Below are 144,179 nucleotides of genomic sequence, written 5' to 3'. Positions count from 1 at the left end.
ATAGCACATTTGGCAGAAACACAGTTTGTAGAGGGCAGAAGGGTGTCAGGTGCAACTGAGAAGGTATTCTGGAGATAGATGGTGAATTTTTTGACACTATGTGTATTAGTTAACATTTGCTGCAGCAATAAGCAACCACCAAGTTACAGTGACTTACTACAAGAGATAGTTATTTATTGCTCACGTTACATAAAGTGCATAGGCTTTTACTGGCCCTTGCTGGGCTTGACTTGGTTTGACTTGTCTCAGCTTGACTTGGTTACATGTGCCTTCTCATTCCCAGACCCAAGCTAAAGAAAAAGCCAGCATGTGGGATGTGTTGTTTACATGGCAGGGGCTTAAGCTTTAGGGTGCAAGCAATGCCTCTTCACTCTCTGTTTAGAACTGTCACACTCTTCCATCCACATTCCTCTGCTCAAAGCAAGCCGCATGACCCAGTTGAGTGAAGCGTTGTGCATTTTTCTCATTCTACCTGGTGGCACTGCAGATTTAGATGGCTAAGGGTGTGGCATTATTTTTTTAATAGAAAATGAGTAAAATATTGAAATGATAATTCACTCCATCATACTGTGCTAAGGAGTTTGGAATTTACCTAGAAAATGAAGAGTTATCAAAAGTATTTAAGGATGTTTATATTTCTTCTTTCTCCTTACAGATTAAAAAGCAAGAAGTGAAGTTTGATTCTCTTTTTATCTTTCATAAGACTTTTTATACCATCATGCATGTAGTAGGAACCCAGTTAATGCCCCTTTCCAACTCCATAAATATAACATAAAAATAAGGTAACTGCCACAGAGTTTTTCAGTTTTGACCTCGTGAGAGTTCAGCCTTCACCTTAAATCTGAACTTTGTCACTGATAGACAGCTCTTGACACACTTATTGGGAAGCAAAAATAATTTTTTTTGTGCTCTGGAAAAGTGGATGTGGGCTGTGTGTGTGAGAAGGAGTTATGATGAATAGATTAATTGTTTCCCATCCCAGAGTGTGGTGTGTAGGCAAATTTTTGTGGCAGAGTGGGACTCTCTGTTCCCTTATCACTTTTGTTTCTCCCCATACTCACACTGGTATGAAGGGTTTTCTAAACTCATCTCAATGTAACTGAGAGAGAAATGGAATTATATGAACTCCAGGCTAAAGAATATCCATTTCCAGCCTTTTCTAGATTCCAAATTAATTTATAATTAGCCAAAAATAGGGTGCTGAGATTGTTTCTGATGGTTTTGTTGGTGTTGCATGCTTTCCAAGACATTGCTCTGCAAGCTGTCAGGATTATGCTATCTAGATTTTTGACCATAACTCCATGGGTGAGAAAGGAGACGAGGGAAAAGGGAATGAGGAACTTTGCTTCAGGGTATGCAAGCAGTAAAACTTTTCCAGGTCAATCTGGACCAGTGATTAGGAACCTCCGGAATAAGCAATCTCCATGGGGAGGGACTGGTCTCAAAGGCTTGACTGTCAAATTCTTAGGCTTTTGGTGTGGATCCATTCTAAACATTTGTGCATTTCTCCATCGAGACGACAAGAACTGAAGTTTTAACTGCCTTTTGTGTCTTAATGTCTTCTGTTCCCATGTCACTGGGGACTCTTTACTATTGTTAGTTAAAAGCTTGATAACTGTGTTCTGTTACAGTATAATTAAATATTTGATTAATTGCTGCAGTTTTATTCCATGGAGTATGCAGTTTTCTTGAATCAAAGAGTTTGTCTCAGCACGGTGTCAAAAACACAAAGATTTAAAGCTCATCTAGGCTTCAGTTCAGAGCTAATACAGGCACCTCGACTCTCAAGGCTGCTGAATAGTGGGATTAAACAAATGTTTTTAAAAGGGGGACTATTCCTACTACTGAACAAGAATCATAATAAAGTAGGATAAATATAGAAGAATGTAAACTTACATTTTTATATCTGACATGTATGCTCTGGCTCCCTGGTTTTGATCTTCCCTATTAATGGAGGAAAAATGAAATCTAATCTATAAGAGAGAGATCAAGGTGTTGAACAAACTCAGATGTGAAGAAAGTGTTTCCTCAATCACAAAATATTTACTAATCACCTTTTGTGTACAAGATCCCTAAAGCAGTAAGATTGCTTTCAAAGTGCTCATGTTCCATTAGGGAATACAGATCTTTGTGAAATACAGTACAGATAGATAAATACTAATAAATGCAAAAGCAGAGATAGTATGGTGAATGTGGTGGGGTGAGACAAGAGTGAGAAAGAAAGAAGATCAGAAAAATAAGTGCTAAACTAACTGAGATCGTTTTTAAGGGTCTCCAAAGAAAAGCTAAATGTATGGAGTGAGGAGAAGGAAAGCAGTATGGGTAACTCAGTGTCAACTTTACATGCATTCCACTGTGAGTGAAAATCACCTAAAACGTGAAGACCTGGATTAGAGTAACTGCTCTGTTGCAGTTCTTGCTCTTTGTGATTGTCAATGTCCTTCCTTATAAAATTACGACAGAAATGGAAACTCAAATCCATGCTTTCTTCCATAGTGTGAATTTGTTACTGGGAAGCTGCTGTTCAACTACATTTACCCTTCCCTGAAGCTTAGCCAAGGCCACGTGATGATTTCTGGCCAATGGAATGTGGAGGTTGGGCATCTGATGTGCCTTCTGCTGTTCTCTCTTGCTATATCGGTATTGAAGATGGTGACATCACAAGGTCATCTGAGAGCTGCCTGGATTTTGCAGACTCCACCTCAGCAAAAACCAAACTTCTATTGTTCTGAGTCACTGAGCTTTTTGAGTTATGAATTGTGGCAGTTAGCCTATGAGGAGAAGTACAAAAATGTAAATAATAACTATTCTATATTTCATATGCTTGTTGAGAGCCTCAAATATAGCAAATGGGAAAGGCATTGTAAAATTTTAAGTACTAGACTTATGTTAGGAATTGTGGTTAGAAAGACTTACCAACTGAAATTTCATATTGAATTTAATAAGAAATGTAATTGACTCAGTGGAGAACAAGTATTCAATGATCACTGTTGTGTTACATGCTATCAAGAAAACATCTTTAAGTCTTAACTGAAGGCCTTTTGTTTTGAGTGACTACGCTATAAAATAAGTTTAATAAACATATACTTCTGAACATAAAATTGTATGATATATGATCTGGATTCTTTGGGTTTACTGTTTAAAAAAGTATAAATTGTTTGTCTCAAGAGAGATACAACTTGAATTTGGAAATAAAGAAGAGCAGGAAAAGACTAAGTAAGGAGGATTTATAGGAAAAAATGGTGAATTAATCAGAAATCTTTCAGATACAAGTGGCAGAATCTTGACATGAAGTGGCTGAAGCCAGAGGAGGACTTTACTGATATGACATAACCATAAGAACGGCAAGGCTGCAGCTGGACTCAGAAAAGCCTCAAATGCCGTTAGGTTCCCTTTGCTTCCCCATTCCAGCTTCCCTCTGCAGGTTATCTCATGCCTTTGCTGAACACTGGTTTTTCTCTTCATGGTTGTTGACAGTTCCCTGGTTCCCTATCCTAAACCTTCAGTTACCAAGGTAGGCATTATCTGCAATCTGTTCTCTTTCAAGTCCTAAGATTCGATGGAAGGGATTTACTGGGTTATTTGGGTTATATGCCCACTCCTGAAGTGCGTGAAGTCACTAACATGGCTGCCTCCGGGTTAGTCATGTGTATGAAGGAAGAATTTACTAAAAAGAAATCTCAGAGGCAAATTTAGCAGCAAAGAGAATTTTTAATGAAAAATTGTCAATTAAAAAATTACTGTAAAGATACTATTCAAGATGGTTAAAAAATTGTAATAAAAGAACAGACACTACTGTTCTCTGGGAACATCTACTATTCTCCAGGAACTTAAAATCTTCTGTTCTCTGGGAACTTAGAATCCACTGTGGAGATAAAACAAATAGACTTATTAAATGTCTATTTTTAATGTCATTTGAGTGTACAAGGCAGATCTTTGTTTACTTTCCTTTAACATACATGATTTTTATTATGATTGAAAAGTCTTGATTCTTGGATAATATACAGACTTGTGACTCACATATTTTGGGATTCTCACCAGTTTTAAGATTCTAAAAAAACTTTCCCAGCTTAGTATTTTCATATAACTAATTTCAGCCACACTTTGTAAAAATATACATATGAGGTTTCTTAAAAAATTTTTTTTATCTCCACTGCTGAGATCACAAAAAGGGAATTTGTGTCCTGGCAACAGAAACTTATTATAAAAGATAATAATGTTTGACTTCAATTCTCTGAATCAGAATGTTGGTATGGATTTAACTGGATTTTTCTAAAAGCATGCTAAAGTCAACATTTGCATGGTCAGAATTTGAGTAAATTTGCCTACATTCTGAGACATCTGATTAAGGGATCTTTAATCTTGTCCTTTGTTGTCTTAGTGTCAGCATTCACCATTACTTTCAACAAAATTTAATACCACCTAGGTTTGAGGTGGGATGGAGGAGGATTGTGTTTAAGAAAGGGAAGGCTCAAAAGGATTTGCTTTCAAGGAACATTGAAGAGAGTATTTTAGATGATGACTGTGGGTAGCCATGGATTCAGTCTGCTCAGGGCATAGGCACAGATGATGCTTTCAAACTGTTTTCAAGGATTAATTGCATGAATTGGCAATGGTGCTGAATTCCAGGGTAATCTTTTAATCGTTCGAAGTTCAGATGCGATTTTTCTTCATCATAGTTACCAACGAAAAGGAAGAGTAAGATGTAAGACAAGAACACACTGAAATCACCTCTTCACTCTTTGAAAACTCAATGTTCACACTGTGGCACTTCCCAGATATGTAAATAGGACTTTTGGAATGTGATCTAAGAATCAGCAAAGACTCTTTCATTTCCCAGTATGTCCCCTGCCTAGATGCACCCAAAGGCCTCATCATCAAACTCATTCAATTTGGGTAACTCAGTGTCTATCTGGGATACTTTGTTAAACTACAGAAGTCAATGGGGTTGAGCAAATCTGGAGAGGCATTTAGTGGAATCCAAGAGACAGCATATTTATAATTTATGCTGTTCTATAAAATGTGATTTAGTCTTCTCTTCTACAAAAATGGAATAATACTATGCTTACTTGTTTGTAATTATTTTTTCATTTGATACAGCGTCTGTCTCTGTTGCCTGGGCTGGAGTATAGTGGCACAATCACAGCTCACTGCAACCTCGACCTCTTGGACTTAAGTAATCCTCCTTCCTGTGACTACCTCATAATTAGAGTATATTTGACTATTTTGATAATTCTTCTATTATAGAAAATTTAGGACATTTCTAAATTTTGACTTGTATAGACAGTACTTTACAAACTTTATCACTAAATCTTCATTCACCTCTTTGATATTGACTAGGAATCCTTTTTTCAAATATAATTAATGAATCAGAGGACAGGTCTTTAAACATTTTATTTTTCATATATGCTTCCCAGTTGCCCTCAACAAATATTATACAGACTTACACAACTAATATTCATGTGAAGGACCTAATTATCAGCATCTTTTAAAAAATCTGAGTGATAAATTTATTTTAAACATTGACCATTTTATACCTATAATATTCTACAGCATTTTGGTTTAATTTTTACTTACACTATATGAGATTAAATATTTGTCATATTTATTAGACATTTATGTTTGATTATTTGTGAATTATGCATATATCCTGTGCTTGTTTTAATCTGGGGTATTTGCTTTTAAAAATTGATTTGTAAAGACTATTGATCTATTAAGGATAATAACTTCCATATTTTTATAGCATGTATTCTAACATAGAAATTTGTAAATGTATACTTTTTAGATGGTCAAATTTATTCTTTATTTCATGGTTTCCCTATTTGGTGTTATGCTAATAAAGATTTTCAAATGGCTACATTACACACTCACATACACACACTTTTTGTTTCTAGTTTATCTGTATTGCAATTTACCACATCGTTTTGAAGATATTATTCAATTGTCTTCTGATTTTCATTATTATTTTTGAGATGTTAGCTGTAAATCTTATGAGGATTTCCTTTCAGATAATGTGCATTTTATTCTAGCTTCTTTGAAGATTTTCTCCTCGTCTTTGGGTTTCAGTAGTTTTACTGTGATAACACTATGTGTGTTTTTCTTTGTATTTATCTTTATTGTGTATCTGTGTCTTGATATCTTTGATGATAAGAACCACTGATTAAGACAATCAAATCTGAATTCCCTTCTAATCAAGCTTTTTCTTTCTGCAATAATATGGAAGTATTCCTTCCAGACCTATCTATCATGGAGCTAGATGGGACTAAAGGGCTTTTGAGAATGAAGAATGAATTAGTTGGTTTGTAATTTTATGCCTGTGAATGTAATACTGGACTCTATAAATAATGTTGTATATGTATGCTGGTAATGGGAACTGAATAGGAGAGAAGGAGAAAGAAACTGTTGTACAGATGAGAGTGTGTTTCACAGGATTTTTTTTTTATTATCCAAGACATCATAAACCTATAAAAAAAAAGAATTTGTTGGCTCTGATAACTTAATATTCAGTTATAGATTTAGCTTCAGTCTCTGTTGGCTGCAGGGATCCAAATGATCCTGATCGGCCCTGGTTTCTCTTTCAAAGTCTCTCAGCTACTCTTCTCTCCATTGGAGTTATTCTCAGATAAGTAGTCTGTTGTGTTAAAAATATTCCCTCTACCAACTTTAACTTAATTGTTTCAGATTCAATTCTCATGAGAAAGAGCACCTTCCTTACTTTAAGAGTTGGTCTCATTTGCTCTGATTTGGTATTTTGTTTATCCTTGAGCAATTATTATGGCCAGAGAGAGAAAATGGCTTGACTAGTGTCACATGGTCACTCCATCATAAGTCTGAAGAGGGTAGTTAAGTCGATTTGAAGTTTGCTAATTGATAATGGATGAAAAGTTATTTGTTAAAGGAAAATTGGGGTTCTGTGGTGACCCAGCTTTCATTTCATAATCTTTGTCCTTATGAGACTTTTATAACAATAGTATTTTATGGTGCAAAATAGTCTCTTTTATTTTTCTTGAGTGGCTATCTGGAATTGTTACATGCTGCTGAAATACTTGAATACACTCATATATTCAATGCCTGTAGTTCCTCATTCAGATAATCTGCAATAATTTCATAGCTAGAGGCAGATTCAATGGTTCTGGACTCTGGATACTCATTAGACATACCTGGAGAACACGTATGAGGAGATTACTGGCTTTTCCTTAGGTATTCTGATGCAGATCATCTAAAGGAGACCAGGGCCTTGATGACTCAACTGTAAAACCAAGATGAGAACCATAGGTTAACAAATTCTGGAGCAAGTCAACTGTAGAATTTCTTAGGAAATGGCTGGATTTTAGATCTTGAAGTGTCTGATAGTTTGCTTTACTCATTATATGTTGACAACCTTTATTTCAATGTTGTTTGATTTTGAGTTAAAACTCAGTGCTAGACATGCTGGGTTAGCAAAGGGGATGATGAGAATGAAGGTGGGAATAGCAGGAAAGTAGATACAGCTATCTACTGTGAGATGCTTTTCCTTAAAGACCTCTGTGAAGCACAGTGAAAATAGCCCACCTTGAAAATCTACTTGGATCTCTGAAGCACTCATTTACTGACATCTAGGCAGAGGGCACATGGGGGATATTTTCCTTTGATGCTTGGCTGCCTGCCATTAACTGTTTCTGTCTAGCTGAGGGACTTCAAAAGATAACATAGCACTTATATGTATATCCAGCTGTCCCATGCTGTGGACTTCAGCTTTAACTAGGTTCCTTTCAAGCCCTATTTTCAGTTTCTACAAGTGACTTAGAAGAAAGGTGTTTCTAATGTACCATTTCAAATAAACAGATAGACTCAGAAAAATAGTGACCCAGCCAGTGTCTGTTTAATGTCTACTTCCTAGCTACATAAGACATTTGGGCATAAGCATAATGGGCACTAAATGTTTGCAAAGGTTTGAACACTTTTTCAAATAATAATGAATGAAAATTTTGTATTTTTTTAAAGTGTTGATTCTCTGAATCTATATTTATTTTTTCCTTTGCCTTAAATTCAGAGGCAGTTACAGTAACAGAGGTGAATATTTTCGTAAGCTCTCAGATGCCAACATCCAGGAATATGTGGCTGGCTCCAATATTTTTAAAAACATAAGAACTGTTGTTTTAGTTTTTATTTTGTATTTATTTATTTGTTTGTTTTTTGAGACAGAGTTACTCTTTTGTTGCCCAGGCTGGAGTGCAGTGGCACAATGTCAGCTCACCTCAACCTTTGCCTCCTGGGTTCAAGTGATTCTCCTGCCTCAGCCTCCTCAGTAGCTGGGATTACAGGCATGTGGCACCACGCCAGCTAATTTTGTATTTTTAGTAGAAATGGGGTTTCTCCATATTGGTCAGGCTGGTCTTGAACTCCTGATGTCAGGTGATCCACCTGCCTCGGCCTCCTGAAGTGCTGGGATTACCAGCATGAGTCACCATGCCCGGCCAACTTTTATTTATGTGTTAATTTTTGCCTCAGAGTCAAGAGTAGGCTGCCTTTGCCCTGACAATCTTCATGTCTGTAGATTGAGGTGGTGATAGGGACCTATTGGAGTTGTTGGTCTTCAGTCTACTGTCCTCCAACCAACCTCTCTATTTTCAGTGTCTTTCCCTTTCTTGTCCATAGGCTCACACATTTTATCCTAGAGCCTGTTTAGTTCTGTCAGCATTCTGGCTGCCATTAGTACTATTTCTCCCTTTGGTAGATTCTGGGCTGTGGACTATTACTCTGTTTTATCCGTCAACATATTTATATCTGCTTTCTAATTCCAAAAGTGTGAACTGTCTGCCCTCTCTCCCATTGTTTCTGTTCTTATGCTTACAGTACTTTGTGCTGATATACCCTTTTTTGGGTGGACTTTTGTATGGAAACGGAGGCGAATACTTGGTCTGGCATCCTGTACTTGTAAGTTCTTTTTTTTTTTTTTTGCTTTTTATTTTTTTAGCCATATCATGTGTGATATGGTTCCTCATTCACTTAATGAAACATACCATAATAGTGCTTTTGGAAGTAAATTTACTAAAATCTGTTAGTTTTACACACAAGGATGAGCAACAACATTATTCATGTGGAGGAAGGAAAAATGAAACTTAATGTTGTTTCTGCTGCCAAAGTCTACTATGAGACTTTGGAAAGTAATTTAAAACCCAAATAGGTGAGAGCTTTTGCAATGTAATTTGTAACATTTTATAAGGATGGCAAATGTCTATAGAATTAAAAGAATGAACCTTTGGGCAGACTATAGGACATTCATTTAAGAATGAATTACTTTGGAACTTCTGTTCCTTCCTTAATATTTGTAAGCACTTTTTACCTAAGGTGTAATGCCAAGCAGTTTCAAAAGTATAAATTATTACTCATAGCTCACCCCATTTTATCCTTTTCTATATTTAGTTAAATGTGCCTCTCATCTCTTTATCAAGAGGAATAAAACTCAATTGCTATGTATTTAGTCCTTTCTAGTTTATCTTTCTGGTACTTTTAAAAGGTAACTTCATGCCATATGCTATGCACCAGAATGGCTGTAAATAATCATAAAATTAAATGCCAGAATTTACCACTACATGTGGTTTCTCATTAAGGTTTGATGTGGCTTCTCTAAACCAAAAATGGTTGAAGGGTTGATTTCTTGTATTATCAAGCTGTTTTCTGAGCTTTCTTGCTGGCCCACCTACCTGGATATATAATTAACTTCAGCTCTGAAAGGCTTCTGGTAGATTTGGGCTATATCTTTGGGAAAATAAGAGGTTATTCTCTGAAACACATATGTGCTTCGGAATAGCAACTCCAAAGTATCTTCAGTGGCTGTTCCCTAATATGATGGCAACCATATGTTCTTGATATTCCCTAGCAATCCTATGTCATGTACCCTGATCTGGGGTTTGGAAAATACAGCCAATACCATATGTAACACTAAGTAGGGAGAATAGATCAGACTGCTATTGCTAATGAGCTAAATGTTATTTTAAGATGAATCCCAAACTCACCCAGGCTATATTAGTCATTATTTTAGATTCATTACTTTCATTTCCTTCCTTAAATAATATTGTATTCTAGAGAATTAAACATTTTCACAAAGAGAAACCATGGCTCTATGATAACAAATCCATTTAGGGAAGAGGTTATAGACAGTAAAATCAATATGGATTAGACCGTTCCTATTTTTAGCTCCATTGTTTTTATATTCCTCTTTAGATATTGTATTACAGAGATTTAGGAATTTCCAAATGTAAATGACAATGGTCCTATGTTCACAAGTCAATTTAGAGAAAAGATTGTATAAATTAAACTTAAGTTTTTCTCTTTGTGTGTGTATGTGCATGATGTGTGTGTTTCTGTCATGTCAACAAGTAAAACTGATCTCCACTAAACAGTGTTTTAATATTTTCATATCTTCCAATGGACTGTGTTTCATTCTATCATCAGTAATAATCAGGGTAATTATTTCAATAACAATTATTTTTGAATGCCATTTGTTGTGCAAGGTAGGGTGCTGCGGACTGAGGAGATACTAAAATAGATGTCTTGACTTTCGTTGCAAAGCAGCTAAGACTAGTGGCTGGAGAAAATGACAACAGTGGTTAAGTGTTATGCCAGACAGATAGAGGCTTGTCACTTATCAGGTGTGAGACTCGAGCAGGTTAAGTAACTTCCCGTGAGCCCCGGTTTTCTCATTTGCAAGCTGGGGCACGTAAGACCTAGCCCACAGGTGGTTCCACAGGGTAAATGAGGTGATATTAGTAAAGTGCTCAGCACAGTTTCTGGCACACAGTAATTCAACGAATATTGGCAAAAGTAGCCATTACTGTTAAAATAATTTAGTTTCTATTGTAATTGGTCAATGATATATGTCAGTACCTGTCAGTGCTTTTATTCAGCAGAAGGGATGGGAATTATTTGCCTTAGTTTTATCAATATTAAGTCAGAATAGGAGTAGAGGTGAAATGTGGTGAAAAGAAAGAAGATAAAGCTATGTCTCTGTTCCCTAATGGTTGGCGTCACCAATTTCTAGACACTCTATCCCTGTTCATTTTTCTTAGTCTTTCTCCTATTTCTTCCCATGCCCAGAGGTTTCCACTGGTTAATAGTCTACCCAGATTCTTATAGTACCGAGCAATTTTTCTGCTTGATGACGGGGCTGGTCTTACCCTAGCATCAAACATAAATTCAGCCATCAGAGCCAAGCATAGAAAAAAAAACAGAAAAATATTTTTCTTGATTTTTGAATTTGTCACATAAGCAGCTTTACAATGTAATACATTTATATCATGCCCAATGAATTGGCTTTATTGATATAGGTAAAATTAAATAAAATAGGCTCTATACTGGAACATCTTGGTTGCTGCAAGTAGGGGGCAATTCATAAAATGCATTAACGTAATGCAAAATAAAGAACACACATAAGAAAGAAAGCTGAAGTGCCAGGAAGCTCATAGAACATTCAATCTTCTTTAGAAAAAAATTCATTCCTATTTCAACAGAATAACAAAACTGAGTGATGATCATAAGAAAGAATGACCATATACTTATTCTCTGGGTTTCTTTCTTTTGAGAAATTCATAATGTCTTTGCTGGAAAAGATCTTACAGATCATCTAGTCTGTAGTGTTTTCCAACATTTTTGTTTTAAAACTATAGCAGCCCTTGTTGAAGTGAAGTCCTCCATAGAGAACTTGCATATGAAACAGAGAATAACTAACTGTATGGGAGTGGAGGCAGAGTTCCTAGAACCTGCCTGCTTGGTTTCCCGCCTCTGCCTCATTCACAGTCTCTGCTTGCACCAAGGTGTTAGCTCAGGATTCTTGAAGGTTTTAAGAACCATGTACTGTGGTGATCTCATAGAATCCTTTATTTTATATAAAAAACTGAGACCTACAGAAAGAAAATTATATGTTTAAAATCATTTACTTGACTAGCTAAGGCGGCTCACCTCTGTAATTCTGGCACTTTGGGAGGCTGAAGTGGGAGCATCACTTGAGCTCAGGAGTTCAAGTACAACCTGGACAACACAGTGAGATCTCATTTCTGCTTAAAAAAAAGCTGGGAGTGGTGGTGTACACCTGTATTTCCCAGCTACTCAGAAGGCTGAGGTGGATGGATCACTTGAGCCCAGGAGATCAAAGCTGCAGTGAGCCATGATCATGCCACTGCACTACAGCCTGGGTGACAGAGTGAGACCCTGTCTCAAAAATAAATAAATAAACAAACAAACATAAGATCACAAGGTAGTTACTGTCAAAACAGGTAATAGAACCTAGGTCTCCTAACATCTCATCCATTGTACTTCACTTACAGTATGGTATCTCCTCATTTAGCCTGTTTATTTCCTTCAGGAGCCTCAGTAATGAGAAAACAGGGAAGTACAACCACCCATAAAGGATCTACTACACTTTAGCTATTACTGTTTTTAGAGAAGGGAAAAAAGAAAACCAAATACATCCATGATGAAAATGTTAATATAATCCACATATACAACTGGACACAATCTGCTTCTCTCTTCATAAGCACATATTTTTAATAGACTATATTCTGATTGTATTTGAGGAGATACCAAATATAGAAGAACTTCTTCAGCTAATAAAGATGATTAACTGCATATATTCTTATAACACAATGTTGACTTTCAGTAACTTACAAATGAATCATTTCATGTTTTTCTGTAAGAAATTGATTATGTGGTCCTTGAAAGAGAGTGACAGCAAAGAGATGAAAATGCTTTTCTAAGCACTTAAACCACATCTTAGAATTGGACAACAAAAAGGAGACATCATCAGGTACTATATCTGAACTTTGCTTTTGCTTCTAACAATATAAAGAAATGTCACTTATTGCACTGGCAAGTAACAGATTCTGTTGACTGATTGGCTTTTACGTGTGCTTGTCAGTGTATTAGTTTTCCATTACTGTATAACAAGTTATGAAAAGCTTTGTGACTTACAGCAACAAATTAATTTTCTTATAGTTTCTGTGGGTCAGGATTCTAGATACAAGTTAGATGGGTACCCTGTTCAGCTTGTCACCATGCTGAAATCAAGTTGTCAGAGAAGATTTGAAGTCCCCTTGCAAGCTCACTGGTTGTTGACTGATTCATTTCTGTGTGATTGTGTGACTGAGGATCCTGTTTTCTTACTAGCTGTTGCCTGGGGACTGCTTTCTGTTCCTAGAGACCACTCTCTTCTCACAACATGGAAGTTTTCTTTCTTTAAGGCCAGCAAGAAAGTGTCCCTCTGACATTCCACCTTCTTTTAAAGAATCCTCTGATTAGCTCAGGCCCACCCAGAATAGTATCCCTTTTGATTAACTCAGTCAGCCGATGAGTTACTCAGTTATGGGTGTGATATCCCATTACATTCACAGGTTCTCTCCATACCTACGGAGAGGCAAGGGTTTATTCAGGGCTTGTATATCAAGGAGCTGTAATATTGGGGACCAGTTTAGAGTACTGCCTACCACATTTGGATTTTCTAATTTATGGCCAAGGTAAATGAACATTAGACAAACTTTTCATGCAAACCAAGTTCATATCATTTTAGCCCAAATAAACCAATTTCCAAAAACATTTTTTGATTGTTGGGGGAAAGTTGTAGAGAGGAAGAAAAGAAGTGAAGATGGCCCTTTCCACACTAAGAAATACTTGCTTAGAAATAGAAAGTTTATCCTTCAGCAGACTTCTCAAAAACCAGGAACTCAGTATTTTAGTGAAAATGTTTTTCCTAGGAGTTATAATTGTGATTGAAATTCTTAAAAACAAACAGAAGAAATCTTCTAGATTCAAGTTCAATTTTTTTTTCTTTTTGAGATGGAGTCTTGGTCTGTCACCTAGGTTGGAGTGCAGTGGTGCGATCTCAGCTCACTGCAACCTCCGGCTCCCGGGTTCAAGCAATTCTCTATCTCAGCCTCCCCAGTAGCTGGGATTATAGGTGCCCGCCACCACACCCGGCTAATTTTTGTATTTTTAGCAGAGACAGGGTTTCATCATTTGGCCAGTCTGGTCTTGAACTCCTAACCTCATGATCCACTCACCTCAACCTCCCAAAGTGTTGGGATTCCAGGTGTGAGTCACCGCGTCTGGCCTCACTGGTTTCACTCTATCCATGAACATGGCTCAGATCTTGTTACCAACTTATAGGGATACAAAACTAAGAAGCTTAATAACTTTTTGGCTGAACACTCTGTGTTATAATCAGGTGGGGTTGGCACTATTTTAGCAAGTGTGAGGTATCTATTAAATAAATAATTTATTGTCAAAACAATTTTTGCTTTGTTTCATAAAAATCATGTAATTCCTTACAATTTTCTCTTTGATTTAATTTGATGAAGAATTCTTTCCTCCTGATTTCAAGTTTTTTTAGAGTTTCAGATTGAATTCTTTATAAAGTCTTTCAGAATTTTCCGTAAAGCAAAACCATCTCAATGGGACTTCTGGAGCTGACTCCATTTCAGTAGAAGTTTGAAGCTTCTGTCTATTGGGGTTTAGTTGAGATTGGTTATAAATTCTGAAACTGTGGTTTCGGCTGTGGTTTCAGGGAGGAGTGCCAGCAATGGGTTGGGTTGTTCTACAAATGCCTTTGGGTTATAATTGGCCAAAACTGGGCTAGTATTTCAATGGAAGACAATACACAAGGAATTTGATTCTACCTGTAATTCTGCCATTCTTTGTGATTCTCTTCACACCTTAGTACTTAGTACTTAGAGTACGTAGTATTTCAGACCAGTTGCTGAATCTGATACCCCATTTTAGCACTTTCAGCCTCCAAAGCCTCCCAGATAGATGAAAAAATAGAAAACTTGAAGTATAAATGAGAATTATTCCTCTGTGTTCATATTATTGCCCTTCCTCTACTCATGCTTCCTTTCATTTCTCCTCTCTCTCCGTCTCATACTCTGTTCTCTCTCTCCAACCCCCCAACTACTTTGAAAACAATAACAAAGAACAGAGAAAAGATGGGACCTACTCATTCTCAAGTATCTAGGGTTGGACAGAGCCACAGACAAAATTTGTGGTCCCTGGTCCCTAAGTCCTTAGAGCTCTGCTGAGACAAATGTCAAAGACCACAGCTGTGCAGCAGCTTCTCAAAAGAGTCAAAGTTTGGCTACATCTTTAGGCATTCAGATTCTTGTCTAAAGAAGATTTTCTGGCTCTTAAAATTGAGGAAGTTATGACATTTTTCTGAAGACCTGTTCTCTCCTACACCCCCTATCCTGCTTCCTTTTTTTCCTTTCTTCCTTGTTGGTGGTAAATATTTTATCACTGAAAATAACTTAGGTGATAGATGATTCTAACAGGCATTTTACCCACACTTACAATGATCTAGCCAGGCCCAGTTGTTTAATAATTATGTCCCATGGTTAAATTGTTTCAATGACATTTGCATTGCTTTCTATAGGTAAATACCTAGGATGAATTATTCCTGACTGTACTGCTCCGTGGTATTAGTGAACTAGTTATTGAATTGGCCAATACATGGTCACCTAGGACACTCAACCTTAGAATGAGCTATGTGTTAAATGACTTTGGCATCATAGTCACATACGTTTTCCATTTTGTCTTGGGCCTAAGAAAGGCGATCAAGGCATTTTCTGAAGCTACTATCATATATTAAATTATTCCTTCTTTGTCCTTTGGATGAAATGACCCTGGTTAGAGGAAATGGTATGAAAGGATTCTCACCACTGGCCTTTTGTGAATTTGAGGAAAAGTACATGGCTCATTTATTTGACATTAAAAATATACAATTAAATCAGTGCAATACTGTACTTGTATCTCAAAAGCTTTGCCACTAATAAGATTATATTTTTCTTTTAAATGAGGCAAATTAAGCTCTAAAATTCAGACAAACCTCTTTTTATTCTACTCAAAACCTTCTGAAGAGCTTCATGACATCAAAGATGTGGGAAATTTAACTGAGTTAAGTGCTTTATACTAGAGTTAAGTTTTGAATTCTCATTGGAGTAATGTTTTTTGCAGAGTTCACATAGCAATTTCAGAGTTTGTGGCATTACCAAAGAGTCACAGAATGGTAGCAGAGAATGAATAAATCAATAAGGATCTCATACCCGATATTCTATTTTCTCTTAGTTGATTGCTTTCTTCCAAAAAATAAAAGAAACCCAAGAGCCTATATTCCCCCAAAGTACTACCTTGTGCCAAAATATTGCTTTTTGAGCCTAATCTTTCCTATTCTTGCTACTGTATAAAACTCATGGTTCATATTAATATAGATTATTGATTTCACTAACCTTCTCTGGTAAACTCGAGGTATTCTGGATAAGAAGTCAGACTAAGTGTAGAAGTAGACAGGCAGTGGTAAAATCTGGGACATAAGCCAAGTCTTATAATTCTTATAATCGTATCCCTTAGGTCAAATCTAAAAATCATGTGAAGATGCCATGGCCCTTTTTCCCCCAGAGCTACCAGTCACACTTCTTAAATCTTCCTACTCAAGGAAGATGACCTTCACAGACTGCATGGTTTTCCAGCCAAATATATCTACACTTCCCTGCTGGAACCACCAAACAAATAATGGTGAAGCAAGAAAATGCAATCTCTTAACTATAATAAAGTCATTCTGAATAGGTAAAATATAATAGGCCCAGCAACCCAGACAAAACGCTTCGTGCCCCTTTTCTGTTGTGCATTTTAAATCTGTGTATGAAAAACAAGACTTCGTGCTTATATGAAGAAAGATTCTCCTGATTTAAGGATGGCAGGACCTGTATTTCTGGTGTATTCCACACACTCTGATTCAGGTTGTCTTTATGTAACAAGCATTTACTCTGAACCTACTAAGAACCTGGCACCATGTTGAGTGCTTAATGAGCAGTTCACGCTTTTAGCAGCTCACATCTAGTATAGCAACAGCTGAAGTAGTGGGTAGATAAAATGTGATTTTGTGAGTGCTGATCTAAAGAGATACAGGTACAAATAATTTAAAAAATGCTAAATAAATTGAATGAGTCAAGATTGGGTTCACATGCAAATGACAGAAAATCCAAGATTAGTTCTTTCCTCATAGACGACTTTTGGTAGTAGGCAGTCCAAGCTGCCTGCTGTCTCCACAGTCACCAGGAACTCCACTTCCTACTGTCTGGATAGTCTGCTATCATGAGCACTTGACTTCTACCTCATGGCTATTCAAGCATCAGCCACCAAATCAATAATCTAGCAAGCAGAAAGAGGAAAGAAGTGAAGAACGTCATGCCTTTCCCTCTTTAAGGACACTTCTAGAAGTAGCACAGCACTTCTGAGTATGTCCTGTTCGCCAAACCTTGATCATATGGCTGGCCATACCTGGCAGCAAGCGAGGCTGATAGTCTTTATTTCAGAAAGCCATGTACTGGCTTTAAACTGGAAGTTCATGAAGCAAGTATAAAGAGAGATCAGTTATTAGAATATAATGGGCTTTTCTGCCTCAGGATTTCAGATCAGGGAGAATTTTCTTTTTGAGACAGAGTTTCACTCTGTCACCGGGCTGGGGTGCAGTGGGGTGATCTCAGCTCACTGCAAACCTCTGCCTCCCAGGTTCAAGTGATTCTCCTGCCTCAGCCTCTCAAGTAGTTGGAAATACAGGCGCATGCCACCATGCCCAGCCAATTTTTTTATTTTTAGTAAAGACAGGATTTCACTAGATGGTCTCAGTCTCCCGACCTCGTGATTCACCGGCCTCCACCTACCAAAGTGCTGGGAGTACAGGCATGAGTCACTGCACCCGGCCGTGGAGACAAAATTTTATCTGGAAAGGAAAAGCATATCTGGAAGTCTTCCTGGAAGTAACATTTAGTTTGTGTTTCCAAGAAAGGGAAGGAGTATATTTAATAAAATTCAGAGGAACTATATAGGCAGAGGAAGCAGTACCAGAGTTTGCCCTCAGAAATAGCTAGTCTGAGTATGGAATGTAATCGGTCACTGTAGATCCATTTTATACTGAGTGGATAAATTTTCCGTTAGACATTTATCACAATGTTCTCCATATCTGAGCAGTTTTGTCTGATCACATGCATCTAGCTGCTAAAGACTAAATTATCACATCATGCCCACAGAAGTGACACATAATTAGAAAATATATTTATTGAAATAATTGTCCATGTACATTAAACTGGATAATCACTTGTTAAATTAGGAAAGATATTCAGAAAGTTAATTAATCCTGGATTTTGATTACGACATGTAGCAAGTGTGAAACAACCATCTCTAAGGCCATTTACACACATGTTCATTTATTAATAGGCATCACAATAGCATAACATCTTGCTTAAAACAAGGAAACAGTCTTGAAACAGAAAAGCACACAACACAGAACAGGCAGGAGAGACTAGTGACAGTAATAACAGCACACACTTACCAAATACTTGCTATACCAAGTACTCTTCTAAGCACTTGGCACATGTGAACCTCCTTAAACTTCCCAACGCTGTGAGCTAGGTTTCTATCACTGTCTCCATTTGTACAGAGGAGGAACTGAGGCTAAGAGAGGTTAAAGTTGCTCAAGTTTCATGGCTGACATGTAGGGATGCAGAACACAAATCCATGCAGCCCAGAGGAAGCGGGTTATGGGATAGAGCCCGCCTCCATGACTAACTAGCAATGAGACTCTTGGGAAAGTTATTTCACCCCTCTTTGTCTTGGTTTCTTAATTACTATGACTGAATAAGAGGCTGTATATAAAAGTTGTCTCCTGGAGGCTGGCACAAGGTAAGTGCTCAGTAGTTAAAAGGGCCTGGTATGGCGGCTTGTACTTGTAATCTCAACTACACGGGAGGTTAAGGCAGGAAGATCACTTTAGCCCAGGAATTTGAGATCAGGCTGGGCAACATACTGAGACCTGTACTTACATTTTTTTTTTTTTTAATAGCTAAAAGGCTTAATGCAATCGAGTCATTAATTATAAACACTAGCCAATCTTTGGTCCTTAAATACACACACCAAAAGGCAGACCAAAAACTATTTCTGACACGCTGTTAAATTCTCTTTCAAAAGAATAAAATCTCTCTTTCTTCTACCCATTTACCCCAATCCCCTGAGGTCTGTCTCTCTGCTGTTTCTTGAGTTTGAGCTGCTTTTTACAGCCATCTGTTACAGTGTTGTGTAACAACAAACAATATCCTCTTAAAAATGTTTACAAATGCTTCTTACATTAGGGCTGTATATTTTTTCATTACGCTGTGGCATCTCCATTGAAAAATTATTTTAATCATTGCAAACTGAATTATACAAGGATAATGCATAAAGAGATAGTACTTAAAAGGCTGAATGTACATTAATTGCTTCAGCTAATGAAAGAAACATGACTTAGCCAATGCACACAACATGAATCCTAAGATGCATGGACAATTGACTACGGTAATAAAACAAGTATTAGTGTGTTAAATCTGAAATCCTCATTATGCTTCATGCAGCAAAACCAACTGTGTACCTGCTGTTCAGTGTGCATTTCCTCCTCTTGACACCAAGAGCTAATTATAGCACAGGGCACAGAGTGAAGGCATGTGACCTACGTTTGGGACCTTCAACAAACCTGCAAAGTTATAGTTGGTGACTTCTTATTTTCTTTTTAAGTTGATAAAATATGTGTTGGTCAAAATGATTTTGAAATATCTCGATGTTCTGTAGGCAATTTTAATTAAAATATGAATTATTTATATATGCACACAGTTTATTTCACTTACATGGGATCTTGCTTTATGTCCCTTGGCTCTATCAGCTAGTGAATTATTAATGCAAAGATAATTTATGTCACAGTGTTCAAGATGCTAGCCATTGATTTCTTTGCCTGTCTTTAATTTCATGAACCCAAAGTAAAGATGAAAAAATCACGGCATTTAAGAGATAAGAAGAGAAGTGAATGTCTTATTATTACTGTTTATCTAGACTCATACAGCATAACTGTTATAGTAAGTCATAAACGGACTGCATTAACCTACAACCCTCCATTTAGAGTCAAAATATCATGTTATTAGGAACCTCGCAAAAAGCTGATATACTTTAAACCACCATCCCCATTTTTTAGAAACTTTGAGGGCACCACCAGTATACTTTAAGGGATATGAAACCATCAACAGTTGGCTTAATTCAAAGTAGCTGTTTGATATGGTTTGGCTTTGTGTCCCCACCCAAACCTCATCTTGAATTATAATCCCATGATCCTTATGTGTTGTGGGAGGGAACCAGTGAAAGGTAATGAAATCATGGGAGTGATTCCCCCATGCTGTTCTCGTGATAGTGAGTGATTTCTCACAACGTCTGATGGTTTTATAAGTGTTTGGCATTTCACCTGCTTGCACTCATTTTCTCTCTCCCTGCCCTGTGAAGCAGTGCCTTCCACCATGACTGTAAGTTTCCAGAGGCCTCCCCAGCCATGTGGAACTTTCAGTGGATTAAACCTCTTTTCTTTATAAATTTCCCAGTCTCAGATATTTCTTCATAGCAGCATGAGAACATACTAATACTCTGCTTTTCTAGTTAAAAATCTTTCTTTTTTGGTAGAACCAGATCTAGAAAATAAATCTTTTTCTCTTGTGTAGTTTATACTACATGTTGTCCTTTTGTAATTATTTTCTTAGTAAAGCCTTGGTTATGTTCTAATGTATTTCTTTTGTGTTTCTTCCCAGATTTATAAATTGATGACTTTGGTGCCAAGTAGCCTCACATTTTGGATGGACACAAGGGGCTTTCAGAGTTTTTTTTTTTAAAGAAGCAATGGGCAAAATTCTCTTTAATTGGCATACTTTAAGAACTCCGTACAGATCAGATTTTAGGTGATTTATTTAAATGTCTTTTTCTCTGAAGAAAATGATATATCAGCTTCTTTCTCGTTTCAACTAGCTTGTATACACTTTTTAAAGTCAGTATTATTTTAATTTTTAACTTTTTCTAATTCATTTATCAGAGTTCTTTAGAGATACCATTTGAAAGCATCTGTGAAGCCAAGTCAGCAATACCCAGACTTCAACAACAAGAATATAAATTAAGAAGAAACCCCAGATCTCAGTAAGTGACATTTTGGGAAATTTTACTCTATGCGTAGATTATGGAAAAGTGGAAAATTTGTACAGAGAGGTGAGAAGAATAATGGTAAATGTTTTCAATCTATTCAACCTATGATTCTAAATGTTAAAGCACATCAGAACTGCCCATAAAACCTTTTATACATTTGCAAAGATTTATCACATCCCAGGAGGGCCTGGAAATCTTTATCACTCACACATTCCCGAAGGGATATCTAGGCAGATTACCTAAAACTAGTGTAGAAACTGTCCAGAAGTGTCAATTTCCAAAAAATTAAACATTTTTTACTCATTTAGTTACTCAACACATATTCAGTGAGCCCTTAAGCCCTACCCCCAATCTTAGCCCTCAAGGAGCTTGGAATCTGGTGAGGAATGTAGATAAGAAAATAGCCAATTTCAATTTAGCAAGATAAGTGAGTAAGAATGGGGTGCTATGAGGAACATGTTCAGGATCATTTAACCCAGTCTTAGGTATCATAGAGGGTTGGAGGATATGGTACCTAAGCTGAAACCTGCAAGGTAAAGAATAAGAAAGAGGCAGGAGGACTTGGCCCGTGTGTGTGTATGTGTGTGTGTGTTTTGCAAGGAGGTGCAAGGAGGCTGTGGGTTGTGGGTACTGAAGGAGGGGAAGGTGTGAGAAAGGTTAAAGAACTTGTAAGTCACGTTTCAGGTCTCAAGGAGCTTACAATATAATTGGAGAGATAAATGATAGCAAAAGATGTTGATATCAGATGAAGACAAGAGAAGCGACTTCCTAAGAAGGCTTTTGATCAATTACCAATTGAATAATGCAGATTCAGCATGCTACAGGAGTTCTCTGGAGAAAGCATCCAGTTTCTTCCAGCAATAAAATACTGTGATCTACAGATTTCATTCTGTAGTGGGAAAAGAAGTCTTCATAGAAGAGGTAGGGATTCCACTGGGGATTAAGGAATGGGTAGATTTTTAGCACTTTTTATTTTGATAGAATTTTAAGTTTACGGAAAAGTTACATAAATACTATAAATCACCTTATATTGTATCCATATTCACTGACTTCCATCTTGCCCTATTTGCTTTTGTGCTCTCTCTTGCTCTGCACACACGCACACACCCACACACACCATAGTTCCAGTTTTTTCTGAACCATTTGAGAGCATTGTGCTTCTTTACTCCTGAATACTTCAGTGTTTATCTCCTGAGAAAAGAATATATACTTATATCTCACAGTAAAATATACTATTTAATATTGATGCAATACTTTATCTAATCCACAGTCTGTCATCAAATTTTGTCAGTTGCCTCAATTACATTCTTTATAGGTTTTCTTTCTCAACGTAGAATCCAATTCAGATTCATGCATTGCATTTAGTTGCCTCTGTAATTGTCCTCTCACTTAAACATCTCTTTAGCCTTTCTTTGTCTTTCTTGATCCTGGTATTTTGGGGGAATACAAATCAGTTATTTTGTAGAACATCCCTCAATTTGGGTTTGTCCATTGTTTCTTTATGATTAAGTTCAGGTTATACATTTTTGGACAGAAAGAAGAGAAGTTAGGTTGTGTCATTATCAATTTATTATAGAAGGAGACACGTACTATAGGTTTGCCTGAATACTAGTGATGCCAACAATGATAACTTGCTGGTGTGCACACTAGGTGTCTTCACTAGCATTATTACTTTTCCCCTTTGTAATTAATGAGAATTTTGTGGGAAATATTTTGCAGGTAGGTAAGTATCATGTTCCTTATCAGGCTTTCATCTGATAGCTTGAGTATCCATCGATGATTTTCTAATCTATCATCGCTTCTATATTTATATTACTCCATCCATATTACTATAAGGAAGAGCTTTCTTGACTCCCCTCTCTATTTATTCATTTATTTATATCAGTATGGGCTCATGGATTTTATTTTTTTAATGGATTATAACCCACCACTGTCATTATTTATTTTGATGCTCAAATTGTCTCTGATTTTACAACTTGGAATCCCTTCAAATTGGTTCACATGTCTTTTTGCTAGTTCCCATTGTACTTTGAACACTTTAGTACTTTGTGAAGCAGTATAGTACAAAACTTATGTTGTCTTTTCTCTGTCCAAACCCTGGAATTTACCTTATGTCCAAGAAGCACAAGTTCCTAGTACAAAAATCTAGGTGCACTCATTGCTACTGCGGTCATAGTTTTTCTCGATTTCCTTGGTGAACAAACTAGGATATAGGTATCTCTATTTCTCTCTTTATTTATCTGTATTTTAAAAACCATGAGTTCATGCTGATAATAGTAGATTCTAGTCTTTCTTGCCGCCATATTTCTCCAATCTCCAACAGTTAGAGACCTACCTCGGAATACATACATTTTTAAAAGGTACAGAGAAATAAGGAAGTTTTTCTAACCTTGAAGAATCTGTGAGATATCCAGGTGGAGGCGGGTCTGGATCTGAGTTATTTCTACCAATGAGAACATTGCCATTGACGTATGGCAATTTATGAAGTAGAATAATTGCTAAGAATGTTGCAGTTGCAGAATCTGCATTGGATTAGAGGGTTTTTTATTCACATATATGCCTTCCTTTTTATACACAAAGAAAACATCATCTCTGGCTTTCATTGGTGGAGGCTGGTATCCCCTCAGTGCAAGAGGCTTGCATTGAAGTTAGTGACTCCTTGCTTTTCACACTGAATATTTAAGGTTAACCTCTTATTGAACTATTTATGGTGTCAGATTTCTGTACCAGATGAGTGTGACAATTCCTATAAAACAAAACTCTGCTAAAAAACCTTCTTTCTAATAAATTTGGTCAAGGAGTTCATCTGTCAGGCTAAATGGTAAAACGTCTTCAAAACATAATTGCTGAGCTTTTGTTCAGGACTAAAGAAATCTCTTTTCATGACCTGTCTCCTTTCGTAATCTTTCTAATCAGGGACAGTCATTACAATGCTAGCCATTGTTGAGCAAGATTGCTTTTATTGTTCAACAATGGCTAGCATTGTAATGACTGTCCATGGTAACTCGCGACTGCAAAACGAGATGCCAGAGTATCAGACAACTGGGATTTACTTTTCAGGACGTGGTGAGAGAAAAATCATTTTAAAGCTTTTTGCTCAGATGTGTGGGGATCACACAATGTTTCCAAGTTAGACCAAGGACTATTTGCTTCTTCTTATTGGAGAAGGTACACTGAGTACTGGATGAACAAATTCTCTCAGTTAAAGGGTATGATATTTTGACAATTGGAAAGAAAATTTTCCCTCTTTCAAATGAAAATAATTGTGGAAAATAATACTTTAACTGACACCTTGGCCCAAGACACAGACTATTCCTTACAGGGTTACAAAGCTTGGAAGAACTTGGCTTGATTACATGAAAGGTGTCAAGATCCGAGCTAGGCTGAAAAAATATGCCTGAAGCAGGGAAGCTAAACATTCGCATCAGGACTAATGCTTTTTGCCTTTTAACTGAAAGGGCAAGAGGGATTAACATGGGCCTGACTCCTGAAACAAATATTTTGTCTATTTGGTAAAGCACATTTCTGGGGTAATTTTTTCTTTATATCTGAATTAGTTTTCCAGCCAGAGCCAGACTAATCAATAAGTGAAGCAGACATAGCTTGATGTCTCCTGTTACCCTCTTATACTCTGCTCACCTCCTCCCCAAAGCCTGACACTCCATTAACAAAGGACTGCTTGTGCTCCATAATTATTTTGTAGTATAGAAACCAAATAATGTCGATCAAACATTTAACATGGTGCATGTCACATAGAAAATACTCAATATTTAACAGTAATGATTATTATTTCACAGTTGCAAAGGTAGCTTTACAAAACTAGTTTTTGAGATGTCACATTATTTCCTTTAGATAAAATAAAATTCAGCTTCAAGTCTTTTTTTTTTCTTTCATTGACAGGAAATTTTCTTTCAGTCATTATTAGGTTACCCCCTCCCAGTCCCGTGGCCCAATAGAGAAAAGAGTAATTGTCTAGGCACATATGACCACTTGCTGTTAGGGGACCCTGGCATCTCTGCCTTGCTTGGTCATGGGACTTTGCTGCATACCCTAAGACCAAGGGCCTAGCCTCCTGTGGGCCACCATTTAGCCCCTCTCCACTGAGGTCCCACAAGCTCTCTTTAGTGCTGGGGATGAATCCAGACCCAGTTCCTGAGGAACCCTCAGAATTTGTTCTGGACTTGGAGGTTCCCCTCTCTCCTGTTGCTTTCTTCTCCCTCATTTATTCCTGTGTCATATTTGCCACGTCTCTCTCCTTTCACCCCTATGGCAGGGTCTCTATATCTAGAAAAAAAGAAAAGGAAAGGAAAACAACAACAACGCTGCCCAGTTAAATTTGAGTTTCAGATTAACAATATTTTTTTTTAGTACAGGTTATGTTCTATGCAATGCTTGGGACAAATACTAAACAATTATCATTTATCTAAAATTTATATTTGACTTGGTATTCTATATTTTATCTGGCGACATTACTGTAAAGATTCCTGCTTTTGAAAGACCCAGGAATGGAAGTTGTGAGTAGGGTCAGACCTTTCTTTCAGCACAAATATTCATTGAGATTGAAAAACAGTCTGCACAGACTTAGAAAGGTACAGGGGAAAACCCAGGATGGACAAAACACAAAATAATATCCATAAACAATCCTGTTACTCACATCTTTAGTGTAACCCATCATCATCATTATTCCCATAGTGATCATTGCCCAAGGTGAGTTGTTGCTAAAGACTCAAGACCACTGGGGAATGCCATATTCATGGATCATTTTTCTGAATACAGTTTTAATTAAGATAAAAAAGAAGGAGAAACTAGGAGGCATGGGAAGGCTGCAAGCTAAGTCAATGGAATAGAAAGCAAGGGGAAGAGAAGAGGGTCAGAAAGGTAGCATACAGTTCACAATTTTACTTGTTGGCTTGAGTTGGGCAGCACAGGCAGGTAGAACACACCCTAGCCTGAATTCATTCAAGTCCCAGCACCACCACCACCAAGCCATGTAGCCTTGACTTGTTCCTCCAGCTGAAATCTCTCATGAGATTCAAAATCAGCAATGCACCCAAATATGTCATAAGTGCCCCAAAGTCAACAAATGCAAACTCATCTTCCTCTTCTCCACACCTGTCATTTCTGCTCTCTGTATTAGTGAAATGACACCACCATTTTCCCAGGGATCAAGGCAGGACACCTACAAGTCATCTTAGACCTGGCTGCAATGTCTTACATGGTAATTGCCACAGTGAGTCACCTGGCTAGTGAAACCTACATCCTCTGCCTCCTTCTCTACTGCCAAAGGTGAGGACCTTCTCAGACAGAAAAGGCCCATCTGAGGTAGGACATGGGACTTGACTCTGGAGACAGGGCTTGCACTTTGGATTACATTGAAGACTGGCACAAACAGGGAAAAGGAAAAGCACCTCTCTATAAGACATGCCCAACAGTGCGATGTCAATTTACCAATGCTGTGAAGCTACCGTCTCTTTCCCTGGCAATGACCCAATGATCCAGAAGTTACCACCTCTATTCTAGAAATTTCTGCATTATCTGCCCCTTAATTTGTGTAGAATTAAAATTTGGTATAAACATGATTCCAGAACAGCACCTGGGTTGCTACTCTGGGCACACTGCCTATGAATCAGCCCTGTTCTTCAAGAACCAGTACCTTTGCATACGTTGCCACCTCAATAAAAGTTGCTGTCTGTCACCACCACTTTGCCCTTGAACTCTTCACTGGGCAAAGTCAAGAACCCTCCCAGGCTAAGTCCCAGTTTGAGGGTTTGCTTGTCCTGTGTCACATCCATACTTTTTCCAGGAGGAAAGAGGCACAATGAAGTGTGCAGAGAAAGCAGAAAATGATTCTGTACATTTAGGGGAAAAGTGGAATTACATATCCTCCTGTATTTCTGCCATGACTTTGTGATAGTCCACTCTACCTTCCTTGTCTTTATTGACTTGAACAAGTCTCCATTCCTGTCTATCAAAATAACAAACAGAAAATCATTTTACTCTCTTTTTCTTCATGGACATTTTACCAGGAGATGTTGAACAAAACTAGAGTGGCTAAGGTACTATTCTAGGGGATATTTGCACCTTGGGAAGCTTCTTGTGTCTTCCAGAGCTAAAAAAATACACATTAGAACTTACCACAATGGCAATCTTCTTAATAATACCCCAACAAGCAGAAAATTATTTTGAATGAATCCATTGACTTTGGAACCCAATAGAACAAGGTAAAAAAGCATCTGAAAAGAAGTAACCAATCATCTCTACTCTTGAAAAGCCTTTTCTTCCCTAGGAACATAGAGAAAGAAACCAAATTAAGTGGGAAATGGATGAGAAAGCACAATTCTAATTCATGCTTCCTGCTTTGAAAGACAGAAAAAAATCATTCATAATTTCATGGCCTTTTCCAGTTGTGTCACATGAAGCCCTATGGTAAAAGGATAAGAGGAAGAGCAGGGTCATTACCCATGTTAGAAAAATTGTTAAATTGTTGGCAAAAGGAAAAAAGTCTCCTCTTAATAATCTCAGAGACACAGGACCTAAGTGAAATTAATTTGGGGTTGTTTGGGATCATTCTAGTCCAGTCAAAAGAAAGTTTCAAAACAGACTGCAGCAATGAGGTCAATTTGTTACAAAATCATCCTAGAGGAGAATGCACATGTAGGCACATGCATACATGCATATCCCATACTTTGTATTTTTATGTATTTGTGTATATAAAGTGTTCTGTGTTTAAAATTTTACATATATTATTGACACTCAATGTATAAATTTTTGACACTCTCCCAACAAAAATTAGATTCAGAATTAAGTTTAGATATTTGGTCAACTTTTGGTAGAGTATGCAGATAATTGAATATGGAAAGCAAGTGTTTTCTGTTTTTTGAGATCTATAAGAATCCAGTGTTTGTGTATATTTGCATGTATGCATATGTAAAATTCTTTACCTTATGGTTTTCAATCATCCTGCTCTATGCCTCTCAAATATATTTAGCTAGGAAAATGACTTCAGTTTCATAAATGTCATTCCAATATCAAATCATATCCAGAGCTGTTGGTGTGTTTGATAGAGAGGTACCTTAAGCAACTGTTTGTTGAGTGCCTGTTAAGTACTAAGTACCTTCTTCATGACAATCCTGCTAGTTCAGATTTTTTACCCATTTTTCAGGTTAAGTCACTTATCAGGATCATGTTTGACCTCCAAGTAACTAAGCTGGAATGCAACTCTATGGTGCCAAACTTGAAAGCCCACAGTCTTCCCACAGCTAGTGATGGGATCCTGGAGTAAGACTGACTTTGAATCCTGTTCCTGTTGCTTTCTAGCTGTTTTACCTTTGGCAAATTATATAACTTGGGTGCCTTAGTGCCCTCATCTGCAAAATGAAAATAATAGTCATTTTATTATTATTTATTAATTTACTAATAACTTATTAATTTTATAAGAAATTGCTTTAAAAGATTGTTGGAAGGATTAAATCATGCAATACATATAAAGTGCTTACCCCATCCATTGTAAAATCCCATCTATAGTGGTCATTGTCATGATCATTCTGTACTTTGACAAGAGATTCAAACCTTGAGGCTCTCGTGGCACATGGAGACGCTAATTTACTAGCAATTTGCCCAGTAGGGTGGTCGGTTCATGGCTGGCAATAACTACTTTACCTGTCCTTTATCCACGTGTTTCTAAATGGGGGAGGGGAGGGGTCCCAGGATTTGGAAGCACATCAAATGCAGCCAGGATTTCTCCAAATGCATTGTTGGCTCCAGAGAACTGGCAAGCCCATATTTACTTTCTAGATTACTTGGGAAAACTTGAGAACTTGGTCATGGTATGATGGCTTTTCAATGAGAATAACCTCATTCAAAATCATACGTATATTTTCCTTTTGGGAAATATAACTTGTTTGAGTCTAGCGTCCAAAACATACCTTCTCTGAATGCCTTCCACCATGGGGTCTGAGTGAGGGGCTTTCCACCTCAGAATGAGGTCATAAATATGCAATTATTCTTCTCTATGGAGTTGACTCTACCAGGCTCATTTACAAAGTTACTCAGCTGTGACTTGACCACTTAAATAACCCTGTTGCCTAAAGATGTCCCTTACTCCAGCCATTTACCCTCTAAACCATGTTCATGTTACAGAAAAATACAAATACAAGCATGTTCTGCACCAGCGGTATTACAAAGCTGTATTTTGTCAGTTGTAAACTATATCTGGTTTTGAGGGAGAAAAGGGAGATCAAAAATTCTATATTCTATGAAACAATTCCATAAGAAATTTAGACCCTCATAATTCAGAAGTCTCATATGCTGGTTTTATTTTGTTCAGGTGGATTTTAGAAGCAAACAATTTTCTGGGTACCTAAAAGTAATGCCTAGGTTTCTGTTTTTACATATTTAAGCTATGCATTTAGATGCAATTCAAGCATTCCAGGGTGTTAACAGTGTTTACAGAGAAAACTGCCAGAGGCAAATTCAGGCAGTTTCTTAAATTAATAATGCTTTTGTTCCAACTCCAATTTTTTCTTCCAGTTGTGCTAGAACCAATGTGCATCTTCCCCATTTATTCAGAAGGTAACGATGACAATTCCCATTTACACATTTCATTTCATCTGGAAGGCACTCTCTCTCACACACAACATCAATGTCTTCCACCTTCCGCATGGCCATGGGAAATGCAAACTGCATTATCACAGTCATCGTCAGTGAGGAGAAGTGAACCCCAAAGAAACGCTGCACCAGTGGCTGAAAGAAAGGCAGGAAGGCGGAAAGTGCCATCAATACATTGCTGTGCTTGCTTGGAAGATAGGCCTAGTCCAGGGAGCAGAATATCTTCCAGTGGTCACCTGTGCATCTTTGTAGGAATAAGTGGGATTGAGAGCTAGTGGTCTGGAGCTAGAAAGATACACATTTAAGTCATTGGCCTATCACTTTCTCATCAAGTGTCTTTAGGCAAATCAGCTGATCCCTTTGAGACTTGGTTTTTGCATCTCATTAAAGGGGAAGAATAACTCCTACCTTCCAAGGTTATATACATTGGACATATATGAGTAAAGCATGTGATAGGGGGTTACTGAAAGGTCTCCAGGATTTGTTGTGATTACTAGTGTTACTATAGTTACTGTGAGTCACTATTACCTATACAGTTGGATATGATAGGTGTTGTGGACCCTCTTCACTTGTCTGATCTTCAGTCCTACCAATAGAGATAATCTTGTGGTTTGCACAAAAGAGGGAGGGGTATTATCACCCAAGGCCCAAATTATAATGCCCTTTTATGGGGAAGAAGAACATATGGTGTTCCATTAACATGGGCTACACAAATACTTTACACAGTAATTCTTACATTTTAGTTTGCCTAAAAGGTATCTGGAGGGCTTTTAAAAATACAGATTTCCGGGCCCCACCCTAGAGTTTCTGATATGGTAATTTTGGGGTCCCAATAATTTGCATTTCTGAAGAAGTTTCCCAGTAACACTGCTCTGGGGACCACACTCTGAAGACCGCTGCATATGAGGTTATCAGGTGGCTCATTACCATACTGGAAACCACTGATAGTCTCCTCTCCAGAAGGTGTCTTGTGTGGGAGGCCAGAGGATTCAAAAGAGGCTGGGCATATTAAAGGTGAAGTCAGGGATAGGTTGAACACCTGCAGAAGGTGAAGAGGGGGGCAGGACAGGTGTCAAGACCCCATGGTACCTGTTTCACGGTTGTAATTATACTGGCTTGGCTTGGCTCAGGGTTTCGCCCCTTTCTCGCCTTTCTCCTGGCTTCCTCTTTCTCTCAACCTCTCTCTCTTTCTCTTTAGAATCTAATATTTTTATTATAATCTTACTTAAGCACAAATGTAAAACTAGCTACAGTTACCTTGTGCCTATAGCTTTTGCATAGTCATCTGGGCCATAACAAAGCACACAGGTTGGCCATTTATGCCACAGAAATGCACTGTTGTAGCTCTGAAGGCTGGAGCTTGAAATCAACGTGTTGGCAGGGCTGAGTCCTCCCAGAGGCTTGCTCCTTGGCTTGGAGATACTGTCTCCACTCTGTGTCCTCACATGGTCATTCCTCAGTGCATGCGTGTGTCCTAAACTCATCTTCTTATAAGGACATCAGTCAGACTGGATTCGGGCCCAGCCTAATGACCTCATTTTAACTTACTTACTTCTTTAAAGATCTTATCTCCAAAAGTGGTTGATTATGTTCTAAGGTGCCTGAGGCTAGGACTTTAGCATGCCAATTTTGGGGGACACATTTTACCAGCTTTCTCTAACAACTTACCCTCGTGGATTTCCTCTTTCAGTTGAGTCATCTCCAGACTGGTTGATGAAGGGACAAGGAAAGAGGGCCTCAGGTAGTGGAAACAGGTCATGCTACATGGCCTGAAAGCTGGATTCCAGTAGCTAAGAGCAATTCAACTTTGCTGGAGCCTAGAATGCAAAGAGATAGCGGCTTGGGAACCTGCTGTGGAGTGACAGAGGCGGGTCACCAATTGGACTTGATCTGAAATACTATGGGATGTTACTGAAGAGCAGTTATAGGAAGTGACACTACTTGGTTTGTAATTTAAAAGGCTCACTCTGCTTGCATTGTAGGAAGTTGACTGGAGAGGCTTGAGCCTGGAGACAGGGAGATCAGAGAAGGGGAGGTTGTAGGTGTCTAGGCATGAGACCCTAGTGGCCTCCACCTGGGTGAAGCAGTAGAGTGGAAAAGGCTTCTTGAATCACTATTTAATTATAATCAGTTTTTTGAACCATTTCAGTTATTTATTCCAGTCGTTTACTGTAGTGACTCCCACATTTTAGTAGACAAAGCGATCTGACTGGGTCCCTGCAACAGAGTTTTTGATTCAGTGAGTCAGAATGAGATCCAAGAATTCCATTTTTAATAATCTCCCAAGGAATGCTGATGCTGATGCTGCTGGTCTTGGTACCAAACCTTGAGAACCACAGACTCATTCCTACTTTGCTACCAAGAGAATTATAGCCTTGAACCCTTCCACCTTATAGGGCCTCAGCTCTTGGTAACCAGCATCGGTGTGTTTAAATAAAATATTGAACTCGGCTAAGATTCTGCTCATCCAGCATCTGCATCAGTTCATCAAGCTCTCTCAGGCTCCAATTTGTCTTCAGGAACCATCAGCCTTGCTCTAACTTTTCCAACAACTGCTTCCTCTCAGACGTCACTTGGCTTCTACAGCAAATGCAACCTGCACAGCCCCAAGAGATCCTAATTAACTCTCTTGGGGCCAACTCCCTGAGTGAATGACTTGCATAACTCAGTGTGATTGCAATGTTTTATTTATTTAAAGATTCCAAATTCTTCTACCCTGCATGCCTATGTTAAACAAGGACAACCCAAAAAACAATCATGAATTAAAGAAATGCTGCTTTATACCCTGAGCTGTTCCTCTGTTCTCCGACTCTTTCCATGTTCCTTTAACTTTCACAGATGGCCAATCTTTCTTGATTTTAATTTGGCAAGGGCCCTCCTTACACATATTCTGGTGATGGTAATAGAAAATAAAAATTAACTACAAGACTGCTGTCCTAATCTGTCATTAACAGGTTTTTCTTCCTTTGGAAAGATTAGCAGAGTATGAATCATATCAGAGGACTTCTTTCTCTTTTCTTTTCCCTCCTTTGTTCCGCTCTCCTTTCCTTTCCCCTTCCCTTCCTTCCCTTCTTCCTTCTTTCTTTCTCTTTCTCTTTTTCTCTTTTACTTTAATATTCCTCCCTCTTCTCTCTCTTTCCTCTTCCTCTCTTTCTTTCTTCTTTTTTCTTCTTTTTCCCCCTTACACCCAATCCTTCCAGTCTCAGTTTTTCTCAGTGTCTAATTTCCTGCCATGAAATTGATGGGGTTACCACATTCTCTGCAATAAATGTACAGGCTCCTTTCTTACTCTCAGAGAAGTGAAGCCTATCTTTGTACCTTCAGCTCCCTGTAAGAATGAGCAACTTGGCCACATAGAGACTTTAGGGCCTGAGAATGGATTCCTCAAAGTACTCTGCAGACATTGATTAAAACACAAAGGAGAGGGGCAGGAAGATGAGAGAGCCAGCAGAGGAAAATGACATATTAGTGCTCTTTTGTGCCTTACTGAAGTCAAGCCTGGCTTCATAGTGTCACTTAGGGAAGGAGGCCAGAATTCTAAACAGGAGAGATGGTTAAGAGGGAAGCGCAGAGGAGGCTGAATTCAGAACTAAGCAGGGAAAAAACCTCAGGCCAGCCATTATGATAAAATCAAGTAGGTAGCAAGGAAATGAATGGGCAATTTGAGAATGAAAATTATTTTATATCAGGCAGAAGACTGGATTTAAGAATATTTCTAGTTTCAGGCATCTCTTACCATGCAATTTATTAGTGTGTTCCCTCTAGTTGAGTTTGTGAAATGTAACTTTCCCATTGATTTTATTATTATTTCATAATAAAATTTTATAATATAAACATATTTAATATATGCTTATATGAATATAAATATATTTGCATTTTAAATATGATAAAATTGTTTATAAATGATTCTAAATTATATAAGTTATATAGATCTTTCTATCGAGTGGGGTGAGGAGTTCTGATGAGCAAGAGGACAAGTTGACGGCTGGTCCGATGGCGTGCTGGGTGTTTAAGAGAATTGAATGGGATTTGATGTTTCTCATTTTCTTTGTTTTTGTTCTTACAATCTGAGTCTTAAATAATGGATCCTTTCTTTCTTTCTACCCTTGGTAGAAGTAAGAAATATTTTTTTCATACTTAGAAGTCCCTAATTTCCATATATACTATGCCAAATTTAATCTCCTTATCTTTTGCCTAATTTGAATATAGAATTTTTTTTTTTCATTAACTGGGATTCCAGATTTGCAATGTGTGAGCTTTCAGATAGTGTCACTTAAGAAAAAAATCAATCAAGATAGGGTCATAAAACGTTCGTCCACTTAGGGGAACAAAGTGACATTGAAAACTTTAAAAACTTCAATTAAAAAAAGAATTAATTGCAATTTATGGTAAATCACTACAGTATAAGCTTAATATTTACTACAGTAAACAGAAATATTATCTGCAAAGACCTAGAAGAATTCACTTTGTGTCTAAGTCACATTACCTAGAGTATTTGAATGATGTAAAAGCACGTAAAGGCGATGTTCTGCTACCATGGATTTTGCCTAGTTCAGTCTGGCTGTTTTCCATTGTGTTTGACTTCAGAGGTTTTGTAGTACAATATTTAGCAGTTCTGGGTGAAAACACTACATTTCACCAATAGGTGTCACTGTCTAACACATGATATAGTCAGACATTTAAAAAAATTTCTTACACGTATGGATTTCGAGGTTCTGTAATCCTAATGAATTCCATACTTTATCAGTGTGTCAGGATAGAAACGTTGAGCAATCAGTTTCTATAGAGCAAAGACTCCAGAGACTGCTGGAGGCAGAGGAAGGAAGTGAATCCGATACAGAGTTCTACCATTTTGGCTATTTCAGGGAGAAGTTAAGAGAACAGCATGGATATTGAGCTCACTGGCACTCAGAAGACTGTGACCAAGCTGATGACATAAATAATTTGAATAATTGCTTCTTGAGGCTCAATTGCTTTTTTCCCCTTTTAATCTGTCAAGAGTTGCCTTTGAACACTTGACAAAGCAGGCAGTATTTAGGGATTAGAAAAAAGAAGAGAATCACTGCTTGGTCAAATTCTCTTAAAGATTTAAAGGCCTTAGTAGAATTCCCCCCCCCCCCCACTTTTTTTTCTTTTCTTTTCTTTTTTTAGACAGGGTCTTGCTCTATCACCCAGGATAGAATGTAGTGACGTGACCATAGTTCACTACAGCTTTGAACTCCTGAGTTCCAGCAATCCTCCCACCTCAGCCTCCTGGGATGACAAGGTGCATGCGACCATGCCCAGAAAATTTTTAAATTTAAATTTAAATTTTTTGATAGAGATGAGTTCTTGCTATGTTGCCCGGGCTGGTCTCAAACTTCTGGCGTCACAGGATCCTCCCAACTCAGCCTTCCAAATTGCTGGGATTACAGATATGAACCTCCCCAATGGTCACTTTCATCTTGATGGTGCAAGAGGAAAGTTGCTTTTCCATGAACTTTAGTGAGCCTCATGGAAAGTTTATTTTTTATTAACTGCTTTAAAAATTATTATGAAAGTTTTTGAACCTATACAAAGTTAGAGAGAATAGTATAATATACTTTCATGAGCACATCACATGGCTTTAATCATTATCAATATATGTTCAGTCCTGTTTCATCTGTCCCTTTTCACCCCTGCCTTACTTTACTGGATGATTTTGAATACTAGATATAATATAACTACACCCCTGTATATTTGTTATGTATCTCTAAGAAACAAGGACATTATTTTGTAATCATTCTTAATATCTTAAAAATTAATATTATTTTAAATATCATCTAATATGCTATCAGTATTCAACTTTTTTCTTACTGCTCCATTAATTTCTTTTTCAATTGGTTTATTCAAATCAAGATTCAAAATGCATTTGGAGGATGGGTTTCATAAAACTCTTCTAATGTGTAAGAGTTTTCTTTTCTCTTTTTAAAAATGCCATTTCTTTGTTGAAGAAGTTGGATCTTATGTTTCATAGAATATCCTTCATTCTGAAGACAGCCTGTTACATCCCTGTGATGACATTTGGTATGCTCATCTATCTTCTGTGTATTTCTTGAAAACTCAAAGTTATATCTAGATGCTCAATTATATTCATGTTCAATTTTTTAAAAACACTTTTTATAGATGATGCTGTATTTTCACCATTGTATCATGTAAGAAGCATATGATGTTTGACACACACACACTCTCTACTGTATTTTATTTTTTACTTTATTTTATTTTTTGTAATGTTAAGATTACCTGAACTAAGGGTTCAGGTATGATTCATGCATCGTTTCCCAAATAGTTTTAGCAATCATGATGACCATTGTGTTGACCTATTATTTCACTGGGGATTAATAATGAAGATATTCTAATTCAATCATCCTTTCTGCAGTTACTAAGTGGAATTCTTCAAGACTTCTTTCTTGTCAATTATTTGACTCCTTTGGAATGTAGTTTGTGTAGGACAGACAGGATAAGTGCTTGATTTTAATCTCTCCTTTATTTACCAGATGAAGAATGAGGAGTTGCTGCCTTAACAGTTTTCAAACGAGCCCAATGAGGTGTTTAGAAAACATGTTAAAAACTTATCCTTATGACCTTGATTTAAAAAACCACATTTGATGTGTTTTAATCTATTGCAGCTATCCTACTTTCTGGTGCAACTATCTCATCTTTAGCTGATGGGAGTTTTGCTTTAACTTGACTCCAATTATCTCTTGACATGACCCTAGTGAATAATATGACAAGGATCATGATAAGATGACCCTTTCTGGTATGACAAGTTGGTTCAGGTTCATATTGTGAATTTACTCTACCAGACCTGGAATCAGTCACCTCTCCAATGATACAAGGTTCTTTTTGTGGAGATGGCATTTAGAAACCACAATCTGAGCATTAGTGGTGCTCTGTACCACTGAGGTGGTCATTGCTTCTAGACCTTTTGTGTAAATAGAAGTACGTACTACACACACACACACACACACACACACACACACACACACACAAAATACATCATGAGAATATTTGATTTTTAATTTAAATGCAAATCTACAGGTCTCATTGACCAATATTTTCATTTATGTTTCAGGGTTTTATAAGATCCAGGTTAGGGAAAATTGAATTCATGACTTAGTTTGAATTTAATGACAAATATTTATGTGATTTTTTTTTAAGTTAGTGAAGCTATTCTTAATCTTTGGTGTACAGAAGAACCATTACTTCTGTAGTTCCCAGAAGCAGAAATGTGGATGTTGGAGAGAAAAATAGATTTTCAGTGTATGGAACCTGAATCTGGTCTCTGAAAAATTCTAATCATTAGACATGTTTAATTGTTAATGGAGGAATCAGTTCTCATCAACATCCAGTCAAAATGGGAGTGCTCTCCTGTTAGGAATATATTTGATAAAGCAGTATATGTTACTGTAAAAACAACATACAGATTTTTAAAATTTATTTTATCATAATTCCTGTATTTTTAGGGTACAAATTTACAATGGGAGTATACATACAAGTACATATTTTTGTGAAGTTGCATATTTTATGTGTCCCAGCTATCAATAACAAAAAGAACTTTTGATTTGTTATTATAGAAAAGATTAAGAGCCAGGCATGATGTGTCACACCTGTAATCCCAGCACTTTGGGAGGCCAAGGTGAGTAGATTACTTAAGCTCAACAGTTCAGGACCAACCTGGGCAACATGATGAAACCCCGTCTCCATAAAAATAGCCAGGCTTGGTGGCATCCACCTATAGTCCCAGCTACTCAGGAGGCCGAGGTTGAAGGATTACCTGAGCCTGGAAGGTGGAGGCTGCAGTGAACCATGATTATGCCTCTGCCCTCCAGCCTGGGCGACAGAACCAGACCCTGTATCAAAAACAAAAACAAAAAAGATTAAATTATCTTGCTATTTTCTTTATAGAGATTATTTTTAGGAAATTGTTCTTGTAGGAAGAAATGATTTAAAAATTTATAGTCAAGACTGTAAAAAATGCATATATTATAAAGGCATCTTAGGCACTTAGTTTATAAGGCTGTATTAGGCTTTTTAAAAATTCTGTGGCAGTTGAATATTTGCCAGCTATTTCAAATTCATTGTTTGCTGTGATTTCTTAATCTCAATAAATATGCACTTGTACACCTAATTTGTATTTTAAATTTTATACTATTATATTTTGATGTGGTCTCCTCAAACTGCAGCAATCCCAGACCCCACACAGTCTGGAGTTGCCAGGTGTTGGTTGTTTTTCATTTACCCTTCGCTATTTTTAGCGTGTCTCTGGCCTATTCTGTGCCCTGGGACCTCCACGGATTGTTTCAGCTGGGCTTGCTTGTTCTTTGACTTCAAGACGAGAAAAATGTTGGAATATTCTTTTTTTTTTGCTTCCTTTTGTCTCTAAACCTAGTTGCAGTATTGAATGTATCTCAGGACTTGGTGGAAGGCTCCCACTTCAAGGTTTCAGCTTTTATGGGGCCTATTAACGCCATTTTCTCCCTTTTCCCTTTCAGGCCTGAGATGTAAAGACATTCTCCAAGATTTCATTATCCTTGTTGATTTCCTTAATCCCCTTCAAGACCTAAGTATGTACCTCTATTGTTAAATTCTTTAGTTAAACTCTCTTGAGTATGGATTTGTTTTCCACTGGGACTGATGTGAATATTGAGGTTAAGCCTGAGTAGAGAAGGCTGGATGGAGAATTAGCCAGTTTATTGGCTCCTTTTGATGCACTTGTTACCTCAGCTTGCACAAAGGGCATGGGACTCTTTGGCAAGGCAAAGATGTCCTGTGCTTAGGTTTTAGGCTGCCCTGCAACACCCGTGCCTCCTGCCCCCCACCTATGGGCATGCCTTTTCTCTAGAGTGTCACAACAGCATATGAGTCCTTGATACCCAAGATACCTGTATTCAGTAATCTTTCAATGTTTGGAATTATTCCCCTTTTGCACGCTGCTCACGCAGGTACATTCCTTTCCTCCCTCCTTCTCTAGTATTTTTAGTATGATATCTGCTACTAGTCAGGCATTTATTTTCTATAAGAAGAGTTTATGATTTCACGAAACTTATGATTTCTGTCTTGCAAAAATCTCTGAGGCAACATGTTGAGGACCTGAATAAAATGAGTAAAAGGGAAACATATATAGAGAATCAAAAAACTTAAAATTATGTCATTATGCCCCAAGACCATCTAAAATTTTTGCTGGGTATTTATCGGGGTGACAGAAACTGTTTCCTGGGACCCATGTAGGGCAGATCTTGGCCTGCTTATTTTCAGATCCATACTCCCTTTTTCTTCTGTCCTGACCTGTATTATAAGAAACTACATTTGTCACACCCTTCTAGTCCTCTAGCATCTGTGCAGGTTTGGCCAGTGGGATACACTGGAACAGAGAATATATATAAAGGAGAGAAGCCAAGGTATTCCTCCTTTTTTCTCCATTTTTGGTCAGGTCTTTGGCAGCATCTCTGTGCATCTTCTATGGATCCAGATCCTGCTGGAACACACCGCTCTTCATGGTTCCATTAGAACAGCCCTCTGTGGTTCCAGCATCTAGTCTGGGACTAACTCCTGGATTTGGAAGCAGAGCCTTTTCCCATGTTTCTCCAGCCCTTTTTGCTGTTGTCAGTATCTGGGATGCCGTACCATCTCCTATTTGATTTCTTAGTTGTTCTTTAATCACCTGGATAATCAATTCCCTAGATTAAATTTTATCTGGTTGAAATAGCTAGAGTGATTTCTGTTTTCTGGTTGAAATTAAAATAATACATCATATTTCTACCCAGTAGAAAGAATTTATCTGCAGCTGAGACTCCATTTCTGTCTGAAATTTTTTGTATAAAAAAAGCAACCCAATCAATCTAAATAAAAAATGACTTATCAAAAGTATACAGATCTCATGAAATCCAAGATTGATTGAGTGTACGCAGAATGTGAATTTTGTTCTATTGTCTACTCTGGGCAGGCTTAGCCTTCAGATAGTAGTATTGGTAAGAAGACCAAACTGATTCAGCAGCTGGCTATTTTACTGCAGCCCCAGGTCTGCTCGTACAAAATTCCTGGAGAAAACTCTTTCCTCTTTCCAGTCCATGGTTGATTTCAAGCAGCGACTTTGACAAAGGGGAAAATGTGGTTATATAGCTATATGATTTATTACCCATTTAGACTTGACCAAAGACAATGGGAGATGTAACAGGTCAATGGTACCTGGAGGACTTCCCAAGATACTCGCTTATGTTTACTCTCAAATTTCAAATTCTTTTGCTTTATTTTAATTTATGTAACTAATTCCTCCCACACTTCTTTTCAGACCTCTTCTAATTAATTTTATTTTCACTTTATTTTAATGTATGTTTTTCTAATTAGAGTGTCTAATTCTTTATGTCTAATTCTTTAACATAAGGAAACATCTCTGCGTCCAGGACAAAAAAAGAACGAGTTATGCACAGACATTTGGTCAAACTTCAGCTATATCGGCGAGGTCTCATTTTAAAATCACATAGCATTCTTCAATTTTCCCCTTATTATTTTGACTGTATTTCCATAAGATCTTAGTGACTTAAAAATATTCCTCCAATTTCACTGACTATACATATTTTATTTTTAACTGTATCTTTTTCCAAAGCAACAGCTTCCTCCTCTGATCTATACTGCTCTGTCAACAAATCATATTTTAGGATGAGCAAGAACCAGGACAGTAATAAGAACCCTCTGCAGCAAGAATCTCTGGATTTCATTCCTGTGCCCCAGCGTTAATGTGCCTCAGGTCCCATCTGCCTCCAGTTCTGAGTGGTGGGCTGCCTGTGCTCAACGACATGAACAAGGTGGTCTCTATGTGAGCATTCTTTGTCTCTTAGTTGATACCTAGTTGTTAAGAAATTTTATCACTATCTTAATATTTTATCCATTTCTTCCTCTCTAAATCACAAGAATTGACTTTTCCTGTATTTTAAGAAGTGAAATAACAATACCAGTCATTTTAACTGATATGTTATTACTTTTAATAAAAATGAGAGTGATTATAATAAAGTACTATAAGCTTCAGAGACTGAATAATCTCAGCTCACAGAGAACTGCTGCTCGACCCCTCTCTTCTTGACCACATTGTATATGTTGGTCTAGATGTGTCGTCCAGAATGCTACCAAGAAAAGGAATCATGAAGTGGTTGCCTCTGATGGAGATAACCTGTAGATTTATAATCCCCAAACCCCAAAAGACCACATTCTGGATCTCTTCTGTGGTTCTGCAGAAGTAGAAAGATACTCATCAAGATTCCTACTGGTCATTTATTCACTGATTAGCTCATGTGTATTAAATATTTGCACAATCAATCAATAGTGACCTAAGTGAGGCACTGAGGTCTACTGATGCCTTAACCACAGGTAGCAGGAAAGGCTTGAAAATAGCTACAGGTACTGAACTTCAGTAAGAGTCACACGTGAACCAGGGACCTAGGCATTGGAAATTACCAAAGAACAAGAGTCTAAGGGAGGGAAACATCCGCGAATGCAGTTTTTGTTGAGATGCCACCTTCACATTTCTTTAGACGGAGAACTAAGGCCACTTTTCAGATTATATGTATCGAGGCAGAACTGCCATCCTAAATATTTAAAATGTTTATATGTACTATAAATATTTTATTTCTAAATATGTTTAAAATGCAAAATTTTTGATATAAATTTTTATTGTAAATATATTTATAATGCAAAATTTTTGTGTGGTAAATTAAAATTAACAAGGGATTATGTAGTAATTAAGGTTACATGTGTGTTTGTGTGTGTGTTTGTGTGTGTGTGTGTGTGTGTGATCTAATTCTCTAAAGGAGTTTATAAGGGCAAGAAGAATAGAAAACCTTCCTACCTCTAACTATACAGAGTAAAGTTCCTTTCTTACCTACCACTCCCACCCAAAATACTGGGGATGAACTAAATGTAGATCACGGTAGTATTTGTTCAGAATACCAATTACAGATCAGTTTAGATTGGTTATAGAAGAAACCATAGATTGTGAACAACGGGACCTTATGTGTAGAAAGGAAGACTTTCTACATAACAGGATGCCCCAAAGACATATTACTTCAAAGCATTTTGGTGGAACGTAAAGCCTCCTTAAAAATTCACTGGTGGGCAACTTACCATTAATAGTCATCAATTACAGCCATTTCAGACAGACTGAGAATTCCGTTTACTAATAACCAGGAACCTAGGACACAGAAAATGAAAGTAAAAGCATGCTGAACTTCACGGAACATAGAAAAAGAGGAGCCAGAGAATTCTGAAGCAAAAATCTGAATTGGATCAGTGCAGAGATAATTAATCTACCACATGACTAAAGGATTCTATCAACTTCTCTTCAAGCTAAACTTAGACCTTAATATCAGACATCGGATGCATAAGATTTATAGTTTCTTACAGATAATGATGCCTAATGCTACTATCCTCTTTAGCATTCTTTTCTATAGAGGTTTAGTCATTCATGATTTATTAATTTTGCTGTTTTCATTAAGTTAGAAAAAAATGAGTTGAGAAACTGGTCTAAGAGTTGTTGAAGAAAGAGATCAGCACTGGAGGATCAGAGCAGAGTTCAATAAAGAATCTGATTCTTGCTCACACCTATAATCCCAGCACTTCGGGAGGCTGAGATGAGTAGATCACGAGGTCAAGAGATCGAGACCATCCTGGCCAACAAGATGAAACCTCGTCTCTACTAAAAACACAAAAATTAGCTGGGCATGGTGGCATGCACCTGTAGTCCCACCTACTTGGGAGGCTGAGGCAGGAGAATTGCTTGAACCCAGGAGGCGGAGGTTGCAGTGAGCCAAAGATCACGCCATTGCACTCCAGCCTGGGTAACGAGAGCAAAACTCTGTCTCAAAAACAAAACAAAACAAAACCAAACAAAACAAAACCAAACAAACAAACAGAAAGAATCTTATTCTCAGTGTGCTAAGACCATGTTGGGAGCATTACATGAAGAATGTTGCTGTAAGGGGTCGGGGGCTCATTTGGGACTGGGTATGTCACAAGTCGTATACAGGAATCAAGGGAGAAACCAATTTCAGTTGAAACAAGTGGCTAGAAACAGGTGTAAATGATAGCAAAAAGATTTGCTGTTGGATACTCATTAGGTTTAAAGATGGCCACAGATAAAGTTGTTAGCTGTGTGTAGTGCTCAAAGAAACTTAACTCAACTGCTTAACAGCTGTGTGGACTTAGACTGGTCATTTATCCATTATGTGCCTCAGTTTCCTCCTTTGTAAGGAAGGACAGGCATAACAACTCTTTATAGGTTCTCGTGAAAATTTGATGAGTTAGTACATGAAAACCACTTGGAAAAAGCATTCAGTAAAGATTAGCTAGTGTTATTAGCTCTTGACATGGATAATAATTAATTACATCAATAGTATTTCACTAAAAAAAAAGCTGATATGCAATAAAGACTAATAATGGGTATAATATACTGAGTATGAGTTTGAGAATACTGGATATAAGTTTGGAAATATGGCTTGTAGTCATGGCTTTGACAATTACACCCCAAATGAATAATAGAATTTTAGAACTGGAATGTGAAAGTGATTCTGAGATGAACTTATTCAGTTTCCTCAATTTATGTAAAAAAATTGCGGATTCTTGCTTAAGGCCTCACAGCTACTTGGTAGCAGGATACATTTCACTCTACTTCCTTTCTTAAACAAATCTCACCTTTAGCTTTGTCATGTGGAAGTCAAAGTGTTGAACTATGTTAATTATTTCCCCAATTCAATTAAAATATTGGCCTTTTAAAGCTCAAATCATTAAATTAATTAACATTTATGTCTGGAAATATCTGAACATATGTTTGTTCTATAACAAGCAATTCCACCCCACATATGTATCCAATAGAAATGTTTATATCAAAAGATATGAACTAGAATGTTCATAAAAGCACTAGTGATATTAGTCCCAAACTGGAAACTACTTAAATGCCCATCATAACTTGAAGAGGTAAATACACTGGCCCATTCACACAATGGAATATGTTGTAGCAAAGAGAATGAGTTAGCTACAGCTACACAAAATACCAATGAGTCTCACCAACACAGTGTTAATCCAAAGAAGTCATACCCAGAGCAATTCACATTGTGTGATCCTATTCGTATAGAGTTCAACAATAAACAAAACTGAATTATACTGTTTGAAGTAGGGATGGTAGTTATCCTGATAGAAGTTAGAAACTGAGAAAGCGTCCAGAGGGTCAGAGGTGAACACTAAGATTTTGTCTGTTTATTTTATTTTATTTATTTTTGAGTCAGAGTCTTGCTCTGTCACCCGGGCTGGAGTGCACTGGCATGATCTCAGCTCACTGCAACCTCCGCTTCCCCATGCTCAAGCGATTCTAGTGCCTCAGCCTCCCGAGTAGTTGGCATTACTGGTGCACGCCACCATGTCCATCTAATTTTCATAATTTTAGTAGAGACAATGTTTTGCCAGGTTGGCCAGGCTGGTCTTGAATTCCTGGCTTCAAGAGATCCTCCTGCCTTGGCCCAAAGTGCTGGGATTACAGGCGTGAGCCCCCACTCCCATCAGGTTTTGTCTCTTAATCTGTGTTTTGGTTGCACAGATGTGCTCAATTTGGGAAAATTCGATGAGTTTTATATTTACAACCTGTGTACTTCTCTGTACATATATTATTCTTCAATAAAAAGAAAATAAACACAGTAAAACAAAAAAATATTGAGTGTCACCTCTTGTCAGCCACCATTCTAGGTGCTAGAGATAACATAATGAACAAAATTGACAATATTTCTACCTATAGAAGCTATTTTTGGTAAAGAGTGAAGAAGACAGATTTGTATGACGTAAGAAAGCTAAGGTTCTTTTAAAACTGTAGTTGGGCAGTGATTACTTCATTTATTAAGAAGCTACATTGTCACTGCTATTGTTGTCTCTCAATTTATGGATTCTGATAGTATAGTTAAACACTTGACAGTACATCATCTCCCATTCTGTCTCAGAGCTTATTTTAAATACGATTTTTAAAATCTCTAATGGTTTCTTTTTTCTTGGCTGTCTGCTGCTTTCCAAGTGGTTTTAGACTCATTTTTCATCAGTACATCAATGGGCATTGCCAGTTACCACAAAGTGCTCATTTCTCATAAAAAAATAGAAACAGCAAACTAGAAAAACTTGCTATGGCAGCCAGTGTTATATGGGACCTATTATAGCCATTTAAGTAACCTCAGCAGTGATCTGTTTACGAAAGAAAGACTATTTGCTTTCTAAGATCTATTGCCCATTTAGCAACCTCACTGACAAAAGCATCGTTATTCAATATTATTGTCATACGTTTTCAAAGTTGTACTTTAATTGCCTTTCAGACAAAAAGGATACTTTAATTATTATGCCTAATTGTGCAGAGAGAACAATTGCAAAAACTGGGATCTGCATTGATGTTCCAATGTACTTTTTTTTTTATGGGATAAATGAAGCCCAAGAATTAAAAGAAAACTGCTGAGAAAATAGATGAAGAACTCTTTAGGAATGTACAGACATTTATTGGGACCATATATAAGAGCCCCAAGAGAAGCAAGGCTGTGGTTAGCCCGTAGATAACAGTCTGCTTTTCTTTATCACCTTTGATTGTGTCAAAATGTCCCTGTGGACTGAAGGAGTGCATAAAGCCTCTAGCTTGAGTTTATAATGAGGTTAATGGTATTATTTAATTTAATGTTTTATGAGCACTGTATTATTTAATAATGGTTTCTTATAGAACTTACAGTGACATTTCTTCAGTTGTTATCGCAAACAATTGTTTTCTGGCAGTCTTCTCTTTCTCGTGCCTCAGTTAATGGTGTTATGTGGCCCCTGTTGACCATTTTGCACAGCGTGGCTCTGCCCACACATTACGACTGATTGGAGGAGGGAAGAACACACATCTCAATCAGAGCACCCGTCCCAGATTTTAGCCACAGTTCATTGGTCAAAAGCTTGGTGCGTGACTCAAGCTTGACCATTTCCACCTCCAGGAAATTTGGTTTGGGTTTTAGGGAGAGAAGTTGTTACTCTACAGCTGATGTATATGTGAGATTGTTGTTTGGACATTTTTTCTGCCATGTGCCATACTCGATAATAGAAATGAGTGAGGCAGGTGTGCTGTGGGGAGCAGAGTTGGGGGGTGGACATTATTAAAGTCATCCCTTTCCCTGGTTCCTGTCCATTCACAGGGCCTTGGATTTCTGTCCATTCCAGTTCTTGTATTCCATGGAAACATTATTTACTCTGAAATGGTAGAACTGGTTTCTGTACTTGCAAACAACAGCCTGGCCTTGTGTAGTTTTCTGACTCTCTTCCACCAGCAATAACATATGGACAAGACTGTGCAAAAATTCAGCAAATCAGCTTAGCTTCCTTTTGGAATGAAATATGTTTTAAATAAATAAAATAAAGGGTTAAATAAATGTTTTGGAATTCCTAAAAAGGGTTTATATTTAATTTCACATTTGGAATTATGTTTCACTTAATGATGAAGAGTAATTATAGAATTCATTCCATTTTAAAGCTGAAAGGGATCTCCCCTCAAATTTTTTTGGTTGTTTTTTCCCTTGCTGAGGAGACAAAGGCCCAACGAGGTCAACCTACCTAGATTTCACGGTTCATTGGTCCTAGTAGGGCTTTGCATTTGACACAGTAAAGTGGCTGTACCAAGGTAGCTACAGAGTCTGAGCCTAGAAGCAGAGAGCTAAATTCAAGAGAGAATGGAAGTCAGGGGTGATGGAACATTTCTCTGGAATGCATGGAAAATGGAGTTATAAATTCGGTGTCAGGACCCCAACATCAAATTCCATTGCATGCCCTCTTGTTGCTTGACAGTTGCCTGCTACTGTGTTTTTAGCAAAGACGTCAGAAACCTGCATTTTGCAATTGCCGCCTCCCCCTTTCCAGCTCTAAACTCAGAACTCTTCTCCCTCTCATTCTTTACCTCTCAACCTCTCTGTAGGTATTGTTAGGCTAGGGCTGAATGAACAACCATCTTGGGAAGATATCTGTGTTACCAGCTCTTTGAGAAAGGTATGTATTGGTGAGATTGCAGATGGTGTGTGGACGAGGATACACTTTAGGGTAATATATTATCAAAAAAGAAATAAATTCTGCATCGTGAACTCATCTAGTCAGAGGTGATAGAGAGCTAACTAGAAATTTGTATATTTTCTGGGTGGCAGAGGACACTTTTCTGAATTTCAGTATCATTTCTTAGGTGGGCAAGTTACTTGACCTCTCTTAGGTTCACTCAGTTTATCATTTTAAAGGGGGAATATAGGCTTATGTCTCTTAAATGAGAAAATGCACTTGCAGAATTTAGCGTTGTAAGCACTCGTTATATGTTAGTTATTAACACTGGAAAGGATAATACTGAAAGGGTAAATTTTTTAAAAGGTAAAATCATGAGTCTCACAGAGATATAAAATAAACACATGTCAAAGATTTCATGTAACTCGTTATTAAGTGAATACAGCTGGTTCAAAGGGAAATCTAAAAAAAAAGACTCATTTATAAACCAGTAATATTAAAATTAACTGCTCCGAACAGTGCATAGTTTTCTTTTGAAGGCACACAGTAATCTTTCTTGCTTGTTCCAAATTTTCTGACATTGCTATAATTATTATTAATTACCCTAACTGAGTCCCCTCATTCATGCCCACTTACCAGGAAGAACTCTACTTTTGACATATCATAAATTTCATGTGCCTAAAATCCACATTTACAATATAAATATTCTTGACTGTTCAAGGTAGATTTTGCAATAGAGTTCCACTACTACAACCCTTTATTATCAAGCCTTCAATTCTTGGCCATAATGTACTAGCTTGGATTAAAGTCAAAGGGTGAAAAATATGTTGAGGCTTAAACAAGAAAGAAAAACGGAAGTGGTCACGCTGGCAATTTACCCGTTTAGAAAATGTCTGGGGCTATGAAAACTAAATCCACTGTTGGCAGAGCATGCTCAAGCAGGAGAGTCCATTTGGTGCGGGAAATAGTACTCAACCTTTCATTTTCAGCAATTTCATCAAATCTCTCCTGCTCGCTCAAATATTTATTTAGTCTCCTATAATTTATGGTAACCGTGGCACTTAGTATTACCCAGGTGTTAAATCGAACACAAAAAAAGGTAAAAAGAATAGTAAAGAAGTATCGAGTGATGCCCAAGGGAACTTATTAAGTGTATTTCATTTAAATAATCCAATTCAACGGATTGAGGCAGAACTCTTTTCTTAAAAAAAAAAGTACAACTTGAAAGAACTTGGCTTAAATTGGAGCAGACACCTTACCTGCAAGCTGCCCAGATCATTAATTTTAATAATTTCTATTGCACACTTCTGAAGTAGGCTGCACTGGTTGTTCTTTACACTTGCTCTGTGATGTAATTAAACTGCTATTAGGATCTACACTGGAAAGATGCACAATGAGGTCGGTGATAGGCACAAGGGAATAGTCAGAGCCAAAGGCACACATTCTATTTCAGCCAGTTTTTGTTTCACTTCTATGGAACCTGGGATTTTTTTCCTTCATAGAAACAGATCATTTCAGAAGGTTAGTCACATAACCTTGAAATACTCTTACAATCTCGTATCCTTCTCAGAAACTGCCTAGTTTCATGCCTTCCTCTCCACCAGTCTACACCAACACCATGCGCCTTCCTGGATTCAGCTAGTGAACTTTGATTGCAACGCTACCACATCTAAGAACGATTTTTAGAAGAGAAGGAGGAATATCAATGCCATTAATCATCGGGGAAGTGCAAATCAAAACTACAATGAACTATCACCTTCTACTTGTCAGGATAGCTATTGTCAGAAAAACAAAAGACAAATATTAGTGAGCATGGCATGAGGAGAAACAGGAGCCTTTGTGTGCCATTGGCCGAACGCTAATAATTAAACTTTTGTGAGTTTTGAGCATGTTTATCACCATTTGAACTCACTTAGTAGGAGAAAAATTATTATAATTGACTCTTCGATACTAATATGTTAGTACTGGAGGATAAGAGAGCATGGGCTTTGCAGGCTCAGTCCTTAAGTAGTTACTACTTAGTAAATAAAAAAAAATTACTTAATGTTTCTGAGCCCCAGTTTCCATACTTTTAAAATGGAATGACAGTGTCACATGGAGTTGCTGTAAAGATTATCTGCAATACATTGAGCATACCTGGAACAAAATACGCCTACACTAAATCATAGCCATTATTTTCAACTTATTACTTTAAACCTGTTTTCTGTGAATTAAGTATTCTTATTTTTTTTTCTGTCAAATATTAGTGAAAGGAGAATGTGAAGGTTTAAGTATGGCATGCTGCTTTTATTTTCCTAACCATATAAACTAGGTTATTTTTCAATTTCAGTGACATTTATCTAATATGTGGATAATCTGTGACAAGTGTTTTGTTTTAGGCTAAGTTTTAATAATGTATCACCAATCTAGGTGAAGTCTCCTCTGTCGGGTGGCAATTACTCAGTCAAGGAAATAAAATTTTATTGACATTTTCAGCCAAACTGGACCATTCATTCAAATGCAGTAATCCAGGGAAATATTATAAAGACAAATAAAAAGTGGTAGCACATGTTGGAAAGTAGGACTACACAGAGAGTGAAAATCCTCAGCCTCCAGTTCACCTGCCACATATCATTGTTCAATCCAAAGTCATCACTTAACTTCTTCGGGGCTCCATTTCATCTGTGCTGTGACCTGTCGGACCCCATATTCTCTGATGATAGATGCATAGAGGCACATAGAGTCTAAGCAAATTAGAAGTCATAAGTTACCAAAATGTGAGGAAATACATTCAGATTACCTGTGTTTTGAATACTACCATTTCCCTTAATTAACATGAAAATCAAGGATGTTTATAATCACCACTAAGAGTGATAGCACTAGCATTTCTGTAGCGCTTTGGAGTATATGAAGCGCTTTGCAAATACATTGGCTCATTTGGATGTCATAGCAACTTGTGAAATAGGTATTACTATGCTCTCCTTTTGACAGGTGTGTTTGTTGTGGGGGACAGAGAAAGAGAGAGAAAGTGTGTGGGGGAAGGGGGTGGGCATGGAGAACAAGTGTGCAAGAGTGTGCAAGGTCTTGTGAGCATGAAACCATCGTAGAGATCGGTAACGGACTTGTTCTAGGGCATTTATAGCTCTACAGTTTTTCTATTCCAACCATCCTAGATCCACTTCTTTTTAGTCCAAGCCCATTAACATAGAAATAATATTGGAAACTTTGCCTTGATAAAGTCTATGAATATGCCTTAGGGTAACTCAAATAATTAATCAATAATTCAAAGAAACACTGACTTTTATTACATAGAAACGGATCTTATAACCTTTCCAGACTTTCTGTTGGCCCTAAAGATGACTTTTCCTGGACAAGGCACAAATAAGATAATTTAATGACTTTCCGCAAGCTTTAGGACAACTGAAGGAAAAGTGGTCAAAACAATTTTTCCAGTTTTAAAAAAAGGAAAAAGAGCTTTAATCTCATTACAAACACAATACATATTTACTGCAGAAAATTAGGAAACACAGAAGACAATTTCAATTACATAAGTCAAAGAGCACTTCTCTTGATATTTAATATGTGTCAGTGATGACAACTGCGTTTGCTGCTTGTGCTTAAAATTGGCCACCTGTGATCATGGGAATATACCATCTTTCATTTTTTTTCTCCCTGAACCTGAATTTGGCCTCAGAATCTTTCCCAACACAGTGCCAGTGGGATCCATAATACTTGATCAGAATTGGCCTGTGAGTTTAAACCTATTTTCTACCTTTTGTGCCTTTCCAAAGCCTGTACTCCAGCATACACAGAAGTAGATACATATATTTTAATAAAATTACCTGATTTGACTGGCTTCAAAGCATGCACCCACCTTATTAAAGTGATGCCATCTATCCTGTTTTCTATGAAAGGTACAACTCTTGAACACCAGTCAAAGGATTTTCTCTGCAGCTTCAGGGAATGGTGAGATAAGAGTAGAAAGTTAAAGGGACTTATACAGACAATCATAGAAACCAGCTCGAAAAACGAACTTTAATTTGAACAGTTTAAGTGCAAAATTTTCAAAAAGAGACTTTTGTGGTGAAACTACTTAATATCCAACATTTTGTGTTAAGTCTGCCTGCTTTCCAAATAAGGTGTCCCCCCGTCCCTCTAAATTACTGAACATAAAAGCTGTAATGTTATATGTTCCCGAGGGGCAGAGAGTAATTCAGACATGAAGTAATTTTAATAGAAATCATTCCTCTTTTCTTGGCAAGAGAAGAATTTCAGTAGGAATTTTTCAAAATTACAAAATATCCTTCCCTGGGGGATTCATGCCGCCACTTAGCAGATTTCTCATTTCATTTAACACAAATATTTTGATCCTCACGGGGAAATCTGCTCAGTTACAGTTTCTGCGTTACTGTCTCCCAAAGATAAACGAGGTGTTTTTCTCCAAAATGGACACAGGAGAGGTAAGGTGGGAGGAAAATAATATAAATCCCAGGAAGAAATTTCTAAAAACAATTGACCAAGCGCTTAAGAATGGAAACAGTCTTCAATTTCTATTTCATTTTCATCTCAGAATGATTTCAAACAGGAGAGATATTATTTTTTTTCCCCTCTGGGAAAATTAGCTTAAACATCTGCCTGGAGGTAAATAAAGAAGAAGGTGATCTTGGAAGGCAATGGAACTTCTCTTTCCTTCCCAATTCAGATTATCACAGTGGCCTTCTGGAAGGATGGGCAGAGAGGACTTTGGGCCTGCATCTGGACTTAGCTGAAAAGTGCTCTCTGATAGAGAAGCCGTGTTTGCTGAAGAGTTGTGGCGAGGATGCTTTCCATTTGCTGACCTTGGACTGGGTGTCATCTTTAGCATCAAGTGCTAGCACACCTGTGAAGAAGATGCAATTTGTCATCCGTGCCTGTTGCCAAGTGTTCTCTGCTCTCAAGATCTTCTGTAACTGAGTATTTAAACCTGCCCTTCTCAAGCAGTGTTAAAAATGATAGCTTGTCTTATAGATACTTTTATTAGGATTCTACTTTGCCAAATGACCAGCAGACTAATCTCCCATTTGGGATGGTGAGGTGGGTTACACTACATTCTCCAGTGGGTCTGTAAAAAACTCTGGGCTTGAAGTAAATAACTCAATAATGATAAGCACCAAGAGTTGCTAGGGAAAATAGGTATTTCTGTGTTCATCAAAGTGGGCATCTTTCTATTCTGTCTCTCTGAGAGATTGACACTGCTTTTAAGGTCAACTTTAGCACCATGTTTTAGTAATAAAATCATTTCTTTCTCAGAAGGTAAATGGTTTTAAGGCTTTCAGTGGAGGAGGCACTAAATGAGCTTTCAACTAAACTTTGGTGTCTTCAAATAAATTCAAGCTCAAAGCCCCTTACATTCAAACCTTAAGCATCAGGTTTCAGGTCTCTGTATTTGAATTAAAAACTCTAAACCCTAAAAACCTGAAGCCATGGCCATGTATATCTTTTCATCATTTTATCCCAGGAATGATCATAGTGGCTGGGTATATAGTGATCAATAAATGTTTTTGCCCCAGCAGTCTAGAAGGTTAGCAACACCAAGGGAAATTGCTTAAGAGGGCTAATCAGAGCTCTGCTTCAGTCATATAACATGTCTACCATGCATTCATGGCTGTTACAAAAATTCAGGGTCTAACAATTCTAACATATTAGCAGTCCATTGTCACACTGATTTTTATTTCCTAATGGAATATTAGAACTTTCATTGCTTGATAGATTGGCATTGGTGTCCAAATTGTCAAATGTTATGACATGAAGTTATAAACCCTTATGGAGGAGAAGAAAAGCAGCACCCTAAAACCACAAGCAGCCATTTAAAAAAATACAATTACTCTTTAGAATTTTTATGACCATTTATTTAAGTTCTAAGAATTTTTAAAGTGATATGTAAAAACACCATAATGTCACAACTTTAAATCAGATTTTAAATGAACCCCTTTGTAAAGAAGCAGACGTTATTAGGTCAATAACCTCTTTACTCTTCTCTGTTGTTAAAGTGAACTAAATATGGCCTGAGAAGGACTCTGTACTTCTATATTTGAGTCCTTGTGGACAAACTGCAACATAGCTTAATAGCTAGACAAGATTGAAAACCTAATTTAGGATTATGTGCTTGTAACTGAGTCTTGACCAATCCCAGTGGCAGTACTTCAACCATTCATACAATGCTGAGTGTCCAAACTGTGCAAAAATAAGGCAAACGCCAACTTGTAACTAATTCAGCTGTTCTGTACCTCAATTCCAATTTCTGTACCTCATTTTCCTTATTTTGTCTATAACTTTCTTCCACCACGTGGCTACACTGGAGTCTCTGTGAATCTGCTGTGGCTCTGGAAGGTGCCCAATTCATGAATCATTCATTGCTCAATTAAACTCCTTTAAATTTAATTTGGCTGAAATTTTTCTTTTATCACTGTCTTCTGTGTTAGCTATTGTCAATTTTAGGCCTAGCAGAAGTCTCTCCTAAGTCAAGTACATAATGTAGGCTCTATACTCATGAGGCCAGGAAGAGTGTTAAATTTCCTGTGGCCAATTTCAAGAAGAACAAAGGCTCACCTAATTCTTTTTATTTTGCAAATGTGTGCTACACAACTTGTTCCCTGAAATGTGGGACAAGAGAATATGACTACATGGGTATAAACACATCTCTACTATTAATGGATTAATATTAATACTATTAGTTATTAATATTAAGAACAAATATACTTTGAGTGTTTACTATGGACCAAACTCTATGCTAAGAATTTACCATAAAATCTTCATGACAAACTCGTAAGGTAATATAAACAATCCCCTTTTAAGGCTTACAGAGGTTAAATGAGTTTCCCAGAATCACATTACTATTGAATATGACAAGTGTCAGATTTGAAGCCAGGTTTATCTAACTCCAAGCCCACCCTCATTCTCTTATGCCAGTCTATCTCCCATACCACTATGTGTGGAGTAATTTATGGTTGATAAAAGACTTTTACAATTTGTTCTGTTTCATTGAGTGAGGATTACTCATTAGGTGCATAATCTTTGTGGATTCCCTTATAAATAGGGGAGGGAGGTTAAAAGCAGTTAAGTTCACCCAGATTTGTGCAGCTGGGAAAAGCTGCATGAGGTGGGCCCAGTATCAAGGTACTCTGACTCTTCGTCCTGTGCTGTTTTTATTACATCAAAGACATCCAAGATTTCAGGGCCAGTGAACGTCCAATGCTTGCTTCCAATGCACTTTTCCTTGGAGGTGCAACTTGCACTGAGAATCAGAAGACAGAACCAAGCTTAGCAAGTGTTTATCAAACATACTGCAGTAGGCATTTCGTCCACATTTCCCAACTTTTGGGAGTTTACACAGTGCAATACCCAGACATACTTACAAAAGTTAGTGCCTGGAAAATAGTAGGCAATTCACAGACATGAACCCAAGTAGTAAATAAATAAGTAAACATGTGCATAATTCCAAAAATTATTAAGCACAAAAAGTATTCAGACTATAATTTCTGCACAATTCCTTAGTTTAAATGATGGGTCTGATTTCAACCCTTGTCAGTTCTAAGATAAGTAAACTGCTATTTATACTTAACATGAGAGAAAGACCCACAAATCTGTACTACAGGTGAGTTAGAAGAAGGCTGAAAGTTGTTGGGTGGGCCTGAGAAAAACTATTGGTTCATATCTCTATGGCCTTTTGCTAAAATGATTATTCTAAGATGGGGACCATGGGTTATTTTTAACTTCTTATCCCTCTTCCTCCAACGCCCAACAGTGTCTAGAAACACCATTCTAACCAATAGTAATGAATGGGCTTGAGGGCATTTGTTTACCCTGATATTGAAAGTAGAATAAATGGTATATGTGCATTTTTCTGCAGAGTAAGTCCATAGATCTCTTTGCATCCTTGGAATGCATGACTCTGCCAAAAAAAAAAAAAAAAAAAAAAAAAAAAAAGCCTAAATTGACTCTCCATCATGGCTGCATATTAAAATCATTTGTTTAGCTCTTGACAATTATGGATGGACCCTTACTGGTACTATTTAATCAGAATATCCTGGGAAGGGGTGATTAGTAGAGTCCACTAAAAGTGGTGATTAGTAAAAGGGGTGATTAGTAGAGTCCACAGATTAGTAGAGTCTGCTCAAAGTGTTGACTATCCCTAATCTAGAATGTAGTATTGTCAGTTATTTGAATGAGGAAGGAAAAGAAAAGTTGGAAAATTATGTGTATGTTTCTTGGGAGTAGTGTAAGTGGATAAAGAGAAAACAAACTGGAGAAAATATTTGCTTATCCTCAAATTTTATCTTTTGTTTTCTGCAAATAGCTTTTGGTATATTTTACCAATGTTTTTCTTATGAACTACTGCAAATATTTTCTATAAGTAGGTGGAGGTGTGGGATAGTATTTGTTTTGGATTATTAATCATTGTTTTAATGGCAATCAAGAGAAACAGATTTTGACTAATTAAACAAAAAATAAGATTAAAATGATTAGGAATTCTTACATAACTGGAGAAAAAGCGGAAGATCCAAGCTTCTGGGAAGGCCAGAACATGGAATGACCTAGAAAGCCCCCCAAGACCTCCACTTCTTATGTTCCTCTATCAAGGTTCGAAATCTGACAGGCTAAAACTGGTTCAGGAGTCTCCTAGCTATGGCCAAAGGATGTGTATAGCCAGTGGGAGTCCACCTTTGTGTATGGGAAATAATTCCAGGAAAAACATTTCAGAAACATGGTAATTGATGTCTACTCTATTCATCAACGAATTTTAGTTTAACCTAGTCTAAGACCAACTTTCAAGATATAAAAATGCAGAGGAGATAGGAAAGTCATGGCTTCAGAAGAGGATGTCCACTGGAGGATTATACATATGGGTGGGGTCCGTTGTGGTTCAAATAGAAACATGGTTATCAAAGGACAGTGATTTTATGATATTTACCCTCAAACAACTGGTAAAGGATCCACAGTAAGAACTTAACTAGTCAAAATCTGTTTCTCTTGATTGCCATTTAAACAAAAGTTAAATATAACCGGTTAAAGCAGAGCTTACATGGGGGTGGACAGGCCACAGAAATGGAGAGGGCCTGAGCCTAAGCTGGGTATCTAAACTTCAGCACTGTTGATCTTTGGGGTCAGGATAATTCTTTGCTGTGTGTGTGTGTGTGTGTGTGTGTGTGTGTGTGTGTGTGTGTGTTGGCGGACCGCGGGGGTCCTGTACATTTTAGAATGTTTCAAAGCATACTTGGCTTCGCCCAATAGTTGCCAGCCATGACAAACAAAAATGTCTCCAGACACTGCCAAATGCATCCTGCAGAGCCAAAGTGTTCCTGGTTGAGAAGCACTAACCTGGAGTATGATTGATGAGTCACTGGTTTAAGTCCTAAGGGATTATTGAGCTCTTCTTGTATGCATTGTGGTGGGTGCTGGAGTTACAGAGATGATTGAGACACTTCCTCTGTTTAAACAGGTCATACAGTGATAGAGGCAAACAAATACAAAGAGAAAATGGAAAGTTGTATGCTCTGTTGTGTCATCACCACCCAGGACATTCCTTGGAACATATTACTCAAATGGTTGCTCAAATGGATGTTGAAAGAATTAATGAAAATATATCCTTTCTTAGCTATGTGTCTTAGGACAAACTGGTAATCTAAAGAACCTCAGTGTCCTCATTGTAAAAACAGGTATAACAATGTAGTGAGGTTTACATAACATCACATATGCTTAGCATTCAAGAAAAACATACTATAAAATAAAGAGTGTAAAGTGCCCATTAGGAAGTTTTCCTGCTTTCTGGAATTGCTAACAAACCTCCTCTCTTACAAAGAGAGGCCATTCTAGCAGCACCCAGTCCTGTCTTGTTTATACAGAAAAAACTAAAGAAGGAAAAAGGAGGTTGCCCTTTGGAGAATACTGAACTCTTCTCCCCTCCACAGGATGAAATTTACTAGGTGCTAACTTCCTCACAGTCAGAAATATCTGAGAAATTTTTCTCATTAAGTAAGGGATGGGTGATGCTGCCTCATTTGAAAGTTGTGTGTGATGCTGAAGGGGTGTAGAAGCGGGGCAGGGGAGATTGGACCTGAGAGATGGAGAACTGGGAAGACATACAGGGAACATCTGCAACAATCAGTATGTCAGCAAGACCTGGAGGCCGATGAGAGTAGCTGGGGTCTAAGTCAGCTTGCTTGGAACCCCCCAAGAGGGTAGAACAGAGGAATAGGTGGCTGAGGGGTTGATATGCACAGCTGCTGAGGGTTAAGCCACATCTGGGGCCAGAGAGAAGAGGAGGAGGCCAGTTTGTGCCAGCATCTTCCACAGGGAGAGACCCTCAGGGGTCTTCTGAAACAAAAGAACAAAAAACACATGTCCCCACAAGAAAAAGCCAATGTTTGGAAGCTGGATGCCCCCAAACAACTAAATGCAGTTCAGTAGAACTCATGACGGAAAGGAGGCAGAGATCTCGTTGCCATGGACACATGGGTGGTTTATGGTCACAACGGAACCAAATAAAACTGACTTGATGAAAAGTAACGGTCCACCTGGTCTAAGGATCCTTAAATTCTCTCAACTAGAATCAGGATTGGTCTCTGATCCTGGAGCAAGACTGAGCCTGAAGTGCATGGGGGTTGGAGGTCTGCAGGGCAGAAGGGTGGACAGGTCATTATCTCCAGTTCAGTCTCATAGATGTTCTATGCTTTCATTGCCTGATTGCTGGACTCGCACCGAAGCCCCGGCTTCTACAAGAAAAACGGTCTCACCTTGCGTTCTATCAATAGCACCAAAGGGAGTCTTCATTTCCAAAGGTAATTGCCGCAAACGTGTTACACAATATCATTCATTACTTGCTAGGATTGAGTGCTGAAAGTACATTTCACAAGATAATGAAGTTGTTTCCCACGGCTGAAATAACTGGTTATCTGACTCCTAGGTTCATCCCACATTAGGTGTATTACACACACACCTGTCAAAATAAATAACTTACTTGAGATGTGTCAGAACTCACAACAAGCTGATGAGAAATGTATAGGGTTGTAGAAAGCAAATCAGAGAGGATGAGTGAGTGCGGGGAAAATAATGGTCCGTGTCAACAAAGGGGCAGCCCAGCAAGAGAGATGAACATGGTGAGATTTTAAAACGCCCACATTCCCATTCTTGCAGGTTTCAGTGAACAAACAGGGCCACATGTGGTCACACCAAAAATACTGGTTTGAAATGAATTCCTGGCTGCAATGGTGTATCATGAAGCCAGCTCTGTAATTTACAAAGGTGACAGCCAAAGCAATAAAACTAAAATGGTTGTTTTCAATCAGGTAGACTGAGACTAGTGGGGGGTGGAAATAATATACTCCTTGGAGAAATACATTTTTATCAGGCAACAGGTGTCATCAAAAAAAAAAAAAAAAAAAAAAGAAAGAAATTGAACAACCTGCTCCAAACAGGAAAAGTTACAGGCATGGGCTTCCAACATTATTTATTAAATGGAAAACTATTGTAAAGGAAGTTTTAGGAAATATTTAGAGTAGCTTCCAAGAAGAAATGATGAGCTTAGAGAGGCATGGGAAAACCTAGTAGTAATACTAACGATACTAATAATAAATAATAGTAACGGTAAAGGAAGAGTACGAAGTGGAGGGGAAGAAGAATAGGAAGAGAAAGAGGGAGTAGGAGAGAGAGGGAAGGAGAAGAAATAAATCTTGCCTGATCCAACTAAATAAAGGAAAAAGTAAAACATGACACATAAAAAATCTAGACAAACAAGTGAGTCACAATTAGAAAAGGTGGTCAGGATGGGAAGATGAACACCAGTAAATACTGCAGAAGTAAAAAAGCTCCAATGGCAGCAGTCGTGTCTTGTGTGGCATCCTTGTTGAGCAATATCCTGTAATAAAACACCTTGAGTAGCACCAGCAGTTTGCAGCCATGACTCTTGGGTGCCTAAAGAGCTCCAATTCAATGCAGCAGCATTCCAGCCAAATGGACACGTGGAGGGATCGGTTCTGCCTGCTTTTGGCCTAACGAGGTCTAAGAACTTACTGAGCTTGGGCAGTTGGCCCAGGCATCTGAGGCTCTGAGTGTCCCCTGATGCTCTGCTACCCCCACCCCCACAATTCTGCTGCTTTTTCCTCCTCAGCACAACCAATCATAGTTCAGGAAATTTTGTGATCCAGCCATCAGAACCTTCACTTTGCCAAAGACAGAAGAAAAATTAGTAGAGAAAGGAAAGTCCTGGAAGAGAAAACTGTTGTGAGAGCTAATAAACCCATAATAGGGTTTATTTGTTAACCTCCAATAACATGACTGTTACAAGCATTACTGTCAACAATAAAATGAATAAAAGAGATTAAATCATGGCAGTGATGAAAGAATCATGGACTGTGGGACAGAAAAAGATTCAAACCCTGCCCATTGAGGGAAAATTGCCTAATTTATGTAAGCTTGTGTTCTATTGAAGAACACTATTATTTTGTAAGCTTACCAAGATTAAATTAATATTAATTAGATGTGCCTTTACTGAGTGTTTTTAACCTGTTAGGGCTTATGTTTAAGTATCTGTAGCATCTCAGTCAAACCTCACCACTGAGATAAGAACAATCCGCATTTTACAATTGGAGAGGCTAAGAAAGACAAAATAACCTGCATGAGGTTACAGAACTACTAACTGGCAGAACGGGCATTTGAAGTAGGCCTGTTTGGCTCCAGAACCTGTGCTCTTAACCTCCACAGAAAAATGCCCAGTGTAGCCCCTGACACATGGTGAGCACTTACTAAATGACAGCTCCTATTAGTACTGCAACTGCCTCCATTCTGGAACAAGAAGGCATGTAAAAATAAAAGAATGATTATTGCTGGTGGTGTTTTTTTCCATCATAGGAAGTACGAAATGCCCTGTTGTTTCTCACAGATATTTTGCCTAGAAAATTGTGAAGACTTTGCCTTCACAGGGAAATGAATTAAGTGAGCAGAATCAAACGGCAGAAAAACTTTTTTTTTTTTCCCTAAAAAGGCTTAGAGAAATGTGCCACTAAAACATGAGGCCCCTTGAAGACGCTGATGTTTCTGCTGTGATCTTCGAAGACTTGGAAGCATAGGCTCTCTTGGAAGGGGTTGATTAGATTTTTCCAAAGATGCTCTTTAACAGACTCAATAATCTTAATCATGAAAGTCCAAACAACATCATATTTAATCCCCAATTAAAAGCTTTTGTTTACTGGAAAAACTGGGGTGGACAAGATTTAAGAAAGAGCTTTGAGCTGCCCGTGGCAGTTGAAATTTCCTTGGGACTGGATTTGCTTAGATATTTGATTTCCTTCTGTAGTCGTACTTTTTGATATAAGAAACTATAAACATGTTTAAAGGCAATAATTTATAAGGAAATAGCTCCTATTAAAGAATTTTAGACCTTATTTCCTAATTAGGTAAGAATTACTGAGTTCTGACCAAGAGAAAAAAAAAAAAAAAACAGTGAGAAAATAGGCCAGGTGATTAGCAACCTATTTTTAGGACTTGACAAGCCAGTTTTATTGCTAAGAAGAAAAAGGGCTTAATCTATTTGTAGAACTTGATCATAGCCCAAAGCCATTTGTCACTGCAAGTTAAAAACCTCTGCTAACTTACTACTTTAAGCAGCCTATACTAATCCCTCTGGAAACCCAATCTTTTTACCTCAACACCAGATGGCACCAATCATCTTTAGGGGGAGGAAGAGAGGTGAATGAGAATGTTTACTTTTTGATTTTTTTTCTCTAAGAAATGAATCCATTTAAAATGTTAAATGCTGAGAGAATGAAATGTACAGGGCAAGTGAACCAATCTTCCATGATAAGCAGTCTCATAGCATTTGTTGTGCTTGACCAGGATCATTTTCATACTTTCTAAGACATTTAATTTGATAATATCAGGAAAAGGCAGTATTTCTAGAGTCATTTTTAAAAATCTATAAAAATATACATAACATAAAAGCACTTTGACCGTTTTAAGTTTACAACTCAGTGACATCAAGTACACTTACGATGTTGTGCAATCACCACCATTATCTATTTCCAGAACTCTTTCATCATTGCAAACAGAATATTAAACAGTTTTTAAAATAATTATAGATTTCCAGAGAGTTGCAATAATAATATAGGGATGTCCTGATAACACCTCACCCAGTTTCTTCCAGTGGTTATAGTTTATACCTTAGTCCATTCAGGCTGATATAACAAACCGGGTGTTTATAAACTGGGTGGCTTATAAACAACAGATGTTTATTTCTCATGGTTCTAGAGACTGGGAAGTCCAAAATCAAGGGGCGGGAAGATTTGTTGTCTGCTGCAGGCCTGCTTTTTTGATCGTCAACAACTGTCTTCTCCCTCTAAACTTACACTGAAGAAGTGCAAAGGAGCTCTCTGAGTTTTCTTGTTATTGTTGTTGTTGTTTGTGTGTGTGTGTGTTATAAAGGCACTAATCCTATTCATGAGGCACCCACTGTCAGACCCAACTGCCCCTCAAAGGCCCCACCTTTTAATACCATCACACTGAGAAATTAAGTTTCAGCATATGAATTTGGGAGGACATGAGCATTTAATCTGTAACATCTTATATAACTGTAGTACAATGTCAAAAGCAGGAAACTGACATTGGCAAAATGTGTGTATGTACTTCTAAGACACTTTATCAAGTGTAATTTATGTAACAACCACTACTATCAAGATACAGACAAGTTTGAATTAAAGGTGCAAGCCTCACCTCTGTTAAAGTCCTTTAATTAAAGTCCTTATAAACCCATTTACAATATAGTTACCTTATATATTTACTCTATATATGTTGAGAACCACATCACACTTATACCTTTTGCTTTAATCATCAATTATAATCTAAGAAAGTCAAGAAGAGAATAATGTATTTTATTTACCTGTATTTTGTTCTTCCTGTTATTTCTTCTTGATGTTCCAAGATTCCTTTTTTAATCACTTCTTTCTGTTTCAGGAACTTCCTTTAGGAATGGTCAACTGGTGACAAATTCTTTTAGTGTTTTTCATCTGAGAGTGTCTTTATTTCTCTTTCATTCCTGAAAAATAATTTTGCTGAATATAGACTTTAGCATTGACAATTCTTTTGTTTCATCATTCAAAAAATGTGTCACTTCTTTCTACCCTTTCTATTAAATAGTTTCTGATGAGAAATTCATTGTATTTAAATTGTTTTAATCCCATATGTAAGGTGTCTTCTCTCTCTTGCTGATTTCAAGATTATTTTTCCCTTATTTTTCTGAAGTTTGAGTATAACGTGCCTTCGTATGGATATGTTCGGGTGTAACCAGTTTGGGATTTACTTGGCTTTTCAAATTTATTGTTTATTACTTTTGCCAAATTTTGGTATTTTTAAAAAATCACCATCCTCTTTCTCCTCTCCTGGTATTCTAAAGACATGAATGTTAGCTCTTTTGTTATAATCCCACAGGTCCCTCAAAAATTTTTTTTTCAGTTTTTTTGTTAGTGTGTGTTGTCTCTGTTATTCAGACTTGGTCATTTCTGTTGTTCTATATTCAAGGTTACTGATTTTTTTCCCTTGTCTGCTCTATTACTGTATTTAGCCCATCCATTGAGTTTTTAATTTTGGCGATTGGATTTTTCAGTTCTAACATGTCCACTTGACTCTTCTTTATGTTCTCTATTTTTTCTTTGCTGAAACATTCTACTGTTTTTCTTTTTTTTTTAGTGTAATTACAATTGCTTATAGAATCATTTCTTGTGACAGTGCTTTAAAATGTTTGTTGGATAATTTTTACATCTGTGTTATCTTGTTGTTGACATATGTTGATTGTCTTTTCTCATTCTAGTTTAGATTTCCCTTGTTCTTCATATGATAGCTGATATCTGATTGTATGCTAAATATTTTGATGTTATTTTCTAAAACTCTGGATGTGATTTAAGCCTTCTGTTTTCACAAGCCTCCTTTGACATTACACTGGCAGGTGAAGGGGGATCCTGCCCATTACTCCAGGTGAAAGTGGACATCTAGATCCTCCAGATCATTCTCATTGACACCACTGTGTCGTTCTTCAGGCCCCAAAGTTTTCTCTACCTTTTGATATCTCCTTATGTTTTCCTTCTATATAGTTTGGTGGAGGGTTTTTAGCTGTAGTTAGAAGGAAGTATAAGAAATATGTCTATGGCCCTCTTGGTTTTGAACCAGAAGTCCTACAGTCATTTTATCTTATTTCATTTTTTTGTGTCTGTGTAGTTGGTGAAACATAGCCTCCAAGTGAAACTATAGTAATAATGATGCTTTAGGTTGAATAATTGGGATGCTTGTAGACCTTAACTTCTTAACAGTTTATTAACTTCTTAATGAATTGTGCACTTCTGGAGAAGAGCAGCACCAATTGGTCAATGACTGTTTCTACCACCTAAGGTGGTGGCAAGCTATTTGTTTTTGTAAAAAATGTGTAAGGAAGATTAATATTGTTTTCTTAAAAATATCAACTAATTTTTTTTCTTAGAAACCATGTAAAGAGGCTGTTTAAACACACCGGGAGACTTGGGAATGATAGCCTCATTCTAAGTTTTCTGCTCTTGACAGGGAAGAATTATGGTCTAAAGTGACACATGTCATTGATTATTAAATAAAGACACCATGGAAGGGGAAGGAAAGCAAAGTCTTCTGTGTATTTTATTCTTCTTCTTGACTAGAATAAATCTGCTGAATTATGAGCTTTGACTATCATGTCACAGAGAAAGCAGCCAAGGTTGAGTACACCTGCTAATTATAGGCCCAGCTCAGCAGGAACACCCAGTTGCTACCAGCAATTCAGCCAAATCACAACCTTTTCCTTAGAATGAAAATATCCCCATTGTAACCTGAAAGTTAGCAAATGGATTTAATAGTTTCTAGTTTTAAGTTTCTCTGATTCCTACCTCCAATGACTCTGTGTGGGATGATATACATCAGAAATTGGACATTATTTAAGAGCCACATAATAAAATTTTAGTCTTTACAAGCTGCACAGTCTGCTGCAACTACTCAACTCCACCATTGTAGCATGAGAGAAACAAGACCCAGAAACAAATGAGTGTTGCTCTATTTCAATAATACTTTGTTTGCAAAACAGGCAAATGGACTAGATTTTGTTGGAGAACCATAGTTTGCTGACTCCAGGTATACACCATGGGGCAGGATAGTTTACTGAAATATTAATTTATATTCCTCTCCTGTAGATTCTCATTTCTTCATTCCCCTATAGACAGCTTTTCTCATGTTTTCTTGTCTTAGGAATTTTGATACATAAGAAATCAGAAGTAGCCTGAAGTCAAATTTTCTTCCCCCTTCTTCTGAAATGCAAGGCACAGGGTACAAGCTGACAACGGGAAGCTTGAATAGGCCAGTGACACATTTTGTTTGGCCCAAGTGATGTTATAAAAGCATTTGATTTAGTAACCAGTATTTGACAATCAGGATGTTTTATATAAAAACGCAGATTTCTGACTTTTCTTTAAAAACCAGCAGATCTGGCACAAAGGGGCTTGCATCCCTCCTGGTAATAACTGGCTACTGCAGAAAAACAAATACCTGTTTTCAACAGTTTTCCCCAGTCCCCACTACTCCCTGTTATCTTCTGAAATAAATTCTACTGTTAGATGCCATTATAATTTTTCACTGACTGTTTTATGATAAGGAATTATTTCTTTATCTGAGTCCCTACACCAGTGTTTATATTAATATATATTAACCTTTGAGCTCCTTATTTTCTTATCTGCCATCCTTGACCTGAGACCATTGTAGGAATAATGCTAAGTGTCCCAGATGATGATGGAAGAAGAAAAAGACTTTAAAAGGAAGGGAGAAAGAAGATGTTTCTCTAAACCCTCCAGTGTTAAGATGACTGTGGAACTCCAAGACAAATAGAGCCAGCAGTATTCTGTGTGGCTCTGGCTGTTTTGAAACATGTTGCAAATGCTTTGGTACTCCTTGTGTGAAACTGGGTCAGCCATAGTGACTGTCTCAAGGAGAATGTTGTAGAGGTTATACTGGGTAACTTTTGTGGCAAGAAACCATGTCTGCAGGTTTCTCTTTGGCACTCCTTCTGATAGACTTCACCAACTACGTAAGAAGTCTGGCTACTGTGAGGTGGCTATGTAGAAGGACAACATAAAGAGACCACAGTGAGAAAAAGATGTTCTAGGAGCCCCAGCGGTTCTAGCTCCCAGCTTCCTAAACACTCCCAGCACAGATCCACATATGTAAGTGAGAAACGTTCAAAACGATACCAGCCTCAATCGCCATGTGACCGTAACTTCATGAAAGACCCTAGGCAAGAACCACCTAGCAGAGTCAGTCAATCTTCAGAGCAAGATAAATGACTGTGACTGCTTTAAGTCACTGTTCTGGAATTTTTAATTTTTTTTTGTTTTTTGTTTTTTTTGAGACAGAGTTTTGCTCTTGTTGCCCAGGCTGGAGTGCAATGGCATGATCTCAGCTCACCACAACCTCCACCTCCTGAAGCAATTCTTCTGCTTCAGCCTCCCCAGTATCTTGGATTACTGGCATGAGCCACCACGCCTGGCTAATTTTGTATTTTTAGTAGAAATGGGGTTTCTCCATGTTGGTCAGGCTGATCTCGAACTCCCGACCTCAGGTGAGCCGCCCACCTCGGCCTCCCAAAGTGCTGGGATTACAGGCCTGAGCCACCATGCCTGGCCGGAATTTTTATTTTTTTTAATACCGAAGAGACATCTGTGCTCTGGTGTTCATTGCAGCATTATTCAGAATGTGTGTGTGTGTGTGTGTGTGTGTGTGTGTGTGTGTGTGTGTGTGTAGTGCTCAATTTGTGTTCCAGTCCAGTGCTTTGGATGAAGATTTTGGAATGTCCTCTGCAAGCTCTCTGAACTCCTTTCTACTTTGAGTAGTTACATGGTAAACAAATAAATACATACCGCGGAGAGTTATTTCTCTAAAGTTCCTCCCATCTTGTTTACGCTCCTACATACAATTTCTTGAAATCACAACAATTTGGATATGAAAATGAGTATGATACCATTCTAGAAAAGAAAGGTGGCAGGTTCAGAGCCTCTCTGAGAGAAAAGGATCTTTAAAAGTAGTTGAGAAAGGAACCTGGAGGGAGATTTAAAAGTGAGAGAGGAGGGGTTTGATGAGGCCCCAGAAAGCTTTCTTGTAAATGAAGAACAGCTAAATGAGCCATTTGTAAGCAAATAACTGAAGAACTGAAGAAAAATGAGTTGGGGACTGGTTTTTGTTCAGGCCAAGTAATATAGCTAGTGCCGCTTGGCAGCAGCAGAACTGAGAAAGCAGCAAGACTCTTAATTGCAATTTCTAAACCTTCTTGCTGAGGAAAGAAAGGGGAGAAGCTGGGACAAGATGTCTGAGTGCTCCTTCTGCTAATTAGAAGTCTCCACAAAAATAGATGGTTAGATACTCTTTTGGCCCCCATAATTCCTATAACTTCAGCTTATGGGCTCTGGGGAAAAGCAAGTGTTGTAAGATTTCTTCAGAATAAGTTATCCCCAAATCCTTTGCGCCTTATATTAACAAGTCAAATATGCGCCTGCAGCGACTGCCATATGCAAAAATGTAGCAAAAAATTGTGCAGCTGAAACTAAGACATACACTCCTCTGTGGAAAGCAATACTTTCAACACACTTGGCCTCTGTTTCATGTATTAAGATGATAAAGTGGCTTATGAAGGACAGAAAGACAAAACCAAGGAACAAAAAGGAAATTTGAAGCAGGCTATCCTCCTAGTCTCTTAAAAGGCATCATCATTTCAAATGTGGTAATAAGACCTGGACCATCTGCACCTGAGTTACCCAAGACTCCTATTGAATGCTTCTAATTACAGGGGAGAGCCCAAATTCTCTTTGAGGTCAGGAGAGACATAAAGGCATTCTGACCCCCTCACCTGAGTATGGCAAGAAAAGAGGACTTTGGGTTCTCATATGTTCATTCTTGTCGCAGTATGTAGAGAAAATTACCTCAGAATTATGCCCTGGGCCTCCCGAGGGCCATAAATTTAAGAGAGAAGATGATTCCAGAAGGCAGTGAATTCTTTCTCCATTAATTTGCATCCCTTAAGAGAGCCTACAATGAAATGGTTGTTAGCAGCAAGATGAGTTGTTCCAGAAAGCAGCATGGATGGAAATAAAGGGCTCAAGTCAACTATAAGTGTCTAAGAAAGGAATTGCCGGGAAAAAGTACTAATAGAAAAAAGGAAGGCAGGAAGGCAGGAAGGAAGGAAGGAAGGAAGGAAGGGAGGGAGGAAGGAAGGAAGGAAAGGAGGGAGGGAGGAAGGAAGGAAGGAAGGAAGGAAGGAAGGAAGGAGGGAGGGAAGGTGGTAAGAAGGGAGGGAAGGAGGGAGGGAGGGAAGGAGAGAGAGAGGAAGGAAGGAGGGAGGAAGGGAGAAAGGAAGGAGAGAGGGAAGTTGGGAAGAAGGGAGAGAAGGAGGGAGGGAGGGAAGGAGAGAGGGAGGGAGAAGGGAAGGAAGGGAGGGAGGGAGGAAGGAAGAAAGGAGGGAGGGAGGGAGGAAGGAAAAGAAGGAGAAAGAAAAGGAGGAAAAAAGACACTTTAGAAATACATTAGACATTCAGATATAAAAGAACCTCAAAAGACCCATCAAACCTAACCAAGATAAAATCAGAAGTGTCTTATTCATAGCCTTCAATTAAAATAGTAGCATTTATAATTATCATACAGTGCAATGACCCAATTTTTATAAATAATCTGAATGTTTCTTTTAAAGGCAATGATGTCAGAAAGGAAAAAATTCTTCTGAACGTATCAGTCGATTCCTCGCACTATTTCTATAGCAACTAGAAACAAGTTACCAGGCTTGGCATAAGGAGGTTCTAAGTATGAAAAAGCAAACCACTTTAGGTTGTTTATCAAGTTCAGTAAAAATAATAAAGCAGTTAATCTCAGTGAACTTCCTAATTAAACTTTTAAAAGTCCTTCATGATTTTGTAAACATCTTCAAAGGAATGAGTTTCCACCTGGTGCCCTTTAATACCTCAGAAAGCTCAAAGTTAATAGTGGAGTCCTAAGCTATTTGCAGTATTTCAAAAAGCCTAATGAAAATGGCACATTTATCTGTGTAACTCTTATGAGTTCTGAACCTACATGATCCAATATCTACATGGAACCACATTCAAGCAAAGCATAGTCCTAAATAGCATTTTAAAAGGGAGTTTTATTTTTCATCTAAAACACATGAACAACACTACTCAATAATCCCATCAATATTTTTTGGGTCCTTCTTTCTCTCTTCTCTTTTTTTCCACCCTGCACCTACCCAGAGCTTTGCATTCAGGAAAACCCCCTAAAATGCTTCCTCTACCTGCTGCTCTGGGAATTATTCTCTTTCATTCTCATTCTTCTTTCCCTCTTCATTTTGTTTTTCCCCACCTTTTTTTTTTTTTTTGGAGACAGAGTCTTGCTCTGTCACCAGGCTGGAGTGCAGTGGTGTGATCTCTGCTCACTGCAACCTCTGACTCCCCGATTCAAGAGATTCTCCTGCCAAGAATGTGGAGAAATAGGAACACTTTTACATTGTTGGTGGGAGTGTAAATTAGTTCAACCATTGTGGAAGACAGTGTAGCAATTCCTCAAGGACCTAGAAATAGAAATTCCATTTGACCCAGCAATCCCATTACCAGGTGTATATCCAAAGGATTATAAATTATTCTAAGGACACATGCACATGAATGTTCATTGCAGCACTGTTTACAATAGCAAAGACCTGGAACCAACCCAAATGCCCACTGACGATAAACTGGACAAGGAAAATGTGGCACATATACACCATGGAATACTATTCAGCCATAAAAAATGATGAGTTTGTGTCCTTTGGAGGGACATGGATGAATCTGGAAACCATAGTTCTCAGCAAACTGACAAAAGAACAGAAAATCAAACACTGCATGTTCTCAATCATAGGTGGATGATGAACAATGAGAACACATGGACACAGGGAGGGAAGCATCACACACTGGGGTCTGTTGGGGGGTGGGAAAGGGAGGAACAGTGGGGAAGGATAACATGGGGAGAAATGCCAGATGTAGGTGACAGGGGAATGGAGGCAGCAAACCACATTGCCATGTGTGTACCCATGCAACAATTCTGCATGATCTGCACATGTACCTCAGAACCTAAAATACAATTTAATAAAAGAGAGAGAGTCTCCTGCCTTAGCCTTCTGAGTAGCTGGGATTACAGACACGCACCACCACGCCCAGCTAATTTTTGTATTTTTAGTAGAGATGGGGGTTCCACCATAATGGCCAGGCTGGTCTCAAACTCCTGACCTCAGGTGATCCACCTGCCTCGGCCTCCCAAAGTGCTGGGATTACAGGCATGAGCCACTGTGCCTGGCCTCCTCACCTGCTTCTTATGAAGCTTTCTTAACTTCTCTCATACTCTTTTTCCACCTCCTCCTACCTCTTCCCATTTCCTAGCTCTTGTCTTACTTGACTACCTATTTTCCTGTTTCTGCCTCTTTCAAAGGCGAGAAGGGGCACTCTGCTCAGCCATGGAAACCAAAAAAAAAAAAAGAGACAGAGCAGCATCGGTTTGTTTATTGAGTAGGAAAGTATCTGTTAATCATTTGAGCATTTTACAGGATTTTGTCTTCAAGTGACATCTTATTTGCTAAATCAAGGGTAGGAACTTAAGCCCTTCCTGGGTGGCTTTCTCCTCCTTAGCTGCTCCTCCCTTCGAGGTGCCCCTGTGCTACCTTCGGAGAATCTCTATGGCACCTCCACATATAGTTTTTTAAAAAGTTGAATAGTGATTGTTTTCTTTTCCACTGGTTTGGCACTTTCCCATCAAATAACTTTTTAGGTGTGTGTGCCATTTTCCAACCAGACTGCATGCCCTTTGGAGACAAGAGACAAGGACAGATTATCTTGTACACTATGGTAATGTATATTAACATTGTTAACACACATACTATATTAATATTAATATTATAGAGTTAATGACACTAAAAATCATGGGCTTTTTTTTTTTTTTTTTTTTAGCAAATTTATTGTTTCTAGCACAAGGCACTTTCTCAAGTGTATGCCAAGCGGCAATCATTTTATAAAATATTCTGCAATAGAAGTATTCTGTCCAGGTTATGAGAAAAGCCAGATTATGGGATAAACATGTTTAGGTTATCAGATGAACAAGCAAGAGACTAACCAGCAACTCCTGTTCATCCCATCAGATCTCATATGTACTTGGTGACTCATCAGTCTATTTGTGTTACTATAACAAAGTACCTGAGACTGGGAAATTTATAAAAAGAAAAATTTATTCCTTAGAGCTCTGGAGGCTGCGAAGGTCAAGATCAAGGCATCAGCAGATTCAGTGGCTGGTGGGAATTCTCTATGCTTTCAAGGTGGCTTCTTGTTACTGCATCCTCACATGGTAGAAAGCGCTAATACTATGTCCTCAGATGGCAGAAGGCAGAAGGGAAAAAGGCCTAATTAGTTCCCTCCAGTGCTTTTATAATGATATTAATTTTATTTGGGAGGGGAGAACTCTCATGATCTAATCACCTCCCATTAGAAGGCCTCACCTTCTACCATCACCTTGAAATTTCACTTCCAACTTATGGATTTTGGAGGAACTTATACATTCAAACTATAGCACTTGATCACAACCCCCCCTTCCCTTTTCAAAACATTCCTCAACATCCCACAGAGTGAACGCGGAGCTCCCTTTGGTAAACTGGGGCCTAAAATCATATAAGTCAAGACATGTCTAAGATAAAATCTTATTCTTGTGGCTTTTTTGTTTTCTACTTTATTTTTTCTTAACATAAGTTAATGCTGTAATCAGGTGTGAAGAGGAACAATGAAAGCACAGAGGTAAAAACACACAACTCTAAAATGTTCCTTTTATACCATCTGTAGTGCGTTTAATTCTGGCAGCCTTTGTTGAGTCCATTTTCCCCTTCTGCAGGTCAGGCTCGAAGTGATACATGCTTTTTGTTTTCTCTGGACACCAATCAGAGAAAGTTTCTTTCAACATCTGGTACTGCTTAAAAGCTAAAAAAAAAAAAAGAAGAAAAAAATCACTTCATGAAAAAGCTATTAGTAGACAAGGAAATAAGGCCTTCGTGTTCTCACAAAGGAAGGAACACTTAAGGACAATATTTAAAAAAAAAAATAGAGTAGAAATTTGAATGCAGCTGACATGTATTTCCATTGACAGTTCATAGTCTGGTATATAAAATGATTCACAGCAAACACTGTTCCTTTCTTACATAAAGAAGAGACTCTCAGACATGCAGAAAAGGACAGCCTGGGGGAAATATATGAACACTATATTGAATTATGTTAAATGAGTCATGGTCAGCCACTAAAAGGATATTTCCTAAGAAGGCAAATAATCAGTTATTCAAGAGTAGCCCCACAAAGTAAACAGAATGGTGAGGAACAGACACAGCTATGATCACAGTCAAGTGTCCTGCTCTGAGAGAGGCCTTATTCCTGGGAAAACTGCGGAGATACTGCTAACCATGCTCAAGGGGGAAGCCCTTGCATTTCACTGAGGCCATGAAAGATTAGAAATAAAATTGATAAACAACAAAAATGCAGACGAAATCACTCACTCATTCAAGAAACACTTTTTAAAGCACCTATCAGGGAGCAAAGAGAAAGACTGAAAATAGCGTGATATCTTCCCTCTAGGAGTTTAGATCATACTAGGAAATAAGATATTTGCAGGGGTAACTCTAATACAAGGTAAGATGTGATGAATTTTGTAAGAGAGACAAATTGCTCTGAACATTCAGAGAAGGATGAATCCTTTAAAAAAATTTTTCTTTCGCAATGTACTGAGAATTTATGTATGGGTCATTGTTTAGGACAAAAGTAAATAAAATGATCTCTGCCCTTTATTGACTAGTATCTCTAAGGATCATTCACAGTTCCAATGATCTTCTCGGTACCCAGCCATGCACCTTTTAAAACAGAGTTTAGAAAAAGATGGCGTTTTGGGACGTATCTGGCCCACTGCCTGTTTTTAAAAATAGTTTGATCAGAACATGGGTACATCCTGTTTACATATTGTCTCTGGCTGCTTTCAAGCTACAATAGCAGGGTTAAGTAATTGCAATGCAGATAGTATAGCCAGCAAAACTAAACATATTTAACATCTGGGCCCTTTACAGACAAAGTTTTCTGGTCCCTGTACTAGAAGACAATCAAAAATATTTCACCTATTTAATCATGGTAATGTGAGGTGGAATCTCTTTGCTATACTATTCATGTAGTAAACAATTCCCATAATAGATAGTGGGTGATTGTTCCCATTTCAATATGATGTTAGAAAATGTATCTGCGGATGATGTTCTCCAGATTCATCCATGTCCCTACAAACGACACGAACTCATCATTTCTGATTGCTGCATAATATTCCATGGTGTATATGTGCCACATTTTTCCAATCCAGTCTATTATCAATGGGCATTTGGGTTGATTCCAGGTCTTTGCTATTGTAAACAGTGCTGCAATGAACATTCGTGTACATGTGTCCTTATAGTAGAACGATTTATAGTCTTTTGGATATATACCCAGTAATGGGATTGCTGGGTCAAATGGAATTTCTATTTCTAAGGCCTTGAGGAATCGCCACACTGTCTTCCACAATGGTTGAACTAATTTACACTCCCACCAACAGTGTAAAAGTGTTCCTTTTTCTCCACATCCTCTCCAGCATCTGTTGTCTCCAGATTTTTTAACGATCGCCATTCTAACTGGCGTGAGATGGCAAACTGACACAAGAACAGAAAATGAAACACCGCATATTCTCACTCATAGGTGGGTGATGAAAAATGAGAACACATGGACACAGAAAGGGGAGTACTAAACACTGGGGTCTATTGGGGGGAAAAGGGGAGGGCCAGTGGGAGGGGGAGGTGGGGAGGGATAGCCTGGGGAGAAATGCCAAATGTGGGTGAAGGGGAGAAGAAAAGAAAGCACACTGCCATGTGTGTACCTACGCAACTGTCTTGCATGCTCTGCTCATGTACCCCAAAACCTATAATCCAATAAAAAATTAAAAAAATAAAATAAAATAAAAAAATAAAAACTATAAAAATCTAAGAAAATGTATCTGCGACTACACAGTCTCAGAGCTCGGAAGCTCCTTTAGGATGTCAATATTTCCTCATTATCCAGATACATTAGTATCTACGATCCATGCTTGTTTTTTCTTCACCATTGTATCCCTGTTGCTGGGTGCTAAATAAATATTTTTATGATGAAAGCAGATTAGGCCTAGAGAGATCCATAAACTCTTCCAAAGTCACATAAGAAATGCTGGCACCAGAACCAGAATTCAGGGCCTCTCCTTCTTCAATGGATGTTTTTGTCTTTTCGAGAAGTTTCTCTCCTGGGCTTTGCAATGGCCTCTTATCTTATCTCACAGACTCTATTCTTGCCTGCAAAAAGTCATTGCTATCAGAACATCTCTAGAGCTCTGCTCAGAAATCTCTAGTGCTTTGCCATTACTGAAACCTTACCAACATTTCAAGGCTTAGCTCCACTGTTCCTCCTATATGAGGAGACTTCTAAACTCTCCCCCCATCCCCTCCAAATGAAATGCTATGTGCCTCCAGAATTTCTATTTGTTGTAGGGAAAAACTTGTATGTAGTAGAAAAACATGTATTGTTTAGAGCATCTTCTTCCAAGTCATCTGATTCTAGCTTTCCATTGCGTTTGAGCTGTTTTACAACTCTGTAAGTTGTAGATTACTGAGAGTAATGCAAAAACAATTCTTGTTTATAAATATGCAAACAATTCCATCAGGTGAAGTTTCAGTTGACTTCCCTCTCCACTGTGGAAGAAGTCAGTTTTGTCTCGATTTGCTTGTTCGTTACAATTTTCCAGATCTATACATGGATTCTACGTATTTGCTCTTCTACTTCTCCTTTCAGTGGGTTTAATATCTGCCTGGTTCCCTTATTAATAAAGATTTAGGCTGGGTGCAGTGGCTCACATCTGTAATCCCACATCTGGTCATATGCCTTTGATCCCAGCTACTCTGAGGCTGAGGCAGGAGAACTGCATGGACCTGGGAGTTTGAGGCTAAGATGGTGCCACTGCTCTCCAGCCCAGATGACAGAGTGAGACCCTGTCTCAAAATAATAACAGTAATAATAATGACAAATAAAATCTTTAACACATTTTCATTTTACACCTGTATGAGAATCATGATTTGATCTTTTTAAAAAAACTGCCATTTAACACCTTTCTTCCTTGTTTATTTTTCAGCTGCTATACTCAAAGCTTAGTGCTAGGAGTTGGGCATATAACGATAATCAAAATAGTCATGGTTCCTGACTTCAAGGAATTTACGTCCAGTGGGGAGATAGATTTCTTTAAGAAAAAAAACCACAGATATAAGAAAATATTTAAGGGCCATACAAATACATAATGTTCTAAGAGAAAATCAGAGAAATTGGTTTGGAGCTGCATGGGCAGTCAGGAAGTTAAGGAGGTCCCCTTAGAAAGTGGCATCAGAGATGAGGCCTGAAGGTGAGAATTAACTAGGTAAAAAGAAAGAGGAGGAACAGTTCAGGGAGGGGGAAGGTATAGGACAACGTGCCTGGAGTGGGGTGGAGACGGATTACAACATAAGAGGGAAAGAGTGGCAGCAGTTGAGGACCCTGGATGCCAGATTAGGCAGGGCCTAGCAGCCCATAGTCTGTAGTTTGGTTGGATGTTAAAGTCAACAGGAGGTCACTAAAACCTTTTACAAAGATCTCTCCACTTTCACACAGAGAATGAGTCAGATTGGAAGGAAGCAGGGGCTGTTAAGAATTGTTTAATCATATCTGTATAATATCTCTTTTAAACACTCATTTCAGTCTACCTTCTAATATAATGGTGGGGACTAGAGTTTACCTCCTCAACTGAGGACAGAGATCATGTGCTACTTATTTCTGAAGACATCTAGTTTTTTGCTTACGTAAAAGGCATGAGGTAAATTCTTACTGAACACCAGTCAGTGTTCTGATAGTAAAAAGAGCTAACATTCACTGGGTGCTTTCTGTGATTCAGACACTGTTCCAAGAGCTTTGCATGAATCATGCAATTTAAAACTCATAACAATTCTATCAAGCAAGTTTAATAATTATTTTCATTTTACACATGAGATAACAAGGCTTAGGGAGGTAAAATAACTTGCCTGAGGTCATGTAATCTGCATGGTGGATAAAGGCAGTCCTGCCTCACTCTAGAAACTGAGCTCTTAATCAGAAGCTGTATTCCTTCCCATTCAAATATTTGAATATCAAGTTTACCAAAACAGATGGTGGTTAACTCTATCTATCTTTCTTTTCAGCCCTTCAGAAGATTTATTAGGTTGGTGCAAAAGTCATTGCAGTTTTTGCCTTTACCTTCATTGCAAAAACCTGAATTATTTTGCACCAACCTAACATAATCTGACACCTCTTTATCCAGATTGCCTTCAAGCTCTAGGTAAACCTTTTGGAAATCACAGCCTGCTTCAGACATTGTAGTTTATATGTTGTCTTATTCTTTCAGAGAGTCTTGCCAGTAACATCCAGCACAGAATCTGTCTTACGTTAGTGATTTGTGCCATCTCCAAAATAATTTTATGCCTAACGACATCACCTATATTGTTTGACAGCAGAATTCAAATCATGAGAAAAATGGACCCGTTCACTGCAGCTGCAACTAAAACATAGATAAAAAAATAAATATCTGCCAAATATAAAGGAGCCAAATTCAACAGGGAAAGGACCATTCTGTTTCAAATTCTGTGGTGATCTCAAATGAAGGAAGGGAAGAAAAAATAAAATGTAATTATTTGATTTCATTACATTAATGCATCTTCACTGCATTCATCTAATCAGATAATTACAAGGAAAAAGATATAATAGTACCAGATTCACTCCACATGAATAAAAAGCAATTTTGGATTGTCTTGCTATATTGACTTCTCATCACAAAGCGTTCAGTTTCTTTCTCTTGCATGTTGCTGGGGAAAATTATAATTGCTTTAACTGGTTTTGATTGACCAACTGCTTTAACAGGACCATAAATATAGATGTCAGAACAGCAAACACTAAATGTTTATTTCTGTGATCCTTCTCTAGATATTGACAATCTGACCCATGAACCGGCCAGCAGGTAATCTCATAGATCATTTTCTCTACAGGAGATTCTTGCAGTTGGACAGGTTTGTCAATACCTCTCACAGAGGGTTTTGATCAAGGACTGCTTTGTAATTGTCTGGAAGATACATTAAACACCTCACTTTCCCCAGGGTTCTAAAGACAGAACAGTCACTTCAAGTGCAAATTGCTCACACTAAGATTTTTCTATCTGGCTATTTTAAAAAGCATGTTTCAGATCCTTGCTGCTTAAAAAAATTCACAACCATATAAATATGACTCTCATACATTTTTCTGAAGCTATTCCCTTGCTCATCAAATCAGAGCATTAAAAAAATCTCTAGTTGACAAATCTTTTTAAATGTAGAGAATACGACTGCTTGATGCTCTAGCCAACCAACTCCCACCTTAGAAATGCCATTAGGAGTTCATATGTTTCTGTTCATACTGACATGGGTATACATTAATTAGTATCTACTGAGCATGCAAAACAAATAACGGACAAAATCATGTGGATAATTTATGCCATTGCCTCTCGTTTTTTCAAAAATACTTAGCAAAGGGTGGGGAGATTTCATGGAGGGTGTGTGTGAAACCTCAAATGATAGTATGAGAAAGTTGAAAGGGAAAATAATGGAGTAGGAAATAGAAGAAAATGTAGGAACTTTGAGGGCAGACCTCTCCTTATACAGATGAGAGGCAGAGGAAGGTCAATGGCATTGTCCTCTCCTTCCTTGTACCCCTCCCCATTTCCCTACATTGATATCAGTTTGTATGGAAAGTCAGGATTTGGCCAGAACACCTGTTCAATTCTTCTCTTCCCAAGAATTTTTTTTTCACTATTTTTTTTTTTTGGTGTCACTGTTGCCAAAATCTCTTTTTGTCAGGTAGGCAGAAAAACAAAATGGAGAACATCTGTTCTGAATTACTTTTCCCTGAGCATGAGTTATTAGTAGGGGGAAATAATAGCACAATTTTAAATTATTAACAAGGTTGTGAAATTTCAAACACATTGGTAGGGTCTGTGGTTGAGGGGCAGAGTAGGGTAGGAATTACAGCATTTGCATAAGAAAAAAATCTACAAAGTGTACCCCTAGCCTGATCGAGACACTAATCAAAGTGGACTAGCTGGTGCCTTAGGTCATTAGGAAGAAATAACCCAGTGCATGATTAGATCAGCAGAGTAAAGAGAAGATTTTGATCAATTTTAACATGGGCATAATCACCCAATTGCATTGAGAAAATGCTAAGCTCCGCTACCTGAGAAGGCACCTGTGAATTCACCATCCAGATGACAGCTGTTTTCTCTCTAGCTAAGCTTTTATGCTGAACATCAGAAATTCATGGGGAGTCTTTCTGTAGCATTAAGCTCAGAGGCATTCAGGGTACAGCAGCCTTAAAATAAGGTCTGTGTTAGTATTTATTAGCCAAGAAAGCCATTATAGATGAAGAGGAGGAACCACTTTCTGACAAAGCCTACCCCATATATAGTATAGTTAAAACAGGATTTACATTTTAGAAGAACTCAGCATGAAGAACAAATGAACATAAAGAAGACAAGAGATTTAACAGGGAGGGGATTTGGGAGTAAGAAGACTCCTGACAACCATTCTCAACTTACTGTACTGACATTAAAAATTGAAAATTAAAGAGGCAAAGGAGACAAAGTCAGTTCTTCCATATATTTCATCCTCCTGTTCTAGGAACTCATAAACCAGCTCTTCAATGCACAGGTGAAAGTGTGAATCTGAGACCTAATGAATACTGAAAATATTCCCCCAAATTCACAATTTGAGAACAAGTTGTCATGAATTAATTTTGTCTTATCACCCAATTCAAATGGATTATAAAATAAACTTAAATTGCAAGCTTCCCATGGACAATCTTATTGCATCTTTGGGGTCCAATCTGAAATGGGAGTTGTGGTATATTTTATGGTTAGTAGAAGGCGTTTCATTTCATGTTAACATATTCATACACTACCTCTCTTCATCCCATCTAGCTTTCATGTGAATATGCCTAAATCCCTAATCTTAGCTGCACAGTGACCAAAAGCTCACTTATCACATATTCCCTCTCCAAGTCCTTCCACAGAGGAATATGTCTGCATACTGGTAAGAGATCGAATTTCACAGAGACAAGCTGAGCTGGAGTCTCGTCTCTTCTAATTACTGATGACGTAACCCCAGACAAGGTTATGTTGTATCCTTGAGCCTCAGTTTCCTCATGTATAAAATGAGGATAATAATATACATACCCTGAAGAGTTGTGAGGATAAAATGATATAATGTGAAGTGATTGGCCCAGTGTCTGGCGAGTATTCAGTAACAATTAGTTGTTTTCATTACACCACAGTGTTGACCTGCTACCTGTAGACTTTGATGATATATTGTTTCTCTTTTCTTTAGACTAATTAAGAATCTTGGCATGTGTCTCTCATATGTGAACAGTAAGAGCCAAGCAAAATTGTACACATGCTTTGGTACTTCCAAAGTGCTTATGCTTATTATCTCCTTGATCTCTATAACATTTTGTGAAGCAAGGTGAATATTCTTATCCTCATTTTGCAGGTGACTACACTGATTTACAGGGAAAAGGACTTAATCTATTTTGTTCTCTGTGGTAGATTCAGGTTGTATGCTTAGATCTTTTTACTTTTGTGTGGAATAAACAAAAGAAATCTGGTTATCTCTGACCAGCCTTGAAGTAAGCTTCTACTCAGCCCAGTGTTCTGGTTGAATGTGTGTAATTTTCCCAGGTTGATGTTAATCCTATCCTGGAGTCAGCTGACTTCTGAAGCTCCTGGACCAACCCTTTAATCTGCCCTCCAGGTATATCCCAGAAAACAAGACTTCATATTCTTCAATGTAATTTTCATCATAAGGTCAGTTGAAAGAAACCTTATCTGAAAAATAATTTTCCATTCCTCTATGGTCTAAATATTATTATTAGATGAAATGAAATTATCAAAGCAAGAGATTCATAAAGATGTGCTTCTTGGTTGCTTGTGAAAGTGGTTTTATTGACTGGTCATCGGTCATTATTTTCTTCAATTTAATTGTTCACATAAAGATAAAAATAATTTTAAGGAACAAACGTGATTATTACATCAATATGACAACATTGTCTATTAAAGTCATTCCGCCAAGGTTTGAGTGACTACATTTTGCCATAGTTTAGGTTCTAAGGATGCAATAGTGAACGAGGCACAGTCCCCATTCTCAGACAGGTAAACAGGAAAATGGTTCATAGGGTGGTACACGCACCATAGCGAGTGAAAGCCCTTAACATGTTTAGGAGTTCCCAAAGTCCAAAACTACCCTCCTTTCTGATACCAATTGCAAGTTTGGGGGACTCCAATATCACCTCAGGATTAATAACCTGCTACAAGTAAAAAACTCACAGAAAGCTGTTTTATGTGAGTTTATGGCTTATAATTATGGCTTATCATAGCAAAAATGAAAAGAAAATAAAGAAAATCAGCCAAGAGAAGGAGTGCATGGGGCAAGGTGCAGGAGAATTCCGAATGCCAGCTTCCATTGTCCCCTGCAGTGGAATCACAGGCATTGCAAACTTCTCTCTGTAGCAATGTGTGACCATACATATGGAGTATTAGTGTCGTTAGAAAAGTTCGCCTGTGTCCTGATGTGCAGAGTTTTTACTGGGGCTCAGTTACATAGATAGGGTTGACCATTCATGTTCCTGACCTTAGTTTTCATCCTCTATGGAGGTGAAGCCTATACGCCCTATGGTGGTCCAAACCACTCATTGTAAATCACACTGTTAACTTACACTGTCAGGTGTGGCTCAAGTAAATAAAGATGCTCTATCAGGCAGGACTTTCCAAGAACTTAGAGATTACCTCCAGGAATCAGCACAAAAACTAGAATTGAGCAATAGTAATACAGTCACCACACCAACTGATGGTGCCAAAGAAGACTTCTTAGAGTGAAAAACGTGGAAATGGAGATCTGTAGGACAAATAGGAGTTAGTCAACATATTCCAGTCAAAAGAAGCAGTGTATATAAAAGCTCTTATTATTATCTAAGGAAAAGCTTAGATTCTTTGTGGTACTTCAGAATGTCTGGAGCAGCAGATATGAGAGAGCAAGTGGTCGAAGGTGAGGCTGGAGAAGACAGCTGGGGACAGATCTTGTGATGCTTCAGCAGCAACTGTGATGCGTTGGAGCCAGCTTGAAATGGGTTCGACAGAATCAGTTGTTAAATAGCAATTTTGCAAGCTACTGTTCAATGGTTATTATTAAAAATTAATTTGCTGGGTGTGGTAATGCTCCTGTAGTCCCAGCTACTCAGGAGGCGGAGACATGAGGATTGATTGGACCCAGAGTTCAAGGTCAGCCTTGTGCAACACAGTGAAACCTCATCTCTCTCTCTCTAAAAAGTATTGAATTATATAAACTTATGACTAAATAAGTCATATTTGGAAAGACCTTTAAAACTTATCACTTCCTAACTACTACTTTTATTATTATCTAGGTTATTCAGGTTATTTTTATATATTATATCTGTGTGGTGGAAATTATTTCCAATCCACTTTTGGTAGCTTCAAGTTGGCCATAGTAGGTGTACTTACACCGAAGGAACTAGCAAGTGCTACAAGTCAGGGCTCCTGTCTCCTTCCAAGAACTGGTGGTTAAACATCTACCAGTACAACACCTCTCAGAAGCAATATTTCTCTATCGCTTTTGAGGACAAAAAAAAGAGAGCTAGAGATGTTAAGTTGGGAATAATATAAACTTTGTTCACTGAGAAGATAATTTAGGTTTCTAGTGCAGGATGGATTTACTCTACATGATTGGATGCAAGGAGCCTAGTTGGAAAGTTGTGAAGTATTCTTCCCTCAGAAGGACACGTGGGCAAAATTTGTCTCCAATCCAATACCAGGGACAGCTATAACTCATCAGAATATCTGGCTTTTCATCTTAAACGTGCTATAAATCTCATAACTGGTCATTTTTCCTTTCTCCCACTTGGAAGTATGAAACTAAATTTGTGGTCCTCCACTAACAATTTATGCTATACATGTTTTATGCCCTTACTCCAGATCCCTTTCATTTTCTCATCCTTATTTTTCCCTTTGCTATAATGTTCTCATGATAAAAATTTATCCAACTGTATTATATGTATTTCTAATACAAGATATGCAAAGACTAAATGGATAAAGATTTAAAAGGGTAGCCTGTATTCCCTAGGCTCCCATTTATTAAAAAAGAAATCAATAACAACCCACAACTTTTTGTTGTTGTTGAGTGATCTTCTTTCACAGATTCTAGCTTGGGCTTGAGTTTCTCTATTTAAACAGGGAAGAGAGGATATTTTCCATCCCTGTTAAATCTGAAAGGGTTTCATTTAAGAAGTGAACCACAGGCAGGGCATGATGAATCTTACCTGTAATCCCAGAGGTTTGCAAAGCCAAGGTGGGAAGATTGCTTGAGGCCATGAATTTGATACCAGCCTAGGCAACACAGTGAGACTTTGTCTCTATGAAAAATAAAAATGTTAGCCAGGTATTGTGTGGCATGCGCCTGTAGTCCCACTTACTGAGGAGGCTGAGGTGGGAGGATCTCTTGAGACAGGTGTCTTTAGGGTCATGCTGGGAAGGAAACACACTGCCCTCTTTTCTACCACGATGATATTTTACATTTGTTTGACATTTATCCTTTCATTCTATCTACTAATCACAACAATTCTCTGGGTGAATATCTTCAGTCCTGCTTTATAGAGGACAAAGTAAGGGTTTGGAGAGGCTAAAGAACTTGTCCAAGTAGCAGAGACAGGATGTGGGTTCATACCATCTGCCTCCAGTCTATCCTTGTTCCCTTCATCAGTAAATCCTCTACACAGTGTTCAGGTTCAGCTTTGAGCTACTAAGTAGAGGAAGGGGGAAGGGAGAAAGCTGTGATGTCTGCAAAGCTAAGCAGAATAGGTATTTCAAAGCTGTGCATGTGAGACATCAACAAATCTTGGATGTAAGGACCCATCATACTCAGTTGTACTTTGGAGAAACCTCAAGGACTTTTCTCCTATCTTCATTATCACTTGGCTTCTGAGAAACAAAAATAATCATGTTAATAGTTATAATAATGTCAGAGGTCTTTACTTGAATTGTTAATTAACTCTTTCTCCAACCCCATGTCTGTGTTGTAGGTACTTTCATTATCCCCATTTTTTAGTTGATGAAACTGAAACAGAACAAGTTAGATATCTTGTACAGGATGAATAGTTAATATGTGCCGAAGCCCAGAGATACCAAACCCCCAGAGCTATCTTGCAAAATCTATTATGTGTCAAGGCATTGGGATGATCTACAGCCTTAAAAGCCACAGAAGGTAAAATGTGTATTTCCTTATGATTGTATTCTGAGGAATATTCTGCATATATATAATATCTGCCATCCAGAGCACATTCACATAGAAATTACGGCACTCAATCTCATGATTCTCAAGAAAATAATTCCAGGTATTAGAATTCAGAAGAAGGATGGTGTCCCCCTTTAATGCCATGCTGACTGGCCCCAAAGAATTACTAAAAGGTTCAACACAGTGTCTAAAATGATCTGTATGTGTTGGGAGTGAGGAACCACAGGAGCAGGGGTGAAGAGGGGCAGTGGGTCAGATGAGACTGATGCATTCGGTTTGCTGCCCAAGACTCTTGGAACAGGTCTTGATCTTTTAGTGTAATTCCAACAGTGTTAAAAAGAGTTTCACTTGCATGCTATAAATTAAGCATTTCCATAAAACTTAATTTTTTTCTTTGCTCCTGACTTTCAACTATAATTAGAATAAGCACAGCGAAAAAAGAGAGATATAGTCACATGCTTAACACATATATATTTATTGAATTTCTAAACTAATCATGGGCAACTGAAACATTTCATCTTTCCTTTTGTTGCTGTCTGGGCAGTTCACATTTAAACAATGAGGTCAGAGATGGTACCTGCAAAAGTAGGGGCTCTGAACTTGCTTCAATGTGCCCCAAAAGATAACGCCACCACTCCCCTCTGATTCTTCCTGAACAATGACCCTTAACAGTTATTCTCTTTGTTGACATATGGCTTTTGATATATCATATCCTCTTAGATAAAGAACAGTGATGCTTTGGTTCTGCACTATAATGTATAATGTGGGGCTTTATTTGAAGTTTATTTTGAATATAGAGATTTTTTCATTCTATAATTGGGGATTAAAGACAATAGTGATATTATCAGAAACTTCCCTGACATTATGATGTCTATTTGCTGAGATCCTAAAATACAAAACACTTTCTCCCTTGTGGTATACTTCACAGATAACTTTAAAAAGTAACAACAATGAGGAAACTGCATCCTCTCTGCAGGTGCCATGCAACAGAAAGAACTCAATTCACTCCATTCATAAATACACTCTGCATTCAGGGAGAACTAGGAAGTTCTCTCTAGGAGAATGTTGTCTCCTGGTTTCTAAACCCAATGCTAGCTGCTCCTTCCAGGCCTCCATAATTAATCCCCTGGACTTGGCCACAAGCTTCTCACTACCCAGTCCCCTGTTTTTTCTATTTCCTGTGTCCTCTCTGAATCTCACTGCTCAGTAAGAGTCTGTGAGCTCCTTAAAATGCAGATTTAATCATGTCTTTCTTCTCTACAAAGCCCTTTAATTACTTTGTTGCCTGCAATTTAAAGTCTGACCTTCTTCGCTTGGCACATAAGACCTTCCAGGGTATGACTTTTGCCCATACTGTAACTTTTCTCCAGGTGCTAGGTCTAATAATTACAGCTAGATCCACCTACTCTACATATGTGGGTTAATTTTTACAAAAATCCTATGAGATTAGAAACATGATTCTCATTTACAAATGGCGACACTGAACTTCTAAAAGATGAAATAAATTGCCCAAACAAGGGCACTGGGATTTAACATTTCATGGCATCAACATTTTTTGACCAGTTTTTCCTACTATCTCATATTTCTGCTGTTTGAAACTACATAATGTGGTTAACAAACCCAGTTTAAGAAAACAGGGCCTCCCTCTGCACTTCCACCATATTTTGGTTTGTCTTTACACAAAAATTGGAGCATCTTATGGAACCCTGGAACTTGGACTCAGAAAGGATTTGGAGCCAGGAAAAGGAAAACCTCATGAATTAGGGAAGACACACTCTTAGTATCTCATTCCTGCTTTCCACTCCATCCCTCTTCTCACTGCAGACTGGATTTCTCAGTGTGTCAGCAGACAGCCTTGTCATAACCCCTGAGGTCAAGAGAGAAACCTGCATTTGAATAAACTTTTAATTGTGATTTCAACTCACCAGGAGGAGGAACCTGATTGGCTCAGCTTGCATTAAGTGTCCACAATGTTTAATCAAGTGCAAACCATAAACTTGGCTGCCTAGGGAACCATCTTTATGAGCAATAAAAAATGACCACACAAAAAAATTTAAATTTTCTTTATTAGTCAATAAAATATAATCACTGGATTTGGTTCAGTTTAGGGTGCATGTTTTTAGTCTGGTTAATTTTAATTTTTTTTTCCTGTTGGGTATTATTTCAAATTACCTATGTGCAGATATGCATTCAAGGAAATGTTGTCAATGATAAATATAAAAAACAGCTTTTCCTCCCAATGCCTAGAACTGCCATCTCTTATTAAGGTGGCAGCACGGTTGTCTCTCCCTCATATCCATCTTCTTAGGAAAAGAATAACTCTTCTAACTCCTTGCAGAAAATTTTACACTTTGAAGAGAATTATAGTAATGCCTTCCCTAAAAGCAAGTTTAAAGAAGGTGAAATGAGGCCAGGTGCAGTGGCTCACACCTGTGATCCTAGTACTTTGGGAGGACAAGGTAGGTGGCTCACTTGAGGTCAGGAGTTTGAGACCAGCCTGGACAACATGGTGAAACTCTGTCTCAGGCACATAATAAGTAGTAGCAATGCAGCTATTTATTTGCCTTTGCTCTACCTTGGTTATGAATAACATGAATAATTTGTAAAGCCTCATAAGAATATGCTTATCAGTACTTTTGTGATTGCTCTCTTATCCCTATTTTCATTGGGAAAAAACTTGTCCTCATCAGTAACGAAACAGTCATTCATTACTATTCTAATCTGTGAACACTCACTGTGTGTTGCCCTTAGGAGGCTAGGCTGGCAGAAAAGGGACGGGTCCAATTTTGAGTGTACCACGAAACCCAGCAGCTGTGCAAGCTCTGAAAAATGGCTTCACTGCTCTGTGCTCAGGCTCCTCATCAAACATCTGGCTTTTATCACAGGTTTGTTTGTTACAACCTATAGAAACTGTAGCTGAAAAAGTACTTTGGGGATGTGCCTACAAGATACACAGCAGCAAACATGCTGCTGAGATATTCACCCAGACAGACTCCCCATAAATAGAGAATACTTTGGGAGAAGTTTGGAAGGAAAAACCCTGATTTCTGCAAGAAATTTAGCTGTCTTCTATGGGCTAAATCTACAGATTTACTCCTATTGAAGTTATAATTCAATTGCCCAGGAATAGGAATAAAAACAATTTAATGAGGATCCTTTACTATAAGTCTTCAAACGTAAACAGGTGCTTGTCAACTAGTCATTGCTTAGTTGCTTGAATGTGCATGTTCACAGATACAAGTATTACAGATTTAAATTTCCTCTCTTGTGCATCAACCACACACTTTCTCCTCATTGCTGTTCAAGAGGTAGCATTTCCTCATGGAATTCAAGGCCACCATACTGGTGGACCTCCAAGGGAAGGGATGGAGGGGTCACAGTCCTCACCCTTCCTGTGGTTCTTTCTTCTCATTTTTTTAAGAGCACATGAGGTTGGGCTGACACTGCTTTTTCTTCAGGATACATCCTTTATCATTGCCATCATCACCATCCTTAATAAAATATCAGTAAGTAGAAAATACTCTTCAAATTCATGGTGAAAATGGTCACATTTATTTTTCAACAAATTAGTTTGAGTTCTATATGTCAGAATAGCATGAAGTTTTCTACCTCTTTATTTGAGTCTCCATTCTTTGAATTTTCCAAAAACCAAAAATTAGGTTCTGGGAGCACAAAAGGAATATGAAGTTCATTCAGACTTACACACACACTCACTCATGAGAACAGCATGGAAGTAACCAGCCCATGGTTCAATTACCACCCACAAGTCCCTCCCATGACATGTGGGGATTATGGGAGCTGCAATTCAAGATGAGATTTGGGTGGAGACACAGCCAAACCATATAAGATCTCTTAGAGAAGAAAGAGGCCTTAAAAACATGGGTAAAGAAATGGAAGGATCCATGAGGTTTGCATGTGATTCTTTTAGGAGGTGAGTTATCACATGAGATAATAAATAATAATAAATAAATGTTTACATAAGGTGTCATGTCTCTCAGAACCTGAAGCATGATAACAGGTGATGTACTGGAAAGAAAAGAAACTCCACTTCTAAAAGTCTCCTCCAATAGCATCTTTTACCACTGAATTTAGAGTTCTCATGGGCCAGCAAGTCACCACTTCCACTGAAAATCCTCAGACCTGGCCTGGTAAGGACAACAAGAGTGAACAAAAATCTGGACTGTACCAAGATCCATGATGAAAACAACTCACAGTCAGTTTGGAGCCACCTCTTGAAGTATGAAAGACCAACCTCAGTGTGTCTAGGTCACATAATGCCATCTTATCCCCATGACTCAGGAATTAGTAGAAGACTCTATTGAATAATCTCCTTGTTGTAGGTAAAGGTACTTGTCCCGAGATGATCTGTGATGAACACAGATAATGATATCCATGGACAACTGGCCTACTTGATTATTTTTTAAATGCTGTATCATTGTGCATTGACTATTTGTCATGGCTAAGGTGAGAGAACAGAGAAGAGAAGGCAGTGGCAGGGTCTGAGAAATTATGCTTTAATGGGGGAAAGTCAAATAGCCTCCTTTCTTAGGAAAGCATTCCAGTGTGCTCCACTGCCATCCTACCCTCCTGGTTCTGAACAACCCATAATGTTTATTGTCACCACTAACAATGTATGCCCCTCGGTTCTGGCAGACCTCAAGAAGATAGTGACAATTCCAATATCAATTACTCCCAAATAAATGTGTTTTGATGGAATCAAGAAGTTGGGCTTATTACGGGCTCCTTTTATGTGTAATAATAACAAAGCCAACAGGTATATCAAGACACTGAAAAAGCAATGGCAATCCTTGACTGACTACCCACAGAAAAAATATGAGAGAAAAATAACCTTAAATTCTTATCTCATTGCACAGAGGCTTCTGGCTGAGAAATCCAAATTCAAGCAAATCCAGCTGTCTCCAGTGTGCTGATTTATCATGTGTTCTTTGTTTCATATGAGCTTTGTATGTGGTCTCTAAACATTCATTGCCAGGTAAGATGAACCTCGTTGGCAGTAGAGTCCTATACCTTTGGTTTGGAGCAATGGAAATAGTGTTGGACTAGGACACAGGAGACCTGGGTCCTTAACCTGCCCCTGTTTTTTATTAGCTGTGTGACCTGAAATAAATTGCTTAATATCTCCACTTTCTATTTTATTTTATAAATGAGGAAACTGCTTTCTGACTTCCTGGCCTTACAAGGTGGTTTTGAGGTAATTAGGTAACGTGAATTAGGAAATTAGGTAATGTAAATTAAAGCACTTTTGTTTAAGCACTTTGAACAAAATGATACAAGCAGTTAGCACATTCAAGGACTCATTATTGCAGATAAAACTGGCCATGGGCTTTTCTTATAACTCCACTCGGGGCATGCTGCCAAATCTAACAAAGTCAATTCCCAAGCACCTTTTAAAGACTCATTCACATACACTCTGCCTTTTGACCTCACCTCCATACTGAAATTGTTTTCTTGAAGGTCACCAGTGATTTTTCTAATCACTACATTTAACATTTACTTTTCCTCAGTTTTCATCCTCAACTTCTCCATTGCTATGATGCCACTCATCATCTACTCCTTGAAATTTCCTTCCACTTAGGTGAACCTGAACGCTTCAGGCCTCTTTCTGCTGTCTCTAAATGATTCTTTTCCACTGATTTGTTTTTTCTGCTCTTCAAATAGAGGCATTCTCCCAGGTTTTGTTCTTGTTCCCCTTCTCTAAGTCCTTGGCAATTTCTTTTATTTAAAGTCTTCTTTAAGTTGTGCCACGGTGCCCCTCAGAACCATCATGTCCATTTGATGTCAGCGTCATCATTCCTGCCATGATCTACAGACTTGATCATGACTCATTATATTGGTAGTCACGGAGGTGAGAAACTTCACCTTCATTTAGTTTGCTCTTACGCCTCTGTCTCATCAGTGATGAATCCTGCCAATGTTCCTCCAAAATATTCTGACTGCTCCCCTCCCATCTAGGCCCTCATACCTCTCACTGGGACTCCTTTAAAACCTCCAACCTATGGGAGTAATCATCCTAAAAGCAGAGCTCCAGTCATTTCTGATGACTCTTATTCACACATATCCTCCTCTGACTTCCCCATCCCCACACAGGACATCATAGCCTGGTATCCGTATGTACCCCTCGACTGAGCCCCAGCCTATTTGTTGGGAGATATACTTGTGACTTTGCCACATACATTCAGGATTTCAACCACACTTAATTTTCTGACCCCAAACACCCAATATTTATCACACAAATAAGTGAACAAACGAATGAATGAATGAATGTGTATCCAGTTTCCTTTATTTCTTATGTCTGGGCCTATTTTTGCCTTCTTACTTCGTCAGTGACATTTCTGATCATAACCACCTGTCAAAACCCTATTGATAACAAGACTCAGTACAAATGCCCCTCCTTCTTGAAGCTTTCACTGATCATATCAACTAATGTAATCACTCTTCATCTAGAATTAGGGTGTTATTATTCCATGGTCATATGGTACTTGCTACAACTCACTGTATTCCTAGGTGACTTTCCCATTCATCCTCTTAGATCAAATGCTCTGTGAAAGGTGAGACCATGCCTTTTTCATTCTTGTCACCAACAATGTCATACATATTGCCTTATATGTAGTTGAATTAAATTGAATAATATTGCTTAGGGAAGCTCTCAATTTCGATTGACTTAAACTAGCTCTTAAGCTATTAAAACATATGAGCAGATTATTGCTTTCCCAGGTCAGACTCATTATCTGTAATAACATTTAATTGCCTTCCTTGGGTCTGTGTTACGTAACTGAAGCTTACTGGGCTCAACTGTTCACCGGGAATCATCATAACTCTCACAGAAATCATTTAATTATAAAGTTCTCTTTACTCTATAAATTTGGAAACTGAAGTTCAGAGAGGTTAAGTAAAATTCAAAGATCATACAACTAGTAAATGGCAGAGTTGAGATTTGAGCTGCAAACAATGTGATCTTAGCCTTTACTACATAACAAATATTAAGGCCATATATTCCTCTGGCTGCATTCAAGTTTTTCTCCCTAAGCCACATTAACTTGTTTATCCATGGATCTTAATTTAGACTCTTGCAAATCAATTTCTATTTTTAACTTGTGCTACCTCTTGTTTTCATGAGTTGAGTCTTTTCCTAATCTCCTTTGGCTTAGATGCAATTTCTTTGGAAAGTGTTGCTATGTCTTAATGTACTCAGCTGTTCATTGAAGTAGATGAAGCCATAGACATTTCCAGTGGCAGCTGTCTGCAAACTCCTGCCATGTTTAAAAAAATAACTTAGAAAACTAGGCTGTTGGGGCCAGAGAAGCATGTGTAATTTATTGGAAGGTGGAAAATAGGAAGCCCAAGAGGCAAAAGAAATTTTTTCACCTGCTTCCTGCAGGAGCTCCAAATGGGCAGGCTTATGTTTTTCCAGTTGCAAAGGCAGATTTTTCCCTCTGAAACTCACAAAGGCCTTTGTGGTAACTATGAATTGATGGAGAAGCACACTGAAATAAACTTTCATGGGTGTACTGCTTGCTTTCTATAAATCTGATGAGCAATGACCCCGAGCAATGACATGTTATTTCAAAATAAAGCCATCAAATCCATCAAACAAACATTTCTTGAGCTACTACTCTGTACCTATCTCAGATTATGGTTGAGGCATGCTCTGGGCTTCCTAGAATCAGGAAGTCAAATACATGGCAAGTGCTCAATAAACATGTTAAATTGAAATCAGTATGGCCTTGGAACTGAAATGTTTGCTCTGAAATAGCCTTTTTTTAAATTTACATAAAAATGGGAGAGATAAACTGGGTGATCCAAAGGTCCTTTCAATTTTTAAACAACATCACAAAAGAACGTTTCCAAAAATTATTTTGTACTCTAGTGGCCTACTCAATGAGGCCATACAGAATGCATAATCCTATGACTTTTATATATATCATGTACGATGGTGAATTAGCCATGTAGACTATTCCAGTGTAGTCAACAATATATAATTCAAATAACCAGTGAGAATAAACAATGGTAAAAATGTGTCATTTAGTACATTTGGCAATAAAAAACATAAAATACCCAGGAATGAACTTACATGAAGAATGAAGACTCTAAATTGACAAAAGTGTAAAACTTTACTGTGGAATGGAAATAAGGTGACAATGGAAAGATCCAATACATTCTTGAGTATGAAATCTCAATTTAGTTAAATAAGTTAAATAAATCTGCAACTTGAACCCCATTTGGACTCTTTTTGGGAATATAATTAAAATTAAATTAAAGGTGACTCATACAAATAATATGTTTGAGAATACTCAAGTATTTTTGAAAAGAAGAATAATAATATTAGGTTTGCCCCAACAAACATCTCACTGTGTTATAAAGCTACAGAAATCAAAAGTTTTTGGTACTGATAACAGAAAAGATAGATCAATAGAAGAGAATGGAAATTCTAAAAAGCATATATTCATGTAAAAATTTAGTATATAATTTAAAATCAGCAGATATACCAGTCAGACTAGGCTAAGCCAGGTAACAAATTATTCCCAAACTCAATACATTAATACAGTTGACCCTTCAACAATGCAGGGATTATAGGTGCTGATCCCTACATAGTCGAAAATCTACAAATAAGCTTTGACTTCCCGAAACTTCACCATTCACAATCCACTGTTTACTGGAAGTCTTATTAATAACAGAAACAGTTGATTATCACATTTTTGTATATAGTATGTATTATATACTGTATTCTTACAATAATGTAAGCTAGAGTAAAACAGTTTATTAAAAAAGTCATAAGGAAGAGAAAATATAGTTACTATTCATTAAGTGGAACTAAATCATCCTAAAGGTCTTTATTCTCATCTTCTTTATGTTTTGTAGGCTGAGGAGGAGGAGGAAAAGGAGTAGCTGGTTCTGCCAGATCGTCTAATGTCAGCTGTTTTCTGGCACTGCTTCCTCTACATCTTCTTCCTCTTTGCCTGATATTGGTTTGGAAGCACTCATTTCTATCAAGTTGTCTTCTGTTAATTCCCCTGGTGTGGTGTCTATTAGCTCTTGAATTTTTTTCCAAGATCCATATTTTAAAACTATTCACCTCCCACCTTTGTTTTTGGTCATATCTATAATCTTCTTCATGAATGTCTTGATGGACTCCACTGTAAATCCTATGATACCTTGCAAAACATCTGGGTATAGTTTTCTTCAGCAGAAATTTATTGCTTGAGGTTAGATAGCATTTCCTGGCTTTTATTTGTTAACAATGATGCCATTTTCAGTGGTGTAATTCTTCCAGACTTTCATGATGTTCTATCTATCGGGGTTCTCTTCTGTAGCATTGACATTGAGTACCAAGTGTAATGAGCCTTAAAGGTCTTTATGAGCCCGATCTAGAGACTGAATTAGAGATATTGTGTTTGGGGACAAGTATACCACTTTGATGCCTTTGGCATCTGGGTGGCCAGGGGAATTATTCAATATCAAAGAAACTTTAAAAGGCAGTCCCTTACAAGTAAGATATTTCCTAACTTCAAAAACAAAGCGTCAGTAGAACCAATCCAGAAAAGGGGTTCTCGTTGCCCAGGACTTCTTGTATGACCAAAAACCTGGCAGCTCGTGTTTCCTTTTTACCTTCAAGGCTCAGGAGATTAGCAGCTTTATAGATCAAACTGCAGCTCTGATCATAAACCTGACTACTTTTGCACAAAGCAGTAGAGTTAGCCCCTCCCTTTCTGCCTTAAATCCTGATATTCACAATTACCAAACTATCCTTTGCTGGCATTAATTTTTTCAGCTTTAGATCCTTCTTTACCCTCCTTTTGCTTTAAGTAATGACTTCACTTTTTCTCAAATCATATTAGGAATCTATAGGCATTTCTTTCTTATAGCAATACTGCACGCACATAAAAGCTGCATTTTCAATATGACCAAAAAAAAGGTATTTTGGGCCAGGCATGGTGGCTCAAGCCTGTAATCCCAGCACTTTGGGAGGCCGAGGCAGGTGGATCATGAGGTCAAGAGATCGAGACCATCCTGGTCAAAATGGTGAAACCCCGTCTCTACTAAAGATACAAAAAATTAGCTGGGCATGGTGGCACGTGCCTGTAATCCCAGCTACTCAGAAGGCTGAGGCAGGAGAATTGCCTGAACCCAGGGGGCGGAGGTTGCGGTGAGCCAAGATCGTGCCATTGCACTCCAGCCTGGGTAACAAGAGCAAAACTCCATCTCAAAAAAAAAAAGGTATTTTGGGAGAGAGATCCAAGATGGCCATCTAGCAGCAGCTCAGGGTTGCACCTCCCAGTGAGGCGCAGAGAGTGAGTGGACGCCAGATTTCCAGATGAATTTTTGTTGCCTACGGACCAGGAGATTCCCAGCAGAGGAGCCCCATAGGTCGCCAGCGTGACTCTTTTGGCCGATGCAGCTGTTTTGCCAGTGTCCTGGCGAGGAAGTTCTCAGTGTGGAGTATGCAGGACTGGGTGCCCTTTTAGGTGGCGTTTGGAGCTCCAAGAAGGCAGAGTCACCCATTCAGCTAATTGAGAGGGGGACTGAAGCCGGGAGCCAGCCCAGGAGATTCCCAGGCAGAAAAGCACCACGAATCTCTGCACTGCTGTTTCAGCTGGCACGGTTGCTGCATGGCAAATCACATAGATCCCGGCGCCTTTTCAGCGGGTGACTGGGGCACCGGGGAGAGAATCTATCATTCATTAGATTCTACCATTCATTAGGAAAAGAGGAAAAGGGGGCTCCAAGGCAGGGAGCCACGTGACCGGGCTTGGCTGGTCCCACCCCAACAAAGAAACAGCAATTGGAAACGCTGATGGTTAAGAGTTTCACTGTAAGCACAGCTGAACCCAGGAAGGTCCAGCTCTGTGTGGGAAGGGCGTCTGCCAAAGGAAAACAAAGAAACAGAAATAACATCACCACCAACAAGCTGGATGTCCACTCAGAGACCTAATCTGAAAGTCAGCAATTACAAAGATGACAGGTGGATAAATCCACAAAGATGGGAAGAAACCAGTGCAAAAAGGCTGAAAACATACAAAATTAGAATGCCTCTCCTCCTTCAGGGGATCACAGCTCCTCATCAGCAACAGAACAAGGCCTGATGGAGAATGAGTGTGATTAATTGTCAGAATCAGACTTTAGAAGATGGGTAATGAGAAACTTCTGTGAGCTGAAAGAACATGTTCTAACCTAATGCAAAAAAACTAAGAACCTTGAAAAAAGATTTGACAAAATGATAACAAGAATGGACAACTTAGAGAGGAATATGAGTGAATTGATGGAGCTGAAAAACACAACACGAGAACTTTGCAAAGCATGCACAAGTTTCAACAGCAGAATTGACTAAGCAGAATAAAGGATATGAGAGGTCAAAGATCAACTCAATGCAATAAAACAAGAAGACAAGATTAGAGAAAAAAGGATAAAAAGGAATGAGCAAAGTCTCCAAGAAATATGGGACTATGTGAAAAGACCTAATCTACGTTTGATAGGTGTACCTGAATGTGACAAAGAGGATGAATCCAAGCTGGAAAATATTCTTCAGTATATTATTCAGGAAAACTTTCCCAACCTAGCAAGGCAGGACAATATCCAACTCCAGGTAATACAGAGGACACCACAAAGATATTCCTCAAGAAAAGCAACCCCAAGGCACATAATCTTCAGATTCACCAGGGTTGAAATGAAGGAGAAGCTGCTAAGGGCAGCCAGAGAGAAAGGTCAGGTTACCTACAAAGGGAAGCCTATCAGACTCACAGCAGATCTCTCGGCAGAAACCCTACAAGCCAGAAGAGAGTGGGGGCCAATATTCAACATCCTTAAAGAAAAGAGCTTTCAACCCAGAATTTCATATCCAGCCAAACTAAGCTTCATAAGAGAAGGAAAAATAAAATCTTTTGTGAACAAGCAAGTACTCAGAGTTTTCATCACCACCCGGCCTGCTTTACAAGAGCTTCTGAAAGAAGCATTACACATAGAAAGGAACAACCAGTATCAGCCTTTCCAAAAATATATTAAAAGGTAAAGAGCATCAACATAATGAAGAATTTACATCAACTAATGGGCAAAACAGCCAGCTAGCATCAAATGGCAGTATTAAACTCATGTATATTATTATTAATCCTAAATTTATATTGACTAAATCCCCCAATCAAAAAACACAGACAGGCAAATTGGATAAAAAGCCAAAACCCATTGCTATCCTGCATCCTGACCCATCTCACATGCAAGGATACACAAAGGCTCAAAACAAAGGGATGGAGGAAGAGTTATCAACCAAATGGAGAGCAAAAATAAATAAATAAAAAGTAGGAGTTGCAATTCTTGCCTCTGATAAATAGATTTTAAAGCAACAAAGATCAAAAGAGGCAAAGAAGGACATTACATAATGGTAAAAGGATCAATGCAACAAGAAGAGCTAATGATCCTAAATATATATGCACCGAATACAGGAGCACCCAAATACATAAGGCAAGTTCTTAATGACTTATAAAGAGATTTAGACCCCCATTAATAGTGGGAGACTCTAACAACACATTGTCAATATTAGACAGATCAACGAGACAGAAAATTAACAAGCATATCCAGGACTTGAACTCAGACCCGGAACAAGTAAACTTAATAAACATTTATAGAACTCTCCACCCCAAATACACAAAACACACATTCTTATCAGTACCACATCACACCTACTCTAAAAGTGACTACATAATTGGAAGTAAATCACTCCTCAGTAACTGCATAGCATTTCACAGGTTTAAATAAAATATTGGTTGGCTTTGTTATTTTCCTCCCTTATTCCTTCCTGTCTCTATTGTTAAGCATAATTATTGGCATAAAAGAGGTTTTCAATACCCAATTTTAGACTGCATTCTAGCCTGGGCAATAAAGCAAGACTCCCATCTCTCTCCCTTTTTCTCTTCCTCTTTCTTTCTCTCTTTCATTTTTTCTTTCTTTCTTTTTCTTTTTTTCTCTCTTTTTTTCCAAAAAAAAAAAGGTATTTTGCTAAAAGTAAGATTTTTTGTACCTGCTTGCATAACTGCAGTCACAGCTTCATGGATTTCCTTTTCTTTCTTTCTCCTTTTTTCTTTCTTTCCTTCCTTCCTTTTTTCTTTCTTTCTTTTTTCCTTTCTTCCTTCCCTCTTTCTTTCTTTCTTTTTTCTTTTCTGGTGCAATGATCCTTACACTGGATTCGTTTTTCCTGAAATGCTGGACAACTTCAATTACAGACCTCAATCTATGTTACATAGCAAGCAATTGTTTTTCTTGTAATGTCATGACTTTTCTCTGCTTCCTGGGAGCACTTCCAGCATCACTAGTGGCACTTTATATGATTGCTATCATGTTATTCAAGGCTTAGATTATTGTACTAAGCACAACAAAAAATATGCAAGAACCATGAGAGATCACCTTTTATTTTGATGCATGATTTACTGGAGAGTTGAACTGCTCACATGGAGATGATTACTTCATACATTGTTTTATGCAGATACTTGCCATACTTGAGCTCAATACAATAACAGGAGGTGGCTATAAAATTATTACCTAAGTACAGTATGCACTATAGTTAATTTTACACAGTTATCATTTAATACTGCATGTTTACATTTGTTTACATTTCTCTCAATCAAGAATGGCACCATGTATCATCTAGGTCTACGTGACTATATTTTAACAAATTTTAACTTTTTATAATATATTTGTATATATTTTATGGTAGTAAATGATTGAAAAACTACTTATATATATTTTATATGTTCTTGATATGGCTATCTTTTTATCACCTTTTTTTCAATTTCAAGGCTATGTGGTTTATCTGCACATTGTTTCAAATTGTCACAGATCTCCACAAAATTTTTGAATATATTTATTGGAAAAAATTTGCATATAAGTGAACTTACACAGTTCAAGCCTATGTTGCTCAAGGGTAAGCTATACAACAAAGGTTTATATCATGCTCATTCTATATAGTTCAGAACAAATCACAGGCTGAGGAGAGGAAAGGATGGATCTAGGCTGATTTCCACTATTCTGTGGTTGAAATATTTTTAAGTATGTGACCTCCTTGATTGCAAGGCAAGAAGGCTAATAGAGATCTCATGCCTGTTATTAAATGTTTTTCCTGAATGTAAAAAACTTACAGAACTTAAGACCAGCAAGAGAGCTAAGAAATTGAGTAGATCATGAATATTATGTGAAAGATGAATGTTTCTGTCACAATGGAGATTATGCGAATTACTTTTTAAAGGTAGTATATGGGTAAACTCATTCAACATTTTGATTAGCTGATGAACATTTTCAGAGAAACTAAAGCTAAAATAATCTGTTGCCAGCAAAAACAAAAACAAAAACAAAAAACAAAACAAAGATAAAAATGCATTATGAGAAATACTAAAATAACTTCTTCAAGCTGAAAAGACATGACAGCAGATGAAACGTGAAACCTGGATGTACAGAAAGGAAAAAAGAACATCAAAAATGTCAAGTATGTGGGTAAATTATATGTATTTTCTCATCTTAATTTCTTTGAAAGACAACTGATGATTTAAAAATGTTAACACTGCATTGTGGGGTTTATAACATATGTAAAAGTAATAAATGACAACAATAGGCAAAGAATCATTCCTATAATTAGAAAGAATTATATTGTTTCAGGGTAGTTATATATCCTGTGAAATGATGCATTATTAACTGTAAATAGACTATGATAAATTATGGATACATTTTGTAATCTTAGAACAACGACAAAAAAGGTATAGCTAAAAGACAATAGAGAAATTAAAAGTGAATATTAAAATCACTTCAATCAACCTCTTCAATTACGAAGGCAGAAAATTAGCAGTAGAGGAAGATCCACAACAGAAAGATAAGACAAATGGACAACAAATAACTAAATAATAGACATAAACCCAAATGTATTAATAATTCCATTAAACATAAATGCCAAATAAAGAAACAGAGGTAATCAAACTGGGTGAAAAATACAAGGACCAACTGTATGCTAATGACAAAAAAATGCATGTTAAATATAAAGATGCAGAGAATTTGTAAGTAAAAAGGGTGAGAAAAAATGTACCATACAACAGTAACAATAAGAAAGCTTGTGTGGCTATATTAATGCAGGCAAAATAGGCTTAAAAATAAGGAACACTATCAGAGATAAAGAAGAACCTTTTACAGGTAAAACACTAGTCAATTCATTAGGAAGACTAACTATCTTAAATGTATATGCATCTGACATAGATGTTTTAAAAATATGTACAGCAAAAGCAACCACCTCTAAAGAAAGAAACACACAGACACATTATAGTTGGAGAATTCAAAATATCTTTCAGTAAGTTATATAATGAGGAAAAACTCAACAAGAATGTAGACAATTCATGCATCAATGACTTCTGATTAAATATTCTTGTTAAGTGCATATGAAATGCTTACTAAAGTAAACCATATCCTGGAGTCTAAAATGAGTCATAATAAACTTTAAAAACTGAAATAATATGGAGTATGTTTTCTGATGACAATAAAAATAAACTAAAAATAACAATAATAGTATGTTCCCAAACTTTCAAATATTTGGATATTAAACAACACATTTCTAAATAACCCATGAGTCAAGAAAAAAAATCACAAGGGAAATGATAAAACAAATTATGCATAACTTTCCATCAACATTAGATGAAATCTATAAATATCTTAAAACACAAAACTACCAACATTTATAAAAAATAGAAAAATAGAAGATCCGAATGTTTCTAGATCTATTAGAAAATAATATTATTTAAATATCATTGTTTAAAAATATCTCAGGCTGAATGATTTCAGTGTTAAATTCTATAAAACATTTAAGGAAGTAATGATATTATTCTTACACAAATTTTTTTTTTAAAAGAGAGGAAAAAGGTATAGTTTCCTACTTGTTTTTAAAAGGCCAGCATAACCCCAATAACAAAAATTGATGAAGATATTATATGAAATGAAAATAAAAGAATAAGCCTCATAATCATAGTTGTCAAAATCCTTGAAAATATATTAACAAATGAAATACAGAAATATATAAAAAAGAGAATATAGCATTACCAAAGGAGCTTTATCTCAAGAATGCAAGACTGAGCTACCATTCAAAAAACAGTTAATGTAATTTAAAATATTAGCAGAATTACAGAGCATAGCTTTATAATGATACAATAGATGTAGGAAAAATAATTCTCAAAATGAAACATTCATTTAATTCTTTTTTTAAAAAAAATTCTTGCACTCTAGGAATAAAAAGGAACATTCTTCATCTGATAAAAAGACATACAAAAAAAAAAAAAAGAAAAACAAAACAAAATGGCCAATACTTAGTATTGAAAAATTGAATACTTCTTCCCAGGATCAGGAACTAAGCAAATATATCTGCTCTTACTGTGTCTATTCCATTTTGTACTGGAGGTCATAGCTAGTGCAATAAAGTGAAAAAAAAGAAAGTAAAGTCATAAAGCTCGGAAAGAAAGAAGTAAAACTATTTTTATTCACAGATAACATGATGGTTTATGTAGAAAACATTAGGAATCTTTAAAAAATATGCTGCCAGAACTAATAAAATTATGTAGTAAATTTCTAAGCTTCAAGGCAAGTATACAACAATCAAATAAATTTCTATATGTTAACAATGGCAAACAGATGAAAAATAGTATTAGGAGACTTCATTTCTAAGAGCATTAAACATTAAAATATTTAGACATAATTGCAACAAAAGATATGTAAGATGCCTCTACCAGAAACTAAAATCATTGATGAGAAAAATAGCCGAAGACCTAATAAATGAAGAGACATACTGTGTCTTAAATTAGAAGCCTACATATTATTAAGATGTCCATTTTCTCTGAATGGGTCTATTGATATAAAGCAATTCAAATCAAAATCCCAACATGCTTTTTGGTAGAAATTGACAAGGTGGCTTAAAAATGTATCTAGAAATTCACAGGACATTGAATAGCCAAAGCAATTTTAAAAAGAAAATAAAAGTTGAAAAACCCATGATATCTGATTTTAAGACTGCAAAAAGGGTATTGCAAACAGGTATGGGATGGTATTGGCATTAGGAGAGATAAAAGTATGAAAGGAACACAACAGAGTCCAGAAACAGATGTACACATAAATGATCATTGACTTTTTACAAAGGCTCCAAGAAAATTCAGGGAAAAAAGGAAAATCATTTTAACAAATGGACTGGAATAATTGGTTAAGCATATGGAAGAGAACTAACCCAAGTCCCTACCTCACACCACACCAAAAAGTAACTTGAGATAGAAATAGGGGGACTGGGAAGATGGCGCTATAGGACCAACTCAGAATTAAAGCTCCCAGTTAATCTGCAGAAGGTGAGTGGACGCCGCATTTCCATATGGATCTTTATTGTCCACAGACTAGGAGATTCCTAGATGTAAGAGCCCCATGGGCCACCAGCGCGGCAGTGTGGGCTGGTGTGGCTGTTAGGGCCGAGGCTGCAGCACAGTGACACTCCGTACAAAATACACTGGTTTGGTTGCCCCATTAAACTGGCAATTGGAGATTTCGGAAGGCAGATTAGCACATTCATCTGATTAAATGGGACTCAAACAGAAAGCCAGCCCAGGAGATTCCCGGGCTGCCACATGGTTTGAGCTGGTGCAGTGGGTCGCTGCACGGGAAATCACACAGATCTCGGCATCCTTGCAGCAGGCGACTGGAACACCTGGGAGAAAGTCAACCATTCAACTTAAAAAAAAAAGAGGATCTGAGGCAGGCAGCCAGGTGATCAGGCTCGGCAGTTCCCACCCCCACAAAAACAAACAAAACAGCAATTGGAAATGCTCGGGGTTGAGAGTTTCATGGCAAGCACAGGTGAACCCAGGACAGTGCAGCTTGGTGGGGGAGGGGTGTCCGCCACTCCCAAGGCACGAGACTCCTATGGAGGTACGCTGCCATTGCTGATGCAGCCTGCCATTGTGGAGGCAACCCGCCATAACAGAGAGAGTCCGCCACTACAGAGGCAGGCCACCATCGCCACTGCAGTTCTAACCACACCCATTTAAACAGGGCTATGGGGAATTACACATGGCAGCAGGGCGGAGCCCATGGCAACAGGGCGGAGCCCATGGCAGCTCATGATAGCCACTACAGGCAGGCAGTGACTAGACTGCCTCGTCACTTGGCAGGAAAGTGCAATGGATACTCATAAATAAAGCCCTAACTCCCCGGGACAGAGAACCTGAGGGAAAAAAAAGAGGCTTTATGAGTTCTGCTGCAGCAGACTTAAACGTACCTGCCTAGCAGCCCTGAATGAACAACGAAGCTCACAGCTCAGCACTTGAGCTCCCATAAAGTACAGACTGTCTCCTCAAGCAGCTCCCTGACCCCCATATATCCAAAGAGTCACCTCAAAAAGGTCTGATCAGACTGACATATGGCGGACATCATTCTGGGACAAAGATAGCAGAAGAAGAAATTGGTAGCATCCCTCATGGTTCCACAGCTGCTACAGGAGTTCCCCAGGGAAGCAGGGCCTGGAGTGGACCTCAACAGTCCAACAGCGATGGGGCCAGACTGTTAGAAGGAAAACTAAGAAACAGAAATAACTTCATCATCAACAATCTGGAAGTCCTCTCAGAGACCCAACTGGAAAATCAGCAACCACTCAGAAGACAGGTGGATAAATCCACAAAGATGAGAAGAAACCAGCACAAAAAGGAGGAAAACACCCTAAACCAGAACACCTCACCTCCTACAAAGGCCCAAACCTCCTCACCAGCAAGGGAACAAAGCTGGATGGAGAATGAGTGTGATGAAATGACAGAATCAGACTTCAGAAGGTGGGTAATGAGAAACTTCCATGAGCTAAAAGAACATGTTCTAACTCAATGCAAAGAAACTAAGAACCCTGAAAAAAGATTTGAGAAAATGACAAGAATGGACAACTTAGAGAGGAATATGAGTGAATTGAAGGAGCTGAAAAACAACACGAGAACTTCACGAAACATGCACAAGTTTCAACAGCCAAATTGACCAAGCAAAAGAAAGGATATCAGAAGTCGAAGATCAACACAATGAAATAAAACGAGAAGGAAAGATTAGAGAAAAAAGGATAAAAAGGAATGAACAAAGTCTCCAAGAAATGTGGGACTATGTGAAGAGACCTAATCTACGTTTGATAGGTGTACCTGAATGTGAAAAAGAGAATGAATACAAACTGGAAAGTACTCTTCAGGATATTATCCAGGAAAATTTCCCCAACCTAGCAAGGCAGGCCAATATTCAAGTCCAGGAAATACAGAGAACACCACAAAGATACTCTGCAAGAAGAGCAACCCCAAGGCACATAATCGTCAGATTCACCAGGGTTGAAATGAAGGAGAAAATGCTAAGGGCAGCCAGAGAGAAAGGTCAGGTCACCCACAAAGGGAAGCCCATCAGACTCACAGCAGATCTCTCAGCAGAAACCCTACAAGCCAGAAGAGAGTGGGGGCCAATATTCAACATCCTTAAAGAACTTTCAATCCAGAATTTCATATCCAGCCAAACTGAGCTTCATAAGTGAAGGAAAAATAAAATACTTTGCGAACGAGCAAGTACTCAGAGATTTTTTTCACCACCAGACCCGCTTTACAAGAGCTCCTGAAAGAGGAACTACACATAGAAAGGAGCAACCAGTACCAGCCATTCCAAAAACATACCAAATGCTAAAGAGCATCAACAAAATGAAGAATCTGCATCAACTAATGGGCAAAACAGCCAGCTAGCATCAAAATGGCAGTATCAAATACACACATAACAATATTAACCCTAAATGTAAATGGGCTAAATGCACCAATCAAAAGACACAGACTGGCAAATTGGATAAAAAGCCAAAACCCATCAGTGTGCTGTATCCAGGAAACCCATCTCACATGCAAGGATACACAAAGGCTCAAAATAAATGGATGGAGGAAGATTTACCAAGCAAATGGAGAGCAAAAAAAAGCAGGAGTTGCAATTCTCATCTCTGATAAAATAGACTTTAAAGCAACAAAGATCAAAAGAGACAAAGAAGGTCATTACATAATGGTAAAAGGATCAATACAACAAGAAGAGCTAACGATCCTAAATATATATGGACCCAATACAGGAGCACCCAGATATATAAGGCAAGTTCTTAATGACTTACAAAGAGACTTAGACTCTCACATGATAATAGTGGGAGACTTTAACACTCCACTGTCAATATTAGACAGATCAACCAGACAGAAAATTAACAAGGATATCCAGGGCTTGAACGCAGACCTGGAACAAGCAAACCTGATAGACATTTACAGACCTCTCCACCCCAAATCCATAGAATATACATTCTTCTTAGCACCACATCACACCTACTCCAAAATTGACCACATAATTGGAAGTAAAGCACTGCTCAGCAAATGCAAAACAACTGAAATCATAACAAACAGTCTCTCAGACCATAGTGTAATCAAGTTAGAACTCAGAATTCAGAAACCAACACAGAACCGCACAGCTTCATGGAAACTGAACAACTGGCTCTTGAATGTTGACTGGATAAACAATGAAATGAAGGCAGAAATAAAGAAGTTATTCAAAACCAATGAGAACAAAGACACAACATACCAGAATCTCAGGGACACATTTAAAGCAGTCTCTTGAGGAAAATATATAGCAATAAGTGCCCACATGAGAAGAGTGGAGAGATCCAAAATTGACACCCTATTGTCAAAATTGAAAGAGCTCGAGGAGCAAGATCAAAAAAACTCAAAACCTAGCAGAAGACAAGAAATAACTTAAGATCAGAGCAAAACTGAAGGAGATAGAGACACGAAAAACCCTTCAAAAAATCAATAAATCCAAGAGCTGGTTTTTTGAAAAGATCAACAAAATAGACCACTAGCCAGACTGATAAAAAAGAAAAGAGAGAATAACCAAATAGATGCAATAAAAAACGATAAGGGGAAATCGCCACAGATTCCACAGAAAACCATCATCAGAGAATATTACAAACAACTCTATGCACATAAACCAGTAAATCTGGAAGAAATGGATAAATTCCTGGACACTTGTGTCCTCCCAAGCCTAAACCAGGAGGAAGCTGAAACTATGAATAGACCAATAACAGGGGCTGAAGTTGAGGCAGCAATTAAGAGCCTACCACACACGAAAAAAGCCCAGGTCCAGATGGGTTCACAGCCGAATTCTACCAGACACACAAAGAGGAGCTGGTACCATTCCTTCTGAAACTATTCCAAATAACTCAAAAAGAGGGAATCCTTCCCAAATCATTTTATGAGACCAAAATCATCCTGATACGAAAACATGGCAGAGACTCAACAAGAAAAGAAAACTTCAGGCCAATATCCATGATGAACATAGATGCAAAAATCTTCAATAAAATACTAGCAGGACGATTGCAACAGCACATCAAAAAGCTTATCCATCATGATCAAGTAGGATTCATCCCGGGGATGCAAGGCTGGTTTAACATACGCAAGTCTATAAACATAATTCACCACATCAACAGAACCAAAAACAAAAATCACATGGTTATCTCAATTGACACACAGAAGGCCTTTGACAAAATTCAACAGCCCTTTATGCTAAAAACCCTCAATAAACTCGGTATTGATGGAATGTATCTCAAAATAATAAAAGCGATTTATGACAAACCAACAGCCAATATCATACTGAATGGGCAAAAACTGGAAGCACGCCCTTTGAAATCTGGCACTAGATAAGGACGCCCTCTCTCAGCATTCCTATTTAGTATAGTACTGGAAGTTCTAGCCAGAGCAATCAGGCAAGAAAAAGAAATAAATGGTATTCAAATAGGAAAGGAGGAAGCCAAATTGTCTCTATTTGCAGACGACATGGTAGTATATCTAGAAGACCCCATCATCTCAGCCCAAAACTCCTGAAACTGATAAGCAACTTCAGCAAAGTCTCAGGATATAAAATCAATGTGCAAAAATCACAAGCATTCCTATACACCAACAACAGACTTAAAGAGAGTCAAATCAAGAACAAATTGCCATTCACAATTGCTACAAAGAGAATAAAATATCTAGGAATACAACTTACAAGGAACATAAGGGACCTCTTCAAGGAAAACTACAAACCACTGCTAAACGAAATAAGAGAGGACACAAACAGATGGAGAAACATTCCATGTTCATGGTTAGGAAGAATCAATATCGTGAAAATGGCTATACTGCCCAAAGTAATTTACAGACTCAATGCTATCCCCATCAAGCTATCATTGACTTTCTTCACAGAACTGGAAAAAAACCACCTTGAACTTCATATGGAACCAAAAGAGAGCCCGCATAGCCAAGTCAATTCTAAGCAAAAAGAACACAGCAGGAGGCATCACACTACCGGACTTCAAACTATACTACAAGGCTACAGTAATCAAAACAGCATGGTACTGGTACCAAAACAGAGATATAGACCAATGGAACAGAACAGAGGCATTGGAGGCAACACAACATATCTACTGCCATACAATCTTGGATAAACCTGACAAAAACAAGCAATGGGGAAAGGATTCCCTGTTTAATAAATGGTGTTGGGAAAACTGGCTAGCCATGTGCAGAAAGCAGAAACTGGACCCCTTCCTGACAACTTAAACTAAAATTGACTCCAGATGGATTAAAGACTTAAACATAAGACCTGGCACCATAAAAACCCTAAAAGAAAACCTAGGCAAAACCATTTAGGACATAGGAGTAGGCAAGGACTTCATGAACAAAGCACCAAAAGCACTGGCAACAAAAGCCAAAATAGACAAATGGGACCTAGTCAAACTCCTCAGCTTCTGCACAGCAAAAGAAACAGTCATTAGAGTGAATTGGCAACCAACATAATGGGAAACATTTTTTGCAGTCTACCCATCTGACAAAGGGCTGATATCCAGAATTTTCAAAGAATTCAAACAGATTTACAAGAAAAAGACAAACAAGCCCATTCAAAAATGGGCAAAGAATATGAACAGACACTTTACAAAAGAAGACATACATGAGGCCACCAAACATATGAAAAAATGCTCATCACTGGTCATCAGAGAAATGCAAATCAAAACCACACTGAGATACCATCTTCACGCCAGTCAGAAAGGCGATTATTAGAAAATCTGGAGACAACAGATGCTGGAGAGGATGTGGAGAAATAGGAACACTTTTACACTGCTGGTGGGAATGTAAATTAGTTCAACCATTGTGGAAGACAGTGTGGTGATTCCTCAAGGACCTAGAAATAGAAATTCCATTTGACCCAGCAATCCCATTACTGGGTATATATCCAAAGGACTATAAATCATTTTACTATAAGAACACATGCACACGAATGTTCATTGCAGCACTGTTTACAATAGCAAAGACCTGGAACCAACCCAAATGCCCATCGATGATAGACTGGACAGGGAAAATGTGGCACATATACACCATGGAATATTATGCAGCAATCAAAAATGATGAGTTCATGTCCTTTGTAGGGACGTGGATGAATCTGGAGAACATCATTCTCAGCAAACGGACACAAGAACAGAAAATGAAATACCACATATTCTCACTCATAGGTAGGTGATGAACAATAAGAACACATGGACACAGGGAGGGGAGCACTACACACTGGGGTCTATTGGGGGGAATAGGGGAGGGACAGTGGTGGGGGGAGCTGGGGAGGGATAGCATGGGGAGAAATGCCAAATGTGGGTGAAGGGGAGGAAGGCAGCAAAACACATTCCCACGTGTGTACCTATGCAATTATCTTGCATGTTCTTCACATGCGCCCCAAAACCTAAAATGCAATAAAAAAAGTAACTTGAGATAGATTAGAGACTTAATGGATAAAGCTGTTAACTCTAAAGTGAAGAGACATGAATGAAGGAGAGGACTTGTAACAAAGACATGAGGATTTTAGCAAATGAAAGACCCTGGAATCAATTTTTTCCACTTTCTTGATGACAAAACTGGCCTAGAGGGGTAAACAATTTGTCCAACATCACACTGGTCATGTATTTTGTTTGACATGAGTATTCTCATTTTATTTCTTCCTACATTTTAGGATTTTTCTAGAAATCTAATGTTAACAGTGCCAGGGTAACTTAACTTTATCCCAAATCCAAATGTGACAGTTTGACTGCATTCAAATCTAAGACTGCCACATATCAATCAAAGTAGAAAGTTAGGCAAATTAAAAGTACTGGTTTGATATATGGAAAAAAGTAGCTGAGAATGGGAATACTCCATATCTAATTCATGGCACATGATCCATCAATTAAAGAACTATTTAACAAATCATCTCCTATGTTTCGGGTGGGTCACAGAGATACGACAAATGGTAAAACATTCTTCCAATCCAGAATCTGTAGACATATTTGTGAAGCTACTTGGTGATATTAATAGCTTTATGCAAAATAGTTTATATATATGATTTAATTTAATTTAATCCTTATACAAATCCAGCTGTTAGGAATCATTTTTTCCATTTTACAGGCCAGAAAATTGAGGCACAGAAAGGTTCAAGTATTTTATCCATGCTAAGAGGTAGAGGGTCAGGATTCAAAATCAGATCTTCTTGATTTCAGTCCTCAAATGATTCTCCTTTCTATAGTACTTTCATACTACTGCTAGTAGAACTACCACTACTACAAATAGATACTAATTACTGAATTCCACTTATACTTGGTACATTAAACTATACATACATTATAGATATATGTGCAAATATATTTGGTTATCCCTTAGTGTCTGTGGGAGACTGGCTCTAGACTCTCTTGCAAATACCGACATCCACCGGATGCTTGTATTAGTCTGTTTCACACTGTTGTAAAGATACTACCTGAGACTGGTCAATTTACCAAAAAAAAAGTAAAGTTAATCTATTCACAGTTCCACATTGCTGGAGAGGCCTCAGGAGAGTTAAAATCATGGTGGAAGGTAAAGGGAAAGCAAGACACATCTTACTTGGCTGCAGGAGAGCGAGAGAAAGCAAATGGGGGAACTCTCAAACAATTTTGAAACCATCAGCTCTCCTGAGAACTCACTTACTATCAAAAGAACAGCACGGGGAAACAATCCCTATGACCCAATCACCTCCCCACCACACCCCTCCTCTGACACATGGGGATTACAACTTAAAATGAGATTTGGGTAGGGATGCAGAGCCAAATCATTATCAATGCTTAAGTCACTGATATAGAATAACATAGTATTAGCATAAAACCCACACACATCCTCTCAGAAACTTTAAATCCTCTCTAGATTACTTATAATATTTAATACAACATAAATGCTGTGTAAATAGTTGTCATGCTGTATTGTTTAGGGAATAGTGACAAGAAAAATAGTGCACATGTTCAGTACAGATGCAATTTAAAAAAAAATATTTTCTATCCATAGTTGTCTGCAGAGAAAAACATTTAAAAATACACAAATGTGGAACCCTCAAATATGGAGTGCCAACTGAATACACATTTATATACTGATATATTTATTAATCTATATATAATATAGATTTTAATATGGGTTATAGAAATTATATATTATATATTAATATTTATATAACATTATGTCAGATATATATCATATAACATATATAACATATATATGCTATTGATGATGGTTTTCAGAGGCTGGATGGGAGGAGGGAATGGGGAATAGGAAGATTTATTTGAAAGGTATGAAGTTTCAGTTAGACAGGAGGAATACATGTTAGAGTTCTATTGCACAGCATAGAGAGTATAGTTGATAATAATGTATTCTACATTTCAAATTGCTTAAAGAGATTTTAAATATCTCATCACCAAAAACAATAAGTGCATGAGGTAATAAATATGTTAATTAGTTTGGCTTAATCATTCCACGATGTAAACATATATCAAAAAGTCACACTGAACCCCATAAATATATATATTTGTCAATTAAAAATTAAAAACATAGAATGTAAGATATTTACCTATAGTCAAGTAGCTAGTAAATGATATACCTTATATTTGAACCTCGATATAGTTAGAAGCAAATTTAAAGGTTCAGCTATTGCAGTGACGCTGTCTTCCTGATATTTGAATCTACCAGCCTTTATGGCTGAATACAGTGCTTGATGAAACCTGAACAGTTGTGGAAAACCAGATCAAGGCACAATTTCCTGGATTTTAGAAGAAAACACTCCAGTACAGTCATCTGGCTTTCAAGATTAAACTTTTCCTGGGAAATGAGTACAACCATTCCCATCACCTGTACAACGCCAGGAACACAGGCATGATTTCAAATATTCGTCTAATGTGAGGTGATAATACATTTACATATATGTGGTAGTCTAAGGAGTTGAGATTTCCAAATGACTCTATTTAGTTTTATCTAGCTACTTAGCTTTATCTAGCTATTTAGCATACTAAAGTAAATGAATGCAGCCTGCTTGGCTATCAAACCAATCTCTTAATTTTGAAGCACCCAAATGTATGTTATTTTTCTTTCTTTTTAATACAGGTCAGTGGTTCCAATAATGCCACTGATAAAGAAGTCAAAGCCTTTTAAAATTAATGTTTTATATGCTCTCAGAAATCCAGTTCTTATTTTAATTTAAAATAGAAGTTCTTTTTTTAAATTGTACTTTAAGTTCTGGCATACTTGTGCATAACGTGCAGGTTTGTTACATAGGTATACATGTGTCGTGGTGGTTTGCTGCACCCATCAACTCATCATCTACATTAAGAATTTCTCCTAATTCTATCCCTCCCCTAACCTCCACCTCCCGACAGGCCCTGGTGTGCAATCTTTTCCTCCCTGTGTCCATGTATTCTTATTGTTCAACTCCCACTCATGAGTGCGAACATGTGGTGTTTGGTTTTCTGTTCCTAAACAGAAGTTCTTTTCTGTCTCTCTCTCCTTCCTTTCAACGAGTTTCCTATTTGAAAGCAGTCAAGTGTATGTTATCATTATACTGAAAGTTTCTGAATAATTTTGAAAAAGATCAAAGTCCTTTGTTAATTGCTAAATATAAGATATTTAATCATTTCATTGTGATTTATTGGGTGAAAATAGACTATGACAGCCTACTCTAAAATTAATGTAATGGTAATAAGTGAATGAAGTAGCAAAATATAATAAGATTTTCAAATGTTAAATCAACATAGATTGTGGAGAAGTTTGTTGATATCAGTAGCTTACTTCTTTCTTTTTCTTGAGAATGTAAAATTTGTTCAGTTAAATGGTGCAAATACAGACCTCTTAGTTGGCTGAATTATATCAGAACAGAAAGAGGATGCCATTTTGCTCTTCACAAAACCAAGAGCTATTTTGTTTAAAAACAAGAATTTATTTGACTAGTTCTTTCCCTCCTACTGTCAGTAGTCAGGTAACAGTCAGCTGGGAATGTTTTACACGTCCTCTGCTTTCTTGTATTTTTAGTTTTGATATTTGAATCTATGTAACTGAAAGTACACTCACCACAGTGTGCTAAATCCCAAGTGGATTTCCATGTTTCTTCAGCAAAAACTTTCTATGAAAGCTAAGACTAATGTCTTTAAAATGGATGTTTGAATCACTTAGTCTTATATTTTGACAGGGTAGGAGTTGTATTATGATTTCAGTGGGCAATGGTTGGCTCTCAGAATTTCTCCCATTGTGTTGATCTTGAAATGGTGAGAACACAAAGAAAGAGTCATTTATAAGTAAACTGGCTGTACATCCTGCAGCCTTGCCTCCCTGATTTGGAGACTCTTGGGTCTTCGGTCTTAACCTCCATGCTCCTATGGTGATACTAAAAATATTTATCTCAGAGGGTGGTTTCAAGGATTCAATAAGATAAAGTATATGAAGCACTTAGATTAATACCTGAAACTTATTAAATACCCAGTGAAGGTTAAGTATTACTACTACTAATATTTTAAATAATGCCTTTTGTATTATACCATTATTATAATTTACTACATACTTTCACATCTATTATTCCAGGCACTTCAAGTTGAAGAAAAAAGATTGTTCTCTCCTGGGATTATTTAATTAGTTCAGACCAATTAAATAGAAAAATGAGTTAAATACTATAAAGCATTAATTAATGAAAATCTAAAAATCCTAGCATTTCAATTATATTAGAATTCTCTGCTCTCAACTTGTAGGAGAAAGAAAAAAATGAGAAAATATGCTCATATCAAATACTTATTTTTTAAAAGTTAGTTTTAGAGAAATGTAGGAATAAGACATTTTTTCAATGCTGTTCTATTTCACTTCATCATTCAAAATACTAGTTAATGTAAATCATCCATTGCAACAAATGTTAGAAAATTAACCCATTAAATCATTTATTTACCTATCGTTCTTAAATACCTACTAAGTGCCCCACACCTGAGGGTCCTAAGTAATCAATGATACATACAATTACACTCATTTTATTCAACTTCTTTTGTTAGAAATATGTAGTAATGCAGTTTTAAGGGTTTCAACACTAAAAGCTAATCCAAGAGTATTTCAAAAATGAATTTATTTAATGAAAAATAAAATTAACAAGAATTAACCAATTCTATAAAAATTCCAGTTGAGGTTTTGCTGTAGGTAGAATACAGAATAACTTTTCCATTAAGTGGATATACTTTAGATTTTTTCTAGAAGAATCTTATTTAAATGAAGAAGCTGTTGTTTTTAGTACTGTTGACTCATTTAATGGGGCCACAGTTAGCTGAAATAATAGCAGAACACGTAACAAACATTGAGATGGGGAAACAGTAGTCTCCACAAATTTGTGACAGTAAAGTTTTTGCAGACTACTTTGCATTAATTTTTAAAATAGCCTTACTGATATTTATAAATTTAAATGTGTCATGCCTTTCAATGCAATCACTTCGAAAAAACTAACTTAATTTCAGTGATATGGGTATCACTCCAAATAATATTTTAAAATCTTTCAAAGATTTGGGCACTGCACATTTTAAAAGTATTTCATTGGCAGCAAATTTTTACTCTTTGAGCCCAGAGCAATCTGCAACTAGTACTTTAAATGAGTAAATAACTAATATATATGCTGTCATCTTTGAGGAATGATTCAAAGTTCTTTACATAAATATATGGAGTAATATAAATATTTACCTCTTTTCTCCTGTATTCTAAGGTACTTTTACATTTAATCTTTAATTCTCTGTGATTTATTTTGATGTATGATGCATGACAAGGCTACATCCTGTTCTTCCTAAATTGTTATTTTCTCCTGCCAGAGAATTTATTGAATGAGTGAGTCATCGTTTTCCTTATTGGTTAAAAATGTTACCTAAAATACTTTGGGAAGAAACTGCCCAGTTCAAGATGGTCACATTTCTCTGAAAACTGCTTTCACCCCCAGTCCCCAAGCCATAGAGGGGGACCACTGTGTCTTGATGGCCTGGACATTCCCAGGATATTTCTCCTGGGGATTTGGGACAGGGACTGAGAGTTAAGTGGTCCTTTTCCCTGGAACTGCAAACATCTAAATGGAAACTGAGGATACTATGTATATGGAAAAGCAGCTCTGCAAAGGGAAAAGAAGAAAGCAGATGTGCCCAGAAAGACAGTTATAAGAAACATGTTAGGGAGCATAGAGCATGGAGACAGAGTGAGAACGACTCAGAAAATTATTGACACTTCCTGATTCCAGCCACTGCGAAGTCTCTGCTTTTGGATGCAGGAAAATAGCCTTATGGTAAAAATTCACTTTCTTAGTTATGTTAACTAGAATTAAGTTATCTTTGTTTGAATTTAAGAAGCACATAGACTAAGTGTATTGGATTGAATTATGTTCTCCCCAAATTTATGTTCACCCAGAACCTGTGAATATGATTATTTTTATTTTGAAAATAGAGTCTTTGCAGATCTAATCAAGAAAAAGAAGTCATGCTGCATTGGGGTGGGCTCTAAGCCAATGACTAGTGTCCTTACAAGAAGAGGGAAATTTGGACATAGACACTGGGAGAATGCCATCTGCTATGGAGGCAGAAATTGGGGTGACACATTTACAAGCCAGTGGTCCCCAAGGACTGCTAATAACTACAAGAGGCTAGGAAGAGGCAAATAAATATCCTTCCCTAGGGCTTTCAGAGAAAAAAATGGCCCAACTAATACCTTGATTTTAATTCAGGCCTCCAGAACTGTGAAACAACAAATTTTTGTTGTTTTAGCCACCAGTTTATGTTAGTTCATTAGTGGAAACCAATATGCTGATAAAGTATTTTTAGAACACATCAGACCCTAGTTTTTAGTTTTAGTTAATTGATGTGTCTGCATATTCCTACAAGAATATCACGTTGCATTGTTTTGCTTTTTAGTATGTTAATATATGGCCTGGCAGTTCACTCATTATTTCTCTTCAATATTTTCTTAACTATTATTATTCTGCAATGACACTGGGCTCTTTTGACGAAGTCCAGGAAACTTAAAAATGTTTTGTTTCATGAGTTTTCGTTTAGCTTTTTACTATTAATTTATCAAACTATTTCATTGTGATCAGAAAGAATGATGCTTGCAATTCCTACTTTAGGGAATTTATTAAGATTTCTTTCTGATCTGGTATTTTGACAATATTTTCATGCTTTTCCATGAATGTGAGAGGAGGGTTTATCTTCTTCTGACAAACAAAAACTAAGATCATTGCTGTTAACACATGGTTTATTTAAATCCTACCTTTCACCCTTATTTCTTATTCCCCTAGTTTATCAAAACAATGAGGTGGGTACATATTTCCCAATATGACTAAAATTTTGCTAAATAGTGTAACAGTTAGGTTTATGTATTTAGATGTCATATTATTTAGTGGATTATATTTATAGCATTTAATTTTGAGTGTACTTTTCATCACTACAAGATATTTAGCTTTCCCTTATTAAACTTTCCTTGACTTGAATTCTGCTTTATTTTCTATTAGTATCATCAGCCTCTTTTTCTTTAGAATTTGTATAACTTTCTTCGATATTTTATGCAATTTTTTTATTGTTTTTAATTACCAAATAAATGCAAACTTGTTCAAAAATTCAAACAAATGCAAGTATATAGAGAAAAAATCTGAACATTCCTGCTGTATAAATCACCCACTGCAACCTCTATTCCAATGCGAACCACTTCTACCCAAATAATTAATGTCAACAACTTTGTGGGTTCCTTTTCATATAACCTTCTATTTATTTATTACTTTTATTTACTACTTTATCCAGATACTTGTAAATAAAAATAAAGTTAACAAATGATTTATAGATAAAATACAAATTTACAAATATGTATTATAAATAATAAACACATAAATATGTGCCTTTACATACATTTAGTCATACTGCCTCCACTTACATATGAACGAAGTAGCTAAAGGCAGATCAGATAAAAAGGACTGTCCACCAAAAGCTACCCTGACAGCTCTATAAAATATAGAAATCATCCTTAGAATACAGAGGAGACCCTCAGACATTTAAACTAGAGGACCTATGTTTTCAGAGGAGGGAAACTCTAGGAGGTGAACTCACCTCTGTGGCTTTTATTCTTTGGCCATTTGTTAGTTCTGGGCATCAGGCAGGAGCTGAAACTGTGGACTTTTCACCTACAAGGAACAACTACTGGAAAACAGAGGATAGAAAATAGACTTGCTGGGAATCCCAAGCATATTACTAGTTTGTATGTGTAGATTTATGGTGAGTAGGGGAGGGTTTTCGAGTACATGACTATTTTTTTTTCAGGATACTTGCTAAATGTAGGATGAGCAATTCCAGGGTTTCATTTCAACCTTGACTCAGCACTGTCCCTGATTGGGTTAAAGTGACTTGACATCACTCGTCGATCTAGTAGGAGATTGAACATTTTCTGGAGGAAGATATCTCCTGGAATTACTAAGCATTTTTAATATAGATTATGCAACATTCAAAATAATCCAAAGACATGCCAGAAAGCAAGGACACATGATTAAAACGAAGAAAAAACATGAACAATGGAAAAAGATCCATAGTAATCCAGCTATTAGAGTTAGCTAAAAAAAAGTTTAAATTATCATGATTAATACATTCAAAGAAACGGAGAGAATGATAAAGAAAAACACATAAAAAGATGGTACGTTTTACCAGAGAATTAGTAATTCAAATGAAGATTTCTAATGAATATTCCAGAAATTTAAAAACGAATCTTACTAAATAATTTTTCTGAAATTATTTTTCCATTCATTGATTTCTTAGAGATATACTTTACTGGTAATAAATATAGTTCAGTACTTCTTTTCATCTAGCTTTTTTCAAAAAGATCACTCCATGGAAGTATACACAGGTATCACTCGCTCCTTTTAATAGCTGAGTATCATACAAATATACTATACATGATTTAACCAATCCCTTATTGAGGAACATTTGAGTCATTTCTCATTTTTTTGTTATTGTAAATAGTGATGCAATAAGTAGCCACATGGTGCAAAAACGTATACTATTTTCATCAGTATACTTTTAGGGTAGATTCCACAGGGTGAAACTCTTAAGTATGTCTCATTATTTTGTGGTCACATTTTTTTTGTACACCTAGGAAAAGCTATTATCTATATTATCTGCTACTAAACTAAGATAACACCTATTATTAAAATCAGTGAATTTCCTACTGATTCTTATTTGATACCACTTGACCAGAAATCTGGTGAGAACTAAACAGCGGCAAGATTCTGCTGTTTTTCCAGGTACTTTTCAAACCCCATATGAAGAACCCAGTCATTCTTTTATTCTGTAAATATTTATTGAATCTTATGTGGTGTAGAATAGATTCATTTTCAACTAGCTCTTTCAATGTTTGATATGAGTCTCTCAACCTGATTCTCCATGATATAGCTTAGAAAACAGAGATAATTTTAAAGTACATCTTCAGAAAATGCACATTTATAAAAGTTACATTAAACAAAGTAAAATGGCAAGGTCTGTGCAAACTCTGATATTTTAGCAAAAAGGAGTTCCATATTTTAAAAGAATACTATTCCTTGAGATAGTGAAATATAATCACTTTTCATGGGCATATTTCAGGAAATAATATCTTTAGCTGGAGATGGTTCAGAAATTAGGACATTTCATTATGACTTGTTTCCAGTTAATTCAGAAAAGACAGGCAGAAAGATTTAGGAGGAAAAAGCAGGCTTTGGAAGTTCGAAGAGAAAGTTAGAACTTTGCATTTATCATTTTCTACATGATTTACCATTGGGTAATCCTCTAAGCCTCGCAATTTTCTTACCTATACAATAAGAGTGATATTATCTTCACTCCAGGGCTGTAGAGCAGTGGCTGAAGCATGGCTTTTGAGGCTCCAGTATTTCTCTCCAATGGCAACATTTGTGACATCAAGAGCCATGCTTTTTCCCTCCCTGCCAAGTCAACAATCACACATCCAGTAACCACTGCATTCTTAGAACTTCAGCAAGTGCATTGCCCCTGAGATACTTACATTTCATATTTTATGAATAAGACTTTTTCAATACTTAGTCCCTTGCCATATCAGGTAATTGGTAGAGTTTTGACAGCATTTCTTTCCTCTGCATATGAACCAGTGTCTATTTGTATTAATGGAGATAATGATGCCTTACATTAATTCATAAGCACCTCATCCTGCAACAGTAGGTCTTATAATAACTATGCATGCATGCTCACCTATATGAAGAGACTGTGACTTGGATGTATGACATCTCCAAATTAATGTAAGGCATCATTATGAGTTATCAGTCACTTGAAGGTCCAGTTATGTAACATCTCTTTTAACCTCCTATGTGAATAAAATATTCCTGGCATATTAAATAAGTCACTTGTTGAGAAGGCAAAGAGAGCTCTTACACTGAATTGATGAAGTGACATAATCATATTCTTTCTATTATTTTATGGTCATGGGCTTATAAGAAGAGACTTTTTTTTTTTTTAACTGACCAAAAGACATTGTTTTACAAGGACAGGAAGCCTTAAATGCTGGTGAAACTTTTTTCATTTATTCTTCTCCAGGAGACCTTGCTCTCTCATTTAGTAATTTAGAAAGCACAATCGGTTTCTTTTGGAAATAGGCAGAAAAACAGATTGATGCTCATTAACCAAGATTCTCAGTCCCAAGGTGAACTGAATAGCGCTCATCCCCATGAAAAGTTTGCTTGACAATTTGAAGGGCAGAGCCTATCCGGGTTCTAAGGCCAAGGTTTTCTTCAAACTTTACTGACTTCAGTTCAGATTTCAATTCCATCTATAGCAGAAAGTAGTTATAGTCATCTACACAGTGTTCTCTTCTCATGGGGCACACAACTAGGCTATATTACTCAGGCTTCTTGTGGTTAAGTATGGCCATGTGACCAAGTTCTAGGTCATAGAGTGTGAGTAGAAGTAATAGAGACCACTTCCAAGTTGGGACCAAAAACCTCCTGTGAGAGCCTCTATTCCTTCTCTTTCTCTGTCCAATGCTGAAATTCCAGAAGATGACTTTCAGGCCACTAAGGGATGTTGAAGGCCCAAGATGGAAAAAAACCTGTGTCTTTAAATTACCACATTGAGTTGTTACATGAGTTATAAATCATCTTATCTTGTGTGAAGCCATTGAGCTTTGGGGAATGTACCAGCAAGTAGCCTATGCTGCATAGTAGCTTCACTCCACTCAATCCAGACTTCAAATGGAAGTAATTTGTGTGCTGTGATTTGACTGCAGCCATCACTATTCACTTTTATTCTCCCTACTCTCTTCAGTGATAACATTCACGTTTCCCAAAGTGTACTCCATGGAACCCCAATATCTAAGAATGTTACTAGACATTACACTTGGTAACACTGGCTTAAGCAAGGATTAATTTGTTCATTTACTGTGGGACATGTCAGGGCCTTTGTATTCTTGAGTGTCTAAGAGGAGATTACAATCAGCTGTATTTTTCCAAGCACATTTTGTAATTATACCACTTCCCATCTTTTTATTGACATCTAATTGAATATATCAAGATATTCAATTTTACTAGAAATAAAGATTCAATTTTACTAGACTATTATCATCTAGACAATTAGATTTATATCGCAGATCTTTCTACATGAGTTTTCCTGCCCCTGCACTACTGCCATCTGTTAGTGTCAGTAGCATTCATATTGTCTGCCATATGTGAAGAGGCACCTATAGGCAATTGGTTCCCAAACTGTATGGTGGTATCCATAAAAATCAACAAAGACAAGTTAGGTATCTTCCATGTGTGCTTGTAGGATGGTGAGGGGAGGCTCCTCCACCTGTCAAAGCTGAGATAGTTCTCTCTATAATTAGCAGCGGTTTCTGAAATTCCTGTGGTACTATTTACAGGCTCTCATGTTTTTAACCCGAGTATCAGGCAGTGCAGTTTTGTGGAGCAGCAACAATTAACTGGCTAAGATTTTAGCTGGGATAAGTTGTGATTAATGCATTGTCACATCAGCAATCAGATCTTGGGGCAACAGGACACAGCATAGTGAAGTTTTGATTAGAGGTAAGAAGAAGGGAATGGAGAATTAAGTCTACAGTTACTTTGGGGTGAGGTCCAGGCAGCTAGGGGAGCAAGAGACTATGACTCCATATCTATCTAAGCCCTGTTTCAACCCTTAGTAATTAGGCCTTATGTAATTTACTTTACTTCCTTAAGCTTCAGTTTTCTATCTGAAAAAGAAAGATTATAATAATATCTACCCTACAGGATATGGAGAATTAAATGAGAAAGAACATAATTTGTATCAGCTATTATTATCATTGTTGGAATTATTAACTTCATCTTTTGGATGGCACATCAAAAAAAAAGCAGTTAGTTACCAACGAATCGCATACTTTTGTTGAAGAAAGGAAACTTGAAGGGACATTGTAAAAGTAAATGAGTTCTTTGTCATTAATATTCTCTCTTTCCTGCTACTCAAAAATTATGGCTGAAACATCTCTACTTATAAATGATTTATAAACATCATTCAAAAGGAAGAACAGGATTCTTTGCATAGCCTAGAGAATTGATGGATTTTGAGATTGATATACTTGTATTCAACTTTCAACTTAGAGATATTCAATTTGATCATCTGTTTTTGGAGCTTAGGGAAGATACATTTTACTTTCATTGGGCTTTCTAGGTTTTGTTAGTAGTCAATATCTAATTCAATGAAATGTTACACCTTCAATGATCTGTGAAACAAGACACTTCCAAACCAAAATTTAGAATTGTTCTTTAAACATCCCTCCCTTCATTTGTTGGCACAGCTGTGTGCTCTATCTGGGAGGGCCTGGAGAGTACATTCTTTCTGTGAGAGAGATTTGTCTTTTTAGCTCTGCTTTAAAGTTATTAAGAGAAGAATCAAGCTGACATTCAATGCTGATATATAAATACACTGAGGAAGAAAAAAGTCCTCTTGGGATAAAGGCATGGATGAAAATGTCTCTCCAGATAGCTTGGTGAAAAGTAGAATTATTTTTACTGATGTATCAAATAGAAGATCATTTTGAAAAAAATTCTTTTTCTTATTTCCCTTCAACCTGTTTTGTAGTCATTTAATCATTATCAATGGATACTTATTAAGCACCTAGAACAAGTAAGGCCTACTGTTTAGCTCCAAGGTTTTTGTTTTGCTGTTTGAAGTATTTAAAGTATTTTAAACACAGAATTACCTTCTGGTTAGAGAATTAAAACAGAGAGACACACATATGGGTCACATATAAACCAAAGGAGTAATATCTAATAAAATAATAGTCAACGTTTATTGAATGCCTACTATGTGCTAGGCACTTTTTTCTGTGATTTACAATTATTAGCTCATTTAAATCTCACACTTTTTATCCCTATGGTACAGATAAGAAAATCTTATGAGTTTAGTAACTTTGCTAACAATTTATTTCTAGTAAATATTGGAGACACTATTTGAACCAGTCTGTCCTCTGAGTCCTTTTAAACAACATATCACATATAATAAAACGTTGTGAGATACCTAGAAGATATCAAATACCTTAAAGACTGTTACTGATATCAAGAAGAACAAGGATACTTTACCGTAACTATGGAGGCCACTGCAGTTTTAGCTTTACAAAAATTTGACCAGAAACAAAGTGCTCTCATATAATAATTCTTCCTCTTCTCCGCACTTCTCTACCCTCAGAGTTTCCCCTATAATTGACATCTTGCATTAGTATGGTGTATTTGTTATAACGTACCCAACGAGTAAATATTGATACATGATGATTTAGCTAAATCTCACAGTTGTACTGGGACTCTCTCTGTGTTGAACAAGTCTATGGGTTTAACCTCATGTATTCACCATTGAGTATCATACAGAATACTTTCACTACCCTAAAAATCCCTTATACTTCTCCTATTCATCCCTCCCTCCCTCCCTCTTTTCTTCCCTCTCTCCTTCCCTCTCCTTGGCCCACTGAAAACCACTAATCTTTTTACTATCTCTATAATTTTGCCTTTTTCTGAATGTCACATACTTGGAATCACAGAATATGTAGCTTCTTCAGACTGGCTTCTTTCCCTTAGCAATATGCATTTAATGTTTTCCATGTATTTTGGGGGCTTGATATCTCATTTCTTTTTATCACTGAATAATATTTTATTGTCTGAATATACCATAGTTGAACCGTTTACCTACAGAATAGTGTCTTAGTTGCTTCCATGTTTTGGCAATTATGAAGCTGTAATAAACATCTGAGTGCAGATTTTTATGTGGACATGTTTTCAACTATTTAGGTAACCAAGGAATGTGATTGCCAGATTATATGCTAAGATTATGTTTAGCTTTGTAAGAAACTGCCAAACTATCTTTCAAAGTGGCTGTACCATTTGCATTCAGCAGAAAATGAGAGTTTCCATAACTTCATACCCTTGTCAACATTTGGTGTTGGCAGTGTTTTGGATTGTAGTTATTCTAATAGGTGTATGATGGTGTCTCATTGTTTTAATTTGCCTAAAGATATGTGATGCTGAGCATCTTTTCACATGCTTATTTTCCATCTGCATATCTTTTTTGGTGAGGTGTCTTTTCAGATCTTTTGCCTATTTTTTAAGGATTGTTTTATTTTTTTATACTGTTGAGATTTAAAAATTGCTTATTTTGGGTAACTTTTTTTTTTCTCAGCATTTTGCAAAAAATTTCTCCCAGTCTGTCACTTGTCTGTTCGTTCTCTTAACAATGTATTTGAGGGGCAGGAGTTTTTAATTTCAATAAAGTTCAAGTAATGAATTATTTTTCAATGGACTGTGACTTTGTTGTTCTATCTAAAAAGTCATCACCATGGCCAAGTCAGCTTGATTTACTTGATTTTATCTTCTGGAAGTCACAAGGTTTGCATAGCACATTTACGTCTATGTTCCATTTTCAATTACTTTTTAAGAGAGGTATAACATCTAAATTAACCTTTTTTTTTTTTTTTTTTTTTTTGCATTTGGATGTCCAGTCATTTCACACCATTGTTGAAAAGACTATCCTTTATTTTTTAAAAAATTTATTTATTATACTTTAAGTTCTGGGGTACATGTGCAGAACATGCAGATCGTGCTGCATCCATCATCCCATCATCTACATTAGGTGTTTTTTCTGATGGTATCTTTCCCCAATTCCCCCAACTCCCTGTCATTCCTCCCCTAGCCCCCCACCCCCAAGGCCCTGGTGTGTGATGTTCCCCTCCCTGTGTCTGTGTGTTCTCAATGCTCAACACCACTTATGGGTGAGAACATGCAGTGTTTGGTTTTCTGTTCTTGTGTCGGAGTTTGCTGAGAATGACGTTTTCCAGTTTCATCCATGTCCCTGCAAAGGACACAAACTCATCCTTTTATATGGCTGCATAGTATTCCGTAGTGTATATGTACCACATTTTTTTTTAATCCAGTCTATCATTGATGGGCATTTGAGTTGGTTCCAAGTGTTTGCTATTGTGAATAGTGCCACAATAAACATATATGTTCATGTGTCTTTATAATAGAATGCTTTATAATCCCTTGGGTATATACTCAGTAATGGGATTGCTGGGTCAAATGGTATTTCTATTTCTAGATCCCTGAGGAATCATCACACTGTCTTCCACAATGGTTGAATTAATTTACACTTTTACCAACACCATAAAAGTGTTCCTATTTCTCCATGTCCTCTCTAGCATCTATTGTCTCCCGAATTTTTCATGATTGCCATTCTAACAGGCGTGAGGTGGTATCTCAGTGTAGTTTTGATTTGCATTTCTCTAATGACCAGTGATGACGATCTTTTTCCATATGTTTCTTGGCTGCATAAATGTCTTCTTTTGAAAAGTGTTTATAACCTTTGCCCACTTTTTGATGGGGTTGTTTGTTTTTTTCTTGTAAATTTGTTTAAGTTCTCCATAGATTCTAGATATTAGCCCTTTGTCAGATTAGTAGATTGCAACAATGTTTTCCCATTCTGTTAGTTGCTGGTTCACTCTATTGATAGTTTCTTTTGCTGTGAAGAAGCTCTTAAATTTAATTAGATCCCACTTGTCTATTTTGGCATTTGTTGTCATTGCTTTTGGGTGTTTTAGTCATGAAGTCCTTGCCCATGCCTATGTCCTGAATGGTATTGCCTAGATTTTCTTCTAGAGTTTTTATGGTGTTGGGCCTCATGTTTAAATCTTTGCTCCAACTAGAGTTAATTTTTGTATTAACTCCATTTAGAGTTAATTTAAGGTACAAGGAAGGGATCCAGTTTCAACTTTCTGCATATGGTTAACCAGTTTTCCCAACACCATTTATTAAATGGGGAATCCTTTCCCCATTGCTTGTTGTTGTCTGATCTGTTAAAGATAAGATGGTTGTAGTTGTGTGGGATTCTTTCTGAGGACTCTGTTCTGTTCCATAGGTCTATATCTCTGTTTTGGTACTGGTACCATGCTGTTTTGAGTACAGCAGGCTTGTAATATAGTTTGAAGTCAGGTAGTGGGATACCTCCAGCTTTTTTTTTCTCTTTCTTTCTTTCTTTCTTTCTTTCTTTCTTTCTTTCTTTCTTTCTTTTCTCACTTAGGATAGTCTTGGCTATGGAGGCTCTTTTTTGGTTCCATATGAAGTTTAAGGTGATTTTTTTCCCCAATTCTGTGAAGAAAGTTATTGGTAACTTGATGGTGATAGCATTGAAACTATACATTTTTGGGGGCAATATGGCCATTTTCACAATATTGATTCTTCCTAACCATGAGCATGGAATGTTTTTCCATCTGTTTGTGTCCTCTCTTATTTCCTTGAGCAGTGGTTTGTAGTTTTCCTTGAAGAAGTTCTTCACATCCCTTGTTTGTTGTATTCCTAGGTATTTTATTCTCTTTGCAGCAATTGTGAATGGGAGTTCACTCATTATTTGACTCTCTGTTTGTCTATTATTGGTGTATAGGAACGCTTGTGATTTTTGCACATTGATTTTGTACCCTAAGACTATTCTGAAGTTGCTTATCAGCTTAAGGAGATTTGGGGCTGAGACAATGGGGTTTTCTAAATATGCAATCATGTCATCTGCAAACAGGGGCAATTTGACATCCTCTCTTCCTATTTGGATCCCCTTTATTTCTTTTTCTTGTCTGATGGCCCTAGCCAGAACTTACAATACTATGTTCAATAAAAGTGGTGAGAGAGGACATCCTTGTCTTGTGCCAGTTTTCAAAGGGGATGCTTCCAGTTTTTGCCCATTCAGTATGATATTGGCTGTGGGTTTGTCATAAATAGTTCTTATTATTTTGAGATATGATCCATTGATACCTAGTTTTTTGAGAGTTTTTAGCATAAAGGGCTATAGAATTTTGTCAAAGGCCTTCTTTGCATCTATCAAGATAATCTTGTGGTTTTTGTCTTCAGTTCTATTTATGTGGTTTATGTGAGGGATTACATTTATACCTTTACAGATGTTGAACCAGCCTTGCATCCCTGGGATGAAGCCAACTTGATCATGATAGATAAACTTTTGATATGCTGTTGGATTTGGTTTTCCAGTATTTTATTGAAGATTTTTGCATCAATGTTCATCATGGATATTGGCCTGAAGTTTCCTTTTTTAGTTGTGTCACTGACAGGCTTTATTAGCAGGATGATGTTGGTCTCATAAAATGAGTTAGGGAGGAATCCCTCTTTTTGTATTGTTTGAAATAGTTTCAGAAGGAATGGTACCAGCTCCTCTTTGTGCCTCTGGTAGAAATTGGCTGTGAACCCATCTGGTTCTGGACTTCTTATGGTTGGTAGGCTATTAATTGCTGTCTCAACTTCAGACCTTGTTATGAGTCTATTCAGGAATTCAACTTCTTCCTGATTTAGTCTTGGGAGGATGTTAGGTGTCTGGAATTTATCTATTTCTTCTAGATTTACTGGTTTATTTGAACAGAGATGTTTGTAGTAATCTCTGATGGTAGTTTGTATTTCCGTGGAATCAGTGGTGATATCCCCTTTATCATTTTTTATTGCATCTATTTGAATCATCTCTCTTTCTCTTTTATTAGCCTGGTTAGTGGTCTATCTATTTTGTTGATCTTTTCAGAAAACCAACTCCTGGATTTGTTGATTTCCTTAAAGGGCTTTTTGTGTCTCTACCTTTTCCAGTTCTACTTTGATCTCAGTTATTTCTTGTCTTCTGCCAACTTTTGAATTTGTTTGATCTTGCTCCTCTAGTTCTTTTAATCATGATGTTAGTGTGTCAATTTTATGTCTTTCCTCACTTCTCTGGTAGGCATTTAGTGCTATAAATTTCCCTCTAGACACTGCTTTAAATGTGTCGCAGAGATTCTGATATGTTGTGTCTTTGTTCTCACTGGTTTCAAAGAACATCTTAATTTTTGCCTTCATTACGTTATTTATCCAGTAGCCATTCAGGAGCAGGTTGTTTAGTTTCCATGCAGTTGTGTGGTTTTGAGTGAGTTTCTTAATCCTGAGTTCTAATTTGATTGCACTGTGGTCTGAGAGACTGTTTGTAATGATTTTCATTCTTTCACATTTGCTGAGGAGTGTTTTGGTTCCAATTATGTGGTCAATTTTAGAATAAGTGCAATGTGGTGCTGAAAAGAATATATATTCTGTGGTTTTGGGGTGGAGAGTTCTGTAGGTGTCTATTAGGTCCACTTGATCCAGATCTGAGTTCAAGTCCTGTATATCCTTGTTAATTTTCTGTCTTGTTGATCTGTCTAGTATTGACAGTGGGATGTTAAGTTCTCCCACTATTATTGTGTGGGAGTCTAAGTCTCTTTTTGGTCATTAAGAACTTGCTTTATGTATCTTTTGATCTTTGTGGGTTTAAAGTCTGTTTTATCAGAGACTAGGATTGCAACCCCTGCTTTTTTATGCTCTCCATTTGCTTGGTAAATCTTCCTCCATCCTTTTATTTTAAGCCTATGTGTGTCTTTGCTCATGAGATAGGTCTCCTGAATACAGTACATCAATGGGTTTTGACTGTATCAAATTTGTCAGTCTGTGCCTTTTGATTGGGGCATTTAGCCTGTTTACATTTTAAGTTAATATTGTTATGTGTGAATTTGATCTGATCCTGTCATTATGATGCTCGCTGGTTATTTTGTCTGTTAGTTGATGCTGTTTTCTCATAGTATCGATGGTCTTTACAATTCGGTATATTTTTGCAGTGGCTGGTACCAGTTGTTCCTTTCTACGTTTAGTGCTTCCTTCAGGAGCTCTTGTAGAACAGGCCTAGTGGTGACAAAATCTCTCAGCAATTGCTTCTCTGTAAAGGATTTTATTTATTCTTTGCTTATGAAGCTTAGTTTGGCTGGATATGAAAGTCTGGGTTGAAAATTCTTTCAGGATGTTGAATACCGGCCCCTACTCTCTTCTAGCTTGTAGGGTTTCTGCTGAGAGATCCACTGTGAGTCTAATGGGCTTCCTTTTGTGGGTAACCCAACCTTTCTGTCTGGCTGCTCTTTGCATTTTTTCATTCATTTTAACCCTGGCGAATCTGACAATTATGTGCCTTGGTATTGCTCTTCTCAAGGAATACCTCTGTGGTGTTCTCTGTGTTTCCTGTATTTGAATCTTGGCCTGCCTTGTTAGGTTGAGGAAGTTCTCCTGGATAATATTTTGAAGACTGTTTTCTAGCTTGGTTTCATTCTCCCTGTCACTTTCAGATACACCAATCCAATGTAGATTTGGTCTTTTCACATAACCCCATATTTCTTGGAGGCTTTGTTTGCTTCCTTTCACTCTTTTTCTCTAATCTTGCCTTCTCACTTTACTTACTTCACTGAGTTGATCTTCAATCTCTGATATCCTTTCTTCTGCTTGATTGATTTGGCTATTAAAACTTGTGTATGCTTTGTGAAGTTCTTGTGCTGTGTTTTTTAGCTCCATCATGTCATTTATGTTCTTCTTCATGCTAGTTATTCTCATTTGCATTTTATCTAAACTTTTTTTAAGGTTCTTAGTTTCCTTGCATTGGGTTAGAACATGTTTCTTTAGCTTGGAGAAGTTTGTTATTATCCACATACTGAAGCCTGCTTCTGTGAATTCATCACACTCATTCTCCATCCAGTTTTGTTTCCTTGCTGGTGAAAGGTTGTGATCCCTTGGAAGAGAAAAGGTATTCTGGCTTTTGGCGATTTCAGTCTTTTTGTGCTGGTTCCTTCCAATCTTCATGTATTTATTTACCTTTAGTCTTTGAAGCTGGTGACTTTTGGATGGGGTTTCTGAGTGGATGTCCTTTCTGTTGATGTTAAAGTTATTTCTTTCTGCTTGTTAGCTTTCCCTCTAACAGTCAGGCCTCTCTGCTGCAGGCCTGCTGGAATTTGCTGGAGGTCCACCTCAAACCCTGCTTGCCTGGGAATCATCCACTGGGGTTGCAGACAGCAAAGATTGGTGCGTATTCCTTCCTCTGGTAGCTTTGTCCCAAAAGAGTACCTGCCAGTATCAGCCAGATCTCTCCTGTATGACTTGTATCCCAATTAGGGTACCTGGGGTCAGGGAGCCACTTGAGGAGGCAGCCTGTCCCTTAATGGAGCTCAAGCACTGAGCTGGGGGACTTGTTCCTCCCTTCAGTGCTGCTGGGCAGGGACGTTTATGTCTGCTGAAGTGGAACCCACAGCCTCCCCTTTCCCAGGTGCTCTGTCCCAGGAAGGTGGGAGCTTTTTAAGTACCTGAAAGGCTGCTGTCATTTTTTTGTTTTTGTTTTTGTTTTTTTTTCCCTAAGATTCCCTGCCTAGCAAGAAGGGATTCTACTTGACAGTCTTCCTACAGGGGCCTTGCTGAGCTGCCGTGCTAAGCTCTGCCCAGCTGCTGTGTAAACTTCCCAGGGGTTTTGTTTACACAGACAATGTTGAAACCACCTACTAGAGCATCAGCAATGGCGGGCAACCCTCCCCCAACCAAGCATGACCGTCCCAGGTAGAGCTCAGACTGTTGTGCTGGCTGCAAGAATTTCAAGCCAGTGGATTTTAGCTTGCTGGTCTTCATGGGGGTGGACCCTCCAAGCCAGCTCACTTGACTCCCTGGCTTCAGCCCCCTTTTACAGGCAGGGTGAGCAGTTCTGTCTTGCTGGCATTTCAGGTGCCTCTTGAGTATAACGGCCATCTAGTTTTGCACTAGAAACCTGGGCGCTGGCTCTGTAGGCACTGGAGGGAATCTCCTGGTAGTGGGTTGTGTAGACCATGAGTAAAGCGCAGTATCTGAGCTGGAGTGCCCAAGTGTCCAGAAAAGTCCCTAATGACTTCCCTTGGCTGGGAGAGAGTTCTCCGGATCCTTACACCACCCCCGAGTGAGGCAATGCCCCACCCTGCTTTGGCTTGCTCACCTTTGCTGTTCCCACTGTCTAACCAGTCCCAATGAGATGAACCTGGCAACTCTGTTGGAAATGCAGAGATCACTCGTCTTCTGGTGTGCTCTTGCTGGGAACTGCAGACCAGAGCTGTTGAATTGCCTTTGCTCTCCTTTGTCAAAAATCAGTTGGCTGTGTTTGTGTGGGTCTATTTCTGGTCTTTTACTCAGTGTCATTGTTCTGTCTGTTCACCAATATACTACCTGAATTACTATGGCTTTGTAGTAAATCTTAAAGTTGGGTAACGTCAGGCTTTCAACTTTGTTCTTCCTTCTTTAATATTGTGTTGGCTCTTCTGAGTCTTTTGCCTTTTCATATAAACCAACTAATCAATTTGTGGCTAGTCACAAAATAACTTGTTTAGATTTTAATCGCAACTATTGTGAATCTATAGATCAGATTAGGTAAGTGGATACCTTAACAATATTGAGTCTTCCTACCCATAAACATGAAATCTCTCTCTCTCTCTCTCTCTCTGTCTGTCTTCTTTGTATTATTCATCAGAGTTTTGTAGTTTTTATATTTATATACACACACAGTTTTCATATTTATACAGACATACACACAGGAAGAGAGAGAGAAAAAGAGAGAGATTACTTACACTGTATAGATCCTAAAATACATATAAAACAATATGCTATAAAAATAAGCAAGCATAATCCCTTATTTTAAAAATGGAAAAACAGCCCAGAAAGAAAATGAGATTTGTCCACCAACTAATTAGTGATGGAGACAGGTCTAACATCCAAGTTTTCTGACCTACAGAAGAGTTAAAGACTAATAGATGTGTTCTGCTTTTTAGTTTGCTTTTATCATAACATCATGTTTATTCTTGTACTAGTTACCTATTGCTGTCTAACAAATGACCTCAAAATGTAACAGTCTAAAACAACAAAATGTATTATCTCATATTTAATAGGCCAAGAATCCATACTTGGCTTACATGGCTTAGCTGGGAGCCTCTGGCTGAAGATCTTATATTAGGTTAGAGCAAGAATCAAATGGAGGAGGACTTTCAAGCTCATCGACCTGTTTGTTGGTAGGCTAAGGTTCTGACCACACTGTCCTCTGCAAAGGGCTACTGGCTTTCCCCAGGGTAAATGATGGTGGGGTGGGAGAGAGAGAGAGAAAGGGGGAGAGAGAAAGAAAGAGAGAAAGAGAGAGAGAGAGCAAACGAGCCCAAGATAAAAGTGTTAGCCTTTTATTACCTTGAAAATGACATCTTGTCACTCCTTCCATATTCTATTCATCAAAAGTGGGCCACCCAATGAAACCCATGCTCAAGGGAGGTGATTAGCCAAGAATGTGAACACCAGGAGGCAGGAACCATCAGATGTTATGTTCAAGGCCTCTACCATAACCCTTCTTTCTGGCTTGTCTTTTAGGGACAAAGTAATCAAGAGACGGAAGCAACTGATGGTGTAATCACACTCAGTAGCATTCTTTCCTTACTCAGAGAAGAACTGAACTATTGATCACGGAGGAGGTGACCACTGATACTTCTGCATAATAACATACTTTGATCTTTCATGAAGTTCCCACCACCTTCTAATTTAAGATCACAGCAACACTGTTAAGTCTATTCTTCTCTGCACATATAGGCTTGACCATATGTAGTTCTCTCACCAGAGGACTTTTTTAAGCAAAAAAGAACCTATCTCATATCAGAAAAGACTTTAAAATGTCAAAAACGTTTAATCTGAAATGGTTTTCTGATAGACTTTTTTACATGGTTTTAGAACACACACATGCAGAGAATATATGATTATAAAACTCAATAACTCTAAATTGGGAGCATCATAAAAAGCAAAGAGAGATATATGTATCTTTTTGTCTTTTAAAGAAAAAATCAGCTTGTCTTCAAAACAGCCCTGTGAGCTATTAATACTATTATTTTGTACATGAGAAAGGGAGATCTGAGAATTTGCTCAATTTCATGCATCTTTACTTGACCCAGCACCTTGATTATGTGGTAGCAGGATTAGATTCAGGTAATCTATATGCCTCTGAACCAAATAAGAGAAAGAAGGAAAAATCTTAAAAGAGGGGAAGAAATCCTTATGTGCCTTCATCTCAAAATTGGACACTCCTTCTTTGGCCACTTACTTTGAAAAGATTCCTTTTTAAAAAGACTGCTGGAGGTAGAGGGAAAAAATGTGATTTAACCTAGGGCTTAGAATAAGTCCTGTGAATCTCTAAAACTTTGTTGGGGATGTCATACACTGGAAAGAACTATACTTAAAAGCTTCAGGCTTTTCTCTGATTTTCCTTTTATATGATTTGTGAGCATAAAGTCATTATGCAGATGTTCTCTGCACTGAAAGACCACTTTGATAAACCTTGAAGTTTTTCAAAGATAAAGCAAATTTGAAAATAGAGAGATTCAAGAAAATGTGAAACCAAAACCTGAACAGTCCTCCATAATATTGTAAAAAGCTATTTTTATTTGAGTTAACATTTCATCCTATTGTATTATGTTTCCCTTAGGAAAAATGTATTTTCCAAGTTAACATTTAGATTGACTAATCTCCAAAAAAGATTTACCATACTTGGATAATGGGCATGAATTCTTTTCCCATAATTGGGGCAGAGGTCAAAAAGTCCCAGGAGATTAAAGGTGTAGTGGCAATGTTTTCATGTGATCTTGAAAGAAATTTGCTTGAAATTTCTAAAGCTCAACTTTTAACTGTTTTGTAGAAGTATCACATATGGTGTTTTCCAGAATGAATACACCAGACTTTTCAAAATATATTGATGTTGTCTATTGCGATAATGTCAAGGAATGAAGGGAGGTAGATAATAAGGCCAAATTTCTGTGACACCAAGTGGGAGTTGCTCTGAAAAGAATGGACTTCCCTGATGTCAATCACCCCGGGAAGAAGGTTGCCTTCCTTGAAGGAGTAAAAGGATCCAGATATATCCTCCTGTTGTTAACAATTAGAAAACAGGTCAAAATATATGAAACAACTGTTTTCCAACATTGTACAACAGAAAGTTCAGGGCTGTGATTTCTGGAAAAAGGTAAACAAAGTGAGCACCACAGTTCTCTTGGCTTTATGCCTAGAGGTATTTTAAAACTGTGGCACAGGAAGAGGGAATCCAAATATAGTCTAGAAGTCTTGTTGATTTGGAGATACAGGAATTGGAAATCAGAAATGGTGAGGTGGCTAAAATTTTAAAGGCAAATTACTGAGAAAGGGACATATGCAGAAATACATGTATGTCTGGCCTTGAGTCTTTGACTAAATGCCAATCTCCACATGGAAGAGTAACACAAAGTTGGACAAAAAACAACTTCTGAGAAAAGAAAAGTTACTAGCATGGGAGGGCAGGGGATGCAAACCAAACAATTCCCCAATTTTTTTTTTTTTGAGATGGGGTCTCATTCTGTCACCCGAGATGGAGTGCAGTAGCATGATCACGGCTCACTGCAGCCTCACCTACCCCTGGCTCAGGTGATCCTCCCACCTCAGCCTTTCAAGTAGCTTGGACTATAGGCATGCACCACCAAGCCCAGTAAATTTTTTGTATTTTTTATAAAGCTATGCCTTTGCCATGTTGCCTAGGCTGGTCTCCAACTACTGGGCTCAAGCAATCTGCCAATTTTGGCCTCCCAAAGTGCTGGGATTACAGGCATGAGCTGCCATGCCCAGCGATTTCCCAGAATTCATATAAGATTTGGAATCATGTAAATACCAAAGCCTCATGAAGAAACCTGAATGATTACATAGTTCATCAAAGACTCCTAAAGGAAAAGTTAGTCTAGACTCAATTAAATGGTTAAACTCAAGACTCGAAAGGATCAAATTGATAGGCAAATTGTTTAATTACCTGTGGTAATACAGTAAACATTATTTAAAGAAACATAACAAAATTAAGAATGCTACAAAATGAAATCACAACATCCAGGATCCAATTTAAAAAATTACTAAGTATAGTAAGAAGCAGAGAAGTTTAATAAATAGTCAGGATAAAAATGAGTCAAGAGACATCTGGTTTTTAGTCTGAAAGGTAAAGATCTTGAAAGTTGTCACTCCAATCCTCACAAAAAGAGAATGATTGAACAAACTAAAAACCAGCAACTCTTCTTAAATCCATCAGACAATTGATGCTAGAGGACAAACCATTGGTCCCCCAATTAGAAGATCACAGTTTACTGCAGCAGAAGCCCAGGAGCAGAAACCTTAGTGGCAACCAGTATTGGGGTAGGAAAACTTAAACTGTAATTGATATATTACTAGAGGCTCAGTATGAGTGAGTGTGAGAGTTAAAAACTCCAGAAAGAGAGAGTAGTCTTGGGGAGGGGAGCACACACCAATGTGAATTTTACTTCCAAGAACCCTACAAGTTCTCACAATGAGTATTAGAAAAAGGTATCCTTGTGTTTCAGCAGGAGGAAGGAAAAAGTAAACATTTCAGAATATGCTCTAAGAATTTTGTTTTTCTTAACAAGCTCTGCCTTCACGAGAAAGTATTTTACCACAATCTAGCTAACTGGGGTTTTCCTAGGGCCTAACTGACCCAAGAGAAAGGAAACACCCAGTCCCTACTAGCCTTCCCATTTCACCAAAGAGTGAAACAAAACAAAACATTATTAAAAAGTATTTGTGCATGTCACAGCTTGGGGATACAAGCAAACTAAAAGAATGAGACCAAATTATAGGATGACAGAATACTTCACCTCTCACCACATGTTATAAACACATTAATAGGACTTTTGTATAATAAATGTTTAATGTAACTATGTCTCAGACCTTATTTAAGAAGAAATTTAAGAAGAAAAGCCTCAAAACAATAGGGAGACAAAAATAGTCCACCAGAGACCATTTTTGCACCTGACATCTACAGCTACAGCAAATGATAAACACAGCCTCAGCCCTAGCCATGTAAACATAAAGCCTCACACCAAATGCCTACTTAATTCAGTTTGTTTTAGCCAATACATCATATCTGGCTTTTGAAAAATTACAAGATTTACTAAAAGACAAAAAAAAAACAGTTTGAAGAGAATGAGCTAGCATTAGAACAAGACTGAGATGTGGTAGAGGTGTTCACATTATCAAACCAGCAATTTAAAATAACTATGATTAGGGCCAGGCATGGTGGCTCATGCCTGTCTGCCTGTAATCTCAGCACTTTGGGAGGCTGAGGTGGGTGAATAATTTTAGGTCAGGAGTTCGAGACCAGCTGGCCAACATAGTGAAACTCTACCTCTACTGAAAATACAAAAAATTAACTGGGCATGGTGGTGTGTGGCTGGAATCCAAGCTACTCGGGGGACTGAGGCAGGAGAATCTCTTGAACTCAGGGTGGAGTTTCTCAACAGAAACTCTACAAGCTAGAAGGTATTGGGGTCTTATCTTCAGGCTCCTTAATGAGCCAAGATCATGCCATTGCACTCCAGCTGGGACAACAAGAGCAAAATTCCATCTAATATATGTGTGTGTGTGTGTGTGTGTATATACACACACACACACACACACACACACACACACACACACACATGCTTGTAACCTGAGGCAAGTTCTCAGCCCTGCTCACTGGCTGCCTGGAAACAAACTTGGTGCTGTTGGGGAGTCAGACTGACCTTTTGGGCTGTGGGTTACATAAGAGCTGGGTGGGACCTATGGTGACCAATTTTCCCCCACTTCCCTGGTGACCTGTGTGATTCAGCAGAGGCAGCCATAATTCCCCTGGGAACCACTCCACTGGCCTGGGGACCACAGCCCCATTCCCTACAGCAATCACAGCAAGTCCCACCTAAGGAGAGTCTGAGCTCAGACATGCCTAACCCAGTCCCAACCTCATGGTGTTTCTCTATTTGTCCTAGTAGCTGAAGACAAAGGACATAATCCATTGGGAGCTCTATGGCCTTGCCTACCATCTGAGAAACCTGAATACTTATCCAAAGGCCACCTAGGGCAAACTTGTATCCTTCCTATATAACTGCAGCTGATGCATTCTTGAAAGTGCCACCTCCTGGCTGGAGGCAAGTCAACATAAAACCAGTGTACTTAACAAAAATGCAACCAAGGGCCCTCACAGAGTTCACTTCATTCCCCTACTACACCCCAGAGCAGGTTCTGGTATCATTGGCTGAGAGACCTGAAGATGGATCACATCACAGAACTCTTTGCAGACACTCCCCAATACTAGCCCAGAGCCTAGTAGCTACAATGGGTGGCTAGATCCAGAAGAGAAATAAAAATCACTGGAGTTCGGCTCTCAGGAAGCTCATCTCTAGGGGAAAAAAGAAAGCACCACATTGAGGGAGTACTCCATGGGACAACAGAATCTGAACAGCAGCCCTTAGTCTCAGATCTTCCCTCTGACATAGTCTACCCAAATGAGAACACATGAGATAAACAATTCTGGTAATATGATGAAACAAAAGGTTCTTTAACACCCCCACAAGGTCACACTAGTTCACCAGCATTAAATCCAAACCAAAACAAAATCTCTGAATTGCCTGAAAAGATTTTCAGAAGGTTGACTATTAAGCTAATCAAGGAAGCACCCGAGAAAGGTAAACTCCAACTTAAAGAAATAATAATAATAAAAAAAACAGAGGATATAAATAGAGAAATCTCCAGTGAAATATATAAATAAAAAACAAACACAACTTCTGGAAATGAAGAACACATTTACAGAATTGGAAAATGTACTCAAAAGTGTCAGAAATAGAACTGAACAAGTAGAAAAAAAAAAAAAAAACAGCTCAGAAACAAGGCTTTCAAATTAACCCAATCTGATGAAGGCTAAGAAAAAGAATTTAATAAACTAAAGCCTCCAAGCAGTTCGGGGTTATGTTAAGTGACCAAACCTAAGAATAGTCAGTATTCTTGAGAAACAAGAGAAATCTAAAACCTGCTAGAATCTGGACATTAAAATACAAGAAGCTCGAAGAACACTTGGGAAATTCATCACAAAAGGATCATTACCTAGGCATATAGTCATCAGATTATCTAAAGTCAAGATGAAGGAAAGAATTATGAGCGCTGTGAGGTAAAAGCATGAGGTAGCATATAAAGGAAAATCTACCAGATTAACAGCAGATTTCTCAACAGAAACTCTACAAGCTAGAAGGTATTGGGGTCTTATCTTTAGGCTCCTTAAACAAAGCAATTATTAGCCAAGAATTTTGTATCTAGCGAAGCTAAGCTTAATAAATCAAGGAAAGTTACTATCTTTTTTAGACAAATAAAAGCTGAGAGTATTTATCTTTACTAAGCCAGCACAGTAAGAACTGCTAAAAGGAGCTCTAAAGCCTGAAACAAATCCTGAAAATACACCAAAATAGAGTATTCCTAAATCTCACAAGACTTATAAAACAACACAATAATAAAATAAAAAATAAAAACAAGCTATTTAGGTAACCAATAGACCAATAAAATAGAATAGTATCTCACATCTCAATACTAAAGTTGAATGTAAATGGCCTAAGTGCTTCACTTAAAAGATACAAAATGGAAGAATAGATAAGAAGTACCCAACCAAGCTTCTGTTGTGTCCAGGAGACTCACCTAACAAATAAGGACTCACATGAACTTAAGTTAAAGGGGTGGAAAAAGATACTCCATGCAAATGGACACCAAAAGAAAATGGGAGTAGGTATTCTTATGTCAGACAAAAAACTTTAAAGTAACAGCAGTTAAAAGGGACAAAGAGGGATATTATGTAATGATAAAAGGATTAGTCCAACCAAAAAATATAACCCTAAATATATATGCACCTGACACTGGAGCACCAAAATTTATAAAACAGTTACTGCTAGACCTAAGAAATGAGATAGACAGCAACACAATAATAGTGGGGGACTTCAATACTCCACTGACAGCACCGGACAGGACATCAAGACAGAAAGTCAATTAAAAAAATGGTCATAAACTATACCCTAGAACAAATGAATTTAACAGATATATACAAAACTTTCTACTCAACGACTGCAGAATATACATTCTATTGATCAGCACACAATAGACCATATGATAGGCCACAAAACAAGTCTCAACAAGTTTTAAGAAAATTGAAATTATAGCAAGTACTCTATCAGACCGCAGTAGAATAAAATTGGAAGTAACTACAAAAGGAACACTCAAAACCATGCAAATACATGGAAATTAAATAATCTGCTTCTGAATGATCATTGGATAAACAAAGAAATCAAGAAGAAAAAGATTTCTTTGCACTAAATGATAATAGTGACACAACCTATAGAAACCTCTGGGATACAGCAAAAGTGGTGCTAAGAGCATCAAATACCTACATCAAAAAATCTGAAAGAGCACAAATAGAGATCTGAAGCATCAAATTCTTTTTAGACTAAAGTTAGCATTAACAACCAGCTGGTGTTAATTTCTGCTTACACTTAGAACACTCAGAAACTGTATAATTTGTGTGATCCTTGTTAGTTTAGCAGCATTTTGTCCTAGCTGAAACATGATAATGAGATTTCAAAAGATTTTTTAAAAGAAGCTCAGTGGTTAAAAGTCAGCTTACTTAAAATGCTAACATAACAAGATGTGTGTGTATATATGCATGTATGCATGTTTGTATTTAAAAGGCCTTCATGTTTTTGTTTTTGTTTGTTTGTTTCTGAGTTGACTGAATTTTGTTTTCACCTGATTTTTTGACTAAAATAATTATTGCAACAGAAGCTACTCTTGAGTTTTGAAGGAAGAATGTAGTCTAGACACTCAAAAATGTCTTCATTAAAAACAATTTTTTTAAGTGCACTGTAAGAGAAATCATCTCCCTCTAACACCACCAAATATTTTCTCTTTGTACCTAGGATGTAAATTTTGCTATTTGTTTTTCACCTGAGTTGTTTCCTTTAATGCAAACTTACTGCTATTTAGCTGAAAACTGCTTAAATTGTAAAACAGGTTATCAAGAATATGAAACTCTAAGACAGAAAAAAAAAGTGGGAGAGCTCTATGAAGCTACAAAATTTACTTCTATTGGCATGCCTAATATGTCTATGTATTTTACGCTGTGTACACAATGTTTCATTACTAAAATATAAAGAGCTCTAATTGTCTTTTTTTTTAAAAAAAGTACTTAAATCAGATACTAAAAAAGTAAAGACTAGTCAAATGTCTTTTCAAGTTTATATTACTTAAGTAAAATCTTTAATAAATAAGCTAGTTTTAAAATTATTGACAAATTAATATTAGAAATGTCTTAAGAATTGCCAGCATATGATTTTGTTTGCATTTATTAATAAAGCAATTTCATACTTGTCCCTGCCAAATACTATAAGGTGTCAAAATTTTGCACAGGGGTTACAAAACTATAAACCCAGCCTAAAACAGAATGATCTTTGCTTGTATAATTTTTAATAAATAAGACATTAATATTGATTTAATGATAGTTCCATTTTAAATTTATTAAGATTACCATAACTTCTAATCTTGTGGCGTTAAGCAGTCTAGTCCACAGGCAATAAGGAAGTTTGTTTTGGGAAAGGACTGTTTTCATCTTTGTTTCAAAGCTAAACTATAAACTAAGTTCTTCCCAAAGTTAGTTCAGCCTATGCCCAGGAATAAACAAGGACAGTTTAAAGGTTAACAACAAAATGGAGTCAGTTAAGTCACATCTTTTTTCACTGTCTCAGTTATAATTTTGCATTGGTGGTTTCATAACTTTAAATCATGACTATCACAGTTTTTCATAAATAGTCTAGGGAAACAATTGAAATAATTTGGTAAATGTAATGAGATAAATGCTTGTAGATAAACTGGTCATAATTAAGAATACAAAGTTAAATAATAGATGTTTCATTATTTGGATATTTTCCAATAAATATACATTGTAGGAAAACATTCTTGTAAAAAATGTGTGTCCTTTTAAAAGAAAAAGGTGAATAAGTTTGGTCAAAATCAAAGATTATTTTAAGGTTATGTATTAAGATAAAAAGAACTAGAAAATAAAAAGATATGTAAAGAAAGTTATAAAAATAAAGAGGCATTTTTTTTGTGGTAAAAGAGCTTAAAGAGAAAAAATCTTATATGAGAAAGAATTGTGTATGGTAAATTTAGTCCTAAAATAAAACAATTGTTTAAGAAGGAGGGATGATTAGGACAAACCAGAAAGTCCAAACATGTCATGCATGGTTGGTGTAAATCACAATAAGAGAATTTATATTAAAAAAAAAAAACTTTAACATGATCAAGTTGTCATTATTAAGTTTTGGCTTGCATAAAAAAACTGATATTAAAAAATTTTTCATTAAGGTTATTACATCTGTGTATCTCCCTGTATGTGCTTTTAAAGTTCCTATGACATTGAGTTTCAGAGTTTTGACTCCTGTGTCTAAAAATGACACCAAGTGCTGCTAAGATGTAAATACTGACAGCAATTAAAGCCTCATCTTCAGGCCCCATAGAAGATGCCAATTGAAATAAACTGCATTCTTGAGACACAGGGAAAGAAGTTAAAGCTATTCAACTAGTCAAGGTCCTGGGACTATTGTGGAAGAGGTGGACGTATAAGATTTTAAGGACCAATTTTGAGATAAAATAAGTTCAATTTCTCTTCAAATTAATCACTAATGTCAAGGGCACATTGATGCAAGACTGGCATATGGCCCTTGTATCACATTAATGAGATTTTCTTGAAGCATTAACTAACTCCTTAATAAAGGTTATAAAAGGCTTATGGAAGTTGTTTCTTATGGTCAAAATTAAAATTTTATATATTAGTTATAAAATTTTGAAAAACAGATTGAATTGACTGTTTTTATCAGGGCTTACTGTTTGGAAAATAAGTCTCCTTTTGCAAAAAATAAAGGTTCCCCTCCCACCACCTTTTTTTAAAAAAATATTTTGAGTTAACACTTTGGTTAAGTGAATGACTTATTTTACAAGGACCTCTAATCCTATATCTGATGTAATTAATCCTTTAAGATATTGGGTTCCCTAAAGTTCAAGAAATAACATAATTTGGCTTATTTGGTATAAAAATTATACTGGAAGCACTGTCAAATATGAAATGGTGCTGGGTTTTCTTCAGACTGTATTTTATAAATGCTATTGGCATGTGTTCCAAAATTATGGGAAACTCCTATAATTCTGATATAATTTACGGTACATTATCAGTAATAATAGTTATGTTAAAATTATTGTGTGCTATAGAGATTACAAATTTCCTTGTCAATTGTGTCTTTGACTATAACTGCCCTAAAACTTTTTGTTATCCACAAATGATTGTCTTGTTTTGGTTCTCTTTAGAAGGTGGTTTTCATAATCAGCTATAAAACTCTAACAGGTGCTCCAGAATGCAGGTTTCTGATAACTTTGAGATTGTGACATCAAAAGAGAAAAACTTTTCAGGACTCATGTAAAGTTAAAATGTTCATGTGTATCAAGCAGAACGGGAATTAACTGCCTGGACTGAACTAATCTTTTTGACTTTTCGCTTAAAATGTTTGCTGATTCTTTGTTTTGTTTTTCAGAGTCTTAAAATTTTTCTGTCAAGCTATTGACAGCTTTTAGTATATTCCTATGAACAAAATTTAGAGCATATTTCTCTCTAGCTAATTTCTCCAGAATTTGAAAACTATTTGTGAATATTTTTAACTTACAGCAATACTTTTATTTGCATAAATGTAATAAGAATCTGTTTTCATTTGTAGCAGAACACAATTGGAGAAACTGGTTATTTTACTTAGGCTTTTCCTGGAATGATGTACTTTCCTTTAAGGAATCAAACTTGACTTATGGAGCCAATAAAGCCCTCGAAAAAACTGGCCTCATTTTTTGTGAACAGTCCATGTAGAGGGTTTCTAACCTGTGGTAAATAAAGAATGTCATTTTCTGACAGGCCCAGAATCCCCAAGTTTATCTTGAGGAGGCAAAATTCAACCAACTTATGGGTATTTGATAACACAAATCCATGGCTGGGCTTGCCTTTAAAACTATTATTTGAGATTTTAAAAGTTCCACCAAAGCCAATTTAAGAGCCTATGTAAAAGAATAATTATTTTTGCTGTACTGTATACAAATATTTAGGCCAAGTATAATAAAGCAAGCCAGTCCTACCATGATTTTTTTTTTAGTAAAAATGGGAAACTGAAAAAGGAAAAATTATGTTTTAAAACTATATAGTACACCTATTGTTTGATTCTAGTTTTGACTAATATTTTTTAAATTTTTGTTATTTTCTACAGTTTGAACCAAATTCTAATTTTTCTTGGCTATAGGTCTTCAAAATAATGCTTTCAAATTTTTTCCTTTTTTTAAAAAAATTTTTCCTGATTTGTAGTCACTGAAAACTAAGTTGTGCTTTCTTAATTCCCTCTACACTGAAGCCAGACAATTTAAATTTCTGAAGAAAATAACAGCACCCTATTTACATACTTGAGCCACGTTCATACCTGCCTACTAATGTATAGACTACGGAGTACTATGGCCTGTATCAGTTTTTCCAGGATTGTTCTTTTGTTTGTTGTTTCTTTCTCCCTTTCTTCCCCCTATTTTCTCTTCACAGGACATGAGACTTCACAATCTGCTAAAATTGAACTTTTAGGACCTACCCATCTAAAAATAAATGGTTCTAACCATGAGAGATCACATGAAACCTGAGACTGGAGACTCATTTTCATGTTAAATGCTTTCTCCAAAAGATTTTATTTTTAAAAAAGGGGAAAATATGAAAGAAAAATATCTTGGGTCTTCACAATCACTAGGCTAAAAGGAAAACTCAACCTGGAAACTGCTTAGGGCAAAACTGCCTCCCATTCTGTTTAAAGTTATCTGTCTGTTTACTAGATAAACACATATCTGATTGCTTCCTTTGGAAAGGTTAATCAGAAACTCAAAATAATGCAACCTTTTGTCTCTCACCTATCTGAGACCTGGAAGCTCCCTCCCCACTTTGAGTGTTTCTGCCTTTGCTTCAAGTTGTCCCACCTTTCCAACCAATGTACTTCTTACATATATTGATTGATGTCTCATGTCTCCATAAAATGTATAAAACCAAGCTGTGCCACAGCCACCTCAGGTACATGTTGTCAGGACTTCCTGAGGGTGTGTCACAGATGTATCCTCAACCTTGGCAAAATAAACTTTCTAAATTAACTAAGACCTGTCTCAGATTTTCTGGGTTCACAACTTTAAGATTAAAACCATCAGCAAAATTGGCATAGAAGAGGCATAACTTAGATTAATAAAAAGCATCTATGACAAATCCACAGCCAACATTTTCTGAATGGGGAAAAGTTGAAAGCATTCCCCCTCAGAGCTGGAACAAGACAAGGATGATCACTCTCACCAGTTATATTCAACATAGTACTGGAAATCCTAGCCACAGCAATCAGACAAGAGAAAGAAATAAAGGGCATCCAAATTGGTAATGAGGAAGTCAAACTGTTGCTGTTTGCCAATGACATGATTATATACCTAGAAAACCTTAAAGACATACCCAAAAAGCTCCTAGAACTGGTAAATGAATTCAACAAAGCTTCAGGAAACAAAATTAATGTACACAAATAAGTAGTGTTATACAACAACAGAAACCAGGCTGAGAATCAAATAAAAAACTCAACCCCTTTTACAATAGCAAAAAACAAACAAACAAACAAAAAAACCAAAACTTTAGGAATATACTTAACCAAGTAGGTGAAAGTCCTCTATAAGGAAAACTACAAAACACTGCTGAAAGAAATTATAGGCGACAGAAACAAATGAAAACACAATTATAGGTGACAGAAACAAATGAAAATACATATCATGCTCATGGATAAGTAGAATCAGTACTGTGAAAATGACCATACAGCCAAAAGCAGTCTACAAATTCAATGCAATTCCCACCAACCACATAGCCAAAGCAAGACTAAGTAAAGAGCAAATCTGGAGGCGTCATATTACCTAATTTCAAACTATAATATAAGACCACAGTCACCAAAACATCATAGCACTGGTATAAAAATAGGCATATAGATCACCAAAACAGAATCGAGAACCCATAAATAAAGCCAAATACTTAGAGTCAGTTGATCTTCAACAAAGCAAACAAAAATGTAAATGATGAAAGGGCACCCTGTTCAACATATGGTGCTAAGATAATTGGCAAGCCACATGTAGAAGAGTGAAACTGGATCCTCATCTCTTACCTTATACAAAAATTCAACTCAAGATGGATCAAAGAGTTACATCTCTAAGACCTGAATCCATAAAAATTCTGGAAGATAACATTGGAAAACCTTCTAGACATTGGCTTAGGCAGACTTCATGAACAAGAACCCAAAAGCAATGCAATAAAAACAAAGATAAATATATGGGACTTAATTAAACTAAAAAGCTTCTTAACAGCAAAAGAAACAATCAGCAGAGTAGACAATCCACAGAGTAGGAGAAAATCTTCTCAGTCTATACATCTGACAAAGGACTAATATCCAGAATCTAAAAGAACTCAAAAAAGTAAGCAGGAAAAAAAAAATCCCATCAAAAAGTGGACTAAGGATATGAAGAGACAATTCTCAAAAGAAGATATATGAATGGCCAGCAAACATGATATAAATGCCCAACATCACTAATGGTCAGGGAAACGCAAATCAAAACCACAATGCAATACCACCTTACTCCTGCAAGAATGGCCATAATCAAAAAATTAAAATAAAAAATAGATGTTGACATGGATGTGGTGAAAAGGAAACACGTCTACAGTGTTGGTGGGCATGTAAACTAGTACAACCACTATTGAAAATTAAAGAACTAAAAGTAGATATACCATTTGATCCAGCAACTTGTCTCCTGGTTATCTACCCAGAGGAAAAGAAGTCATTATAGAAAAAAGATACTTGCACAGCACATTTATAGTAGCACAATTTGCAATTGCAAAAACATGAAACCAGCCCAAATGCCAATCAATCAATGACTGGATAAAGAAATCGTGATATATATATATATATATATCATGGAATACTACTCAGCCATAAAAAGGAATAAAATAATGACATTTGCAGCAAGTCTGGATGGAATTGGAGATCATTGTTCTAAGTGAAGTAACTCAGTAATAGAAAACCAAACATTGTGTATTCTCACTCATAAGTGAGAGCTAAGCTATGAGGGCATAAAGGCATAAGAATGATACTATGGACTCTGGGGACTCAGAGAAAAGGATTGGGAAGGGGTGAAGAATAAAATACTAAATATTGGGTAGAGTGTACACTGCTTGGGTGATGGGTACACCAAAATCTCAGAAATCACCACTAGAGAACTTATTCATGTAACCAAGCACCACCTGTTTCCCAAAAACCTATTGAAATAAAAAAAATATGCAGACTGAAATATTTATGGATAAGATTGCAAAATGTCTATAGTCATGGACATTGGATGACAGATATGTGAGGAAGAGTCTTTATACTAATTTTCTCTAGTTTTATATAGTTTAAAATTTCAATAATACAAACTTTTGTTTTATTGGGAAGCAATGAATGGGGTGGTGAATAGTGATGTAGTTTGGATATTTGTCCCTTCAAATATCTCATGTTGAAATGTAATCCCCAATGCTGGAGGTGGGTCCTGATGGGAGGTGTTTGGATTGTGGGAGCAGATCCCTTGTGGCTTGATGCTGTCTTTGCAATACTGAGTTCTTGCAAGAACTGGTTGTTGCAAGTGTGTGACACCTCTCATCCCACTCACTCTCTCTTGCTCCTGCTCTGACCATGTGATGCATCCGCTCTCACTTGGCCTTCTTACATGAGTAAAAGATCCCTGAGGACTCCCCAGAAGCAGATACTGGCATCATGCTTTCTGTACAGCCTGCAGAACTGTGAGCCAATTAAGCCCCTTTTCTTGTATTACCCATTCTCTGGTATTTCTTCATAGCAATGCAAGAATGGCCTAATGAATATGGGTTATGCAAGGGATATTGGAAGACCAAATAGGGAGATGACTAAAAAGGTAACATTGAACCACATGCTTTAAGAAAGTAGGGGATGGAGCTTTGTGGATCTCTGGAGAAAGAGAATCAGCAGAAGTAGGAACCAGTGCAAAGTCCTGAGGGAGTATGGAAAGGGAAGACTTGTCTTGAAAGAAGCCTGAGCAAAGCTATAAATGAGAGATGAAAATATGATGAAAGCTAGCTTCCCCTCAGCTTAATCAATATTAATCATTTACATTATTTTGACCTATATAACAGAACACTTTTGTATATGACATGATGCCACCCTCTGAGAAAATACCATAAAATACCTTAGATTCAGTCTCCAGTGTTCAAGTAAAGCAGGAAGAAAAGGTGGCTATTGTGAATTCTCTCTCTCTCTCTCTCTCTCTCTCTCTTTCTCTCTCTCTCAGTGTGTGTGTGTGTGTGTGTGTGTGAGAGAGAGAGAGAGAGAGAGACTTTTGTTCAGCATGCTAGACACTGCAGAAGAAAAGATCAATGAATGTGAATAGATAGCAACAGAAATCATCCAAAATAAAGCAAAAGAAAGAAAGAAAGAATGAAAACAGTAAATAGAGCTTCAGAACCTCTATGAGTCAAAAATAAATGGTCTAACTGCACAGTCCCAGAAGGAGAGAAAAGAGGAAGCAGAAAAATAGTGGTCCAAATATAATTTATTTGAGAACATGTATAAATCCATGGATTCAAGAAGCTAAATAAATAATATCTAGGACATACATGCACCCTAAAGCACATAATCAAATTGCTGAACATCAGTAATAAAGAGATAGGTTGAAAGCAGCAAAAGAACAGAGAAACATTACATAAAATGAGCAGTGGTAAGAATTATCACTGAGTTTTTGTGAGAAACAATGTAAGCCTAGGTCAATGGAACGACACCCTTAAAGTACCAAAAGGAAACACACAACCACTCTAGAATTCTGTATCTAGGAAAAATATTCTTCATAAGTAAAGTATAATGAATACTTTTCCAGAAAAAAAAGCTTAGAGAATTTATTACCAGAAAATTTGTACTATAAGAAACATTAAAGAATGTTCTTCAGGCTGAAAGAAGGTACCAGACGAAATACAGACCTATACAAAGGAATAAAAAATTTGAAAGTGACAAATATGTGAGTATATATAAAAGTATTTTTTTCTCATTTAAAATTTATCTATAAGGATATTTATCATGTGTAGTAAACAACAACAAGATAGTGTGGTATTTCTAGTGCATACAGAAGTGAAATGTTTGACAATGATGCAGAGGATACAATGGGGAATTAAAAGAATGGTCATTTAAGGTTTTTAAATCACATATATTAGTAGTATGATATGTGAAGATAGATTGTGACAAGGTAAAGATGCAAGTTAGACAATAGAGCAAGTCTAAAAAATTAAAATGTAGATTTAGTAAGCCCCAAGAGA

General features: G+C 37.3%; 1 long non-coding RNA gene across 1 annotated transcript; it reads right to left on the bottom strand.

The window, feature by feature from the left end:
• Positions 1–50,951: 50,951 nt before the first annotated feature.
• LOC118146331 (uncharacterized) lies at positions 50,952–115,429 on the bottom strand. Its single transcript, XR_004732029.3, has 4 exons — positions 115,354–115,429; positions 61,544–61,699; positions 53,741–53,908; positions 50,952–51,514 (listed from the first exon to the last, which is right to left on the bottom strand). It is a non-coding gene; the product is annotated as an uncharacterized LOC118146331 (long non-coding RNA).
• Positions 115,430–144,179: the final 28,750 nt, after the last annotated feature.

This window comes from Callithrix jacchus, chromosome 12, assembly GCF_049354715.1.
Source record: "Callithrix jacchus isolate 240 chromosome 12, calJac240_pri, whole genome shotgun sequence".
In the NCBI taxonomy this organism is placed as follows: domain Eukaryota; kingdom Metazoa; phylum Chordata; class Mammalia; order Primates; family Cebidae; genus Callithrix; species Callithrix jacchus.
This window is presented reverse-complemented; position numbering and strand designations above follow the sequence as displayed.